Genomic DNA, 135,135 nt, shown 5'->3' with positions numbered 1-135,135 from the left:
TAAAAAATATTTGTTATTTTCCTGTTGGTTATCATTTTTTATCAGTTCTTACCCCACTCCTTGTTTTCCATCTGTTGTCTATTCATAGCATTTGGTACCTGCTGCTGGCTAAAAGCTTTTCTCAGTACTCCTCTTTTCCCCACTTCTCACTGTCTGCTCTCTTTAGAATAGAGAAAAAAAAGGTCAGATGGAAGAAAAGGGGTTTTCATTCATTCATTCATTATTTATCATCTTTTACTGTCCAGCTGAGTGTTTTCTAAACCCCACTGAATACTCACACTATCCTGTAGTAGGGAAATCTCTGTTCGTAAAGACCATATTATGTCAGGACGATCATCACACTAGGTATTTCTGTCAGTTATTTTCTTTTTCTGGGTGCTCTTGGGAAATCATGATTGACCCGAGTACATTGCTTGAATCGCATGTCTCCACAGTTCCCCAGTCATCACTGTAGTACAGCTAATATCCTATTGAGTAATGTCAGATTCTAGAGAGATTTGCATAATTTTGTAGATAATATGAAACAACACTGCACTATGTAATTAACGCTACCATTCAAAAGTTTGGGATCGGTATGATAAAAAAAAAAAAAAAAAAAAGGTTTTGAAATAAATCTCTCATGCTCATCAAGGCTGCATTTATTCAATGAAAAATACAATAAAATCTGCAATACTGATTTTTTTTTGTTCAGTTTAAAACAGCGGTTTTCTATTGTAATATATTTTAAAATGTAATGTATTCCTGTGATGGCAAAGCTGAATTTCCAGCAACATTACTCCAGTCTTCAGTGTCACATGATCCTTCAGAAATCATATAATGTGCCAATTTGCTGCTCAAAAAACATGTATTATTATAATGTTGAAAGCAGTTGTGCTGCTTTTGTGAAAACTAATTATTTTTGTGTGTCAGAATTCATTAAATAGAAAGCTCAAAAACAGCATTTATTTGAAATAGAAATATTTTGTAATATTATCAATGTGTACTGCACTTTTGGTCAATTTAAAGCATCCTTGCTGAATGAAAGTATTCATTTCTTTCAACGAGTCTATGATGGTGACTTTATTATAATTTATAATATTACTGTAATTGATACTGATATCTGTTTTATATCTAGTGTATGTGTGACATAAATCGTGTGTTCTGACAGACAACTTCCTAAATATCTTTACAAATGATCAGACCTTAGTTTTAGAGTTCCACAATTCCATACATTATAATGCCTTAAAATAGACATATACTATGGAGGAACACAAAAGCAGGTTATTATTATTAGTTTTACTGTACCACTCCCTTCAGGCCGTGTGGTTATGATATGACAGAATGGAAAGTATTGTCTGTTTGCTTGAGGAGTTCTGCGGGACTCCTGCATAATGGTGGGTAATGTTGCAAGACGTTAGCAAGAATTTCAAATGACAGGCAAGCTTTCCTCAAACTTCGCCTGAGATAAAGGTTTTAGATTTTAGAACAGTACTGGAATTAACTTAGTATGGACCCATAATAGGTTTGTTCCTACAGTATGATTGTGACTTTGTGAAAGCTGATGGAAGAACGAAAGGAAACGAAGCATCACAGATTGGTTCTGTGAGTGTTGCAGAGCTCCAGCGCTCCAGTGACAGCATGTACTGTCATACCATGTTATCTTTCCTGTATGAGTGTGCGAGTGCATAAGTATTTTCTTTTACGTACATAACATTGTGTTTTTCTGTCTCTGTGCTGCCATGGAAACTGGATGCCCGCCTTCACCCTGGGGGTCGATGCATGGCAGCATTGTGCCTGGGAGATTAGGATATAATGCAGTGATGTGAAGCTCTTCTGACACTTTGCCACTTAGTAGTACTAGAGAGGAAGATGAAACACTCACATTATACACAGACAATGATCACATTGAGAGAACTGAACTCACTGGCCCTTGCTGAGGAAGTCCATTCAGTCTTAACTTTATACTTTTTTAGATGTTTTTGAAAGATTTACAGTGACATCCAAAGTCTGAGACCACATTGAATATGTGAAATCGAATTTAAAATCTAGAAATAGCTCACCATGGCTGCATTTACTCCTTCTGAAATCATTCTAATATGATGTGCTCATGAAACATTTCTTATTATTATCAATGTTTAAAACAGTTCTGCTTAATATTTTTGTGGAAATGTGACTTTTTTTTTTAATTATTTGATAAATGGAAAGTTCAACAGCAGTTATTTTGAAATTGAAATAATTTTGTATAAGATTATTGATGTCTTTACTGTAACTTTGGATTAATTACATGCGTCCTTGATGCATAAAAGTATTTATTAAAAAAAAAATCTTATAGTATATTTTATAATAAAACATAGTATTGAACTAAAAAAAATAAAAATAAAACACAAGCATTTGACTAGTGGATTTAGACTTTGAATCAAAACACATTTTCTGTGTCAGGTATTGCCTGATGCATATCAGCAGTGAAGAATGTCTTGCACTATTGCACTCTGATCTCCGAAAGCCTCTCTCTCAAAAGTCACTCTCTGTTCTCAGGAATACACAGTGGATGTGTTTTTCCGTCAGCGCTGGACAGACGAGCGGCTAAAGTTTCACGGGCCGATGAACATCCTGCGTCTCAACAACCTGATGGCCAGTAAAATCTGGACCCCAGACACTTTCTTTCACAACGGCAAGAAATCTGTGGCTCACAACATGACCATGCCTAATAAACTGCTGCGCATCATGGAGAACGGCACTCTACTGTACACCATGAGGTGCCCATAGATTACTACATGTACTATAGTTATCAATTAATCAAAATAATTACTTGATATGCTGTTTAATTCATCAAATCCTTTACAATTAATTGCATTTATGAATATTTGCTAAAGAAAGCCCCCGAATCAAGATAACTGAAAGAGATTATTTTGGTATATGAATAAATAATTGAATAGACATTACATTAAATGCATGTCATTAAAATGCATATCATTAAAACACATCTCAAGACCAAAAATCAGCTATACACTACTGTTCAAAAGTTTGGGGTCAGTAAGTTTTTTTAATGTTTTTGAAAGTAGTATTAAAAATACAATAAATCAGTAATATTGTGAAATTGTTATAATTAAAAAAAATGTAATTTAAAATGTAATTTATCCCTATGATGCAAAGCTGAATTTGCAACAGTCTGAAGTGTCACATGATCCAATCAGTCCAATCAGTATCTGCTTAATATTTTGGAGGACATTTTTTGAGGATTCTTAAATGAATAGAAAGTTCAAAAGAACAACATTTATTTGACATTATAAATGTCATTACTGACACCTTTGATCAATTTAATGTGTCCTTGCTGAATATAAGTGTTCATTTCTTGCAAATAATAATAATAATAATAAAAATATTACTGACCTCAGACTTTTGAATGGTAGTGTTCATTTTACAGTATTTCTTGAATTGCTCTAATGGTGGGAAAATTCCTTTTTATACAGTGTATGATTTTTATATACTAATCTAATGTATTTAATTAACAGCCCTATTAAGAACACATAACTTTGAGGGGTGACTGTTGTGTAATGTGTGTTTGTGTGTGTATATTTGTGCAGGTTGACAGTGCAAGCTGAATGCCCAATGCATCTTGAGGACTTTCCAATGGATTTCCATTCCTGTCCTCTGAAATTTGGCAGCTGTGAGCGACATTGTTAAACATTCATTTCATTCCCACGGTGCTTAATATGTGTCTGTGCTTTGGGTTTTATTTTAAAATATATTTCTCCTGTGCTTAGATGCTTACACTTTGACAGAGGTGACGTATGTTTGGACACGCAATGCCACCTTATCGGTGGAAGTAGCTCCGGATGGATCTAGACTCAACCAGTATGACCTAATGGGACAGACTGTTGACAAGGAAACCATCAAGTCCAGTACTGGTAAGATGTTCGCAAGCAGACACAAAACCACATGGATCCATCTAGTCTGTTGCCATCTCTTACAATATGTTTCTCTTCTACCGTAATAGGTGAATATACAGTGATGACTGCCCATTTCCATCTAAAGAGGAAGATTGGATACTTTGTGATCCAGACGTACCTGCCTTGCATAATGACCGTCATCCTATCCCAAGTCTCTTTTTGGCTCAACCGAGAGTCCGTCCCTGCACGCACTGTTTTTGGTGGGTGAGCATGTGTTGTTGTGCATTAGATTGTAATCAGAACATAAATGGAATTTAGCATGCTGACTTTGTTGTTCCAATTAAATTATAGATGCAGTCATGGGTAGAGATGATGTTGTGTGTATAACGTTTTTATTTTCTCTCTAGCAGTTTCAATTTCTGTCTGAACTCTAGGGATGAAGCAGATGCACATAGCTATAAAATTGTGTTTTTGAACGTATTCAGTGGGAGGAAACCATAGCATGCGAAAGACACATTTAAATTAAACACAGACTCACAAGAGGAAAAATTCACTAAGAATGAAATGCCGATAGCGTCATTTATACATATGCTTGGTTGTTTTCGTGCCCAATTCACTAAAGGAATTATCTAAATTAGGTAGAATTCACAATTTTAACACCACAATTCTACATCTTGGATTTTCTGAGTGCTCGGTTGTGAGGGTATGTAGCAAACTACCGCAATATGATACAATTTACTGGGACTGTTCAGCATCACTCAACTACTGTGATCCAGGCAGGGACCTAAATTGGCTTTTTGAAATGCTGGTTATATTATCTTCTCCATCATTTGATCATCATTTCATTAATCAAAGCTGCCATGATCACTAAAACAAACCATCCCTCTTAAGTTTGTTGCATTACATTTTGTGAATAAGGTGCAATTGATTTGAAAAAATCAAAAAATTTATAAATGGCAAAATTGAATGATGCAGTGCAATGCCAGCGCAGACAGCTCATAGTTCAACTGGATTTAGTTATTTGAAAACACGGCAAAATAAAAGCACGATGGTTTAACTGGAGAAATTGTAGTTTTACAGCTGTAGATATTTATATATAAAAAATTGATATATAAATATATTTTTAAAAATTATATTTTTTTTATAGTCATATTGAATGGGTCAAAAAGAGTGGGAATGTGGAAAGAGTACACACTAAAATTTTTTCCCAAATCGTTCTGCCATAACAGGATGATTCACACTCTTCAGAGTAAAAAGTGTTTTGTACCCGGAGGCTGCAAAAAAGAATTACAATTGCTCACAAAAAAAAAACAGAAGACCATGTATATAAAATGAGGACAGGAGGTCCACTCGGGGCATATAACTGACTGCTGAAATGAACAAAATTTCATTAGCCCAGGGCATTTGTGATTACAAGTGTACATCTGTGCTGTCTCTTCCCTAATGAGCGAACGGCATAAATGCTGGCAATTATCTGCAGAGAGGCATGCCGTGCTAATGCAGTATCTTTATAAACAGCAATCCCTGAGCTTATTTTGTGTTGTTCTTCTGTTCCAGGTGTGACTACAGTGCTAACGATGACAACTCTGAGTATCAGCGCTCGAAACTCTTTACCAAAGGTGGCCTACGCCACAGCCATGGACTGGTTCATTGCTGTGTGCTACGCGTTTGTTTTCTCAGCTCTCATCGAGTTTGCCACTGTAAACTACTTCACCAAGCGCGGCTGGGCCTGGGATGGAAAGAGCATTGTCAGTGATAAGGTAACCATGACGACACAGACCTTGCTTTGATTTTGGAGCGCATCTGGTGGCTTTGATTATTGTCATTGGGAAGAGGAGTGTTATTTAGATGAGGGAAACCAATACTGTTAATTCAGTACAGTTAATCTCACCATTTTTCCTGATTGAACATTGTCTGAAATTACGTCTCTTTTTTTGTACATTAACGACTTCAGATTAACTCTTTCCCCGCCAGTGTTTTGTTTTCTTTAAAAAAAAAAAACGTTGCCAGCCACCACAAGCTTTTTTAATCATTTTCACAAACATTTCATGGCCCCCAGAATATTTTGTTGTATGAATATCTGAACATGCAATATATCAAAAGAAAGAACCGAACCTCTACTTTTAATTTACAACATAAAAAATAAAAAATGTTGTTTTGTTTTTATCAACACTTGAATGTGGGTAGTTTCGTAAAAAAGCAACTTTTTAAACAAAAATGTATTATAGTTTTATTTAGTTAGTTTACACATGCATATGATTACATATGATATCGTTTGTTTCTGCGTCTTCTTCGCATGTGTTTTGATCAGGACATTCAGTACTCTTTCAGAAGATGTGCAGTAGCCCCCTACCGTATAACAGTGAAAACACGGAAAGACAGACAATTCCGTCAATGGCAGGGAAAGAGTTAATATAACATTTAGCTTGATATCATTGATTGAATATGTAGCAATGTGTTAAATTTCTTCTGACTTCAGAAAAAGGACATGTCTGTTATGAAAAAGAATAACGCATATGCAGTCGCTGTGGCCAACTACGCACCCCATATTGCGAAGGACTCGGCTCTGCCCACCGTCTCTAAGAGCGCCACAGCGGAGCCCAGTAAACCTCAGCCGGTGGCTAAAGAAGCAAAGAAGACCTTCAACAGTGTCAGCAAGATTGACCGCATGTCCCGCATCATCTTCCCAGTGCTTTTTGGCAGCTTTAACTTGGTTTATTGGGCCACATACCTCAACAGAGAACCTGTTATTAAGAACATGGTGCCCTCCCAGTGAGCCATTAGCTATCATTCACAGTATGCTACATACATAACATCTATCTATCTATCTATCTATCTATCTATCTATCTATCTATCTATCTATCTATCTATCTATCTATCTATCTATCTATCTATCTATCTATCTATCTATCTATCCACTGCCAGGACAATTTCAAGAGAGCATCTTAGCATGCTTTAATGGGACCGATTAACTTTTTTTCACAGCTTTATTTTTGTATGTTGTTGTGTGATTTCTGAGAATATAACTGATCGTTTTTCCTTGCCATTTTATGCAGTGTTTACAGGCATTTTCATACAGACCTGATATATGTGTTTTCTAAAAAAAAATATTTAACTGTATTTGTGCACTATGTATTTATAATATGTCAATATGTTTATGTCTGTGTCAGTATTTTGGCTAAATTATTAATTAAGCTCACAGGTATGGTGCATCAAAGACATGGTGTTTAAAATGAAAGCCTGTACAAAATATGATTGTTGTGTTGTTTTGTTAGAGCTGCACTACAGTATCTGTGAAACAGATCACTGCACTTTTATATTGACTGATGTAGCATTTCAAGTCAATTATATATGGCACTTTATTTTTTGTTTGCATCAAATTAGATTGCATATCTTTTCCCACACAACACACACCTGTGCATCTAATTCTCAGCCGTGTGCAATTTATCATCAATGAAAGCGCGCACCCACACGTGGTTTAAAGCTTAATAATTCAATGATTTTGTCTGAAGCACCTTAATGCACTGTATTGTTGTGGACACTTTGATTCGTGAGCTCAGTCTCAAATGCAACTAGCACTGCGTTTCAGTCATTTCTGTTTCTTTTGTACAAATTTTTGTGGAAAATGCTGTGGGAATTTGCTTGTCATTAGGTTAAAATGAGAGTAATATGTTGGTCTTGCTGTATACGCTACTCAAATTGTGGCCACTGATACTTACATTAGCTTAATGTTGCAGCAGTGACATGATGTTGTTCATATGGTATTGCCAGTACATGTTGATTGTAGCTTCAGGATTACCGCAGATAAAGGTTGTAATGGGCTTCTCAGTATGATATATAGGCCTACGCCTGATGAAAATAGGAATCAAAATATACTGTTCACTCAATATATCATGTGTCAAACAGTTTAGTGTTTTCATTACTAACATCAACAATCCTGACAAGTAAAACACTTGAATGAACTACTGTGGGTTTACTTTTAACAGCTTTTCAATTTGACATTCTGTTCTCAGTTTTCTGCCGGGGCAAAAAGACAGCTCTCCTGTTGACTGAAATAAAGTGTTGTTATAGCTAACATGGCTCAGTTACTCTCCTTTTGTGTGGGTGATCTTTTGCACTGTGCCACTCAAAAAATGTCATCTTTTTCTGAAGAAAAAAATAAATAATATTTTTAATATTTAATATTTTTGATAAAATCAGAAAGCTTTCTGACCCCTCCATAGACAACAACACAACAACCACTTTCAAGGTCCAGGTAGGTAGTAAAAACATAAGTGGTTCAAACTTAAGTTAACAAAGCGATGAGAATATTTTTTTTGTGCGCAAAAACAAAACAAAAATAAAAAAAATTATCTTCCATGTCATTCTCCTACGCTGTTTACATTGTAGTAGACAATGTGCTTCCGGGTTCTTCGCTAGAACGCCGCCTCGTTATTTGCGCACAGAAAGTATTCTCGTTACTTCATAAGCTCAAGGTTGAACCACTGTAGTCACATGGACTATTTTAAAGGAGCTGTATGTAAGAAATGTATTTCAATTAATCATAAAATGGCCCTGATATGTCACTAGACATTAAGAAATCATGTTCATTTCAAATACTTATATCACTGACAACAGTAGTCCGGCCAGGATATTGTCATTTAAAAAGTGAAGTTGCAGCCCTCAACTGATGTTGATGTTGTCATGTTGTGTTTTGGCCTGATGCTCCACCCTCCACCTATCTACCAATCACGAAGTCAGTAGTGTTTCTGCATCCGGGTTGCCAGCTCTGCTCTAGTTACCACAGCTGCAGCTACAAACGTTCGTGCTGGATCCTGCAGCCTATCTGGCAACCTCGAGTCAGGGGGGAGGGGGAGGGGGAGGGGGAGGGGATACACCGCTCTACAGTCATTTGAAAGTGATTGCAGTACCAGTTTTGGCCACAATCTTACATACGGCTCCTTTAACAATGTCTTTATACCTTTCTTGGCCTTGAAAGTGTTCGTTGTGTTGGTCAGAAAGCTCTCTGATTTTATCAAGAATATCTTCGTTTGTGTTCCGAAGATGAACGAAGGTCTTAGCACCGGTTTGAACGACATGAGGGTGGGTAATTAATGAGAGAATTTTGGTGAACTAAATGCATGTTTCGCCAATCATTATTACATATTCCACATTTCTATCAGTTTTATGTGATTTACAGGAAAAATAAGTCTGTTAACTAGATTTAAGAAGGCAACTCAGAATTAGAACAAAAAATGAGATAATTTACAAAAACTCAAAAGAAATGCAAATACTTGGTTTCTAAACACTTTAATTACTAAGAACTTGTAAAAAAAGTTTTAAGTATGTTAAAGAAATTAATTAATTTTAAGATAAATCACGGTCGCAGCACATGACATTTTTTAAAGCTACGGACAATTCATCTAGATGAAGAAACACTAAAATCACTTAAATTAAATTTTTTAAATGAATTTAGGTGTACACAACATCCTTAATGTTTGAACAATTGCAACAGGTTTTTTTTTTTTTTTTTTTAAATTGGCCTGTCGAAAATCCTTATACGTCATTGAGTGAAACGTATCAGTCAGTTCCACCTTGTGGAATAAAGGTGAATTGCACTTATTTAGTCATCAAAGATTCAATTATTGTTGTGCAGAAAAAATATACTTACACTGTTACACATCTTGGGTTGTTAGCGACCCTATACAATTTTTACAAAAAATTAATGGGAAAACGGGCATTCTTTTATATATATTTTTTTTCTTGTTATATTGTTTATAATGAATTGATTGAGGAATACTAAGAAGGTTGATGTCTAACTTTTATAAAAATGAATGAGGAGGAGGGTATAGTAAATGACGTCCCGGGTCACTAAAGACCCGAGACCCGTTTAAGGGTTAAATCGAATTAAAGTTTTGGGGAAAAAATTGTGTTTTTGTCATTTTTATTAGATTTATTTTATATATATATATCCCTATGCAGTTTTTATTAATTTATATTTCAGTTTTATTTTTTAATACATCAAGTTAAACTAAATAAAATGAGATATGCTGCCTTGGCAACTAGCTGAAATAAAACACGTTTTTAATATTTTATTTAGTTTCAGTGAACATTTATAACAAATGTAACAAAAATAGTTTTCATGCTTTAGTTTTAGTAACTAACCCCATTCTGATTCAGTGGAATGGGATTTGCGAGCTGACGTGGCACAAGTCAGTACACATTGATAAGTTCGCTGTGTTCCAGTTGCTTCTTTTATTGCCCTGCTTTTAAAAGTCTGCATTTCTTGACAAATCCACTAGCCCCCAATCCATATTGTCTTCCTGCATTTCACTCCCTTTTCAATCTGTCTCTCTATTCTGTCTAAAGGCTTTTTGTATAGCTGACTCCGCTTTGACTAACCAGCAGAATTTGAGATTAGCAGCGTTGAATAGAGAACCGGCAGCCTGTGTGCATTTATCTAAGATCTTCCTTTAATAGCATAACAGCAACACTCCCAGCTCATCTCGTTTGGTTATGGAAGCAGTATCTGCCTGTGTATAGCTATCAATGCACACACACACTGCTAAACAGAGAAAAACAGTTCTCCATTAACCTCCCCTCACTCCTTTGCACCATATAGAAAAACATATCTTTGGGTACAAACAAGCATCTGTCAGAACAGATGTGTCCACTTGTGCATACAATCATTACGCACTCATACTTGACCAGGGGGGGAGACTCAAAAACTAAATTGGATTTCATTTATTGGCCCCTTTTAAGGTGGAACTGATGCTGATCCCCTGTCAGGTGGAATTAACAAAGCGTTCTGCCTCAAGCGACATCTGCGAGGATGTTGTGAGGGTTTATCAGATGTGAAAGATCACAGAGGCATAGAATCCACAGAAGTGTGTGTTTGCTTGTGGCTGAAGCCATTTAAAGCCTTTACAAACACTGCGTTTACAATGGATCCCTCAGCTAACAATGCGCATCGTGATGAGAATTTTTTTTTTATATGAGAACAAAACTAAATTATTCATACTAATATGGTGTTTACTTCATCTCTGGAATCTGTCGAGAAAGTTTGAACATGATGTGTATGTAACGCTGCAGCTCCTAATTGTAATTGTTTGTTTAATGAGATTGTATTTCATTGTTTCCTAATTCCATTCCTCCTCTCAAACAGACTGACAATGTCACGGCACTTTCCTTTCAGGATTTGATTTGTTGTCACCTGTGATAAATTAACAATCGGAGAGAACAAACAACATGGTGGCATTTATGTACTACAATGGCAATTAGGATTGCAGCAATTTTGCACATACACTTTTTACAGTGCTTACTATAATTTGTAGTGTCTGTAATCATTTGCCGAAACTATTATAATGTGTGTTCTATATTTAATAAAATAAAGTCAAATATTAGATGGAAAAAAGAGTTGAAATACTAAAACTGAAATAAAAAAATATTAAAGCGAAATAGAAATAGTTTTTAAAACATGACAAAAGCACAATTACCAAAACCTAAAATGAAAACTGAAAATATATAAATAAAAGCTCTAATTCTAATAGCATACTAATAAATAGCATTAGAAAAAAAATGTCCTATAAGACGAAAGTGACAATAATGCATATGAGGTTACCAAAGAAGCTGGGAAAATTATAGATTTCATCTGCAGTGCCCATGTTTACGCTTACATGTTCATGAAAGGTTGCTAGATTGCAGATAAAAATAGGTGAAAACGGAGGGGGAATGGGATTGGGATTCCTCCACAACAGAGAAACCAGCCAAGCATGAATAAGGATTAGGTAGAGTTGCCTGGCAACTGAGGGAACATGCAAAGGTGCTTTGATGCTTAAAGTGTGTAACAGAAGTTGACTGTTGGTTCTCTGTGTTTAGTATGTGTGTACTCGCCCCCCCCAAAGCGCGATCATACCTGTTGCACCGCTCAAAGGAAGGCCCTGCATGTTTCCACAAAATTGTTTTATATTTCTACCAGAAAGACTCTGGAGGGCCAGAGTACAGAGTAATAACGTACAAGTATGCATTTATTAACACTCATAAAACAATGACCTAAAAACACCAAACAGGTAGCATTAAAAATTCTTTACGAAACAAGAATGACATTCTACTGTTTTGAATTCACTGCAGGATATGTTAGTCCATATATATTACAGTACACAATTATTCCTATGTTTTCCCCTTTTGTTTAGATGGTATTGAAAATGAAATAACACCTGTTCAGCTACATCTAATTGTTTGATAGTTTAAATTTTCCAGTTTTGATTATGCTAGATTTTGAAGTTTAGCCGTTTTGAAAAGAGTATGCGTGTGCAAATTGCCTTTATGTACATAATTTAGGTGTTTCTTGCGTCAGAGTGAGAAATGAATTCATGTCATTTGAAAGATGTAGTATAGTTAGTTGGAATATAGTTGGAATAATTTAGGTGTTTCTTGCGTCAGAGTGAGAAATGAATTCATGTCATTTGAAAGATGTAGTGGTTGAATGCATTTTGTGTCAAATCGATGATAAATAATCTACAGTTTAGCCCACACAGACTGCTGGTGTGCTCTCTGTGTGAAGAGTTTTGAAAGACTTAAGCATTGAGAAATGGGTCCTAGCAATTGTAAAAAACGGTAATATTTACCAGTAGTTGAAAAGCTGCTTGTGACGAACACCACCAGTGTTAAAGGAATAGTTCACCTAAAAATGAAAATTCTCCCATAATTTGCTGGAAGCCAGTGATATTATTTAATATAACTCCGATTGTATTCAGCTAAAAGAAGAAAGTCATACACACCTAGGATGGCTTGAGGGTGAATAAATGATGGAATCATTTTTAGGTGAACTATTCCTTTTAATAGTGGTTGTCAGTGTTGTGTTAAAGGTATAAAACAGATTTTAGTAGTAGTGTGACCTTGCTAATTCAGCAGAAGAGGGCTGTTGGATTTACCGGTTTAAAACGTATATCAAAACTTTATACTTCTACAAATATTAAGGGATTAATCAAGTGGATTGTAAAGTAAATTAAGTTTATTTAAAACTGTAATATACATTGATAATAAATTATTATTTCACTATTATATTAAGCTATAGAGTATGCGGTTATTGTGTGTGTGTGTGTGTGTGTGTGTAGTCCAGCAGAGAAAATCTCAGGCACGTCTCAGTCACATAATTTTCTCTCAGAATGTTAATGGCTGACATAATAATACAGATTTCTTCCATTCAGAGCATCAGAGCACATCTGAATATAAAGTACTTCACCATGAAGAGGGGCTGAAAATAAATATAAATAATTTATTTGAACACATCATTATAGTAGATTTTTACTATGAATTGTTGAAACCAAAGTCATGTGATTTTCTGAAAATCTGAAGGTCTGACATTTCAAACATTTTAATTGGCATTTGTTATTATTAGGTTCAGAATATGTTGTGATGGAAATGAGAAGAGGGAATTATTATTGAGGATGAGGTTCAGGCAGTCTCTTTCTGCTCTTCTTCGTGGAGCTCTCCATGGTGCTGACAATAATGAATGAACAGCCAGTCTATATATATCAGGAGATGAAAACCTTCCAGAACAAGGAGCTATCTAAATGGGGAAATACATTTCTATTGTTTTTATACAGCTTGGTATAACCTTACACTAACCCACACCCTAAAAGAAACCTTTCTGCATTTTTACATTCAGTCAGTCAGTCAGTCAGTCAGTCAGTGTGGTTCAGAATTTGACAGTTTATGTCTGAATGACTATGTCTAATGAATTCCTTTGTGTGATAAGGATGAAAGATAGCCTAACAATAAAAGCATGTAAGAGAATGGAAATGTTTTTATACAATAATACAAAACATTAATCTAACAATCTAAATTCTGACCCCTTCTCTCCAATTAGTCTATAAAGGCACGTTCACACCCAGAACGATAAAGAAGTTATATAACTAGCGTCCCGTCCACACTAGCGGACAATATCGTTCTGTTTATTCTAGCGCGTGTTTGTCTGTCACTTTAAATGCTCAAACTCGTTACAGCAGGATGGATTTTGATTGGCTGTCAATGTTTTTTTTGTTTTTTTTTTTAATAATCATTCAACTGGATAAAACCGTGATGAAAGTGATTCCAACGATATGGTGTGGACTCTGCTGAACTGGCCTTAAGCATTGAATCCCCAAAAGATTGAGGAATATTACATTTTATTGTTTACTGTAGCCTACACATTTCATACTCGTTTTCAAAAAACTATTAATTTACCACAAAAGTTAGATCCAAGTTAAAATCCAACCATAAAAACGCCAATATGCTCGTGAAGAGATGTCACGTTAGTCCAACCCATAGACTGTAGGTCCAACCCGATCTCATGCAAGGTTCGTCTGATGAGGTAACCATAGCAACAGTACGTTGCTCGAGCTCTTCCATTTGAGAACGAGATGTAGCCTACATTGACAAAGCATACTATTGCTATTTTAATCACTTGACTTAATAATGTACGATATAGTAGCAGGCTAGCCTATAAACAACAACAAACTTTACTGGTTTGTTTACTGTCTTTAAGATTAGATTAAAGACTAATTAAGGGAGGCAAAATATTCTACAGGAAATTGAAACGAAATTACTGACAGAAATTCCTTTAAAAAGCTCACTGAACACACACACACACACACACACACACACACACACATTACATTATAGGCTACCATGTAAGTTTTACCCCCTTTATTCATTCTAGGGTTAAGACACTTTGCACGTATCTTGGTGCAGCGCCTAAAATTGTCGCATTTGCCACTTTATTAATCCCCAACAACAGCAAAACTAAGTTAAGGTCTCATAAATCACCGCTTGATGCGAATTCTCTAAGGTAGAGTAGTCAGCTCTTTTCCTACAGGCTGTTTCTAATAATTCCCGGAACACTGAGAGCGTCTCGCTCAGCAGAACGATGGAGGAACGCTGCGGTGCCGCAATCAGCAAAATCCCGCATTCACCATTCACATCCACACCGCGTCTGCTGCCTGCCTGACAGAGAGACCATAGGCTCAAGCTTTATGCTGTTGACTAGACAACAGCTGACAGCATGCGTTGACGCTCAATTGTCGTTTTACTAATCGCTTGAATCTCTCAAAGCTTTGATCGCTCTAATTCATTTTGGAGATTGTTTGGTTATAAACCGAGCGTTCGCACGATGGTTCTGCTGCATCGCCGCCGGAGAAAAGAAGCACTGGTTTGGCTGTTGCCCGGTCTGCTTGGAGTCTGGTAAGTTTTTGTTTCAGAGGGGGCAAAAGAAACAAGGGGTGCAATCAATATGACTACAAAAATAGCCCTTGACCGACTACACTTAGGCGGAATTCTGCTGCAGAACGATTTAGTTTACGTTTTCCTTGTAGCACATCCACCCAAACATTTCTGCAAATAATTGTCAATCACGACACGTGCAGTTGTGTGTACCATGAATACATTTGATACTATTAATATTGATTGTAGGTGACAGTTTTGCTTAGAGCATTCGTGTTGATGTATTTTTAGCGAGGACGAGCAATGTCAGTCTACAAACAACCTTGAGGATACATTCAGCTGCAATTCAACAAACAACACCCCAAACTACATTGCTCACACACTATTAGGTTTTGCATCAGCATGTAGTCAGATTGGAAGATTATGTCACAGTTTCTCCATTGTAAATGTAGCTAAATGTTATGCATAAGTTGTAGTCCAACTACTTTGGTTTCCTTCAGCTGATTTTTGGCAGCTCATTCGAGGTATTCAATGATATGTAAATGTGCACATTCTTAACAGAATAAACATACTTGGTTTGTAAGATTGCATTCCTCTCATTTACTCATGTTAAAAAGTGACTGACAATAACCAAAGTGTTTCATCTATGGCAGAAAATGCTTTTTGTTTTGTTTTATTTAGGCCTTTGTCTTATAACTGTGCATTTGTCAGGGTTTTTAGAGCATGCCTCAGAGGTTCACAAAGGTCATTCAGAGGCTACTATTGTGTCCAGACAATTTGTAACTCTGCATTTGAGGAAAATATTCTGTCTGTATTTTCCATTAACTACTCAGCGCTCTGCCTACAGGGATCAATAACCTACATTCTCTCCACCCACGGGTCTCATCCACAGGGATTCTTCATATTGATTTTTCTGTATTTCATTAGTTGTATATGTATGGGAATTTACCTTTTTTATTTTTTATAGACAAAGCTCAGATATATAAATCACATTTACTGGGTACTTTTTGAGGATACATATTTAGACCATTCAGATGTGAACACATTTTAATCAATTTTATTACATCTAGATGAATGACAGCACACACACAACTGAACGAGCACACTAAATCTACTGTTTAAACTATTTTCTTTTACAGAATAACAGGCATGAAGACGTTTGAATCTTGAGACAGGCTTTATATTGAGTGTCTTTAACTTTTACTACAGTATGCACTAACATTTAAATTAATAATTTGCTACAATGCACTTATTATGTACATATAGGAAGATATGATTTTGCATCGTACTTATAATTAAAAATGCCTGCAGCAATTAGAGCTGTAATTAATCTTTCTAATTACATCTATACACTGTGGACCCTTCCCTTACCCATTAACTAAACCTAACCATAACACAAAACCTCACAAAACACACATTTTTTTACGAAAGTTTATACTTTGTTAAATAAAGTGGGACCGAATCTTGTTCTGAATGTTTTTCAGATACCCAGGTGGCTGAAACATCTGATGGATTTTCTTGCCTTTTGTGCAGTTAGTTTTTATGGCCAGTATAGCTTTGATGCACATCACCTTCATTTCTCCAAGGAAAAAGTCTGAAGTTGTGACATCAGAGGAGACCCAGTCTAGACAATTCACAGTTAGAAATGATACCCGTTGAGTTCCTACAGATAATGCACCAGAGAATAAATTTAGAAGCTCTTACACCATATACTGCGAGTGAGAGAGCGAGCTGTGGGTGATAATTTAAACCCCTCACCTTCAGTTGTTTCCTCCCTCCAGTGCCAGAACACATCTTCATTAATCACGGCATTCTTTTATTAGAACCTCCTCTTTGTATCTCCAGCACTGTGCTCATTTAAAAATATATTTACAGTCACTTATGACTTATGATTTTATATGTTCTTCCCATAAAACTCATCAAATTCTCTCTTTCTCACTCTGCCTGTCATATTAAGCTCTTTACATCAGCCGCTCGCTCTTTAGATTTTAAGCTCTTAATATAAACTGACTGCTCTTTTAACTATTCTCTATTTTAAATGGAATATTGCTTTATTATTTACCTCTCTGCTGTCTGTCTACTTATATTCCCTCTGTTTGTTTCTGCTTTTATGACAGCATGGCATTTGGCCCAAGCAAAGCAGAGGAGGAAGATTATGAGGATGTCCCCATCAATAAAACATGGGTTTTATCACCAAAAGTCTACGAGAGCGACGTCACCTTTATCCTAAACAAATTACTGCAAGGTTATGACAACAAACTGAGACCAGATATCGGAGGCAAGTCATTGTTTGGAAAAGGTTGCATGCTTATCCAGGCCCACACAGAATGCCCAAAAATTGGCAAAATTCCTGAAGATTCTGTCTAGGACTGTTTATGACCCTCAGACACAGTGTTACAGCTTAATGGGCAACTGCAAAATGTTAATAATTATAAGATAATGGCATCATTATTATAAATCCTAATGAAGACGAACATTCTGCGACAATTAAACCCTCTGAGTAGTTCAGAATTTCGATGTAATCATCATTTTTAAGAGACCATCAGCATTTTTGCAGTATGAAATGAAGAGTAGTTTGGCTTTAGGATTTTGCTGATGTTTTTCTCTACACCAGAGCTGTACAAGTCACTTTATTCTCAGTATATTAGTGTTCTGGAAGCGACGCAGCTGACTATAGTGCTCAATTATTTAAGAGGATTTATCTCAGTGGTGTTTGGGTACAATAGACCCAAATCACTATTGATCTTCCTTCTTTATCTGTGTTTCATGTGTCTGAGATAGAGAGAGAGAGTGTAAGTATGAGAAGAACTCAGTTAATCAGTGCAGAGCGAGTGCTGAATGATTGCAGGTGAACTAGCAGTGTTTGTGTTATTTGTCATGCCTCTGTGACTGGATTTCCTGCGACAGAAACTACAAGTAAAAAGATTCAGGCAGCTTTGAGTAATTTGTGTGGCTGTTATAGGAAATGTGAATTACGTTTGCAGCCCATTTCACTTCTGTAAGGTGGTGTATTTCTGAGTGAAACAGGATATTCAGTGAGAAAATGTGATTTTATCCACCGATTGGGAATAGATTGGATGGTTACATGTTAGGACAGAGCCAGACTGAATGCGAGTTTGCTAAAAATAGCTTTTTGGCTATTGGTTAACATTATTCAATAGTCCACTCTAAGTGATGCAGAAAGAGAAAGGAAAAAGATGAGTTATTAAATGATTAAAGATTATGAAGACAAATTTTCCTTTGGAATAACAAATTACGATGAAAGATGTAACAAAAAGCATGCTGAATACATGCTGTATATTATAAACATTTTTTGGTAAAATTATTTAAATAAATGCATTATTGTACTGTTTTGATTATTGTAACATATTTTTATGTATTTTTATCTTTTTATGTTCATTTGATAGTTATGATTATGTAATTTGAATATATTTGTATTTGAAATTATATTCTAGTGAGACCGACTGTGATTGAGGCGGCAGTGTACGTGAACAGCATTGGCCCGGTAGATCCCATCAATATGGTGAGCAGAAATATATAATACTACATTATGTTCAGAGCTGTAAACAAAACAGACACTGTTTAGATCCATTTCATGACCATCATACTCAGTCACACAAGCAATAGCCACATAATTTCACGGTTACGAAAGCAACTGTAAGGCTTTTTACTTTTTTAGGAGTACACCATCGACATCTTCTTTGCTCAGACGTGGTACGACAGCAGACTCAAATTTAACAGCTCAATGAAAGTCCTCATGCTCAACAGCAACATGGTGGGAAAAATCTGGATCCCTGACACGTTTTTCCGCAACTCGCGTAAATCTGACGCCCACTGGATCACGACACCGAATCGCCTTCTTCGGCTATGGAGCAATGGAAGAGTGATGTATACTCTAAGGTGTGTCTACGGTTAAAATTGTGAGCCGAGCGAATGCTGTTTGTGTCCTCGTATTCCTGTTCCCGTAACATTTGCTTTTGTATGGAATTACACCCGCTGTCTGTTGCAGCACGTTTAAGCCATTACATCTGATTCACATATTTATGTCAGGGACTGTTAAATCAGAAAGAGGGTTTGATCTCTGATGTACAAATGAGTACAAATATCAAAGCCTCAAAAATGTCACAATCAACATTTTTTGTTTGTTTTGCTATTGTCTATTATTCTTTTTTGTTAGGTTGACTATTAATGCGGAATGCTACCTTAAGCTGCATAACTTTCCCATGGATGAACATTCGTGCCCCCTGGAGTTTTCAAGCTGTAGGTGTTAAATTCTTATGTCAATTTGTCACTCAGCCTCAGTCCTGTCCTGAGTGCCGCCAGGCAGCCAATCCCCACACATTGCCTCTGTCAACCAACCATGCATTGCCAATATCGGCCAAACAAACCTTAACATTACAGCTGGCCTGTAGCAGCTACCATCCTCCAACCTTGGAATGAGTGAGGACAGAATCCATCCTTCTCCAGACCTCTCTCCAACCCCTCTCTCCTCTTCTCAGTCTACGTCACCCCTCATTCCTTTATTAGCACCATGCTTCAGCTTCTCATTTGTCATCATCCACTGTGGGCATGGGAAGGGCATGCCGCGCTTTACACTAACTGAGTGCTACTCAATGCCATTCTGCCATCATTGTAAATTTGTCATTTGCATACTGAAATGAAAGGTCACATGCAATCTGGTGGATGTGCTTTTTTTGCAGATGGGTATCCAAAGAATGAGATCCAGTATAGATGGCAGCGTCGTTCGGTTGAAGTTGCAGACCAGCGCTTCTGGAGGCTTTACCAATTCGCCTTTGTGGGCCTACGGAACACTTCTGATGTTGCAAACACTCAGTCTGGTATGAACATACGGAATAAACAATAAGATTAATAATAATAGTAGATCTGAAGTAAATGATAATGATAATAAAATCAATAAATGAGCATATATTAATAATAATATTTATTATCATTAATAACAGTAGATTTACAGTAATCAATAGTAATAACAAGAACAACACACAAGCAGTTATTATTGATCGTATTGTAATTAGGTAATAATAGTACATTTGGAAAATGAAAAATGGGTTAGGTTGCACTTTATTTTACAGTACGTGCACTTTCAATGTACTTACTTACCCACAAAAGTACAGAGTAATGTAAGGTCATTACATGTTTTAAGTTAAGGTTTAGGGGTAAGTTCAGGGTTGGTACCTAGTTATTACCCAGTTAGTCAGTGTCATTACTACAGTAAGTACATAGTATGTTTGTTACATAGCATTATAATATTAACAATTCTTATTATTAAAACACGAGCGGTTGTTATTATTATTAACAGGAGAATACGTGGTTATGACTATTTTCTTTGACCTGAGCCGGAGAATGGGCTACTTCACCATCCAGACCTACATCCCCTGCAGTATGATTGTGGTTTTGTCCTGGGTCTCTTTCTGGATTAACAAGGATGCTGTACCTGCCAGAACATCTTTAGGTAATTTCAAAAAGCCTCAGAATGAATACAAATGTATGTTAAAATGAAAAGGAAATGCTTCAATGGGGTGCTCAATTACTGTGCATAGGTATCACAACTGTGCTTACCATGACAACCCTAAGCACCATATCGAGGAAGTCCTTGCCGAAGGTGTCGTACGTGACAGCCATGGATCTATTTGTGTCTGTCTGCTTCATCTTCACCTTTGCTGCTCTAATGGAATATGGGACTCTACATTATTTCACAAGCAATCGACCGAAAAAGAAGACCAAATCAAGCCATGCACAGGTGAATGAACTTCATTTGTTTTTAAAGGGCCAGTTCATTATTTAATCACCGTCATGTCATTCAAAATGTGCATTAATTTCTGAGGAAAACATCTAGAAAAACATCTTTTCTATTACAACTAATGGGAATCTGAGCTTTTAAGCTTCTAAAACACTAAAACAGGTTCCAAAAGGGGCTTTTAACAAACCTTTCAGTGAACAGTTCTGAAAATAACCTTTTTTTTTTCTTTGTGTGAAGAACATTTTAATAATCTTCCACTATAAAGAAACTTTTGCGCAATGAAAAGGTTCCATGGATGTTTGAGGTTCTTCATGGAACCACAGATGCCAGAAAAGAACCTTTATTTTTAAGAATGAAGGATTACCATAAAAGTATCATATAAATGGTCCATAAAACTTGATAAAGCTTGTGAAGCCATATGCAACATTGTGTGTGATGAACTGAAACGATTATTAAATCAGTGAATTGAATGAACCAAGTCATTGCAAAGGTACGATTCACAAGAATGGTCCACTGCTACTTCTCACATGAACAATCCAAGGAGGACTGAAATGTCGACATAACGACATAAATCTGGTCTGTTCCTCACACAAATCTAACATTTGAATTCACCACTTTTGGTAATTTTTCATTATATTAAAAAAGAATAGCGAGCATATTCTTTAAAAAACAAATAAATAAAAATAATACAAAGTCACACAAGGATGATCAAATGACAAAATATTAAACTATGTTTCTTAGAACACAGAACAAGTCATTAAGCACCTAGCTGATCAATGATATGTACAATTATAGTACTAAGAAGCTGACTAACTTCTTCACAGCTCAGGTTAGAATAGGTCACATTGTACTTTTGTTTGCAGTTAATTGAGTGTGCTGTGCAGCAGCTATGGCATTTGCCTTTGTACTGCACACTGTTTTAGCAATGAGGCGTTTGTGACCTTGCTGTTCCTCTTTGTAGAAACCCAGCGCGGTTAACATCAGACCAGGGACGTCTCTGCTGCAGCTGAACAATATTGCTCCCTACCATGACGATGATGATGATTATGCGTATGAATGTCTGGACGGGAAAGACTGCGCCAGTTTCTTCTGCTGCTTTGATGATTGTCGCTCCGGAGCTTGGCGTGAGAACAGAATGCATGTCCATGTCTCCAAAATCGACTCCTACTCCCGAATATTCTTCCCAACCGCCTTTGGCCTCTTCAATCTTGTCTACTGGATTGGATATCTGTATCTTTAGAGATGTTGGGCAAGTTGGAGAGGGACTCAGTTCTAGTAATATTTGCAAATCATCTGTAAATCTCCATCTGCTAAAGCTGGCTGCATAAATCTTTGAGAAATGGGAACATGTGAGGCTTGAGTTGGATGTATTAATACTTAATGTGACTAACTTAATAGTTAGTTGTACATGAGATGTGATTTATTGGAGGATCTGAATCTAAGAAGGACAGTGATTCTGCATTGATGCCAACTGAATATTATCAGCGATCTCAGTTTTTGAGAAGGAAATGCTAAGAGTTTCACCAGCTACACAGGCCATATCAAACAGATCTCATGTACATTGCCTAGTTTAAAATGATCTCTTGAAAATCCGCCAAAATATCTGCAGATTTTTTGAACTGCAGTATTAGCATCACTAATGCAACTATGTTAACTTCAGGTTATTAACTCTCTGGCTGAAGCATAATATTATTATTTGCAATGAAAAGTAGATATGATATATTAGGTGCTTCGGATACTAATTTATAGCTAGCTACTTGTCAGAAAACTAATATTTACGTGTTAATATCTCTGTTTTTAACTTAAAATAACATTTCTGTTTGAATTACCTGCATTCTGCTGAGTCCTAATCAAACCAAAGCATAGATATCTGAAGGTTACGTGAATAGAATTCTTATTTTGCTCAAGAATTACCCAGAAGCCATTTACCAGGAATTAGCTTAATAATACTGTGAAATGTTCTTGTCTTGAACTAACAAGCTGTCTCTGGAATAGATGACACGAAGAAATGCCAATGTGCTCAATATTTCCTAGGGTTCATGTGTATTTTTATATATCGAACAAAAGGAACGGAGCAGCCTTTAGCCTACAATGCACAAATGTTCAGTGTCCTTTAGTACAAATTAGAGTTCATCACTCTCTTGCGCATTCAAGACATCTTGCGAATGGCTAGATTCCTGTGAGCTTAATTGCATGACTCATCTGAGCTCCTACGGCTAATCAACCCATATTTGGAAACCGGTCTGATGTACTTTCTTCAGCAGAAGAGCTTTAGACAGACCCATCACACAGAGTATCAAAACGAAAGCGTTTGAAAACGTACAGTCTTCATAACACAAACCATGGATGCCTTCTCTATTGGTAATAGTCTAAAGCGGCCATTTACTATGTATTTGTCTTAAATTAGGTCTATTCGATTTGAGAAACAGATGAACGGAGCGCGTGAGCAAAAGTGCCGTGTTTTGACCCGACTCTCAAAAGTCTTTTTTCTCAATCTCCTGTTGTGCTTTCGGTGCTTTTGCTTGTTTTATGTATTAATGCTTCCATGTGGTTTGTCTTTTGCTAGATGTTATCTTGATCATAGACGGCTCTGTTGTCTCCCTTTTTGAACATCTGTTATGTACTGTGTTGTACCCTGTAGCTAAATATATTCTGTAAATTGTCTTTCTTAATGACAGTCTCACAGTTTCAGACTAATCTAATGCAACAAGAGCAACAGCCAGATGATAGTACAAATAAAAATATACAGACAGAAAATCTATTTATATTTTTGTATATAAATAGATTGTTATGACAAGATTATCTATTAAACACAATCTGTTTCAGACCTTTAATAATACAATTTAGTGACCTTCATGCATATCTGTGTGAGCGTGTGCATGTGTGTCTGAACGTGACTACTGTACGTCTCCCATCGTTCATCTCTGTGCGCTCTGCTCTCCGCTCAGTTTAGGTGTTGTTGTCGTGTCTTCTGCAAGTGCTAATCTTCATGCTATTTACATGTTCATTATGTTTTTGTAGCTCTGAACACTGTGAGTAATAAAACAGTGCCTGCAAAAAATTAATAAAATGTTACGCTCTCTCAAACTCTGTTGATGATTGCACATCTTATCAAAATCCCAAAGCGTCAGGATAAAAAGGATGAATGTATTTTCCTCCAGGCTAACACTCGTGTTATATTACTTTGTTAATACCGCAATTAGCTTTATAATTATTGCCATAAGTGAATGAGCACATTTTCATAAGCATAAATTGAATTATAAAGGCATAAAGTAATTTATGGATCTTAATTGTTATTTCACACATGAATGAGGAATATAAGTTACTCCATCTTTGGGACCATGTGACTAAACACTTCTTATATGATAAACAACATTAAAAAAGTGATTTAAAGGGCTAATTCACCCTTACCTTCCTGTCATTCCAAACTTTTATGATTTTTTTTTTAATCTGTAAAACACAAAAGAAGAAATTCAGTACATTCAATACATTTTTCTTTTTGTGTTCTATGGAACATAACAAATGATGACAACATTTTCATTTTTGCATTAACTATCCCTGTAAATTGCTGTGGATCGCTTAAATACACACATCTGTGATTATTTGTGAAACGTTTTTTTTTTTTACACCTCATACATTTGCTATTGGACTAATGTCTCAAAAATAGAAAGCCTTTAATTTAAGAGGGATGGTCCATTCTCTCTCCCACCCTAACTTCACTCCCTCGGGCCTCTGCTCTTTTCTTTAAGTTCACTCACTTCTTGACAGTTTAAACACACTCTATATACATTTACTTCCAGTCCCAGGTAGCCATTACAGGCTCTGTGATTATACTTTAGAATGAAGACTGCTGTTTAACTGTGTGGGAATAGAACAAAAGCCTGCCATCACAAGGGCTGAATGTTACGTCCCTGTATTGCGTGTGTGTGTTTTTTTGTTTCTCTCCCCGCTTCTCTTGTTTACTTTCACTTCTTAGGTACCCGTGATTGGTCCGGTAATCTGTCAATCATCATCAGTGCTGACGTCATCAATCCTATCTGTCACCAATGGGAAAAGACCACCTCGGATAAAAGAGAACGCCAGACGTGCTCAAATTACCCTGCTGTTATTGCTGTAACCCTTTTGTTTGTGTGTTGCTTGATTTTAGTGTATGTGTAAATTCTTCTTGTATTCTTTTGTTTTGTTTTATGTAACTTGAGTATACAGTGTCCCACTGTATGTTACTAGTCCTGAAAGAGGTGGACAGGTAAGAACGTCACGTGACATACTAGTCAACGTCACATGAGTTGCCTAGTAGGCTACACTAGGTTAGGGGCGAGTGCCACTCCATGTACTTTTGGTTTTGGGTAGTTAGTGAAGATTAGATAGGGCCTCATGGACGCTGAAGATCCTTGTTTTCTTTCTTTCTTTTCTTAGTTAGGATTAGAGGTTATTTAAAAGTTAGACTTCGTTTGGTTTTGTTACTTTCTTTTCTTTGGCGCCATCCATGTCCCCTCTTCCTCTTTGTGATATTGACCATTCTGTATCCACTGTATATATTTATCTATATTCTTTATGTGTTTGTCTTAGGCTACTTCACTTTTGCCTATAACATTGTTGTACTGAATAAAGGTGTTGGCTTTTTGCACAGTTACCTGGATTGGTGGGTCTTTGTACAACATATAGATTAGGCTATATATGTTTCTCTTTAATGTCAATTTTTAATGTTGGACCCCCGAACCCCTAGACTATATCGGGGGTCGTAACACTGAAGAATGAAGAGAGAACTGAAAGATAATTTTCCTGTGAGTTTGGAAATACATACAGACAATTTTCAGTCAGGTCTCTTCTCTATATTCTCAGCTGTGATAAGCATAGCCTTATCACTGCACTGCGAGACGGCTTTGGTTTAATAGAGTTGCTCTTTTCTGCTTGCCGAGCAACTGTTTTGTAGCCTGTACTTATCGAATGCAGTGTTAGAACTGAAAGATGTGCTGCCTACTGTACTGCGAATGACAGAAAATTAAAAGGTGTACAGGAGGACACAAAGCTGATAGAAATATGCTTGAAGAAAAGAAAAGAAAAACGTTTGTTGTTGAGTGAGATATTTACATAGGAACCATCACAAATCAATATCTCCTCGCAGCAACAGTGGTTAAAGCAGCATGAATAAAACATCTTGAACAAGGTGTAGTTCAGTACTGCAGATGGTAAAGTTATGAATTTTGAATGTCTCAAACTGCCCTGTACTCGCATAAAAGGATGTGCTTGTTTCTTCTAGGACATCAATGCATTTCAAATCCAAGCAACTATTCACCAATATTTCATGAAGAAAACACAGATGAAAAGTATTTTTAGCATGAATATAGAGACGGTTCAGTTCAAACTTTTAACTCTTAAAGGGCCACTGAAGTGCCTTGAAACGTGCAGCATTATTCAATGTGTCGACAGGATGTGGAGCTGTTCGCCATGTCCCCCTTTTTTTAAATGGCCAATAGCGTTTCCGTTGAGCTTGGTAAAGCCGCAGTTTCCTCAGAATCTCTAACCGTTTCTCCTCATAATCTCCCCAATATCGCTTTAAAATATAGCATTCTGTGCAGAATTTTAAATGTATCCAATAGCCTACATTTACAAAAAAAAAGGTAAATATAAATGAGAATATACTTCAGAGATATTTTACTCGTAAAAAACAGGGGTGCCAATAATTGTGGCCAACGTTTTTTGGAGAAAAACATTTAGGCTATTTCATAATGTGAATTTTTGAATGAAAGATCAAAAGGATAAATTTTGTATCATATTTACCAGGGGTGCCATTAATTCTGACCACAACTGTATGTGATCTATGTTATATTTTACTAGCACAGGACATAAAACAAGCAAGAATGGCTCTTTTGAAATAAGGAGGAGGTTAATGCTAGCACATAATCACAGTTTAGTATTCCCATCAATTTTTCATCCCCAAATTATTATGATACAGGTGGGATTATGTAAACCATGCACACATATCAGTGGCACAATCTACAAACTCGCTGCTTTTCATGCACACTCATAGGTCCTATGTCAATAACAGCAACTCTTCAGTTTCAGAGCACCTTGTAGAGTCAATAAAGCAATCTTCATTAACCTTTGACCCTCCAGACAACTCCTCATCAAGTTAGACTCAAACCTTGCCACTATTAATCTCATCTTAAAACTGAATAATATCCTCAATTATTTCTTAATTTACATACTGTGCAAACACATGTATGTTTGATTTTTAAACCACTTGGCTGAGGTTATGGGAGAGTCTCTCTTGCTTTTAGTCTATTATGATAATGCCAACCTGTCACTGCTGTGCTCCCCACAGGCAGCCCACTGGTAATAAACTCAACTCTGATTTATTACATTTGTGCCTGAGTCCAACGTGTGTGTGTGTGTGTGTGTGTGTGTGTGTGAGTATGGAACAGTATAGGTGTCAGTGGGATAAATGCAATGTTCATAAAAGAGTGAGCAGCATATGTGGCAATATAGAGACAAAGGGGTGACATACAAATGCAGATATGGATATGGAATCGGGTTAGAACTGAATAATGTGAGTGATTAAGATTCATTGTCATTCTCTGACATCAGTCTGCGCATATACATTTTTATGTCAAAGCCCTTGGAGTTTTTGGGTCAGAAAGTCTCTGGCTGGCCCATAAATCTTGATAGGGTTCATCCACAGCACCTCCACACTCAGGACTACAGATCTTTAATTATTTACACCCAGAACTAATTCATGGCAGATGTAGTGTGTGTGTGTATAAATGTGTGTGTGTGTGTGTGTGTGTGTGTGTGTGTGTGTGTGTGTGTGAGCATGCATATGTCTGTTTATGTGAGGGTCACGACATGAATATTGCATGAGAACGGGCTTTTAATGAATCCAATCCAGACAGATGGACTCTTATCTAGTCATTCATCTGAGGTCCATTTATCACCACACTGCTTTTAGAATGGCAAGATAGAAAAGAAAAAGGGAGAGAAAAGACAAAATGGAGGTGGTATAACAGTGCTGTTATATAGTAAGAATGAGTGTGACGGTTTATCATCCCCCTAATTTACAAACATATCCTGTCTCAAAATAATAAAAAAAGTAACTAAACTCACTGCTTTTTCTACCATGGCTAACATGACATTAAAAGAAAGTAGTTTGCAGTTCCAATGTGGTAGAAAGACTCTCATTTGGATCTGTGTGTGCATGTGCATCCGTGTAGCTAAGACAATTTCTCAGTGAAGATTAGAGCACGAGAGGGATGTGGTGGATTTCAACGTCTGTTTACATATAGGAAATGCTATGGCTAAGAGAATTTGCTTAATGAAGAAATGTGGTATAACATTTTTTATAGGATTACAAATGTGCAATTTAGCTCTATCTGTAAAAAGAGATATCTACACTTAATCATTTTGATACATTCATAATGATTTGATACATGCACATCAACAGCACTATTGCAAGTGTGATATTGTAACTGTAAACAACAGTTATTAAGGCAAACTATAAGAAAAAGAAGAAATACTATGTAACAGACTTTAGACACAATGTTGACTTTTTGTATTTTTGGTCCACCCAAATAACTATTCAGAGTCAAAGTAGAATCATTCAGTTAGTGTCTCAGAGCAACAAGTTCCTGAACGAATCAGGGTTTTTGAACAAATAGTTTGAGTGAATTATTCAATGATTTACTTATAGACACTTAGGCCCTGTCTCAAATGGCACCCTAAAGTCTTGGGTGCGAGTTCGTACTTTTGTAATGTAACGCCCCTTTGACTGTCAAGCAGAAGTCTAAAAGTGCGCACCAAGGGTGTATATCAACCACAAAGCTGAAATGACAAATGGAACACCCTACGGTCCCCTGGACTTCACAATCACATGCATGTGGCGACCATTGTAAGTCCACAAGACCATAAGTATGAAGAGTGCCCATACAGAAAAAAAAAAATATTGAAATATATTTTAAAGTGTCAAAAATATATGTGGCATATATTCCAAATTCATTGAAATATATTTGCATCGTTGTTCACTTATATTTATCATTTTGAAATATATTCTGAAATATAACAAAAATATATATATATATATGATGTTAAGTGTGAAATATATTTACATTTATAACATGTAATGTAAAATATATGACAAAATATATGGTCATAAAATGTTTAGCTTGCTAAAGAAGGGTTGAAAATGACAAAATGGAGGTATTTTGATCATAGTAATTCCTCTACCTTTTCCCCTATACACAACAGTAGGCTACCATATTTCACTACTGTATTATGACACACAGCTATAATAAATACTGTACTTACATTTAAATGACAGCAATGTAAAATGACAGATAGTTGCTTTCCTAGGACTATTAGGCCATATTAGGTGGCACGTACCTAACACTAAGTGCAATTATTAGATTTATTGTTGTTTTATTGACATCTTTCCTGAAGTCATTTAAATATTGAAAATATGCACAATATTTATGATGCAAGTATAACAGTGACACTCCAACAGTGAAGTGCACTTAAACAATAAGATAGAACTCAGTGTCTAACACTGCATACACACACTATTAAATAACTGTATTCAATTCTGTAGAAATAGGGGAAAAAACTCTGCATTCTGTGTGTTATTTCCTACATAAAATTGTCATTTTAGGCCAATAAAGTCAGTAAAGGGGCAGCTGTGGCCTACTGGTTAGGGCTTAGGGCTTCGGGCTTGTAACCGAAGGGTTGCTGGTTTGATCCCTGACCAGTAGGAAAAATGTGGGCGGGGGAAGTGGTAGAGCACTGCTCTCCCATGCCCACATCCACGGCTGAAGTGGTCTATCTAAAAAATTAATTGAAAATGTGTTGTTTGTTTGTGAAAATGTTAACTTTTTAAATTTCAAAATATATTTCAAATGAAACAATTTGCAAAAGTTAAAACATATATGAACATATATTTACATATATTTAACTAAAATATATTTATTGGGCCAATTTTGAATTTTTGCATATATTCCAAAAATATATTTTGAAAATATATTTCAAATATATTTCTTTTGTGTATGGGGTCATTTGGGACAGAGCCTTAAATGAATGACTCATAAAAACAATTTGTTGTCTCCACCTACTGGCGTAACTATATAACCTGCAGAAACAGTTACTGAATGAATCAGTATTTTTCGTTTGAAAAATTTGAGTCGGTTGAGTGAATGATTCAATGACTCACTCATAAAACAATACTTTTTTGCCACCTACTGGTTAACAATGTAACCTGCAGAAACAGTCAATGAAAAATTCCCACAACTACACAAACTGACAGTCTGTCTAGAACCAGAAAACACAGATAAGCGGAGTGATACAAACAAAATCCCTGCACTGTATGGACAAATTTCAGAATATAATATTATTTTTAACCAGAACAAATTCATAATGTTTTAAAAGTTGAGAGGAAACACTGTGATTCTTACAACATTAGAATAATAATCTACTTGATGCTTATAAAAATGTTAGCATTATAAACCATGTGCAGCTCAAATACAATGATATGTTTTCTTTGGTATAAAAAAGTATTTTTCTGCATTTTGTAATTTTTCATAAATATTCATTTTTGTGTTGATCCGTGAGGCTGTTCTAAACTAATCTCTTATTATCATTCCTCATAAAGCTTCTGGCAGATCTGAAGAAGAGAATAAGAGCTTCCATTACAATTCACGGGGGGTAGCACGCAGCATAAGATAATGTCCTGATGTTGCTATGGTGATCTCAGGCTCTTATATCAAAGGTTTAAGGTGACATTTGGGGAGTTCAAATGGTTGATTCAACACTTTTAAAGACTGGCAAAATCTGAGATATTAAAAAATGTTTTTCCAGCCGTCACCAAACCCTGCATTGAGATATCTCAGAGGGTCAAGGTTCATTAAGCACTTAGCCAAGAGAGAAAATGAGAGGGAGGATTGACGGGGGTGGAACAGTCTGTGTGTGTTGTCCTTGAGGTCAGGTCACACTGCTATCCATGATTCATGATTAGTCAGGTCAAATATTGATGAAAGTTATACAGAGAGGAGCATTTTACAAAGAATTGTATTCAAAAAAGATATACCATATATAGCTGTCTGATATGCCACTGAATATATCATATTCATCAACTGTAATTTTCGGGCAAATAGCCAGGGAAGAAATTATGTCATCGAAAAACAAGAATCAATAGGATTTTTATTATGATGTATACATAACATTTTTATTATGATGTATACAGAGTAACACTCTGGCACTCAGATCAATTTAATCTGTTTATATTTAAAGCAGCTTCATTAAGCAATGATATATCATTGTCCTTATGTGGGGGACAGAGATGAAGAGATTTCATTTTTTCACTTCCCATAGCTGCCAAAAACAAATACAAGGCCCTTTTTTTTTTTTAAAACAAAACAAAGCCAATGACACCACTTAAATGCATGTCATCATCCAAGCACACACCAGGTTAGTCTCTGAAATCTGCTTCATTCACTCAAGTTGCTCTGCCTCTCTTTATGAAGGTAATTTGCTCATCTATATCCAGACACTTGACCTTTCTTGGCCCCAAAGGAACAACTTCACAAAGAACATTCTGACAAAAATGACAATTCTGTGACAAATGAAAAAAACAAAACAATTCTGTTTCTTATGTTTCTCATGTAAATTCGCATGGCTCAGTGCACTAGTCTCAGTGCTTTATTTATTTATTTGCATTTTTCTAATTTATCACATTTATTTTGTTACAAAATATATCATCAGGATAATTATTTGAGTGAAAAGTTGAGGCTGGTCCTCCTAGAATCCTAGATTTTTCAATGTGGTATCAGACTTTAACGTCAAAGCTGTTGGAATTTGCTTTGACAGCCAGCAAATCTATTTATTAAATAGAATTAATGTAAAAAAGAGTGGCTAAATATTATTTTATCAAATAAGTGTCCTGGGGTGAACCTGAACAGTAAACTGTTTTCGACAGCCAGTGGCTATACTACAAAAAAGGGCAGGGACGGCTCTTCTGTCTGTTCAAAAACAGCATTACAGTGTGATGTAATGTAGAGCAGATGAGCAATGATGTGCTGGATGGCCGCAGGGTGTACGCAAGACTGACAGGTGAGTTGATCTGTTTTAGTGCTCGGGTCATTGATTTGGGGGACAAATAATTAATTTTGGAACAACTTCATAGTGCTTGGCTGTCCAGTTCAGTGACTCATGTGCTTAGTAGAAACGACCATCAGTTCCTCTCACTTTTCAGTTTCTCCTCCCACTCAAATACCAACATTTTTGTAATTATGACATACATGTGTACTCTAACTGGTTTGTGTTTTGTGTATGTGTATGGGTATTTATTTCTCCATCATGTATACTAGTTGCATATCCTGTATATATTTGTGGCTGCTTGTGTATCTTTGACTTGCCTGGAGAGTGGCTACTGAAAGTCCTCTCTTTAATGTCTGATTGGAGCTGACATTTTGGGAGCCATGGTGATCAATACGCCTCACCTGATGAGTCATGCACTATCTTCACATCACACACTCCCCAATCTATTCACCATCCACTCACTGTAGACTAGTAAACATTATGAAACCCCATGAAGATTATTCTGACACTGAATAAGAAACGAAAACATACATCAATATAGAACCAAGGACTTTCATTCATCACATTTATACAGTGTTCCTTGAATGAAATCTGTCATCTTGTTCTCACCCTTATGTTGTTTCTTTCATTAATGATTCAACTATTACTTTCAATTGTGTAGTCCAAGGAGCACAGCATTGTTTGTTTTCCCCCCTCTGAAGTCTGTAAAGACAAGAGTCCTCCAGAAACACCTGAAACACACATGGAGACATTATTCTAGTCATGTGTACATGATGTCATCCCTCTCAATTGTTATACTAACAGAAAGGAAGAGGTGAACAAACGGGCATTTGATTGTTTGGAAAGCCTGAAGAGAGCGAAATGCTGTGGCACACATTAATATCATAGGCACAGTTTGAACTCATACACGCACACTTTAAACATTTGTTTCCCTGCATTGTCCCAAGAGAGCTCTGTAGTGGATAAGAGACACAGATGGCCACTGTCAAGACTGCTGATAAAGTGAAACGTAAAGAAGTGTTTCTCATCACTCACACGCAACATTTTTGGAGCTTTTACGGAGTTCACACCGAAATATTAACTTGTCTTTGTACTTACGATACACACTCATATCTCCTACTCTGTTGACTACCACAGCAATTTAATAATCTTTAAAGAAATGTAGTTATGGCACATCTCAAAACATGAGTATAGCTTAATCTAGTCCTTATTAGAGAAATAATGAAGCCTAATTCTAAGTAAATTCTAAAGGCATGTCCATATTGTGCTCCCCCAGGCTAAAGAAGTAAATCCATTTGCACATACAGAGATATAATCATGTCAGGGAATGTACACACACATACTGAATGCATACATCAACACATCAAACATAGGCAAAATACTTTTTGGTGAAGCCACTCACGTGAAAGACTATTCACATCACATCAGGCTTAGATCAAGAAAACAGACAGATGCAAGCTCCGGAGGGCTATGTGATTCATACTAGACTGACAGTACATACTATGTCAAGACATGAATCACTAGATTAATTCCTTTTTATATCATTTGAATACGTCTATATATTTGTTATTTAAAAAAGCAAATTTTTCATTTTTGAATTAATAAATTGATACTTGATTCCTTCATTTTATTTCAAACTGGCACTCCTACTTCCAATATTAGTCGACCAACTGTGTGAGAGAAATTGAAGTAGGCTATATGAACCCTGCAGATGGATGAACAGAGCCAGGGATTCTTCTATAGATAGAAATAGTGTCCATTTGTGGTGAGCCATTTTGAAGCCATGCATCAGCCTGAATAAATAATGGCTTGATGACAGAAGAGTGTGGGACTGATAAAGATTCCAGCTGAAAATCCACAGTTTTTTTGAGCGTGAGCGAGTGAAGATAACTAGCATGCATCCACATGCATCTTCATCAAGACAGTTTAATCAACAACTTCCTCAGGATGTAATTTTATACACGTCTCTCTAAAGCTGATTTGAAGCGGGTATGAAGGACTCATCTTGCACTGCTCTACTCTAAGCAAACAAACAACTTTAATCGTTACTTATTGCCATCTCAAATCATCTCATTTTGAATTCCACAGTGGCAAAACACTGCAAAGTCCAATAATCTAGTGCATCTGACTCATACCATGAGAAAACTGCAGAGCGTCAGAGACGAAAGACGCTTTAGTTGGAAAGGATCTCTGAATTTGAATCTCTGATTCACATTTGAGAGTGACAGTGTACTGATTCTTGCATTACTGAGCTAAAACGTTTATGCAGCAAAGTATAGTTTAGACACAGTATTGCCAATTACTTTGTCTGTTTTTAGCCTTGTCAACTAAAATAGTTCAAAACAAAGTCACATGGGAATTAACCATTCCATAACCAATTAGTCTCTGAGAAACAGTTGTGGTGTTTTGTTGTTGAATGAATCAGCCTTATTGAACAAATCAGTTGAGTGAATGGTTCAATGATTTACTCATTAAGACAGTAACTTGTTTTCTTCCTGAATGATTAATAAAAAAAATAAAAAAGTTTACTTTAATGGCACCTACAGTGTATCAATTTAACCTGCAGAAAGAATCACTGTAAAATCCAGTCTATCTGGAACACACTCTCAGAACGCTGCTCAGTCAATCAAGTTCGAGGAACAGAACTAACTGCTGTATGAATATTACGATTTCACAGGTTTTATCTCAATTTTAACGGATATACCCCTGGTTAGATGCACACCATTGATTTTTTTTTTCTAGAGCACATTTATAAAAGCTATATAAATGTCCTAATTGAACTATAATACATAATCCTGCCTTAATCTAAGCCTGTCTGTGAAACCAGTTGCATAAACTGCTAAGACTAGTCTTACAAGTTAGTCATCCATTTAAAAAAAAAAAAAGACTGTTCATACATTTTTTAAATCAGTTACATAAAAATTTAGAGTAGTCTAATTTGATAATGAAACGTAAGGCTGATAACCCCTAACTAGCTGCTAGTTGGTCATCATAGCCTACTAATTCTACTAGCCTAGTGTGTTGGCAGTGTGTGTACACAACCACCACATAAGGATAAAAATCCACCCAGTGCTTTTTTTTTTTTTTCATCCCCATAAATCATAAGCAGTGTCTCAGAACAAGCCGTTTTCAGATTCTGGGCAATGTGACGTACTTTTGCACAAGCCCCGCCCATAACGGTTGAATGACACTGCCATATTAGCATAGACCCGCCCTGAGTGAGCTAAACAGACAGTCCGCCATTGTTTCGACGCCGGAGCAGCTGTAGACAAGAATGTCTTCTAAGCGATTTAGGTGTTTTGTTGTTGGATGTAAGAATGAACAGAGTCATCATTTACTCCCGACATCTGTGCGGCTGAAGATGCAGTGGATTACTTTTGCTTTTGAAGGGAATGCGACCCTCAATCTATACCTAAATGCGTTTATGTTCACTCGAATCATTTTACACCAGACTGCTTTGTGAAGAAGGGTCTGTACAAAGCAGACTTGCTAAAAAGTTGTACTGTAACTTGAGGATGGATCTGTAACAACTGTTGTGTTCGTGATCTAGTATCCAACTCTGATTAATTTCAAAATGTTGCTATTTCACTCATTTTTGTCATAAGACAAGTCCAATAAGAAATGTACCACAGGATTCAGTGTACTCAGAGACACTGTACTTCTACTATTTAGGCTACTTCTTTTCGATTTCTATTTGTTTTCACAAAACATGAGATTTGGAAATTCCAGATTTATGCATAATAAGACAAAATGTTCCCCCATGGGGATACGCACAGTGACATCGCACACGCACTTATAAAAACAGAAACAAGATGCAAGTGGGTTTAAAATGGAAGTGGTTTGACTTGTGTGTTCATGTAGAGGTGTGGGTCCAGCTTTTTGGCCTGACAGTCCCAGATGCTCTCATGTCTTTTCATGTACATTTGGTTCTTGAATGATGCTTGACTTAAGTGTCTTGTAAACGCCTCTTCTTTGTGTGCGTGACATCACTTTTTAACCTCACAAGGCGATTTTTCCACCCAAAAAAACAAACCATGAGTAGCTTGAACAACTTTGTCAGAACATCTTGCATCTGGAGCCTCAGGGTCGTCAGCTGAAGGACTTCTTTTCAGAAGTTTTCATGAACTCTATCCCATCTGCTCTCCAGTTCCACTTCTGTAGATGGGCTTTAAACTTTGTAAAAGGACACAAAACCAAACACAATAAAATTCTTAAAAATATCCACACAGACAGGAACATTGGGATACAGCCGCATGTTGAACTTCAGAGAGTGTGTGGTGGATGCTGGGAGTGCAGTGAGTCATGGGTCAGTAAATGTACTGCACTTGTGGCATTTGGAATTGTTTAGTGTTCCACTTTTTCTCTTTGTCCCTCTCGCCACCCCATCATTTTTTTCCCCCATCACTCAGATTGAAATAGAAGTAGTAAAGACCTTTTCCATCCACCCTTTAAGTACACAGTACTATGCACTGTGGACACCCTAACAGCACAAATGGTCTACAGAGATTCATCTAAACATCACTGGGAACCTTTTTGCGTACACACACATGCCCATTCACAGTGATGATCAAAATGGCCTGTGCAAAACACACATAAAAGAGACATAAAAGTGTGTGTCTGAGTCTCAGTGAGGACACGTCTCACCTTTCCAATAACATGGATCAAAACTAATGTCTCTTCTCTTCAGGCTTAAACTATTAAATAAACTAGACATGAGACATTTCTAAAACATGGATAAGCCTATAGAAGCCAGTACTGGTGTGCTTTAAACACAAAGCTTGCTTTCAAGATGAACTCAATCATTTTTCCCTCATTCAAAAGTTTTACACATGAAGAAAAAAAGAGTACTTAAAAAAAAAAAATTGTTTACTCACTTGAGATGAAGAATCCAGTCAAAACAAAAGCTTCCCATATGTGTAATGTTGCATCCACGCCACAAGGAGTCAATATATGTAAAAGTCCATTCAGAAAAGTGGTCCATACAGCATGTGTTCAATATGGCTTCTGAAGCTAGTGAAATGAGAAATTAAGCTTTTCAAAACTCTTAATCATTTGAACCAATTGCTTCGGAAAATGATTTACTGTTTTGGCTGGCGGAGTGCTAAATCAAAACGGTGTAAATGTAATGAAAGCTCAAACATGTATAATGACACCTTGTACAAACCAATTGCAAATGTTTTCATGAAAGTGCAGTATATTAAATGTAATCTACAAATAATTGAATATCACTGAAGTGAAGTAAAGTGACGTGAAAGCCAAGTATGATAACCCATATTTGGAATGTGTCCTCTGCATTTAACCGATCCAAGTTAGTGCACATAGAAGTGACTCACAAAAGCGCATGTTTGCATAAAACTATAAAGTTCTTCCTACTCATAATCTCAATCATAATTTATTTGCTGCTCAGATGTGTAGTTCCATTGCCCTCTGTATGATATGTCCTCTTTTGGATGTAACCCAGCAAGGCAATATGGCAGCCGTCCCAACAGTCTCAACTCTGGGATCCAGGTCTATATATTGCAATTCTCATCCATTTGTTCTGACCAAGACAGTTTAGTAATTATGCTGGTGTATTTAGAGCGGTGAGAACATGGCAGTGTGTTGCATGAGTGATTTCATATTACAAGGCGAGTAATTCATCTCGACTAAGAGTCTCATTTACTTAAAATCCACTATTAGGAATGATGAAGCATGCGATCGGATCCTTTATTAGAAGATGGAGATGTTTGACTGAGGGTAAAAAAAAACAGTGTCTATTAAAAGCAGGCAAAACTATCAATCTGAAGCTTTGGGGAAAGCTTCCATGCACTCATTTGCCATACCAAATTAGTTAATTTCCATTTGTTCCAGCCAGGGCACAATTTAATCATATCACATCTATTATCCAAAACACATTCTGATGCTGGATCACAGCAGCAGTATTAGCAGTATTATACAGCTTCATGTTTTATGTGTGTATCTTTATGTGATAAAGGTTTATCTGAAATAGGGTCAGACAACCCCTGAACAGACCACTGGCACTGTCACCATAGCAACAGTCAGTCCTGCCATCCCCCTGAACTGTTGCCAACACATAATCTGATGTCTCTCATTAGACACAAACACAACACTTGTCCTTTAAACTCAACAAGGGAGGTCTAGAATGATGGACAACACATCCTAACCTCAACTCAGGCCCAACAAAACCGGTCACAGGGGGTCTGTGTAGTCATCTTTTCAAGCAACACAGGCTTCAGAGGCATAACATGCAAAGAACAGCCAGGGGCCTACTATCCAGACCCCACCTACTGGGCCTTTATATATGGAGTGAATGCTTGAAGAGCCCAGTGCTCCATATGAGAACAAACCACAATATAACAAGCCAATTTGACAGCTTTGTTGAGTTTTAAATGCATATATCTGATTTCCTATTCTTTTCTTACTGTTCATTGCAGTTGACAACTGTCATAATTTACCTGATTGCGCTCCAAACCCATATGACCTGCTTTATTCTGTGGAACACAAAGGAATATATTCTGAAAAGGTTTTTATTTTTGTCCATACAATGAAATAAAATGAGGTCCAAAAGTTCGAATTTCATTTGAAATATTTAATGTTTCACAGAAAAAAGACAGGTTTGGAACGACATAAGGCAGAAATTTCATAATATAATTCTGGTTTAAAATGACGCATTTTCAGATTTTAAAATTAGCACTATCCTGTAATCATCTCAAATTCCCATCTGTGGCATGTTTTGCTGAAGCATTAAACACAGCTGAGTACACAACTACTAATACCTTCAACATTCTGCCTATGTTTACAGTATGTACACTACATGGCCAGAAGTGTGGACACCCCCTTCTGACACCTGGGTTTGGCTATTTTAGCTATACTGCCACAATGCTCTCAAAATCTTAACAGTAGACAAACAATATTTTGACCCGTTTTGTTCATTTTTTTAAAAGGGATAGTTCACCCAAAAATGAAAATTCTGTCATTAATTACTCATTTCGTTTATCTTCGGAACATGATTTTTTTTTTTTTTTTTTTATGAAATTTGAAATCTTCCTTATTACTGGTGCATAAAATCACACATACTGCCATACAATCTTCTTTAACATTTTTTTCAGTATAATTTGGTGTTTTAAAAAGCGCACTATAGGATGCCAAAGAAAGATGGCGTGCACAAAGCCCAGACCTAAACCCTAATAAACATCTTTGGGACAGGAAACCAGACCCCACTACTTGAATTTACTGATGCTTGTGTCTGAATGGAAACAAATATACACACCCATGTTACAACATCTTCCCGGAAGAGAACCAAAGGAACCAAACCATATTTAATGCTCATGATTTTGGCTGTGGTGTTCTGGTCTCCGTGTATGTGTATGTGTACAGTAAGTGGGCCAAAACAACTTTTAAGTAAGCAACATGAAACTTTAATCATAATTTTATTACATTTTTAGAGTTTCTGTCTTCTGTTGAACACAAAAAAGTAATATATAAGTAATATATATATATATATATATATATATATATATATATTTTTTTTTTTTTTTTTTTTTCAACAGAAGACAGAAACTTATACAACTAGTCCCATATGGTTAACAAAATTAAAAAACTGTGACTGTGAAAATAATGATTTTGCTTCTATATCTTATACCTTCGATGAAGTGCAACTCTCTACACTGTTTTTCCTATTCTCTCTTCCTCAGTCAGTCTGAATCTATTTTATGTTTCCAAGACATTATTTAGTTGATAGCGCCACCTAGTGCCACCACTGTGATCCATTACTGCAAGCTGTGTCTCCTAAGGTTCAAGCCTTCAGCATTACTGCCACCGTCTGGGTCATATTTTGCTCTCTCATTTTTTGTATTGATTGACAAAATATTGTATAGTGCATCATTTTATTTTTATTTTTTCAAATAGGAAGACTTTATGATTTGTTATGTGTGCAATGCCAGACTTGTTAGGTTTATCATCCTGAAAATGTCCCAAAACTGCCATTTTATCCACAAGCAGTGAATTGCTGATTAAAAACCTGCCAATGAATGTGCCATCAAAATAGATGAATACTGACACTGACCTTGCTTTGAACCTTTAGCTTTTTATAGAGTGAGTCCTCCAGTGAGCCCATGACTGGTGTCCCTGAAACTGTAACACAACAGCCAGCTGAAAGCCAGTGAGGAGAAGCAGCAGGTAAATGATGAGGATGGTATTTTTCACTCACTCACTTACTGGGTACGGTTATATTTGTGGTCTGTGGTTTTCCCAGTAGAGAGCCACTTCTCAATAAGGCTTGATGGACACACGCTGTGAGGAATAGAAGGTGAATGTGATTCAGTATTGATTCTTTGCTCTAGTTTGGGTTGATGCAATGTCTACAGTACGTGTGTGCATGTGTTCAAATTGGTGTGGCTGCTCATTTACTAAAGAGAAGTCAGAAGAAGATCAAGTTATGATATTTTGATTAAAAATTATGACTCAAAAAAACAAATATATCAATAAATAAAAAAAACATATGGATGAATCGTTCACAGTAAGATCAATAAAATGCATTTAGAAAATAGATAGGGTAATTTTCCGTTTCATGTCGACTTTAACTTCAGGTTACTCTAAAGCAGTGGTTATCAACCGGTTTTGCTTCAAGACCAAAATTTGACATCAAGAGGCAACCCCACAAAATACCCTAAGTAAATGTCTTAAAATCACTGAAATAAGTGTAATGAATTGCAAAGAATATAAAAAATGATTAATATAACTGAATGGGAAACTAAAGTTTCAAAGCCACAACGAATTCTGGCATCACATTCTGTCAGCATTTCTCTTAATCATTCCACGTCTTTTTACTTTTAAGTCTGCATTGCTTTGAAATCTTTGGCATTTTTGAATATTTTCCTATAGCTGGATCAAGTGAGCTCCTTATCTGCACCGTTCACTCCAGTGCCCTCTTACACAGATCCTTCTGCTGTTCCAAGACCTAATTTCCCACCAGGCTTGGACTTTGTGCACTTGAGGATTTAAAGATCCCCAAAACCTACTTTCCTACCAACCCTCTTCTTCATGATATTTCAGGTCAGCTCAAAACTATTATTATTATTTATTTTTTTGAAGGCTCTTTATAAAGCCTATACATATGGCTGAGCATCCAGGCATAACACTTAATGTCCAGAGGGGAAGAAAGCAGCCTGCCATCGTGTCTCAAACTCTTTGCTCCATTAAACAATAAATCTTCTTCCCACCGGCCCTGACATGCAGTTTAGTTCCTGTCAGGCAAAGTAGACGACTTGATAGCAGTAGTTATTTATATTGTAGTTTTGACTGAAAGTTTACCTGCTAGAGGTAAACTCTCCCTGTCGTATCATAGAAAATATACCGTATAATAGACTACTTTACAAATTGGCGATTTCAGTTTTGAATTAAAAGCATGAAGGTCCAAACCTAAACTTAACCCTCAGTGGGACGCAAGCAGATCATATGAAAATGTATGAATGAGACAGAATCCACACAATTTAAATAGGCTACAGTAAAATACAAATCACCATGAGAGTGAGTTTAATATTTATTTAGTTTTTATTATTCTATGTTATTGTTAGTCTGTTTAAAGATGTGAACCAACAAACAAAGCTTAATAAAAAAACAGAAAGCTTAAGTTATTGGTCCCAATGTTGCACTGCATTGCAAACACTTCAATTGGAATCCACAGGAAGCCATCACAGTAGACGATTTCACATAGGCCTATATTTTTAAAGAATAGAAAATGAAAGTAGGCTACCAAAAATAGTGTTTGAAAACAACATTCAATTGCTAGAGAAAACAAGTTTGCTTGTAAATGGACTTTACCCACTGTTACTGTGACAACAAAACCCTGTCTCGCCTATTCCTTTATTTTTCTATGCTGTCTCGCCTATTCCTTTATTTTTCTATGCTGTATCTGCCTTTATTATTTAATAACTTACCAATTTAGGTTCCTGCTCTCCGTTTATAACAGATAACGACTATTAGCCTAAATAAAATACTTATTTTGAAATAAAAATTCAAAATTATTAGTTAGTTTGACTTGGCTGTTTGAACAGAATCGCTATACTTATACACACGGTCGACTGTTCTTTCCTCACATCAGCACCAGCGGTAACGCTTGTCCTTCCCGGCCGACACATTAATTATTCCATCAGTCTCCATGGAGATCTGCAGATATTAATGCGTTTTTCGCAGTGCCCGCTGTTTTAATGCGTTTTCCGAGTTTCTAACAAATAATTCACTCTGTCTCGGGCGCGTGATGCACAGCAAATTGAAAGATGGCGCGAAAGAGCTCTTGAGCCGGCGCGCGCGTTCAGGTGCACACACGTCAGCTCTGCCTGCTCCTCGGATTGAATGAATAATTTTAGATGCACGGAAGGGATAGGCGCATAATCTAAACGCAACTGTACGTTCAAGCTTCTGTGCCATGAGCTGTCGTGTCCAGTGACCCGCTGGCGATGGGATCTGACCGGCATACTGATACGCTCCGACAGCAGCGTCAGCACCGGGGAGCGCGACAGCCGCAAGAACACCTCGCGCGCCACTTTGGATTTGGATCACGTTGCTGTGTAGTTGAAATCGCTGGAGCGCTTCTTCAGACTAAGTTTGGGATATTGCAACTCGGTCGATTAGAGAGATGCTGATCGCTCGGGATCAGTGGCGCGCGGGGATCTTGTGTCTCTTCATGCTCGTGGCTTTGACGCTTGGCCGTAGCCCGCCAGCGAACAGGTAAGACATAACGTGCTTGTGTATATCTGTATGATCATCAGTCTGACTGCTTTCCCTGCAGAGCCATGTTGAACCAGCCAAAGATGGTTTGCTGGTCTCAGCTGGTCTCCCTGCCTGTTGGCTGGTTTTAGCGTGGTTTTGGGCACTTTTCAGATGGTCAGGATGAAAACCAGTTTTACTTGCTTGGCCAGCCTGAGGTGGACTATCTAGAGCAGCTGGGCCATACTGGTAGACCAGCTAAGACCAGGTCGCCCAAGCTAGAAGACAGTTAAAACCAGCTTTGCTATGCTACAAGACCAGATTTTAGGCTTAAGATGGTTTCTTTCCGCACAGTTGAGTCACAGTTTCTTAAACTACTCTTCCCCAGTGTGAATGAACGGAGCAACATGTCATACGTCAAAGTCACCGTGGATAAACTTCTCAAAGGCTACGACATCCGTCTCAGGCCTGACTTCGGAGGTAAAGACGTTATATTGATTTAAAACACTTTTTTGGATGTGACCATTTTGATGGATGGATAATTGACTGTCATGAGACCATGTTAGAGAGATTGTGGTGTCTCTTTGCTTTGCAGGTCCTCCGGTTGATGTTGTTATGAGTATTGACATCTCTAGTATCGACATGGTGTCAGAAGTGAACATGGTGAGTCCACAGGCTGCTCAGATTGTTTAATAGATGATGGGCTATTAAGCAAGCAGAAATATCTGTCAACACAACCTGTTAAGGCTTGTAAAGTAAAGTGGTAGAATAAACTTCAATTTGCTATTGTAGTCCATTCAGGAAAGAGTTACAAGCTGTTCCTATTTCTTTCACAAGCTCAGCTGACTGTAATATTAGATATAGACATTGTGTTCATTTTGCATTATAATTGTTTTGGCATTGGAGCTGAACTGACATATTCTTTTACTCTGACTCAGCAAAGAAGGCCAAAATAAGCAATTTTGTGAGGAACATACACACAAGACCCCATATACCCACACCCACAGGATGGTGCAGGTTGAAGTAATGGATATATTTTTTTTAATTGAATACGAATTAACACAACAAAAGGTTACAAGTATGTGAACATAAGAAAAAAGAAAGGAAAAAGGGGACACATACAAACATGCGCACATACAAATATACACATATAGACATACAGTATATACTTCTCTTTTCTGTATTTTTCGGCAGTCTGTAAAAATATACCTCAGATTTCTTGTCAAATCTAGTTGTACAGTAAATCGCAAAGCTCTTTCACGTTTTGATGTGTGATTTTTTTTTTTGTGTGTGTGGAATTCACGCTGAAAACAAATGCTGCCGCTCAGTCTTTTTGCCACTTATGCCTAGTTCACACTACACAACTTTAAACGTCGGCAGATCGCTTTGCTGTTAGACTACATGACTTGCTCTGGAGTCTTGAAGTCGTTGTGGTGTTCACACTATGTGACACTACGTAAATGTTCTGCAACGGGGGTTACACACTACACGAGCTGACAACTCGTTTGCGCAATGATCTGTTTAGAACCCCGAAAAATATGGGTGTATAATTGGGTAAAGAATATGGGTGAAAGGATGGATAAGCACACGCGGGCAGCAGGGATTGTCTGTCAGAGAGAGTTGGAGGTGAGTAAAACATTATAATGAAAAAGCAGCTGCCTGTTGTGATTTAGCAACGATGGTTACAAATACAAAAGGCTTTTGTAATGTCATAACAAGCTGATCATTGGCTGTTTCTCGTCGCGACACATGACACCACAGGCTATCGAGTCGGCCGACAGCTCCAGATATTTGGCATGCTAGATATTTGTCTGGCGTCGGCGATGTGTCAGCAAGCGTTTTTGATGCGTCGTTAAGTATTTCACACTTAAAGATTGGCGAGCGCGGATCACCCGCAGATTTGCACGCGATTATAGCCTGACCTGTCGGCGAGCTCGTTAACTTGCAAATCGGGCCTAAATCGGGCTTAAAATCCTGTAGTGTGAACTAGCCATTAGTGGGCCTAAAGCCTGGTTCACACGGGACGATTTTAAAATTGTCGGCCGATTTTCCAAACCTGAGAGACCCCACACATGTCGATGAAAAATCACGGGTCTAACAGTTTTGGTCGTACAGTGTGTGGTGCGCAGCCACACGGCAAAATCAACACATCACACACAAACCGATTTGACTCCCGAGCATTCCCAGGTCAGACGGGAAATCTCGCAAAATCCCTCGAGATCAAACGTGACTTCAGAGTAAACAATCGTGGCGGACGAACAGGGTGCAGTGGCGATAGTTTGTAGTTTGTTTTTAAATGAAAAAAAAAAACGTTATCAAAAGAAAAGGCGATGGTCAAAGAAGTGGAGACTTTCTGGCGCGCCATGCCGCCGGCTGTTTTTATTTTGTTTCCCGGTGCTTCCTCGCCGCCTCGTCACCTCGCTTTCTGATTGGCTACACGCCACAGTCCACAGGCTGCGTGCTCGTTTGTCCCCGGGGGACGCCACACACGAGGAGAAATCGGGCCAAAAAAATCCAACATGTTGGATATCCCCGATTTGAGATCGGAGCGGTCCCGACGTCCTTCCGAGCAGACGAGAGCAGTCTTAACACACCACACACAGCAGGAATATCTGATCAGATTATTTTACGATAATCGGAGCATCCTTAAGATTGTCGGAAGGGGTGAATCGGGGCTAAAATCGGCCTAACTATCCTGCCGTGTGAACCAGGCTTAACCTATCATTTAAAATGATAAAAAAGTTGTAGGAATAATAGTAAAATGTGTTCTGAAATAAACTTCAGGTGTAGCCTTGTGCATTTCCACTCTGAAGTCTGAAGACTAATGCACTCTGTGGGATTTCTAGGATATTTAAGTCTAAGGTTGAGGTTGTTACTTTTGTTATGACAAGGTGTCACATTTCTCATGCTGGAAAGAGCTTTTTTTTGTGAATTATGGATAGTGGGCCTGAACAAAAGCCATTTCTGTGGTGATTTGTCATACATTAATTATTTTAGCAGGTGGGAGGCCTTTCAGGGAGGACACATGGTGGAGGGAGTTAGTGAGAAAGAGATAGTATTTGCAGTGTCTCCCTCAGGACTCGCTGTTTCTAGAAATTCTATGTTTCTAGAAATAATATAGTTTTAAAATAAAAAACTCAGAGTCAGAGTAAGAAACTAACCCAAAACCCAGTTATTGTGGAGTTTGAAGTTATAAGGTAGAGTTGACTCTGGTGGTTGGTTTCATTCATTCTTGACAGGAAGAAAGGATCTGGCATAACACTGAGTCTTCTTATACTCTGTTTTGAAGTTCTTTATCTAATCAGCTTCTCATGATTGCTTTTTATACTGTTGGGCAGAGGGTCAAAACCAAGGCAAAACAATACAAACAATAACAGTGTACATGAACGCCACCACAAATGTCGTAAATACGAGTGGGAAGCTTGGGATTTTCTTTAAGCCCCGATCTTTACTATTTGGAAATGTGCTGGAATACCACAATATTTAAAGATATTTAGCAGTGATATTGTCAGGCTTTTCTATTTACAGTGAAGTAAGCTAATTGCCTGCACAAAATATGATAGCATTATAATATAACAATATAATACGTAACGATAAAGTTTACAGTGGCTTCATAAATGAATTCAAAACATAAAAAAGCAAAACACACCTAATGCACATGCCTTGTTCTTTATTTTCTAGAAGTAGAGTTTAAGAACGCTGCTCTATTTTTGTGTAATTAATTAAGTGAAAGTACACAGCCATTTTACTCAGACGAAAGTGACTTGAACGCACCTGCCGTCATAAACACGACTTCCCACCACGTAAATACGAACTTCCATGGAGGACTTGAACGCACCACAAGACACAGGCAAACAGGGATACCCAGGGAAACGGGCGTAAGAGCAAAACCATAACAAGGGAAACAAGAGAGCGCTCAGAAATGCAGTGTGACACTATCTTGCAGAGAAAGTAAGCTGCAATGTAATGAATAGGGCTGTCCTCGACTAAAGATTTTTCTAGATTATGAATGGGAGACTGTCAAAACATTTAAATAATTTATTGATAATGTCTTTTGTTGTTTGATTAACATTAATGACACTCACTGCTCCTGAATGAATAACTTTTGTAACCTTAATTGTAAGGATTAATCAGTATTTAATTTATTTTGGGAAGACCATTTAGTGTTATTTTACATTTGATTCCTTATTACATTTCTTTAGTATTTATTTTCTTTATTCTATTTTCATTATTTGTGCTACTGCTTGTAAATAGTTTATTTGTTCTTATTTTATTACTGAGTGTTTACTTGTCTTTTCTGTGAATTCAATTAAGAGTTTGAAATCAGGCTTGTGCTGTGTGTACTCTATTGTGCAATGTTTGCCCCATTGCAAGAACAAAAATGCATTGCATGATCAAACATTTAGGTGAGATAATTATATATTTGGATAATGTTAAAATAAAATAAAATGCCCCCCCCCCACACCCAAAGAAAAAATCCCCACAAGAGTCACCTAAGGGGGGGATTCCCCCATTTTCAAAAATGAAACTCAAATTCTGATTGGAGCATCCCTATAAATAATTCTACATTATAAAACAAGGCTTCAAATAGATCTGTATCGGTGATTGCATGGCAGATACTGCTTTCTGTGATCCCAAAAATCCTGATCGGAGCACCCTTACTCCTTTCCTTCATTTTTACATCTAGATTACCTTGCATCTAATGCACACTTAATCTAGAGAAACGCAATTTCTTTTTTTATGTTGCATATTGATGGCTTAATTTGCTTCTAGTATTTTTTTTATTTTTTTTTGACATTATAACTATATTTTATTTATTGGTTATGGACCATTCAATGAAAGTAATTATCAGCTTGCTATCGGCCAGAATTTTAATATCAGTGCATCCCAAGTGCTTTTAGAAAATCTGATATTGAACTCCTTTGGTCCAAACTCTCTCATCCTATTTTCTCCTATTTGTTTGTCTGAAATGAAAACACACATACACTCTGACATGATTTTCATAACACTTCAGGATTGAAGCAGCAGAGATCGACAGACGTGTTTTCTGTTTATTTGCTTTTTAAAGCACAGAAAATCGCAGGTTCATAAAGAACTGCAAAGGGTGATTTGGCGGAGGAGTGAGAAAACCCGAATTTAAATAACTAATTTAGAAATGCCGTTAAACTAAAAGATAATCTACCTCAGCTCCCCTAAGAACATTGCAGAAGGTCAGCTGTTCTCAATGCTGTCACAGCTTCATATAGCCAGCTCTTACTGTATAAGCTTCTGCATTGATTGTTAATGTACACTGCTGGTTACCTCAGTTGCCCTCGTTCACCTCGTCGTGACTGCAGTGTGCGGATACATGTTAAGATTGCAGTAAAAAAGCAGACTCTTTGCCGCAGCATAATGCTGGTGTTTTTACTAATGACTTGTGTGGACTTAAGCAACAGAGACTTTATTAACTTTCTCAGTCTTGTTGTAAACGATGAATCAGTTTATTCCAAAGAAAAACTTGCATATTGTTGCCCTATTGTTGGTTTGATTGCTTCTATTGTTCTCCTCATTTGTAAGTCGCTTTGGATAAAAGTGTCTGCTAAATGATTATGTAAATATAAATGTAAATGTAAAAAAACTGGGTGTTCATAAGATTAATCAGGTTATTTTAAAGAAAAAATGGGTGTTCATAATATAATAGCTTAATCTTCCTCCGAAATTACTTTTCTTTTCTGCTGACGTCACTTAGGCCATGCAAGCTAACGGATAATTTTAACCAAAATATGTAGGCATTGATTCAGTAAACTTGCATTTGGTCTAGGTCAGGGGTGTCACACTCATTTTAAGTTGAAGGCTGGCTAGGAAAAAATGTAACCATGTGCGGGCCGAATTAGCCTACAATAATATTAACCATACAAAACTACAAATAATAGTAAAACTAGAAAAAAGGTTCAGGCTGTGCCTATGCAATCATATATCAATATGCATATTCTTTTTCTCACAATACTACATTTATATTTCAGGCCCTGTGCTGATTCATATCATTTCTGAAGATTCATGAAAAAAACTGTTTGTCTAAATAAACAAAGTCTAAATTCACATTGACTTTAATGCTGCGTCAAGCTGAATCAAGCCAAAGCACATTGGTGATTTTTCTTGATCTTTGTTCTTGTATTATTCGCTACTTTAAATCCTGTTGTGTCCCTCTGAAGTGAGTGTCTCTCTCAGCCTCTATTCTTCTGTTCCTCTGTGATGTCTTCTGTGTGATGGATTGGGCACAGAGAAATGAGTTCATTTTAAACCGCACTGTGAGATAGGGTGTGACTGTGATAGGTATGGCCTCCATTTGAGTGCATATGTGTGTGATGTTGTCTTTGTTTAAGCATTTGTGTATGTGCTTTTGTTTGTGTGTCAGGGTGCTCTGTGAAGAAGTTGAGGTGCTAGACTGATGATTTTAAGCGGTTGTCAGGGGCAACAGCTGCTTCTAATAATAGAATCTGAAGGAGGCATTTGTCCTAAGTGAACCTGAGGCACACCCATCCTGTCTCTCTTTCACATTTCTCTCGCTTTCTGACTCGGTCTTCGCTTTCTCTGCTTTTCTGCCACACTCACATAAATTCACTCAAATGTTGTCATCTGCACACTTCACGTCTGAAGAGTAGTTATGGATTTTATTTATATAAAAAGGGTGATAGTATGAGAAATAAAATGTCCTTGATCTTTTGAAATGAAATAATTCATGGTACTATGAAAATACTGTGCAAATCACAAATACATGATATGATGTTTCAGAACTCAGAACCATCCTCAATTTAAAAAAAAGACCACATTATTATAATTATTATTAATTATAATTATTAGTTATTATATATTATACTTTTTAAAATATTTGTACATTTTATTTTTGAATAATAATAAATTCATAATTCATAAATTAAAATGTAAAACAAATTAATAATAATAATGATAATTATTATTATTAGTTTAGTAGTAGTAGTGCACAGCTCCACAATGTGGCCTCCATATGTGGGACAACCTGCTTCATGTAGAATAAAACAGCTTTTTCTAGGCCACTGTAACGTCTGGAGTCTGAATCATGTGTCAGTGGACATAAATATATACTGTATATAGAACTGTTCAAAAGTTTGGGGTCAGTAAGCTGTGAATAGCTGCCCGAGAGGCATTTCAAAGATGGCCGCTGAGTAAAATGATTATTGCTTCAAAGGGACTTTGCCTGTACGCAATGCTGTTTGCTTCGGGGGTTGGGCGGAACTGACTGACCAGCAGTTTCTCTCAGTTTTTCCCCTCTGTTTGGCCTACTGTGTTCGTGGTCATCCAGTTTGAAATGTTGACTGCAAACACAGAGGTTTTTCAGATTTTCCGGCATTGTGTCCATGTTTACGCTTATTTGCAGCCTTTAGCCACTGCCTGTCTACAATGCGCTGGATCCTTCACTGGAAACCAAAAGTAACTCACTCCAGCTTAACATTTTCTCTTTGAATACTTGCACCCGGGAACAATACAAGTCGACACCATTATGATTCAAAGTTTGCTAAGAAGTATTTCCTACTAAAGAAAAGTGGTATTTGACTCAGGTAAGTGTAGCAGACTGGCGGGCGTGGCCTTGGCAACTTGTCAAGTGCATTACGGGTGTTGAAGTTTTCCTACCTATTTAACGAAAGGAAAGAGACCAGCCTTTTTCCCTGTTTTCTCTAGTCAGGTGACAACGGTTTAAAAAAATATTTTTCCATTCTACTGTATAGGTAACCAAATTTGATTGAAAGCCCATTTTGCCAGCAGTAAAAGTACCCTTTTAATCCCAACAGAAGAACTAACAATAAGTGTAAAAAATGGGTAAACCTGCATGTATCACCTGTCTGTCCTGAAGGATCCTGAAGTTAGAAAAGAGCACCTGTAATAACACAATTTAACAAAATCATTGTAAACTAGTAGCATTTACAGTTTTCACTTTAAGGTCATGCATACATGCAGTAGGCTACATCATCTCAAAAAGTTTTCCCCTCAAAGGCATGTTATGAAGTGATTGCATAGAGATGTTTAAGTCACAATATAAGAAGAATTTGAGAAGAATTTTAACCAAATCTTTGCAGTACAGATGAGACTGGAGAAGCAGTAGTGCTGGGACAGGACCTACCTGCACCCCTTAGTAGGGGAGCTGAAACGTGTTATAAAAAAGTGTTTTTATAACATCACACATATGGAGAATCTCAGAATACTAATTGATCCAAATTATCTTCATTTTGATTCCTCACTGCTTTTTCTTTATGTGTTTACTGAAAGGTTTTGCATATTCCATTGATTAATATTGACAGGATCAAATTTTACTGCATTGCAGCAAACAACTTGAACTTGCTAAGAATAGAAACATGACTGTTACTGTCCTAACACAAGAACATATATCCTGTTCTATTGCACTATTCAAAAGCTTACAAAAAAAGAAAATTGAAGAAAAGAAAAATTGATAAATTAAATTGCTTTATTTAATTATTGACTGAATTTTTTATTTTTTGTTACATCAGTTTAAATAAACTCTTTAATTAGTTGTGTTATATGTTTTCACAGTTTGTATCTTAAAACTGTTGGACTTTACTTTTAATTGCATGTGGCATTCAGCACTGATTTCATGGTTTTCAACTAACCTGGGTGACGCTGTGTTTTGGCCACAGCAATAATGACAACTTGTACAGGTACAAGGTAAAAAGTGAATTTCACAATTGTTTCTAAATCTCCACTGTACGATTATTTGATGTGATATAATATGATAGGTCTGATTATTAGATATGATATGCTCTGTCAGAGATTTACTGAGTATTAATTCCGGTGAATGAAGCTAGTTAAATTATTGTGCTTTTTTGCAGCATCTCAGTGTTGGTTTTTACAGCTGGTTTTAAAGCCAAGGTTTTCTGCCAGAATAACAGATGCTGTGATTGTTTTATAGGGGTTTGTAAGTGTCTCTGAGAAGCAGGGTGATTCCACTCTGTCTGTTTAACATTCACTCTCACTTATCATGTTGGTTTAATGGGATCTCAACTTAATTTATGGAATCTCTTATTCAACTGAGAAACGTGGTGACTGGGGGATGGAGTTAAAGCAGAAGCCTCATAGAAAATGTGACTGCGTTTTACAGTCTAACCTTTGGCTTTACAGTTAGTCCCAACACATTTGGGTTCTTAAGAGACCTTTTCATTTTCATAGCAACCTAAATGAAGTGCACAGTCATGTAAGTGGCAATTACTGAGAGTCAGACTAGTATATGGATGTACTGTTGGAACGGGATCTCATTTTAAGTTAGTGATTTCACTGACTTGATTAACTCGACCTCAAAGCAACTTTATTTTCCTTATATTGTGGAGAATGAAGCACACATTTGTTATAATTTTGTTGTTTTGTCTGCAAAGGAGAGCTTGTCATCTTAGATGATGCTTTGTGTTTTTACACATCTGGAGGCAGTGGCTATCTGACCTCGTCTGAGAAAAGGTCTTGGCTTGGAAGGCAAGCTCAACCTCGAGGTGATTGACATCCTCTTTGATATGTCAGAGTGGGATGAAGATGTAGGTCCTGAGATTACAGATGCAGACAGAAAAGGAAATTAGATAAATAGCAGTGGGATATATTTTAGTATGTGTCTGTGACATTTTCTTTGAGTGTTAGTGGGGCGTTTGCATATGCTAAAAGGCATGCATGTTTTCGCTGTTGAAACCACTGAGAACGCACAATTTTAATGTAGTGTGCATTTTTGTTTTTTTATGTATATTATACATTTGAAAGTTTTGAGACTAAAGTTACACTTAAAATTTAATAAAAATGAATTTCATATTGTTAGATTGTGGCAAAATGTTGATCAGATGGAATCCCCACGTCCAAAAATACAGAATTATCAGATCCGACTCCGGACGGCAAATCCCTTCCAGAAGATATTCCGTTTTGTCTGGTTTCCAAACCCACTTAGCAATACCCCTTTAAAACTCATGAAAATAGTGGCAGGCTTCGGGTCCTCCTAGGATTTTATACGCGTTATTCAGCATGTTCTTCTTCAAACCGCAGCAGCGCGTCAGAAGCAGAGGACAAGGTCTGTGCATTTATTGATAGATTTTTATGATATTTGCATCTGTGCTGTACTTTGTCATAAATGCTGTTTACACAATATTTGTTATTATTATTTTTTTTTTTTTGTTACTTTCATCTATATGGCATGAGACTTTGTGACTTTTCCTACTCTTGCTATACTTCATACTTCAGTAAAATCAAATTGTTTTTATAATAAATCCAAAAGCAAAAAAAAAAACATAAAAAGAACTATAAAAGGAAGTGAAAATGGCAAATGAGCTAATGACTGGTCCTCTGCAGCCATCTACTGGTTATATTGGTAATTTCATGTCATTTTAAAAGTGTTTTTATTTTCCACCAGATGACAGAAACCCTCCACTAAACCGATATATAGCTATAGCGAATTTATAGTGAAATCATTCATAGAAAATTATATTGAATGATTTTGCAAGTTATTTTAGTTTTACATGCTATATTTTAGTAGGAAGTATTAAAGGTATGGAATAGGTGATAATTAGCAGTTAATAAGACAACTTTATAGTTTGCTTTATGTAACACAAACATTAAATTTCAATGCCATGTATAAATAAGTGATAAAAATGAATAATTCTCATCCTTTTGAATTCAGATGTAGTTGGGTTTATTGTTCACAGTATTATTATTTTGGGCTATTTCTCCATTATGTTTCTGACTTGAATGTGTGATTTTTTTTCTGTAATAATGAATGCCCAATTTGGAGGGACGAGTTTTCCAGGGGCACTTGAAGGCATTTGACAATCAGAAAGAGTCCAGATATTTTTGGTCTTCATTTTGAACTGTACATTTATCATTTATTTTTGTGTGTGTTTTTCAGGACTATACCATCACCATGTATTTCCAGCAGTCCTGGCGCGATAAGCGTCTGTCCTACACAGGGATCCCTCTAAATCTTACTTTGGATAACCGAGTGGCTGATCAACTCTGGGTGCCTGATACTTACTTCATAAATGACAAGAAATCTTTTGTTCATGGGGTCACTGTGAAGAACCGCATGATTCGTCTACATCCTGATGGGACTGTGCTCTACGGCCTCAGGTCAGAGAGTTTGTGTGTGTGCGCAGTTTTTTTTAAGTATTTTTTGTTTTACCTCTTCTCTCTCTCATGCATGAGATTAATGTTAGATTCTTTTGTGTGCGTGCAACTTTACATTTATCTCTGTCTGTATGTGTATGCTATATTTTTGGCTGACCCTATTACCCTGTCCTGATGTTGCTTTTTTTAGAATTTAAAGCCCAGTGAGAGAAGCGTATCCTGTCTCAGTCAGGGAATATAGGTTCTGTTTACCAAAGAAAGATGAGGCTGTCTCTGTCCTGGTTGAACCAGGCTATTTGTTAGCATTCACTAATTAGCAAGAGCACAGTCCATATCTGGACCCCGGATTGGTTTAATCCAGACATTATTATTATTATAACTTGTAAAGAGAACAAAAAAAATGTAAGTCATGAGTACATTATGTACACTTCCCTTCAAATCTTTGGGGGTTTTAATGTTTAAAAAAAAATTGAAATATAAAGTAAAATCAACATTTCAGTAATATTATGACATATTATTACAATTTAAAATAATCTATCTATTTGAATACATTTTAAAATATAATTTATATCTGTGATGACAAAGCTGAATTTTCAGCATCATTACTCCAGTCTTCAGTGTCAAATGATCCTTCAGAAATCCTTCTAATATTCGGATCTGCTGCTCAGGAGACATTTCTTATTATTATCAATGTTAAAAGCAGTCTAAATGCTTAATATTTTTGTGGAAAATTTATTTTTTTCAGGATTCTTTGATGAATAGAGAGTGCATTACATTATAAATGACTTTACTGTCACTTTTAATCAATTTAATGCATCTATGGTGAATAAAAGTTCCTTCCAAAAAATAAAGGTAATTGACACCAAACTTTAAAAAAATATATTTTTTATGTTTTAAACACAAAATACATTCAGTTAGATTTATGCTAAAGATAAGACAAACAACTATTTTAAGAAAATAAACAAGATTAGCTTCTATTATTGTCACTGTAAACAAAAATAGAAAAAAAAGTGTATCAGGACAATTCTGGCCTGTTAAAGACTCACTAGAAGAGAAATAACTTTCAGTAGTCATTGTTAAAGGGATAGTTCACCCAAAAATTTAAAAGAAATTAATTTACTCACAATCGAGTTGTTCCAAACATATATGAATTTTGTCTTCTGCTGAACACAAAAGAAGATATTTTGAAGAAAGTTGGTAACGAAACAGGTTTGGTTACCCATATTCTACAATCTACATCTTCTTTTGTGTTCAGCAGAAGACAGAAATTCTTACAAGTTTGGAACAACTTGAGGGTGAGTATACGATGACAGAATTTTCTTTTTTGGGTGAACTATCCCTTTAAATCTACTAAAAAACATAAAAGGAAAATGATGATTAATTAAAGTCAAGATTAATGTCTTTCTGCAGAGGAAAAGCTGCAGTCCTACACTTCTTTCCCTACATAGTGCGATATTCCATCTCTCTCCATCTTGCTCAATACTGTATAATTTATATCTAATGTACTATGCCTGAGAGGTATGGACATGTGCTGCTCTACATCGGTGTGCACCTATTAGTGTGTGTCTATAAATATATATGTGATCACTGATTAGATCTCTCTGCCAGAAAAACAATACGGAGTATAATAAGGTGTTTTTTCGTGGGGGTGGATGTACCTGTACGTGTATACAGTGTGTTTGTGTTGCATTTGTCAGGGAAAAGTGCTTTATACCCATTCAGAGCTGCAGAACGAAGAAGCAATTCCATCATAAGTTGTCAAAAAGTGCAGCAGTCACGCACTGAAAGGCCATCACATGTGTGTTTCCGTGTTAATTCAAGCTCAACATAATTAAGATCCAGCCAGAGGCATTTCAGAGAGGGGCTGCACGCTGCAGACATGACTGAGACAGCGTTAAGGCAATTACACAGGAGAGGAATAAAGAGGGATGAAACACGAGAGTGATATAACGCAGTGTGCCTGCAGTGTTATTTTACCAGCAGCTTGTGAGAGAACCTTTAAATGACACGTGAATAAACAATAAGCAAATATTACTGTGTATTACCATCCAATTACTTGCTACATTTCACTTAATGGCGGTTGATAGGGAGATGATTACATTTGTTTTGTCATATGAAGAAGTACACGTGTGCTTGTCAAATCATTATTAGTTCAGCATGAATTAAAGTTCTGCAAAGCTTTCCGAATATAAATCTCATTGCAGGTGGAAGTTGGTGGCTGTAACACCATCTGCTCTTAAATGTTTCACTTACCTCTTCTGACATCTGGACAATTTTTCTAAAATAATATAAGTATGTTTGATCAGTCAAACTCAAAAGCAAACTTGCTATTACTGTAGACATACTAAACAACTGCTCAATTGTAATAGTATCGTGTTGTTGTTTTTCGCCTCATATCTGTAGGATAACTACCACAGCTGCATGTATGATGGATTTGCGCAGATACCCGCTGGATGAGCAGAACTGCACGCTGGAGATTGAAAGTTGTAAGTGATGTTCACGGTTTAACCGTTAGCATTCATGACTAGCATGCTGAATAGATAGGTTGATTGCATATCCACAATTAATCATGTGTTAATGTATTAGCTGAGAAAACCCTGAATGAATATCATTCAAAGTCATTATAGTGTCATTAAAGCTACACTGTATAATTTTTTAAGTTGATTCTTAGCAAAAAACACTTTGTTCTTTCAAAATTATATGTGCTCATTAATGTGTAATTACTTCTACCAACTAAATAAGTATTCTCGTAAGCGTAGAATCTGCCATTTAGAATAAATACGAGCGAGTCGCTCGAATGGTGGAAGCCATTTTGCGCCTCCATCTTGAAAATACATTAGCCAAAGAGGGACATACCTGGAAATTCAAGCTTCACCTTTCGAGAATGCGAGGGGGAGATTACTTGCGACTGCCGGCAGATTTGAAATAATTCGGCCACCGTAGGAGTTAAAACACCCTCGGAATGGGAGGGGCTAGAAAGTAATATTCAGTTGGTAGTCATATACAATTTCACCGCTAGATGGGAGAAAATCCTACATAGTGTAGCTTTAAATAGACTAAAAGTGGTTTTGAATTAATATTTAGTTTATTTTAGTTTTCTTATCATTGAACACAAGACTATCACTGGCCTATAGTTCACACAGCCATTCCTTTTACAGTCGAGTTTGTTAAACTGTCCAAGGGTGCGTTTACCATAAGCAAAGTTTTCTCAAGTTCAGTCATTACCAATATAGTTCAACAATTTAACATTTCCCCAAACCATAGTTCCAACGATTTCATTTACAAACAGCATTGCAAAGTCGTGTGATTTGAACTACAGTTCTTGACCTGTTGAATCATAGTTTCAATTTAGTATGACATGTGGACTTATATAGATCATGCTCTTAATCTCATATATGCAAATTTCATTCTATGTCTTTTAGTTTGTCAGAAGAATGAAAGCTCTGTTTTTGAAGAGTGCATTGGGCGAATGTGCTCTAGAACCCCAGGGAAGCCTGGAGTATGACGTAAGAGGGAACCTGCGATTGAATCAAACGTCTGGAATTAAAGCAAAGCAACAAAGAACAAAAATAGCGAAGTAGTCCTCTGATGCCATGTTCAGTATTTACAGCAATTAATGAGAGTTCTGTGTTGTTGAACAAATGTGGTTTGAACTAAGGGACGTGCTACAAAGTTACTATGGTTTCAGGAAAAAGTTGTGACTCGCTACTGTAGTTAAGTTCTATAACACCAAATTGTACTATGGTAGTTAAGCAGCGATTTAAGCTGTTATACTGGAAACGCACCCCATGGTAGACCGTTCACACTGGACACGTTCTTGTATTCTGTCTGTCAGTTTTTATTTAATTTTTTTAATTATGTACATATGCAGAATTGCTTTTCCATCACGTACTCTTCAGCATCTTGTACCATGATTGTCACAATATTAAGACATCTGGTCAAGACACGTCTTGAGCACTGAGCATATCTCCAACATTCTGTTACATGTGTTTCATCTCACTGTTTTTTAACTCAAGATCACGTCCTTTGTGAACGGCTTCACATGTGAGGAGGTAAATAAAGGTTGTAATTCCAAGTTGTATTTCTCCTCTGGTAGGAAAATGGGTCAGGGGCATGATTAATTTTATTAATTTTCTTTTCACACCATTCTGTTTAATTAATACCATTAAATTAATATAAAACATTGACAGCTCTAAAAATACATAGAGAGAAGGTGAATGCAAAAAAGTCCACATTTTCAATGAAAGCATTAAATGAAGATGCATGAATTTCTTGCAGCAATGCAGCAAAAACTGGCACAATCAGTTGTATAATCCTAATGCATGTATGCATGCATCATTATAAATTTATCAAGAAAAATATCTGCAGAGAATCTGGCTTTGCTGACTAATCTCACCGTTTCATCTTTCTCAGTCTCTGCAAATGTCTTACTCTCTGTCACTCTTTCTTTTTGCTCTCTTTCATCTTCTCCCCTCATCTCTTTTGCACTTTGCCTCTCTCAGTGTGACAGACAGTGTTTGTAATTGGGTGTCTTCTTTGTTGGTCAGACAGCTGTATTCCTGTGAGGCTGCTGTCATGTCAGAGCTCTGAGATGCATATCACAACAGGAAGGAGAAACCTCAACATCACAGCAGACATAAACCATGTCGCTTTCACACGGCAGACATAAATCATGTCACCTTCTCATCATCCCATGGATGATGAGAATGTGGTGAAGGTGACATGATTTATGTGGACAAGATCAGACTTACTGTAATAAGAGACAAAAATACTTTCCACAAATAAGTTAAAAGTAGTTAGTAGTTCACCCAAAAATGAAAATTGTTCTTCTGAAAATAAAAGAAGATAATTTGAAGATTGTTGGTAACCAAACAATTTTGGAGACCATTGACTTCCATAATAGCCAAAAAAAAGCAAAAAAAAAAACATTCAAAATATCTAGTTTTGGAATACATTTCATTCATATTTCATTTTTGGGTGAGCCATCCCTTTACGCACATGTCATGGAATAAAGTCTCTTTTATTCTTTTTTTAATCAGAAGGTCAGTAAACATTTGCGTTCAATTTGTTATGGAGCCTTTCATTTGGATGCTATTCATTTTATATGAATTTGCCCATTTTTACAAATCTGTTTTTTTACAAACCAAAATTTGATATTTCACACAGTTTGCTTTTAAGAAACTCAGATGCTTAGATCTTTCATTGACTCTTAATGCTTATATCTTTCAACACAAAATAAAAAATGGGACAGCTAAATATTTTTAATTGACTAAATATTTAAAGATATGAACCACAATAATCTCAATTTAGGAGATTTTTTTTAAAAATTGGTACTGTCAATACAGTGGAAGAGGAACAGGCCTAAAACATTTTGGAACAGTCATTGAACACCAGAGTGTACCCTTTTTGTAGAAACCAATTAATCCAACGTTACAGACTCGAACATTAAAGAGAAGGGGACCGGGAAGAGTAGACCTTCATGAGGATTATCGCTGTGCTTCAGTCACTCAGGAGTATAGGCTGATGTTTCTTTTGATTGGACTTAATGAAGAAGATCGTAATACTTTATCTTCTAATTAAGCTTTAATGTTCTACAGTACTGTGCTCTCTTGGAGATAAGCGCACAGAGTCTGCAGGGACAATCTTTAGCAGTTAGACTTGGACCGGACCTCTCACAGAAGTGTTCTCACTGCATTCACATGCTGATTTACACCCCTGACAACACAGACTTCGGGAACGTGAGAGAGGCCGCTTTCCCTTTGAGCCAGCATGCTGTTTTGTGGATATATGTGTATTTCTGAATGTTTCTGTCCCTCTTTTGTTTCTCAGATGGCTACACTACAGATGACATTGAGTTCTACTGGCAAGGAGGAAGTTCGGTGACGGGGGTGGACAACATTGAGTTGCCGCAGTTCTCTATTATTGATTATAAAACACTGTCTAAGAAAGCTGTGTTTGCCACAGGTACAGTGCGCTCCCTGCATGTTCATGAGATGATTAGACTTTCTTTTGAGATGAGTCAGCCCTCCTCAGTCAGTACTGTATGCCAAGATTCTTTCAGTTCACTTCAGTTCAAACATGATTCATTAAAATAGTTGTATATTTGTAAGCACAGAAATTCGAAAGTGGTATGCGTGTAGCTGTAATATTGTTTTTATGTGAATGAAATTATGCTACATAATGTCTGGTCCAGTTTGCGGCTTATTTTCGTCAAGCCCCGCCCACTTAGATAGGAATCTATCTGACTGACACGTTAAACGATCAACCACAGTTTGTTTTAGTAAATCTGAAACATGATACCGGTGCAGAAAAAGCTCATTCGAAATATGGTGTAACAGTCTCCACAGTTTGTTAACAAATGCATGACTATTCAAAAGTTTGGGGTCAGTAAAAAAAATACTTTTGAAAGAAATTAATGCTTTTATTGACACTGAAGTAAGTAATGGCTGTATTGAGTAATGGCTGCTGAAAACTCAGCTTTGCCATCACATGAATACATTACATTTTAAAATCTATTAAAATAGAAAAAAGTTATTTTAAATTGTAATAATAATAAACTTTATTTTATATAACGCCTTTAAAGCAGCTTCTCAAGGCACTTTACACAATAAAAATACAAAGAGAGAGGGAAAAAAATACACAGATAGAAATACAAAGCGTACAAAAAACAAAAGAACACACTGGAATACAAAATAATTAAAACCATCAAGAAAAAGCTAACCTTTTAGGTTTTAGATTGGATTTAAAAATGCTTCGATTTTGTACATCTTTAATATGAGAAGGAAGTGTGAGTCTAGGAGCATAGAATGAGAAAGCCCTGTCCCATACAGATAGTAAACGTGTCTGTCTAATGTCACAATATTGCTGTTTTTAATGTATTTTTGGTCAAATAAATGTAGCCTTATTGAGCATATGAGGCTCTATGATATAAAATCTTACCAACCCCAAACTTTTGAATGAATTATTACTGTGTGATTAAATTGAACTGAACTATGTGTGTACAGAACAGGATTAAGCACTAATAGGTGAAATGACAACCAAATTTAGCTGCAGTGTGTAAGTGGCGTTTGTGTACCTCACTGACACAAAACACTTTAATTTCTCACTTTCAGGGTCGTATCCTCGTCTGTCTCTCAGTTTTAAACTGAAGAGAAACATTGGATATTTCATCCTACAGACCTACATGCCTTCAACACTGATCACCATCCTGTCCTGGGTCTCCTTCTGGATCAACTATGATGCTTCAGCTGCAAGAGTTGCACTAGGTGTGTGTGTGTGTGTGTGTGTGTGTGTGTGTGTGTGTGTGTGTGTGTGTGTGTGAGAGAGAGGACACCTAGTACTTCACACCAACTAAAGACACGTTTTTCTACACCTCCCTTTTCCCACTTCTTAAATTTACAATTAATGTCAACCAGTTTCTAAATAAGTTTTTTTAAGCATTGTAAAACTGACTCTTTTTAGGAATCACCACCGTTCTGACTATGACTACAATCAACACTCATCTTAGGGAGACTTTACCCAAGATCCCTTATGTGAAGGCCATAGACATCTATCTGATGGGCTGCTTTGTCTTTGTGTTCCTGGCCTTGCTCGAGTATGCTTTCGTCAACTACATATTCTTCGGCCGTGGTCCACATTTACGGAAGAAAGTGGCAGAAAAAGCTGCAAAAAGCAACAATGAGAAGAGTAACAAAGTTCAGGTGGGTTTTTGACCAGCTCTATGTTTACACTAAGTAATTCTTTTGATCAATACAGTAGAGGTGTTGGACTTCATACTGTCTCATATTATTATGTAGATTACCTTCATCAAACATTCACAAGTTAATTTCTAAAAACACTAATTTAATAACACTGTTAAATGTAATCTTTAGCAAATCTGAAATTTTTTCATACATTATAATGTGGCCATGCCTAAATTTACTGGATTTTAGTTTTTAGTGTTTTATTTTAAATTAAATTCCGACATAATAATATTGGCCAAAACTTAATTTTCTTATCAGCATTGGCCAGACTTTTAATATTGATACAACTCTAAATCACTTTTATTTACTGATATTCAGTTTTATTTATTCCTTCTTTTATATTAATAAAGGTTGATGTCCATGTAAGCATTCCCCTGACGAACCTTGATCTTCGCCTTAGTGGGGCTGAGATGTTAGGTGCTCTTGGGGACCCGAGGAACACCATGTTTTCTTATGATAGTGCCAGCATCCAATACCGTAAGCCCCTTACAAGTCGGGACCTCTATGGACGGCCCACTGCCGCTGTCGAGAGGCCAATGGCACGAAAAAAGAGTCATCTTAGGAGGCGAGCCGCTCAGCTGAAGGTGAAGATTCCAGACCTGACAGATGTAAACTCCATTGACAAGTGGTCACGTGTCATTTTTCCGATCACCTACACCTTCTTTAACTTAGTATACTGGCTGTATTATGTCCACTAGGGAGCAGCACTGACTCGACCCAGCCATTCACACATCAGGTCAGGCTCTCTAACCCTCCTTGCGGTTTCGACTGCCAGTCAGACAGGAGGAAGAGGTGCATTCTGTAGTTAGCCCTTCTCTGTAAATTATTAAACTATACAAATATATAATATAAATCTGTATTATAATTTTTCAATAAGAAAATAAGTCAAAATGACTACTCAACTTTTGCTGCTTAATGTAGATTATCATAAATATTAGTTAAAATTGTCGCTGGATTTTTGCACTTTGCTTCTGTGGGATCATTTTCACTGACTTGCAGAAAGTGCAACTACGCAATGGGAAGAAAATATGCTTTTCTTAGCTGACGACTGCATTGCACATCTACTGTAGGTCAGGCAGGCTTGAATTTGTAAAACAGCATTTGAAAGTTGTTTTCATCATTTATCTTTCATATATGAAGGTCTTAAAAGGATGTTCTGGGTTTTTTACAAGCTCTGACATTTGTAGCATAAATTTCATTACAACAGAAATTAATTTCGACCTGTCCCTCAGTTTTATTATAAATAATAAATCATTTTTAAATAAAGCTCTTCATTTCAAATTACTTTTATTTGTTACTTTTACTTGTAGATATTATTAAAGCTTTACAAAAAAGTAGGCTTTTTTATTTATTTAAGAAAACCAATTGTTATTCAGTTATTTGTGTCTGAGGTAAATATGACCCAAGCTAAAGATTAAGAAGAATAGTAAAAGTGTTGACCTAATTTTGTTCAATATATGTGGTAATAGTTTGTGGTTACAGTAAGACACTTACAATAGAAGTATACAGGCCAGGCAATTGAAATAACCACATAACATGAAACGCTATGAAACTTTACACCAGTTGCCATAATGTAATGGTTGAGCACTGCTTACATGGGCCAAACGGAATTAATGTGCACTATAATTAACTTAATATAAGTTAATTCACCTAGAAAAGTAGTTCCTTCAAAAAGTGACATTTTATAGTTAGTCGATGGAGCTTAACTTGAATTAAAACCTGGAACATTTCTTTAAAGCAAGACCTTCATAGTATATATTGTTCAAGTTTGTTGATGAAAGTCTTACCCCAGTTTAGACACATCACATACTGTAGATTAAACCTGTTCTTATAAAGACTTCACTACCAAGAAATGGGCTCATCATTTGGGTTACAGTATATATAGGGCTTGGTTAAGACTACAACTCAAAAAAATAAAATAATTGTCTGGTGTCTATATGTGGCCTAACACACTTTTTGTTCTCTATAATCAAATGTAGTCAATCTGCCAAGAATGGATGTCCTTGCATCAATATGACAACACATGATGACAAGCAGGATGTACAGGAGTTCAAAGTCTGGACAGTATGTACATTTGTACATTAAAACATATCAGGTATCGGATGATCTATGATGTCATCAAGTTTTTCTGTACTTTTTCTTATAAGCCAATTAATCCTGCATATTTCATTCAAAGCAGTAGTTGAATTTTTCAGCCCACTTTATATTAAGTGTCTAACTACTGTGTAGTGTGTACTATCATTTATATTAATCATTTCATACAATGCACTTATTGTATTCATACATTTCTTACACTGTACGTATATTTAAAAATACCTTCATGAAATTGATTTCTCTAATTACTCTGTTGTTGACCCTTCTCTTACACCTTAAGTGAAGTGAAGTGGAGTGACATGAAGGCCAAGTATGGTAACCCTCTTTGTCTATTTGTCCTCTGCATTGATTTAACCCATCCAAGTTAGTGCACACACATTAGGAGTAGTGAGTAGTGAACACTAGGCAGTGATTTGCTGTGGTGCCCGGGGAACAATTGTGGATATTGAGGGTGGAAGAGAATGCTGTTTGTTCAGTCCCAGTATTGAGAATTGAACCTGCAACCTTGCGGTTACAAGTCTGACTCTCTAACCATTAGGCCACAAATGCTCCATTAAACCTAAATAAACCAATAGCAGCAAAAGTGTGTTTGGTATCACTTTATTTTACAGTGTTCTTGTTACAGGTTACATGTAGTTACTATAGTAATTACATGCAACTAACAGTAAACCCTCTACTTAACCCTCAATATGAACACAATAAGTGCATTGTACCTAATAAATAGATAGATAGATGTAGGTACATAGTAGTTAAAGACACCTAATATAAAGAGTGACAGTTTAATACTGTAAAGCCCAATAAAATCCAGACTTGATTCATTAGCAAGAGGTTAAAAATTATATATAGCTTAATTATGTTAGTTCAATATTTGACTCGGCACTCCTAACACTATTGCAATCGAAATGTAGCTATGACTTTAGAAATAGCCATTGTTAGGGATGTAGTTCTAACTTATATAGTAAGTGATTTAACTGTATTTACCTTTCAAATTTGTATTTAGCTTTAAACATATTCACTGCGAGTTATATATTATCCAAGCTCACCAAAATGTCAGATAGGACTTAATAACAAATTAGATTTTTCCTCTTTATGGCTGAACTTGTGCCTTTAAAAAAAAAAAAAAAAAAAAAAAAAAAACATTTTACAGGGTTTACCATTCAATAGCTGGGTTGAAATTTTCTGAATGGATTTCCACTTTTCTATATAACAAAGATTACTCAAGGGTACCACACATAATCAAAATGAAAGGTACTTTCAAGGGCTTTTCCAATGCCCTGCATTAATATTCTATGTAATATTAAAAATATATTAATATATATGGCATGTAAATAAATTGCTTGCATTGCAACACTCTTTTTAGTGTCAATCTGACTGGGATATAGACAGCTCAGTTATTGTCCAGGAGTGAATTAACTCCATTAAAGATTCTCATTTAAAGCTAATCAAAGAGATCTCAAGAGTGGCAGAATAAAAACAAAGCTCACACACGCTCCAGCCAGAATCAGCATGAAGACACAAACACGTAAAACACATAGAAGCGTAAACATATTTAACTTAGGGGTCTGATAGGCCATATATCACTCATACAACGGCAAATGCCAAAAAAGTATGTTATAAACAGTATCCTATTATCCCTGTATGATTTCTGTAATTGCACTCATGCTATTGGCCGTGCAATCTTGTGCAGATGGGGAGTGTGTTGAAGGAGAATGCATTATCACTGATTGAGACTGATAAGATGATTGTATTTGAGTGTATGTTTGTATTTAAGCTTAGCAACCACAGTTGTACTTTATTTTAAATCGTAGACATTTTGAATGAATTCAAATAAAATATCCCACTAAGCAAAATGTGAAGAGCTGATTATTGCATTGTTGTTGCATTAACACAGGACATAGGTGTTCTTTTGTGAACTGGGAAGTCTACGAATCATGATGGACACTGATTTAACTGTGGATTGGATTAAAAAAAGGGTTAATTGTTCTTACAAACCATGTCTGGGGGGTTTCTGCCTTTTATTATTTTATCTGCCTATTACTTATTATGTTGACTCGCATTGACAAAAAAGGAACAACTCTCAAGTCATGTGTTGGCATTAATGTTTTTAATTGCTTTATTTAGAAAGGCATCCCTTGGGGTGTGAAACCAAAATTATTTTACATTTCATGGAGAATTGAACAAGATCCTGGCATCCGTTTAGCTTTTCATCGTGTAAAATCCTCAGCTTCAAAACTATCCTAGCACCATTAATCACGCAAGTCAACTCTAGTCCATAATGATGTAGCTTGAACAATAATATTCAGTCTGTTGAGCTCTTTATGAACACTTCATAGGTAGAGAGACTGAGAGATTCCCGGTTCTGTCCATAAGGTTCCTGTTTGCCCGCATGCAGGCATTCTCTCATAATAAAGACATCAGAAATCCTCTCTTGACAGCAGATGGCACAGAATCATCTTTATACGGAAATGTACTGGTTGGTATGCATCTTCATTTCAACTGCAGCACCACCTAAAATAAGACACAAAGTCAGCAGAGGTAAGCGTTGGTGAGACTACTGTATAATAATGTGCCCCTTTTATGATTTTTTGGATGTTGTATGTAGTGTTATTTAGCTGTTTTGAATGTAGAAGTTCTGCAAAGTTTCAAAGATCAAAGTGAATGATAAATGGAGTTATTGTCTCCCAAAAGAAAGCCGATTCTGAACTGCCTGAAACGAGTCATCAGTATGTAATTCCGGCCTTGCTGCGCAAACCTCTAGGTTTGCAGGTTTTTTGGCTGTCCCTGAACACCGTCTACTTTGACTCGCCCTTAAACACTAGTTTTAGTTGAGGCCTGGAAGAGTTTGGTTCATGTTGTCGACATGTCGAGAAGACGCTCTTTTCTGCACTGCGAATTTAAATCCACTTTGTATGCACTTCCGAAAGATGAAGACTTGGGTTTGAATTGATGCGGTAAAACCAACACTATGATAACCGTTCGTATCACTGTGTTTACAAGTGCTGAGGAAGCCTCCTGAAATGCAGATACAGTAAAGGGCGTTTTGTATTATAACACATGCTGTAAGCGATAGACCAATCACAACAGCCTGAGCCACCTGACCAATCAGAGCAGAGTAGGCTCTCAAGAGGAGGAGTTTAAAGAGACCAAACACTGTGATAAAAGAGGTGATGCAGCAATGGGGTTTTTTAAAGAAAATATAAGGGGGTTTTTTTGTTGTTTTTTTATCTTGGATATGTGTAAACCTATTTTAGGAGACTCCAAAACTACAAAAAACAAGGAACTCACACACACTATCAGTACTTGCAAATGAGTTTCAGTACTGATAGTGTGCGGGAGTTCCTTGTTTTTTGTAGATTTTTTTTACCTACTTATTTGGTCTTTTTTTCCCACGCCCCTATCACCTGCAGGTGTGCGATGGTGTTTGCTAATTAGGAAACTCCAAAACAAAATTATAAACTAATAGGGGCACTTTAATAGTCCATTACCTTAACCTAAAGCATTACCTTATTAGCAGCCTCTAGTGAACTGATGAGAGTTTGCAGCTCCTCTTTGTTCATTTCTATATTCACAGATCTCTGAAGTCCATTCTCTTTCAGGTCCAGACTGAGATTTAGCAGAGGGGTGTTTAAAGCTGACAGCTTATCACTGGATAATGCCAGCTAGGAAGGAGAGGGGGGAGGACGTAAGAAAGCAATATTAGCAAATGGAAAAATCCAATAGATTTTCCTATCACTATGATTAATGCACACGTGTATGTGTGTGCTTGGTGCACCTTTAACTGCCAGTTAAAGTCCTGTAGCTGTGTGCTAGAGATGGCATTAGTTCTCTCCACCAGAGCACGTCTGATCTCATCAAACCTGGACCGCACACACTGGACAACAGCCTCAGCCCGTGCTGTGTCCAAATCGCTCAGCAGTTCCTGGATCTTCAGACGTGCACATAATGAATCAGATGTTTAGTCAACCAATAAATCTGTTTGAACATTTATATGATTCTGTACACAGTCAGACACGTTTATATGTCTATTCAGAGTCTCCTCTACTAACCTCTTGATCTGAGCAGCCCCTTCCTACAGCAAAGCGGATGAGAGAAGAGAGAGTGTTCATTAACTCCACCCATTCTGTCAGACTCCACCGATCACCGTAATCTGTTTGCCTCGGACCACTCCGCCCGCACACCCCATCCACCACCCTGTGCATGAGCTTACAAAAGAAACAAGGAATTGAAGTTTTCAGGGTTCAAATTCAAGCTGATAAACAAAGATTACTGTATAAGGAGTTTCATCTAGAATGGCGCATTTTAAACAACATGATAACTTAATCATTTTTGTAAAAAATATGTGATCCCGACTGTTTTTAAAAAAGTAAACAAACAAAACAATTCACAAGCCAAAAACTATACCAAGCACTGACCCGGCTGATCTCAAGCTGATGGCAGAAGGTGTGCTACTGGTGTCGAAACAGAATCAATACAACTAACTTATCTGTGCATTTAAATAACTTCATAAATAGCATTATATACTTACTTTAGGACATTCTTCAGATGGTAATTTGTCGAGAAATTTTATCATTATGCTGTCAGTCGTCTTCCTCAGCGTCAAAGACGTCAGCTGACCGAAATGTCACGTGACTTCATCTTCTGTCGGCTGTCGCGTCAGTGCCTTCAAGGATGTCGTTTGTACTCTGGGATTTATTAATGAAACATTTGACATGCTACTTAAATTTACCTGTTAAAGTGCAACAAACTATTTCACTGTTGTCACATTTATACATTATTGTCAACTTGAACGAACCCGGAACTATTCGCTCACAACATTTCAAATTAAAAGTTCAAAATCGTACATTTACTAGATTTCGATTTGAAATTAGATTCACATTTATTTAAATTAATTGTAACTTATTCGGACTATTTTTCACCAAGCAAAAGAACAGGTTTTGTACAGACAAACTTTTCCTATGTCTTAAAAGAAAAAAGAAAAAAACTTAACGTCAGATGTAATATGTATATTTCACTCAAAATCCCTTTTGAAAATGCTGGTAATCAACGATTACTACGATTTTACGTTAAAAAAAATAAATAATAATTTTAGATTGCCAAAGCTTGATCAAACTTGCAATAATAATACTGGCACACAGGAGAGAAACTTGTGGGTGTTGTAGTGGTGACTGTGTGGGTGACCAATCCATTGAACACGGCAGCACACAGAGTGCTCGCGCGCAAGGCGGGCTGTTGCAGTTCTCCGATTCAGTAGGTTGCTGCTCTATTTAATGTGCTCTGATGCATGTGCTCTGATGCATGATTTGTACAAGATTTTACTTACTCTGAAATGTGGGCAGTCCGTGACTCGACGGTAAGTTTAAGGCTTTGTTATCTGGAATATGTGTTGGGTCCTTTAAGAAAGTAACAGTTACATCTTGGGCCATAATGCCGCCGACATAAGCATTTTATGATTTTACACTCCTTTTGACCTGTACTTACTCGAGGTTACATACACATTTATTGTACCTGCTTTATAAGTGTCTGCGGATGTGTTTCCGGATGTGTAAAACGAAGCTTTTCTTTTTTTTAAAGTTAAAATTTGAAGCATCACCATGTTTTCATCACAGTCTTTTCTCATCTTAAAAGTAGCACATGATTCAGGTTGTGTAATTACAACAGTTGTTGGTCAACTCAAAACAATGGAATGTTTTGTTTAAGCAATTTTTTAACTGTTTAAATTTTACAGAAAAGCGTACAATAGGCTGTTTAATGCCATGTTTGATTGTGACAACTTACCCCATATCATGTGACAACATGCTATTTAGTTTTCAATGACATATTTTTTTCCCTCTGCAGTAATGTTGAAAATGTCCGATAGTTTTTTTTAAGTCAATAGGGTAGGCTATGTGTCTATCTATAGATAGATCTATAGTTCTAAATGGATCCATTTGTGTATATAGATGTGTCCATCAGTCCATAGTCTGTAAACTGATGTGAACCTAGCCTGAGAAATACTTGGGTAATACATGTGTAAGCAAATTATCTCAGAGGCCTGTGGGAGCTTCCTAAAGTGTTTTTGCCAGTTTCTCAGTTTATTTGAGAATTTTTGCTTATCCATAAAGAATTCAGTATTACATTTGATACATGAATTTTTAAGTCCTGAAGTAAATGTAAGAATAACTTTCAATAGTTATATTGCAAGATGAACATTTACTGGACTGAAACAACTTTGGTTTATCCGTTCATCATTTATTTATGTATTCATTTTTAGAAAAAAACTTTAAAATGTGAGTATCATATATGACACATTCAACAGGCCTCTGAGCAATGCTTATGTACATGCCAATCATCATTATATTGCATTGCATTAATATGTTTTGCCCCCACAGTTAAAACTACAGAACTTTGATCATAAAACAAAGAATTTAAATATCATCTAACTAAAACACATTATTGGAAGATATAGACTAGAGTGATAACTAATATTTACGTGCAATTTACATTTTATGTGTAATAAAACCTCACTAATTTACATTACAAGCTATCTGAATGTAATCAAATTTTTTGGCCATATAAATAACAGCAACTGCACCAAATTGCAAATTTTTGCAAAGTTTGAGCCCTTGAATAAAACTGAGGTGGGTTTTTTTTTTCTCCTCAAGTATAGGCTCCATATTCTAATTATATCATACTATATGAGACCTAAAAGCATGATGTATCGAATATGATACAAAACAGAACAAATATGCAAGCCATTTATGTTCCATTTAAAAAAAAATAAGTTTTCTGATTATTACTTCAAATGTCAGACTTTCCAGGTTTTGAGATTTGACAAATAAAATCTATTAATTATCATTTTGATTTGGCAAAAGTTTTTTAAAGGTTCTGTCATAGCTTCTGCATTCATTTTCATATATCTGAGTCTTGTGGTAGATTAGTGAGTTTAATGTGAAACTCGAGGTCGGGGTGCTGTGGGGTGCGGACTGGAGTCAGTCCTAGAGCCTCCAAACAAATCTTTGTGGTGCGGATTAGATAATTTCCTTTCCTAGAGCTCTTTCTATCCGGTTTTAGGGAAAAATCTATTGGGTCTATTGGAGACGACCGATAGATTTCTTAGGAGTGCCGAAAGAACACCACAGACAGAGTACAATCAACATGGGAAAATCTCACAGTAAAACAAGCAGCTGTGAAAAATATGATACACCGATGTTTTGCCAGATGAGAAGTTTATCTATGTATCATCTTTTTACTCTTTTAATTCCTTTTATAGCCTAACTGTATCATCTTTTTTTTATCTCTTTCAATTGCTTTTATAACTGTTTTAATTTTCCTTGCTTTTATTTTGTGATTATTTTAATTTGATTTATTTGAATTACCATAGTGTATGAAATGTAACTAAATGTAGCTAAATAAACTTGCCTTGCCTTAGAAGATACTATTTCGGAATTGGTATAGAATGATGTGGTTAGACTAGTCGAAGCATGTTGAATGTTGGGTAGAGGATAGAATATGCTAGTTCTAGGTTAGTTAAGCTAGATAAAGTCCTCATCTAATGCTTGTTTACATTTGTTTGTTTCCAACATTTCACATAGTTTCCAACTAGTTAAATGAAACATATCCATGGCCACCTATTATCTGCACACTGTGTGTGTTTAGTCGTTTTAGGGTGTCATTTTTCTGCTTCCTCTTTTCAGGTCATGTCATCCTTGCAACATGTCCACCATAGACCTTCAGAAAAATGAAGCCTCTTGTATCTTGGCCTGTGTGAGCTGCTTCATTTTGAAACGAATCAAATACTCCTTCCTCTTTCCATGTTGTAGGGGAAGTGTGTGGTTAACTTGAAAATGGCATTAACTACAGGCAGAACTTCTGCCTTTCAGCCAACTTAAGCCTGTTCAACAGGTTTTATGCTTTCAAAAAGAGAAGAAATGGCAGATTGCAAGGAGTAGGCCTATACTCTATGGATTTATAGCAATTGTATGTGTGTGTTTATGTGTGTTCAGGGCGAGGGCTGTGTGTAGTGCAGACAGGGACCTCACCATTTTGTCTTGCTGTCGTCCTCATGGAGCGGCTCCACTGGGTTCGACACAGATGTATGCAGCTGATATCCGCAGACAGGAGGGGCTGGTACTCTCCTCCTTCATCCCTTCCACCTAAGAGCAGTCTGGACGCTCAAGACCCTCTGGTTCAGCGGATCGGTGGAAAGAGAAGAGTGGTGGTATCACAACGTGGTCCACAACATGTGGAGTACCACAGCTTCTCCAAGGGCTTTCAAGACAACAGCATCCGGACAACCAAGTATACACTCATCAGTTTCATACCCATGAATCTGTTCCAGCAGTTTCACAGGTGAGCTGAAAATATTATGTCTAAATGATTTAATGGTGTGTTTGTATTTAGATGTTTTTGTGTGTTACTGACACATTTGGGTTCTTGCAATAGATCGGCAAATCTGTACTTCCTGTTCCTGGTGTTGCTGAATTGGGTCCCAGTGGTGGAAGCATTTCAGAAGGAGATTACCATGATTCCCCTAGCCGTGGTGCTCACCGTCATTGCCTTCAAAGATGCCATGGAGGATTACAGACGTTACCGCTACGACAAGAAAATAAACAACACACTGACGCATGTCTATAGCGGGTCAGTATGTGTTCGAGCCTGTTTATCTGGTATTGTCAGTGTTTCTGTTATGTGTTTTTTTGGTGAAAAAAGTATACTTGCAGCCATACTAATTCAGTATACTTCAAGTGTGTTAATGAGTTGTTAACTTGAAGTGTGCTATTTTGGAACAACTAATTTTGTACTAAGTAGATTTTAGTTTTAGTAAATTGTAGTAAAGCATAACTTTAAGTGTATTTAGTGTACTTTTGTGTGCTAAATTGGAACAACTTCAAATATACTTAGTATACTTTAAGTATATGTCTGTGTAGGGACTAATTACATGCTTGATTATTGTAACATGCTTGAAATATACAATCAATATACCAAGTGTATTATATTTGAGTAAAAAGTATATGCTCAGTAATACATTTTGCTTATTCCAAATACTACAAATTGCACACTTTGTCTTCAATAACAAATGCACATTAATAAACAAATATTACTTAGCTATACTTTGTACAATATATTATTGTATACTATAATGTATTTTGAAAGTATACTTTCAATGCATTGTTACAATGATCATTTTCAGCACACAGTTAAAATTATACCTAAAATATATTTTTAAAGGTTGTATCAGGGTTGTATCAAACATAAATGATCACATTCATCTCATCTTTCCTAACGATCCGCTAGCTGCCCGCCCCATAAGCATGCCGTCAAAAAAACGCGTCTCTGTAGGCAGCCTAGTCTCTGAAATCTGCACACAAAAACAGTTGGTTTCACCACCACTCAAAACCAAAATAAATAGTGTTCCAACCAATCACTGACAGGGGTGGGTGTTGTGAGGTTTTGCGCTCGTGCACGGCTGCCTATGACGGCTGCACGCGAAAACCTCACAACACCCACACCTGTCAGTGATTGGTTGGAACACTATTTATTTTGGTTTTGAGTGGTGGTGAAACCAACTGTTTTTGTGTGCCAGTTTTTTGACGGCATGCTTATGGGGCGGGCAGCTAGCGGATCGTTAGATGAATGTGATCATTTATGTTTGGGCCTGAAATCGCTGATACAACCTTTAAGTAAAGTGCAAATAAATACACTTTTAGAATCTTAGAATCTAAAACATATCTTTAGAAAATATACGCAAGTACAATTATTTTAAAATGTGTTAAAAGTTGTATTGTGAAAATAGGTAAAAGCATGATGCTAAAATACTTTTAATATGTTAGACGGATTAAGTGTGCATCATTGATCATTATTTAGCAAAAATATTTTCTCAAAACATGAGGTCTGCTATTTAGAACACAATTTAAAGCAGAATTATCATAAAGCTAACCTCGTTGTAGTTAAAACATTAAAACATAGCATGCCACAGGAAATGTGTTCAAAGCACCGCATCCACTACAAATATTCTTATTTATTGTAACCTCTGGATAATCATTTCAGTGCTTAACTCCATAAATGAGAGTATTTAATGTAAATGTGTTTATCAAAATTATTTATTTTTTATTATTCTCAAAATGTGCATGGAACATTGCGTTTGCACATTTCTATGCCCATTTTGTGCATACGCAATGTTTATACATCAGGCCCCGGTTCTTACATTTTACATTTAATGTCCTTTAATCCATTACAAGCTGTTAGTTAACATGACTGTAAGATTAGTTAATACGATTGCTAAATGTATTTTTAGATAAAATGCATTTAATTGCAGTTTTAGTTAAGAATAACAATGTTGGGAATGAGCTTCAATGTTGTTCTGCATCTTGTGACAGCGGCGTATTAAAGGGATCATATCATGAGGAACACATTTTTCCTTCATCTTTTGAGATAAAGGAATTCATTGTACTGTGAAAACACTTAACTTTCAGCTCAAATTTTCTTCACCAGCATTAAAGACTGAAGCCGAGCTGTAAAAATGGCTCGTTCTGAAATCTTTCATTTTTTTTGACAAGAGAAACTAATAACATTTGACTACCCATATGTACACATCAGTGCAGTCTATTCAGTTTTTAGAAACCTAACAGTCAGGTAATACAAGACGAATCAGGAAACTAGCAAGAGTAAAAAGGTGTAGAAAGTCTTCAGAACTGTTACGGCCCCGGTGTAGCATCGGTCTCTCTGCATATCCTTCAGAAGGATCCCAATTGTTAGAAATCAATTAAACCATAACTAAGTTTAGCTTTACTGCTTAAAGCCCAGACACACCAAAGAACTATAAGCAAAGAAAAAAAAACACAAAGACTACAGCCAGCGGCCAACTAGCATGTACAGCACGTGGCACTTACAGCACATTGAAACAGCAGTAGTCTGTATTCATCATTCAAAAAGGGAAACTGGAAGAGCTAGGACTGTGAATATACATTGAGAATATACTTCTGTGGCTCTGTCCCAAATGGCACCCTAAGCACTTGCGGTCTTCCTACGAGTCCGCACTTTCTTGACATAACGCCGCTTTGACTGTCGGGAAGAAGACTGACCATCAGTGTGGGCTCGGCAAAAGTGCGCATATAGACCGCAAAGGGGGCGCTCGCGAGCACCCTTCTGAAACCTAAAATGACAAATGGGGCACCCTACGGTCTCATGGACTTAACGGACACGCGCACGCGGCGGCCATTGTCAGTCCACAAGACTGTAAGTGCATATGAAATGTGCCATTTGGGACAGGGCCTGTGTGTGCCCTCTTGACCTTGTCATTGGCTTGCTTTCGTCATATCCGGTTTTCTGGTTTGCTAAGCAAAACGGCCAGTCAGAGTGATCCCTCTCATCGACAGCTCTGATGCCGAGTCAACATGCTCAATTGGCTGAAAAGATGGCAATGTTGGCCTGACATTGGCAGACAACTGTCTGTCCACTTGGTGTCACAGCCTTTAAATTGTTGTAATAGGTAGTAAAAATTACTTTTTTTCCATAAACGTGGAACTCCCCACTATTCTCATTAAGAAGATTCACTATTCAAACACTGTGCCTCTGAGATGAGGAGCTTATTTCCACAATTTTCCCATATTGTGCAAAACTTCCCTCTATGCTCTCAAGGACTTTACCCGTTAGAATTAATGATTCTCCTTTGTTCCTTGTCCTTTCTCAGTCGTCTATGTAAAGAAATTAGCTGATAAAGGGTCTTTCTATAACAATGCTTCAGTATTTCCTTAAAGAGATATTTTAATGATCTCTAGTATCTTGATGTGAAACTTCAAATGTAGTTGTGAAAGTCTGTAATGTCACAGTTATGCCCCTCCCACCTCCTAAGCCAGTGCTCATTTCTTATAACACATCTGACACAGAACACCCTGCTCTCCTTCTCTCTATGTTTGACTATGGCCACTATAAAATACTAAAAATAAATAATATCTCACATACAGTATCTACAACATGCAATTAAAATAGCCTTAATAAAGCAATGGTTGTAATTGTATGCAGTCCTTATTAAGTTTTATAGTAATAATAATAAACATCTAGGCTTCAAAAGTCCAGGGCTCATGGGTGATAGATAGTGTAGCTTGTTTTTTCTGTCCGAGATAAACGTCACACTGCAAACGTGTTGCTTATTTACCAGCCCTCGGTTTTTCGGTCTGAAAACTGCCTCCGAGTCATAAAAAGCTCTACGTCTAGTTTGTTTATGATGCCTGGGAGTGTTTCCTGGATAAGGAGCGGCCCGGTCTATATGTAATAGATCATTACAGGTTTCTGAACCACACACTACTGTTGAGACAAAGGTTTTGAAGGGCACTTCTCACTTCTTAGGTGTCAGATCTTGCACATGATGATCTTTACTTGGACAGAATCATAAACATGAATTTAACTAGTGATGGTGAGACCTGTTGGACATGCTGGGGATAGAGAAACTGCCTGAATTGGCTGGACCATTCTTACAGACTGTCTTCCCGGAGCAGAGGAGTCAAGCTGCCATGATTCAGTCGTTAGACCTAGATCAAGGTGTCATGGCAAAAGATCTGACCAAAAACAGAAGGGTTGTCATGCCAAGTTGGACTGAAGATGAAGAGGTAAAGGAATTACAGCAGTCGTACTGCAGGAATAAGGTCCGGACGACTAAGTACACCTTCCTGTCCTTCATCCCCAAGAATCTTTTCGAGCAACTTCATCGTTTTGCCAATGTATACTTCATCATCTTGGCTGCATTGAACTTTGTGCCTATTGTAAACGCGTTCCAGCCAGAGATCTCCATCATTCCTATTGTCTTCGTGATGTCCATAACTGCTGTTAAAGACCTTTGGGAGGACCAACGGCGGAGGAAGTCTGACCGAAAGGTCAATAACTGCTTATGTGATGTGTATGACAGGTAAAAGCATGAAACAGAATTGAAAATATACACGTAATACACACAATCTATAACTGTAAAGTATGTCAGTTTGTACTTTAACCTATTTGGTTAGGCGGCTGATATCTGCTATCAGTGGATCATGGCATAGCGCATAATATGTATTCAGTATATATGTGCTTTTTTGTTCTTCAACAGTAAGTGAGTAACTGTGAGGTGACTTGAACCAGATATTTTACTTTTGACAGTTTCTTGATCCTAACACTGGCTTGTTCTTCAAACAGTTCGGAGGTGTGGCTTAATACCTTCAGTGGATGTGTCACTGTCAAATGCAACAAACTTTGGTTTCTCCAAATACAGCCATTTGGATTTGTCACAGCTACAATGTGTCTTCTAATCAGTTACATGTCTATTTCCAACCTGTGTCCTGTGCTATAACCCTCGTACGTCATTTTTTTTTATTAGTGCAGCTCTTAGTTAATGGTTAGCTTGAAGTATAGTTATTATTGATCTGTTTTATTTTATACATTTAAATTAATATCTCTTGATTAAAGGTTTATTTTAAGCTTTGATATTCTACATTTCAGAATGTATTTTAATTAAGGGTTAATACTATATATAATATACTCTATTATACTGTGTAGTCATGTTGATCCTGTACACAGTTGCCATTCACAGACAGTTGACTTTAGTGTTTATATTTTGCCTTCTTGCACTAATGTCCTGATAAATATTGTACCAAAGCGTTGAGTTATCTGACATTTGGTTCTAGCTAAGCTGTTAATGCTGCTCAGTTTAAAAAGGCTCCCATGTGATCGTCTTGCCACAGGGGGTCATATTTGTTTTTCTGTTCTGGAGCTGTTGCTGTGGGTAACAATGAAGCGCAGGGCTTACTTGATTACTATGGTATTGAGGCTGGTGTTTTTATTTTAGTAGGAATAAAACAGTAATGTTGAATATGCTTTGTGCTTAAATCATATGGCACATCAGTGTACAGAAACAAAGCATCATTGGAAATGCATATACTGTACAGCATGTATGTTTTTGTCATTCTGCAGGTATATATTAAATACTTTTTGTTGTAGGTTTGTTTCACAATGGTTCTGCTGATAGTCAATAATACCACCAGCCAGAATGGTTTTCAGAGCCATCAGTACTGAGTGGGCTGTTTTAACTAATAACAACACATTTTACAGGTCTTTCTGGAATACTGTATTCTGCAGTGATTCTGCAGTCTAATATTTTTGTTTAATAAGCACTAAACTGTATATATGCATTTGTTATTTCTGGAAGCTAATTTCCTACATAACTGTAATAGTTTATTGTCTTTCTTGCTTATTTTGTATAATGAAATAATTTCAACATTTTAAATAAGCAGAGTACTGTATGTAATTTACAGTCAGCCAATCATTATCGCAAAATAAACCCCTTCAGGATCATACGTGACCTCGTTGCTTTACACCAGGGTCCTGATCGGTGTGCTGAGGTTTATTATGGGATAATACCATCAAGTTTATTAACTTTTCATTACAGTAAAATAATTTATATATATATATATATATATATATATATATATATATATATATAGATGTGGTGAAGGGGGCGTGGTTCAGCGAGGTCTGCAACGGGAGAGAGAGGCAGGAGACGAGCAATAAGTAGGTCAAGTGCAAATGACAAACACCTGTGTCTTGTTTCAGTAAATTGGCATGGAGAGACAGGATAAAAGCCACCAGGAAATGGATACAGAAGAAGAGAGACTGGACTGAGACTTGTCTGAGAACTGAGGACTGGAAACTCAAGTGCTGCAGTGAAAGAGTTGATTTATTGTCATTTGCGCTTGACCTACTTACACACCGCTCGCTCCCTGCCTCTCTCTCCCGTTGCAGACCTCGCTGAACCACGCCCCCCTCGCCACTATATATATATATATATATATATATATATATATATATATATATATATATATATATATATTGTACAGCCATGCACAAAGCAATCAATATTCCACATCTTATATTTTGATACCAATCCAAATGTTTAACAAAATGTAAAAAATTGAACATGTAGTTATGATTGTCTGTCTTTAATTCTGTATTAATAGCATCAGCCAGAGAAGACTGATAGTCTGCTCTGAAAAAAAACCCCCAGTGAGATTCCATAGTCATCCGACTGTTAAAGTAGACTGATTTTTATCATTTAATCACTTTAATAGTATGTCTAATATTTTATTTGACCAAAACTGGTGTTTGAACTGCATGTTTGAAAATGAGTGTTGAAAACAAAACAATTAGTGAATTACCGCTCTCTTTCAATTATTCTAGAAAAGTGCCTTTCTTCATTTGTGTCTTCTGTTGTGTTTATCCAATATTGTGAATCCAAATAAAGCATTTAAAGTGTGTGTTTGTATTGAAGGAAGCATCTGCGGTATGTTGAACGCCGTTGGGCGGAGGTGTGTGTTGGTGATCTGGTCCGTCTCTGCTGTAATGAGATCATTCCTGCTGACATGGTGCTGCTGCACTCATCTGACTCTAATGGAGTGTGTCACATCGAGACTGCCAACCTGGATGGAGAAACCAACCTCAAACAGAGGCAGGTGGTCCGTGACCTGCCACAAGAGGTGTGTGCCTATGCATTTCATTGTCATCTTCATCACCATTGTTTTTGTTAGTTCTCCATAAATATATGAGGTAAAATATGTTTTGCTGTATTTTTCCACCCTTTCTTTAACGTAAGAGCGGACTCGGCCATTTGTAAACTGAATGTGTGTGTCTTCCCGAGCAATCCGCTTCCAGTCATTTTTAGCTGTACAAAACGGCTTGTTATGCTGCTTGATATTGCAAACTGGTATTTCTTTCCATATTATTTTAATGTATTGTCATAATTATAAACACTGGTTTGTTGCACAAATAGTTTTACTGTTTACTGCACTTTGTTATTCTTCTAGTTATTTACCTATAGTGGCTAATAAATCGGAAATCTCGCAATTCACAGAAAATAGATTAATTCCACATTGCAAAAACAATGTATAAAGGTAATTGTTTTTTGTATTGAAATCTATAAAGCTTTTTAAAAGAAATAAAATACATTTCATATATACAAAAGTGGCCTAAAGTGATGTCCGGCCTTCTTCAAAATCTTCACCCTTTGTCCAAATGTTATTAAAATAATATAATTTTATAAGCATGTTGCGTAGTCGTGCTTTGAGTCAATTGTTTTATTTTTGATAACGCAATGAAACATGCGAAGTTGTGCGGACATAATTTTTGGCCAGGCTGTCATACAAAGAAATTATGAACACATGGAAAAACAAGAGAGAATCAATGAAATATGAATAACTGATTATGTTGTAGTCAGTGTATGCTTTTCCTGTGAGCTTTTTGTTTTTCTATACATTCTTTTTTTGCATAGTAAAATAAAACCTGTAGCTGTAGTTTGCCTTTTTTTGCCAAATAATTTATTGTTTTGTTATTCATTTTTTTTATATTTAAAAATATAAAAAGTATTTTTTTAAAGTTATTTAAAGTATTTTTCTCAAATTTTGATGGTTTATTAGAACTTTTAGGGTTTTTAAAAACAAATATAGCCTCTGGACATCACTTTTGGCCTCTACTGTAGACAATTACTTTAAATCACATCATCTAATGTTCTCTGAATTTCTAAATTAAAATACTTTTTTTGTAGGGCATAAAGTAGGGTGTAATCATCATTACAAAGAAAAAAGTCTCTGAAATGCTGAAATTCTTAAAAGAAAACTTTATTAAATTGTTTGGCATAAAAACCTCTCTGAACAGTGTGTTTAAAAAATGTGTGAATGTGATCTTCCTTTAGGGATCTGAATTTATTCCAGAAAACTACAACAGTCGCATTGAGTGTGAAAATCCCAACAATGACCTGAGACGGTTCAGAGGCTTCATGTGAGTAAGCAGTAAACTGCTTCTGTAAATGATAAACAAGGCATTTTAAAGAATTTTTTTAATTTTTGTATGTACACAGGGAGCATCCTGGTAAAGGACGGGTTGGACTCCATAGTGAAAATCTGCTCCTGAGGAGCTGCACTGTGAGGAACACGGAGACTGTGATTGGCATTGTAGTCTATGCAGGTCACTTTCACATCAAAAGATATGATGAGATTGTAGAAAGATAAAGAGCTTTACATTAAAAGATATGATGAGACTGTAGAAAGATAAAGAGCTTGTGTGTGATTATATGCAGGTCACGAGACAAAAGCGATGCAGAATAACAGTGGGCCGCGCTACAAACGAAGTAAACTGGAGCGCAGACTCAACATGGACGTCCTCTGGAGTGTTGCACTACTGCTACTTATGTGCCTTATCTCTGCTGTAGGTCAGTATTATGGTCATTGATGTACTTGTGTCAGCATTTAAACTATTAAGTACTAGGTAGAGCTGCACGATTCTAGATAAATTGAAAATTATGATTTAGTTAAGTTTAGTTCCTTTATTGTCCTCAAGTGGAAATTTGTCTTTGACTTCACTATACACCACACACAGGCACACCAACACAATATAACAATATACATAAAAACTATAAAACAATTAAAACAATAACATTCCCATATCCTCATAGCATAATTGCCTAACGATATGTACATATACAATCTATGCATACATATCCACCCCTACTCATATTCATATCTTCTCAACATTTAAAATTCTAATGGTAGTTGTCACAAATGACATCTGGTACACATTTGTACTCGCTCGAAGTTGTCTAAAACGTCTCCTTGATAGTTTTGTTTAAAATAGAGATCACGATTCACCTACGATTCTGATTAGGCAGCTAAACAATATTACATTTTAATGTAATTTATTAGAGATTCAGCAAAATGTTAATTACAGCAGTCTGTTTAATTTTTTTTATTTATTAATTTGAATTAATTTTTTTCATTAAGTTTGATTGAATGATTCAATGACTCATTCATAAGGACTTCACTTGTTTCATGACTGAATGAATGAGCGTTTTTGAACTAATCTCTTGAGTGAATGATTCAATGACAAATAAAAAATTACAATCTGTAACAAAATGAGAATTACAGTCACTTTAATCGTGCAGCTCCAGTACACAGTTAGTGTTATTTTTGTGGGTTTACTAAAAATATGATTGTGATATATATAGGTCATGGTGTTTGGTTGAGTGGACTACAGAATACTATTTTCATGATTCCTGATGACACGCACCCTGCGCTCGCTGCCTTTTACTTGTTTTGGACTATGATCATTGTTCTGCAGGTGAGTGACAGTGAGCGGACACATGCATGTTATATCTAATTCAATTATTATCTAATGGTAAAGATTAATAATAATAAAGATAATAAAGATATAATAAAGATATTATAGTATATCAGGCCTATCCTTTACAGTTCATGAATCAGGTTTTCAGTTAAATACTTCAGTAAGCATATAACCAATCTTACTTGTCTATGTATCTGACATTGCTGTCCTCCTCTTCTTTCTTTTTTGTGTGTTGTAGGTGCTGATTCCCATCTCCCTCTATGTGTCGATAGAGATTGTGAAGCTGGGACAGATATATTTTATTCAGAATGATTTAAATTTGTATAACCCAGTACTGGACACAGGAGTGCAGTGCAGAGCGTTGAACATCACAGAAGATCTTGGACAGATCCAGTACCTGTTCTCTGACAAGACGGGAACCCTCACAGAGAACCGCATGCTGTTCCGCCGCTGCACTGTGGCAGGAACCGAGTACCCTCACCATGAGAACGGTCAGTTTACTTCAAAACAGCCTTCAAATACGCCTGATTGATTCTTTGGGTATGCTGTTTATAAGGATAAAAAATTTCAATTAAAGTTTTAAATCGATTGACTTGCTTATTTTTGATCTGATGATTTTACTGAATGTTTTTTTTTTTTTTTGGCTGTGTCAAACTTAACATGCTAACTTAAGATATTCATAAATTGATTAATATTAAGATATTTATTTTTGTTTATATTTCTTTGTTTTTTGTGAACTTGACCCTCTCCTTTTCCCGCCTCCTTCTATCCTACTTCGCTGGCACTCCGCTCGGCGCAAGGTCTTTATGCGCTCCCTCACGTTATCTCGCATCTCTTTAAGGGCAGGTTTTTCGTCTTCAGGAGCATGCCGAAAAATCTTCTTCAGTCTTCTCAAGTCGCCTCTTGAGTTTTGCAATTTCCCTTAAGCGCCTGTTCTCTCCAGCATGCTGCGGGCCTTTGGCCTGTCTCTGCTCCATCCCAAAGCGCTCTGCTCCCATGTTCCAGATGATAGTTGACATTGCCTTCATCTACCTCCCAATGTCACCAGCGAGGACAGACTCCAGGACTTGGTCTATTTCCCTGTCGAAAGACTCCCAGTCTTTCCTGGCTGCTGCTGTTGGCCACAGCACTAGCTTTTTCCTCTTCCTCAATGGCCCGAACTTGCTGACCTGTTTCCTGCCTGGCTTGCCTCTCTTGATGTTGCTGGTAGTCTGATACATTGTTGGTACTTGAGGGAATGCTGACGCCTTCGTTGTGTGCCTGGAGATTCTGGGTGCTATGGTCGGACACCTGACCCTGCCTCTCCTCCGTCTCATCAGGTTGCCCTGTGCTTTGCACTCTGGTGTATCTTCAGACCCCTGTCGCCTTTGCAGACCTTTCCACACCTACAGACTCTAGTTATTCCGTTGTTCTGAAACGTTGTCCTTTGATCGTTATCCGTGGTCATAACAGTTGTCTGTCCTGTAGGTTAAATTATATTATATTGTACATTATGTATGTATATATATATATATATATATATATATATATATATATATATATATATATATATATATATAATATATAATATATATATATATATATATATACATACATACAGTACGGGCCAAAAGTTTGGAAACATTACTATTTTTAATGTTTTTGAAAGAAGTTTCTTCTGCTCATCAAGCCTGCATTTATTTGATCAAAAATACAGAAAAAAATGTAATATTGTGATATATTATTACAATTTAAAATAATTGGTTTTCAATTTATTATACTTTAAATTAGCATTTATTCCTGTGATGCAAAGCTGAATTTTCAGCATCATTACTCCAGTCTTCAGTGTTACATGTGACATCCAGTCTATCACATGATCCTTTAGAAATCATTCTAATATTCTGATTTATTATGAGTGTTGGAAACAGTTCTGCTGCCTAATATATTTGATCAATAAAAGGTTAAAAAGAACTGCATTTATTCAAAATAAAAAAATATTTTCTAATAATATAAATCTTCTTTACTATCACTTTTTATCAATTTAACACATCCTTGCTGAATAAAAGTATTGATTTATTTCAAAAAAAGAAAGAAAAAAATTACTGACCAGTAGTGTATATTGTTGTTACAAAAGATTTCTATTTTTAAAACATTTGCTTCTTTTTTTTTTTTTTTTTTTTACTTTTTATTCATCAAAGTATCCTAAAAAAGTAACACAGGTTATGAAAAAATATTAAGCAGCAGAACTGTTTCCAACTTTGATAATGAATCATCATATTAGAATGATTTCTAAAGGATCATGTGATAGACTGGATGTCACATGTGACACTGAAGACTGGAGTAATGATCCTGAAAATTCAGCTTTGCATCACAGAAATAAATGATAATTTAAAGTATAATAAATTGAAAACCAATTATTTTAAATTGTAATAATATATCACAATATTACATTTTTTTCTGTATTTTTGATCAAATAAATGCAGGCTTGATGAGCAGAAGCATAAAAAATAGTAATGTTTCCAAACTTTTGTACTGTACTGTACTGTACTGTATGTATGTATGTATGTATGTACACACACACATTTTATCAAAAGTATAAATGGGTGTTTATGCGTGAAAATATGTAGCTATCGTCATGGTCTTGATCATGTTTGTGTTTTTCTCCTCAGCGATTTCTCTGGAACAGTATGAGGCGCAGGGCTGTGGCGATGCAGATCACTCTCTAACCCTGAGGTCACGCGCTAGCAAGAAGTCTCTGAGCTGTAAATCGCTCAGCTGCAACCGGAGTTCAGTGTCCCTCAATACCCTCACTGCAGAGTCTGACACGCACTCAGTCCACGACACGCTCCGCAGACACACACCCGGAGCCTTCAGCAGCACCATAGTGAGAAATCTTATCTTACTTTTCCTTGTCTTGATTACTTTATTTCTTTACTCCCTGTATTAGTCATCTATTACTTCACAGTAACACACTGTAACATGCACTTCAAGTATTTATTGTCATAAGTAAATAAATCATAAATATTTTTTTCTCTAGGAGTGTGCTGTTGTTCCAGACCCTCAGCTTCATGTGAAGCTGAGCACACTGTCATCCCCCATGCGTTCCCCTCTCCAACAAGAAGCTGCTGAAATCTCTCACATCCTAGACTTCTTTCTCGCCCTCACTGTCTGCAACACCGTAGTAGTTTCCTCACCCACTCAGCCAAGACACGTGGTATGATCCAAGTCTTTACTAATTAACTGATTGCCTGAAACTCATGCAGAAAGCAGCTTTCTGTTGGTCAGCACTGCGAATCTGCATGACCAACTTGAACCCAAAATCTAGTTGGGGAAAGTTTTTCGCCTTCACACAAAATTCCAGATCACATGGATTCCTATTGAAACGGCAGGATTTCGCCTTTGAAAAGTCGCTAAACAGCTGTAAATGTGACCGCACCTTAAAAATTTGCCCAGCCCATAAGAAATTCGTCCGAAGGTGTCAGGTATACCCGAAAACCCATCTGATTATGCAGGGTTTTTTTTTAAACAATTAGTCAATTTTGATAATATGTAGTTTGGTATCTCAATCAGCTAGGTAGAATTTTTTTTGTAATAAAAATGTTATTTATATGAAGTATGTTGTAACCATTAGAGCAGGGTAAACAATGATTTTCTAACGCCTTAGTGATGGATTTAGGCCCGGGGCTTTTCCCAGTACGCCAGTCAATTTGTAGGCCACTGTCAAAACTAAATTAACCTCAAACATGGTTCAAACTGTGCTAAAAATTCTACACAAATGTTTCATTGCTGAAATCATAATCAAATTAGCCAAAATATTACATAAATTGCTATTCAGTGCCTGCTTGTGGCTTGCAAAAAATTATACTTCTTATATGTGCATTTCTTTGCATGTTTGTGAATCTGTTATTGTAATATCAGGTTCAGATGCCTGTGGTTCGCACACCCCTGCGCTCTCTAGAGGAGATGAAGGCCATGTTTCAGAAGCTAAGTCTACCCCGCTTTCCCTATTCACCAAGTCAAAACACGGACAGTCCTCCCAGCCTAACCAAGAAACTCTTCGCCCGGGGTCGTTCGGCTTCCTACTTCCCTAACAGCAACCCTCAAACACCCATCAAAATGCTACAGTCCCCCATCACACCTTCTGGCACCCCTTCAAGCACTCCGTCCATCCCTGTCACTCCTGCGCTGTTGCCCAGTGGGGCGTCGGGCGAGGATGTGGACAACATACAGAAGGCCAAAGATAACTCTGCTGATGAGATTGAGAGTGATGATGAGGATGAGGCAGAAGCTTTGCTGTACGAGGCAGAGAGCCCGGATGAGGCGGCATTGGTGCAAGCAGCAAAGGCTTATGGGTGTACTCTGCTGGGCCGGTCCCCAGAGCAAGTCCTCGTGGCTGTTCCAGGCACAGGGCCACTGTCCATCCCTCTGCTACACGTACTGCCATTTCATTCTGCCCGCAAGAGGATGTCTGTGGTGGTGCGCCATCCCCTCACTGGAGACGTGGTGGTTTACACTAAAGGAGCTGATAACATCATTATGGAGCTGGCGGAAGAAGGTATGTGTGGTGACGTCTTTGCTTTACCAAAGCAGCTCATGTATGTTTTATTAAGGTCAGTTCACTCCAGAGGTCATTTCCATCATTTGACTGATTTTTTTTTAGCAGTGATGGAAAAATCTGAAGGCCGTCATTTTGACAGGAGAAAGGTTTGTGTTCAGGCAGATACAAAGCATCAGTGTAGTTGAGTTCAGTTAATTTTTCATGTTTTGTTCATATCATAATCGAAATAAATGTTATATATATATATATATATATATATATATATATATATATATATATATATATATTGCGTTGGTCATATTTGCCTGTTCAGGCCCAAAAGCTCGTGTTTTAGTGGCCTTCGCTGTCACTATGGAAAAAGTCTCTGTTCATCTGTTTTGTTCCTAAATAAATAAATAAATGCATAATCTTGCCCTTATGCTCGTCCTGTAATTTCATGATTAAAAATGGAAATGTGGATGAAAACAAAAGCTATTAAAAGTATTATTATCATTAAAATATGAAAATTAAAATGACTGGTAATAATAGATTATGACAGAATTTTTACGACCCTGTCCGTCAAAATGAGGGACAATGAGAAATTATAACGTGACCTCTGGTTTACACCGTCCCAAAAACGCTTCAAATATTGTAAAGTTGGCTGTTGGGCTTAGTTTGTTGAGAATCACTACTTTAGACTGCCACAAAAATTGTGTAATGTCAAAGTTATATTTAAAGAACCAAACTTATAGAACCAAAAGCCAAAAAAATACACATGTAACATTAAGTTCATTAAGTGTGCGGAGAGTTACTTTTAATTAATATAGATTTTATATATAGGCCCCTGCTTCCATTTTCATGCTGTTTTAAGAGACAGTAGTTATTGTTTAGCCATGAATATATATTATTCTCATCCATGGCCATGATGGTGGACTAATCCTGGGGTTTCAAGCTTTTTGATGCCAGTGTCCACCTCATATGATGATCGCTTTGTGAACCCCCTTTTTAACACATACCTGTAAAGGTAGTTAGAGTTAAGTTTACGCCTAGCAGTATCAACAATATGATAATCTTTAACATCTCATATTGCTTCTGCTTACATACTCTGTATCAAGGCTTAAAAGGCCAATTTCTGTTGGCCCAAAAGTGTACAAAAGATCAAATCTCTCTAAGGGTCCATTCACACAGGCATTATTGCATTCCTCTTCACTGCTTTTCTATTGTTTTTCTATGTAAACATTCGCTAGATGGATGTTTTCAATCGTTAAGCTCATATCTCTCGACTTTTGCAGTGTCTCGCGAATGACAGCGTTCTTAAGACGTGGCTCTCAAGCAAACATCAGTTTATTTAAGACCTTTAAAAAATGTCTTAAATGTGAAGTCATGATCCCTTAAGTGTTTGGAGTATATTTAGTAGATTACAGACTGAACAGAGTGTTGCTCTTTCAGTTAGAGTATTTATTGTAATCACAGACGGTTGAGGATTAAAAATGCACTAGTCCATATTGTCATTTTGTGTAGTCCTACTTTTCAGACATTTGGATGCGATATTGTCACACCAGTTTTGAGTGTATACTCAAGTATTTGTTTTGACTATGTGTGCATGTGGGTGCAGCTGAAGATGGTTTCTCAAGGGAAGTAATTGAACGGACGCAGAAACACCTGGACCAGTATGCAAGAGAGGGACTGCGCACTCTCTGTGTTGCTAAAAAAGTATGTCTTTCACTTTCATTTCCCTTATTTGCAACATTCATGATCTTCTATTTGCATACAGCACATCAAACGTAACCTGACAATAGATTGCATCAAGATGCCTGTGCATGGAGGTTGAGTCTTGAAGAAAATTGTTGGCATATGATTGACAGGTGATGGAAGAGCAGGAATACAAAGCCTGGTTGAAGAGACATGAGTATGCAGAAACCAGCATTGAAAACAGAGAAGAGCTTCTGCTTGAATCTGCTGAGAGACTGGAAACTAATCTAACATTATTGGGTGAGACATTAAGACAATGAAGACAAAAATGAAATTGCCCTGAAATTATATTGTGTGTTGGTTGTCCTAGCCTAATTCTTTCTTGTTTTCTAGGGGCAACGGGTATAGTAGACCGCCTTCAAGAGGAGGTGCCTGAGACCATTGAGGCTCTGCAGGAAGCTGGGATTAAAGTATGGGTACTCACAGGGGACAAACAAGAGACGGCTATCAATATTGCTTTTGCTTGCAAACTCCTCAGACCCACAGACCACTTACTGATGGCCAATTGTGACAGCAAGGTAAGTAGAGGTGGTGAAAAAAAAAACAGTGACTATTTACACCCTGGTATAAATAGCTGGTGATGCTAAAGCTTATGAAAATTTGGAAGAACAAATCAGTAAGCACTATCACCAAACTGCGTTTGATGAAAGTCCTGGTTTGGCCAGTTACAACATACAGTTGTGAAGTGTGGACATTGAAGAAAGAGGAAGAAAGTTGTTACAAATTCCATGGGCAAAACGCCCATGGAATTTGAAAAAAAAAAAAAAGATGACAATTGAGCAGGTATACAAATTGGCTAGGACAAAAAGCGAATTGCTGAATCACATTAAATCCCGTTTGTGGAAGACTTTCCGGATAATATCACGACATGGATTTGTCTGTCAGGAGCTGGCTTGTTTAATGCCATATGGCAGAAGACTCTGGTCATTACTTTCTCATCCATACAGCCAACTGCCGCCAAGTGACGATAGTGAAATGACATGACATATATAGCACTGTCCACTATTGTCAATTTAATATTTGTCTTGTATAATATGCAATAAGTTAAAGCACACTTGTAAGTAAATTCCAAAATATATTTCTATAGTATATTTATATTAGACTTTTCCAAACATCTAGGCATTCCTGTAGCTCAAACTGTAGAGCTTCATGTTGAGAATGCCAAGGTCATAGGTTTGATTCCCAGGAAGTGCATGAACTAATTGACTTGGCTTTTCAGCCTATATTGGTTTTGGTAATTCCCATTAATTTATACATGTAAAACAGCCCTGGTTTTATATTATATTATATTATATTATATTATGTAAGAAAAAAAGCAAAAGCTAGGGTGAAAATGCCAACAAAGTACAAAGGTAGATGCCAATATGTTCAGTCCTTTATGTTGCACTGTATATAAAACTGAAATCTGAATTACATTTTTTGTATGTGTGTGCTTTTTCCCTCAGGAGGCTTGTGAGGCTCAACTTCATGAGTTACAACTTGAGATCAAACAAGTCACAAATGGAGGCATGTCTAAAGATGATTGTAGTTCTGACTGTGTGTTGGTTATTGATGGCCGTACGCTAGACTATGCTCTGCAGAAGGAGCTACAGGGGCCGTTCCTGGAACTCACATGCTGCTGTCGCTCAGTCATATGCTGCAGATCCACCCCCCTGCAGAAGAGCCTAGTGGTGCGGCTCGTCAGAGACAAGCTGAAGGTCATGACCCTGGCTATAGGTGAGTAAGTACATTGAAAGGTATATGGTTGAATGTCCATGTAGAATGTTGTTTGAACTAAAATGTGGGATGCTCATATTCAGGTGATGGAGCCAATGATGTCAGTATGATTCAGATGGCAGATGTTGGCATTGGCATCTCAGGCCAGGAGGGCATGCAGGTACAAGCAGAAACCAGGGTTGGGTTTGGGTACTCCTTAAATGCAACAAAACATGTAATTGCATTATTCGTTTTGACTAATTATGTCTTTATAAGTATAATTTATAATTAACTTTTCAATAGTTTGGGATTATGATTTTTCATATGCTCACTTGTGCTTACCAAGTCTGCATTTATTTTATCAAAAATACAGTGAAAACATTAATATTGTGAAATATTATGTATAGGGGAAAAAACATTTGATTTAACATTATAGTTAAAACCTTGTACTTTGTTTAACAAAACAGATCTTTCCCACTCTTGCAATGTTTATGATGTCTTCTTCCTTCATATAGGCGGTGATGTCCAGTGACTTTGCAATCTCGAGATTTAAGTACCTGAGAAAGCTAATTCTGGTTCATGGTCATTGGTGCTACACACGGTTGGCTAACATGATCCTCTATTTCTTCTACAAGAATGTGGTGAGTAATGTACACATTTACACAGTTCCTCTTATCTTACGAATAAATGCGGTCCTGACCTGTTCCTCTTCTTTCTTCTTTTATCATGTAGATGTATGTGAACCTGTTGTTCTGGTACCAGTTTGTCTGTGGCTTTTCAGGCAGCACGATGACCAACTCATGGGTTTTAATCTTCTTCAACCTTCTCTTCACCTCCATACCTCCACTCATATATGGAGTGCTGGACAAAGATGTGTCTGCCGAGACACTCCTAGAACTGCCTGATCTCTATAAGTCTGGACAAAACTCGCAGGTGGTCATCCTGTCTCACACGTCGTTCTATTGTACTCTGCCTTTCTGTTGTGTTCAGCTCATGAGCTGTTTTGCATTGTGTTTTACATGGAATTAATATAATGTATTAATTAATATAATGTATTAATTAATATAATATAAATTTGTGGCTATGTGATGTGTGTTTTCAGGCCTATCTTCCATCAACGTTCTGGCTGACCATTCTCGATGCGTTTTACCAAAGCATAGTGTGTTTCTTCATACCTTACTCTGTAAGTCATTCTGAAGTTCTTCACTTTACTGAGTATTCCTCATTTGAACCGAGTTTTTTTGCATTGTTCCCAAATGACACTTGAGATCTTAAATGCACATTTAAATAGAATCCCCCCCCTTTTTTTTAACGAACCTTGCCTGAAAAAAAAATTAAAGCATTTATTAAATGTTACAAATTGAATGTTTGAAATATAATTAATCATTTAAATGTCTAAAAGGTTCAATACAATTCAAATATACTTTTCAGAGCAGTGCTCACATATAATAATTCATATTGTTTTTGTATGCTATGAAGGCGTATGCAGGGTCTGATATTGGGGTATTTTCCTTTGGCTCTCCAATCAATGGCTCCGCTCTCCTCATTATCCTCCTGCATCAAGTCATAGAAAGTCGCACAGTGGTAAGCCAATCACAGCTGTTCAATGCAAATTTATTATCTATAATGCAGTGTAATTTAAAGTAAATCTTTAGAATAGTAATTGCATTCCATGCCACACTGTGTCCTCACCAAGCATTACAATACAATCTACACTACCAGTCAAAGGTTTGGAATAATTAAGAATTTTTTTATGTTTTTGAAAGAAAAGTCTTTCCCAAAGGATTCATTTATTAAAGGTACACTGTATAGGAATTTCTCCCATCTAGCGGTGAAATTGTATTTTGCATTCAAATGAATAGTGCTCTCTAGCGCCTCGTTTTTTCAAATGCGTGTTGCAACTATGGTAGCCGTTATACTAGAAGCTATGACAACATGTCTTCCAATAGCACTTCGAGTTTAACTATACATGTTCTACTGTTATGCTGCCTATATAATGAATTACACAACCAAGCAATGAAAAAAAGCTTCATTAATTTAGACCGTAACATTAACTTACCTGTCGAGAAGAAAGCAGGCAACTTCAGCGTCCCTTTCAAAGTCTTTCTCCTTCATTAGCTCTTTCCACCTGGGAAAAGCTATCCCGATATTTACCCTTGTTTTTTTAATTCGCCGGTCACGTTTCCTTTGAAATTAAATGTTTTGCTTTTTTGACGATGAGGATTGCTTCTCCTGTGGCTCGGCATAAGTATGATCCTTCATTATGAAGTACCGTGCAGTGCAGCCTTTCAAATTTGCCGGGGCAGTGACAAGCGCCTCTCACTGATCTCCTTGTCCGTTTCAGCTGGTTTCAGTCACGTGACGCTGGCTGTGAATGAAAACGCGTTGTGGAAATGCGTTGAGGGAGGCTAGTGCTTTTTGTCCCTCTCTGCAATTATAGTTTTTCAAAATGGCGGAACGACATGGAAGCCTCCTTGGACTTACCCGTCCAATGTAAATAAAGATTAGAAATTCTTCGCTTACGAGGATAAGTCAGATCATTGGCAGAGGTAATTTTACACCAATGAGGACATATTTATGAATAAAAACATTGATTTTAGCTAATAAAATACTTAAAAATACTTCACAGTGTACCTTTAAGCAGCACAACTGTTTTTAACATTGATAATAATAAGAAATGTTTCTTGAGCAGCAAATCAGTATATTAGAATGATTTCTGAAGGATCATGTGACACTGAAGACTTGAGTAAATGATGCTGGAATTTTGCCATCACAGGGATAAATAGAAAACGGTTATTGTATATTGTATTTTTACTTTATTTTCGATTAAATAAATGCAGCCTGGGTGAGCATAAAATACTTCTTTCAAAACCAGTTCAAAACTTCAAACTTTTGACTGGTAGTGTAAATCTGAAGTATTTGCCCCACCCCCCATGTGAAATGTTATTGGTCCAAAATACAGCTCCACATATTTGTACAGTAATGATCAAATATCTCTAAGCATTATCTCAAATCATTCAGCACATTCTCATTCAGCGTGCACAGAGAAATTGCATGTTGCATAAAACACCACAGAAACAAAACAACACGGCACTGAGTTATTCTTGTAACAAAATTTGCATACCATACCACTATCATTAATGTCTCTATTTATGGAAGACTGGCTCTGTATCTTATGCTAATGCTGGTCTTGTGTGGTTTTTCTTTTTTTGTGCAGACGTGGATACACGCTACATTGCTGCTCTTCAGTGTCCTGTTCTATTATGCCTTTACCCTGTTGTTCAGCATTACGTGCGTGACATGCAATTCTCCTACAAACCCCTACGGCATTGAGACACAAATGATGTCTGAGCCGCTCTACTATTTAGTATGTGGACTAACCACAGTCCTGGCCCTGCTACCCAGGTATTACACACACATACCTCATTAGTAATTAGCTCATTCACTTACCAGTCACAATAACAAACTGTAATACTGATTCAAAACCCAGTTACCTGACTACCAAGATTTTATGTTAAAGGCTTAAATACACTACACGACTTAAAGCATTAAAACACTAGGCATCACACACTTGCAGGCTTTTTAAATGATTACAGAAAAATTGGCATCATACAGGGTTTCCCAAATGGAGTTCATTTACACATTCGCATAATTTTGTGGACAGAAGTTTACCGTATTTCAGCAGTATTCCACCAAAATAACAGCTTGAGGACTTGAATTGTTAAAAGTGAAGAATTTAAGACACAAATATTAGTATTGTAACTTGTAGTATAAAATAAAAGTATTATTATTATGAAATGTTAAAATTTCTATTTCAAAGGACAATGGTGATTTACAACAGTAAATTCTGTCTTAATTTTTATAATTAGTTAAAACTAATAATAATTAGTTAATATTTTATTTAATTTGCTCGGGTTCCTTAGACACTAGTGTAATTGTAATGTGAATCACAAATATCACTACTAAAAAAGAGGTTTGAGTCCACTTTAAAGTCCAGGTTCAAAGTAAAAATAAAACACTAATTGTTTTATTTATATTTTATTAATTTACCATTAACCAACATTACTGTATTACAACATAACTGTATTAGCGTCCACTCCACACCAACGAACGATAGCGCTCTCTTTATTCTAATTATATTCCATTATATTCATGATTCCAATTATATCGTTTCTCTGTGACATTATCTTTATAGTTATGATATGGACTCTGCTACTCTTTTATATTTAGAATTTTTTTTAGAACTATATCTTTATAAATATCGTTATAGTTATCGTCCTTAGAGTGAACGGGCCTTATGGGGTTTGGCTGGCAAGAAAGTTTGAGGACCCCTGAACTAAACAATTGAGGATCGCATATTACTAGACTTTTACATCGGTCCGACAAACTCGCGCAGAAACATGTGCCTCGTTCTAGGAGCCGCATGACAGATGAAAGCAATGTGTTCTAAAATCAGCTCAAAATATCAAAGGGGTTTGATCTCCTCCGACTGGATAGAATCAAAGTCTGAAGCTACAAATCGGAGTCTGTGCCCTTTAAACACTCTGATTTTCAGCTAAATCTGTCAAATCTGAACGCCCAAAATCTGCAGACTGTCTCTGACTTTCGGCAACTAGCATCGAAACCAGCAATTCGGGGCAAAAGTCAAGTAGAGTATTTATACACTTCCAACAAAAAGAATAATTCTGAGATGCCTAGGTTTTTTCCTATTTATGTGGGAAAGAAATCAATTTCTTTTTCACAGAGAAGGCCTGAACATGCATACTTAAAATTGTATAGTGTGATGAGAGCTGAAAAAGCAGTATTAATGACACCATTATTTGAGAAATGTTATTTAAATGTAATCTTGACAAACAAGTTTTCAGTCTTTCCCCATTCAACTTGATAAGATCTATACTTGTATGACTTTTAACTACATAGAAAATAGTTGCCCGTTGTATTGTTTTCATCTTGTCTTAAAGGGATAGTTCACTTTGAAATTAAATTTTGGTATGTTTTAGCTTACCTCAAGGGCATTCAAGATGTAGGCGTCTTTGTTTCCGCAGTAGTTTCAATTTTGATATTTTTACGTTCTTGTCTGTCAGTCATATAATGCAGGTCTATGGTCACTATCTCAAAGAGCACGCACAGAGAAGTCCAAATTAAACAATTCCCCATCGTAAGTACACATTGATGGCCTAAGACACGAAACGAGCGGTTTGTGTGAGAAAACGAACAGTATTTATATCGTTTTTACCTCTTGTACACAACCACGTCCTGTGATCTGAGGGCGCGCGCGCCGCACACTTCCTGGTGTGTGACGTGTGCGCGAGTTCTGGCTTAGTCTGCGCAAGCGCCGGAAGTTTTTACAAGAGGTAAAAACGATATAAATACTGTTCGTTTTCTCACACAAACCGCTCGTTTCGTGTCTTAGGCCATCAATGTGTACTTACGATGGGGAATTGTTTAATTTGGACTTCTCTGTGCGTGCTCTTTGAGATGGTGACCATAGACCTGCATTATATGACTGACAGACAAGAACGGTTTGACCTAAAAATATCAAAATTGAAACTACTGCGGAAACAAAGACACCTACATCTTGGATGCCCTTGAGGTAAGCTAAAACATACCAAAATTTAATTTCAAAGTGAACTATCCCTTTAAAGGCAGGTCATGATGATACTGTATATTTCACTGTTGTCTTTTCATCTCTTTCTTTGTCTCAGGATCCTGTTTCGTGCCTTTTGTAACACTATCTTTCCATCTGACCTGGTGAGAGCACAGAAAATGGAGGGACTCTCGGCACAAGACTATTCCTCTAGTTTACAGAAGTGGAAGGAGAACAAAGCTCAAAGACACGTCCCTCAAAACCTCAGTGTGAATGCTGACATGCCCCATTTAACAGATTGTATCGCTGAACCAGGCACTGTTCTCTCATGACCAATAACAAAGTCCCTTTTGGTCATATAAACATGGTCATTAAGCTCAAATAGTGACCGTATATTCTTGCACTTTAGTGATCGGTAGATACTCTAACCAGTCAGAATTCAGATCTGGCCACTGAGAGTGTTTTCACTGTGATGTGCCTGGGCTCTCTCACCCTCTGCAGGTGGAGCTTACAGATGAACTCATTCCTGTCCAGTGACCGCAGAATGGACTTGGTGTCTGGCTTTTGTAGGCTAAAGATATGCAGATAACTGTTTACGTTTCACACGGCTGGACCTGTGACATTTTTATTCACACATGCACTCCAGCATCACTCAAGAACCTCAAGAGTTGTGAGGATGTATTGTGGGTCAGGATGTGGCTGGTGTATGGTAAGATACTCTGGCTACTTTGCTCCTACTTTAATGCAATACTCCATTTTTGGTTATTGAGGCTAAAATATTCATGAGCTTGCACACTAAACATTAACATATATATACATAAACTCACAATTTCCTACACAGTCCTTTTTCCAGATTATATATTCTAGCAAAATGTAAATGACCATCTTCCTCTGATTGAAATATGGGAATGATTGAATAAAGATGTTTTGTTTTTTTCAGTAATTAGGAAAAACATGACAAACATGAAAAACATTGTTTTTAAATGTTGATACCATGAGGATGTTACATTAAAGACATTAATTGAATTTTCCCTGCTCAGGAATAAAATTAGGTGAAATTAAACGGGAGCTAATGTATTTTTGACCCAAGGTCCTTGATGTTCATTTGTGTTTTTATTCTGATAGTGAACATGCCTACCGCATGCATTACAAATGTTACATGTCCAGTATTTCATGAAAGGCTAGATTGCTTTTTATACTTCAATGCAATTTTTATTTTTATTGCAAAAAGTGAATGCTTAGAATGTGAATCGATAATCCAGAATGATCAGCTTGGATGATTTTGAGTCAATGACTTGAAAACATTATTGAAAGTCATCTTGTAAGCCATATGTGATATTTGTAAAACTTGCAATAAAACATTCAAAACCTAAAAACTCGACTAGTGCATGAATATGAACATACAACCGATAGCCTAGGTGTTATTGTAAAGCACTTGTTCTGAGAGATAAGAATTGGCTTTAAAATCATGGATGCCAACTTTTAAATTTAGCTTGGAGTGAAAAAAAAAATACACACAAAAACCCTGCATTACAATAAGTGTATTGTGATTGTCAAAACATTTGGTAACTAAACAGAATTTCATTAAGTTTAGTGTCATTTACAATGTTTACATAGTACAATAACTAGTAGGCCTACTATTTTTTAGTGCTTGACACAAATTTCACGATTTCAATTAATAAGCTTGTGTTTCGATTCCGATCTTGATTCAATATCGATTCATTTGGATAAATATCAGGTACAGTAGCTACATGTTAATTTTTCTCAATGAAACACAATTTATTGTTTGAATTTCATAATAAAATTGACAGAATTTGAAAGCTGGGACTTTGTTTCATATCAAAGTAACCTGCTCTGTCTTGCTTGTCGGTGTCAGTGTCCTTTTTGGCGTCTTTGCTCCGTGATTTTTCACTCCTTTTTACTTCAGACCAAACATAGCCTACTGTTTTTGTGACCTCAGTTTAAGCACTGAAACATAATTGTATGATTCACTGTTATCCAAAACAAATTACATTGTTACAATGTCTTCAAACTATAATCTATAACTGCTGGAATGACAGCATTGTATAATAAATAAATACATTTGAAAAGATCTTGAATTTATAACTGCTATAAGTGCATTTTTTTATATTTAGAATGTTTTCCTAACTCAGAAGTCAGCCATTTTTGTGGATTCATTGCTTTGATTCACTCGATAGCACACGTACGTCTGCAAGATGTCTGTTAAAGGTCACTTCATTGGAAACCATCTGCTGTTTAATAACATCTGATAGACATCTTTAAGATGTCAGTTTAACATACATTCTAAATCATTACATCTTAAAGACATTTTCTAAACGTCTATTTGACATCTGACAGGAAACGTCCTATAGACGTATTGCAGATGAGCAAACACTCTAAAAAAATATGTCTTCCAGATGTAAACACGCACATCAAATAGACGTCTCCGTGATGTGCGTTTGCTATCTGGGTCATGAATAAGTCTTTCAAGTGATGACGTGACTGATTTCCACAGTAATGACTCAATGCCACAGTAATGGCCACATAAAGTGAAAGGTTTCTTATCGAAATAGGACAGACACCTCATGACAAGACAAAACATAGGCTATCTTTAAAAATGAAATCAGATAGCAGAAATAATGAGAAGTAGAAGTACTGTGGTATGTTCAAATATCCTTCTTATCAGTTTATCGAAAAATAACAATTTTTTTGTTCTCCTGCACTCAGAAAATATTTAAGCCTTTTTTCAAGATTTTCAAGAAGAATTGAAAAATCCTTATATTATTCATAATATTATGAATTTTAAATTAGTAAAAAAAAAAAACTAGAGCTTCTGTTTCACCTCTGTTTTCTAAAAAAAAAAAAGTAGATTATACATTTCAACTATAAAATAATCAATGAATGTCAATTTATTTAATGAATTTGAATATAATTACTAAAGGTTAAAGGTCGCCCACTCACCTGAATCCCACTTTATCTAACACATTTAACCAAAGTAGGCCACCAATATTTAAACACCTTACACCTTACAAAACAGGAACTGTCACAATAATATTTGTTTACAATTAGTGAACAAGTGCGACCTTGTAATTTCGAGAATAAAATCTTATGTCAGAGGGTTTTCTACTTTTTACCATCAAGGTGTCCTCCTTTGAGTTGTGGGCTGGGCACACCCACCAGTGTCATATTGCATCAACCAAAACTATTTCATAATTTAATGAAATAGTGTCTCTTTCATTAAAGACCAGTGTCGTGCTCTGAATGTGTAAACCCATTGATCACAGTACAATCAAGCGTAAACGGCCCACTTTACCTGCATTCACCCTACCTAATTATATTAATTGTCGAATGAGTTTTGTCGCTAGTTAAGTTGCCTGGTCACTCGCGTCTACATGGTTGAAATGTGGACAGTCGAAAATGAGAACAAGTGCACATAAGCACATGGTTCTATAAATTTTGACATTGATTTAAATGGTGGGCGGATCTACTTGACTTCCCTGCCTGTAGCTTTCGGTTCTAGCGCAAGAGCAGTTCTACGAGAAACTTTTACTTCGAGCTGATCTGAGATTATTTAGTAAATGACTGAGTTTGAATGACTGACTGACAGCGACCACACTGAAAATCTGCTCCAGTCACATCAGATCATCATCAGACCATGAGTGTCAGTTCAACACGGAGCAGCGGGGAAGAACTCGACGAGCTGGAGTCAGTTAGGTGAGCTCAAACAACTCTCTGTTATATAATCTACTTCGACCTTTCTAAACGCATACACCACTCATGAAATAACAATACTCTACAAGCAGTGTACACGACTGAGCTCAGTTATGCGCAGTAACATGTTCTCTCTCCGTTATTTTAACTCCCCTGTACACGTATTTGATCCTTAGATCCTTTTATGGTTCTTGAGCTAAACTTTTTTCTGTGAAAATTTCACAGTTTTCTAAATTCCGTGTTATGCTAAAATGTGAGAGTAAAAAATAAAAAAGGGAAGAGCAATAAAACAAGTATATAACGAGCAAACTATTGTTAGTTGTTTATTTGATTTGTACAACTGTTTCGAGGTCAGCTGCGTTAGCGAATGCACGAGGAAATACTTCTCCAATTTTATTTCTTTAGTGAATGAAAGGGTTACAGAAACCTGTTCCCACTGACTGTCTGTTATATAATTTAACCTATATTTATGAAGTGTTTTTGTTTTCTTGTTAACGACAACAAAGCAAAACAAATGTAAAACATTATTTTATTCATTGTAGGCCTACATTTAAATTTCACGATTAATCAAAGGATTTTTTTTCAAATCCCGAAAAGCCCAACATGTCAGTTTTATATTTAACCGCTATTTTAGGACCATTAAGTTTATTTATTTTTTATTCATTATTAGTAATATTTGCTTAAGGACATTATTTTTATGACCAGTAAGCACATTCACCCCAATTCTAATTACAGTAATCCATGTGATGTTTTACATTTAACTATAATTTAATTGCTAATTGTAATTTAATCTAATTGCTCATTAGATTCTCACTGTAATACAGTGATGATAAATCGTCCCGTCCCTAAATTTTAATATTTTTATGCAAAAGTTTCAGAACCAGCCAGTGGCGGATCTATGGGGTGGCAAAGGGTGGCAGCTGCCACCCCTGGGATACAGTCTTGCCACCCCTGTTGCCACCCCATTTATAAATCAGATAATATTTTTTAAGTATACTTTATGTTCATAGCTACACGTTGAAGGCCAAGGAGACCCGCAACAAACTCCTCTCAAACAGAAATCGCCGATTTAGAATCCCCTCCCCCTCACAATGGTTTCACCCATCACTAGCACGGCAACGACCCCCGCGAAAATGAAATTTCACCAGTGGCAGCAGGGCAGCCTGGGCAGGCAGCACAGTGCATCTGTCTGCAGTACGCAGTGTCTTGCAACCCGACTGGAGAGACTGAGCTGCCCCAGAGCCTCTGAAGGTGAAGTGAGTTTCCCCAGGTGTAGTTTAAATACACGTTTAACTTAAAGTTACATTTGTAATGAATGTATTGTATGCTAAAGACGATTCAGCATCAGCAAAAACAGCGAGTCTATAACGTTAGCCAAAATCAGCGGTCAAATCGCTCCCTCGTGATTTGTAAGAGCACTCTTCCCTTTGATTAGCCTAATTTTTATTTTAGTAAAAACAAGAACAGCTCAATAAAAAATATAAAATATTGTTTGTATCCATAACGTTTACTGATGGTCGCCGTTACGCCGACGTTACGTTACAACACACAATACAGTGCCAGTTAGGAGATCGATCATTTGATTTGCTAAGCAGTCCTATTAAATCCAATTCCTCTCAGATATCACAGCAATGAAACTAGGTTACAACTGGGGAAATAACAAATACAATAGGATTAAGTATGGGCGTTAATAGTTGGGAGAAAATATAATGCGTAATAATGATTAGATCTGCATTTGGTCTTACAGAGGCAGCAGTCTAATAAACCTGCTGACGATTGCTCCATTAATGTGAATCAAATAACAAAAGGCAAAGAAAAAATCAGTCGCAGCTCTTGAATGATATAAGCTTTAATCTATCTATGATAAACTATGCAGTGTTATTTTAAATCTGACTTTATTAGATGTCTTTTTAGCCCATATTACTCCTGAACAAATTAAAGCACTGGATATACTGTATAATTTGTATATTTGTTTAATTGTATACTTTTTTTTTGTTTGTTTGTTTGACCATGTGTTTGTACTTTATTTTTTGGTGTCCTATGTCTTCTGAATATAAAACACAAAAAGCCTGCACCCTTCTGCATAACGTATGTTTTATTTGTTTTGTTAAAGCATTGCTTTTTCTTTTGCTATAGATATTTATTTTACATTTCAAAATATAAATCAATATTAATTGTGTTCTAATTTTTATTTATTTTTTTCCTTTTTTTTGATATAACAAAAATAACCGATAAGAATACCGTTAAAGTACCGGATCGATAAGGAGTATTGGTATGAGTAGTAATAACGAATGATACCTATCCCTATTGGCAGCAACAAATTAAAAGTTATGGCCAATTTAACTGTGATTAAATTCAGTATATATACGTCTGCCATATTTTGCCACCCCTCAAAAATTCCTGCCCCCCTCTCGCCACCCCATAAATATTTTTCTAGATCCGCCCCTGGAACCAGCACATCTGGACTGGAACAATAGCAAATATGTCAGTGGATGTTGACAGTTGATATTTGACATCACCATACAACATGGCTTTGTGTTTAAGTGCCCCAATTTGTTTCTCTCTGTAGCTGGTATCATTATGATTTGTCCCGGCATGCAGCTGAAGCCCTTCTCCTTTCGAATGGGGTAGATGGGAATTTTTTACTCCGAAACAGCAACAAGGGTCCTGACTGCTTTGCTTTGTCTGTCCGGTAAGAAATATCCATTTGGGACAAAAGTTCAGAAGTATTTGCAGTCGACATACAAGTTGGATATTTTCCTTGTGTGCACTGACTGCAATTTATAGAGAAATCTACCCGCAAAGCTACCTAAAATTAACCTCAATTGTGTGTAAGTGCTGCTTAATTTTGATGTTTTTTTTTTGAGGATTCTTTGATAAATAGAAAGTTCAAAAGAACAGCATTTATTTAAAATAGAAATAGAACCGTCCTTGCTGAATAAAAGTACTAATTTCTTTAAGAATCTTACTGACACTACACTTTTAAATTATAAAGTATAATACAACCTCAAATTAACGTATCAGACCTTTGTTCTGTGCAGCAGTAGACACTCACCTTTTCTAAAAATGAGTTGCAATCCTTTGCCCTTTTATTACTCAAACAATTTAAAAAGTCAAATGATGACCCAACATGACTTTTTGCTACTCCCCTTATTTTTCCATTTCTCTTATTTTCTGTGGGTATTCAGTTTACTTGAAGTTTTTCAGTTCCTTTTTTTTTTTTCAAAGTGTCAGTTGTGTACCACTGTAGTCTTGTGTCTTGCAAAATAAAGGTGCTTACTCCCATTTGAATATATAAATAAAAAAGTGATTCACACAAGCCATGAGGCAGTACCCTGCTCACATCACTGTGACAGACTGATATGTATAAATGCGTTTAATTCTGAGGTTAATTGACTCTTCATTTATAGTGTGTGACTTTGTAGAAATAATATTCAGCCTATTTCAGTGTGACTAGGTGTGATATTGCTTGTATACCCCATAAACAAGTTAAAATCAAGTAATATTGAGAATTCAGTCACAGTATGGCAGCATTTACTCACTCTCTTTTCCATCAACACTTCTTTAGAGCAAAGGATTCAGTGAAACACTTTCATGTCCGGCGGCAGTTTGGCAGATATTCCTTTGGCTTCAATGAATTCCCTTCCCTTCAGGATTTTTGCAGTCACTTTGCCAATCAGCCTCTGCTAGGCAGCGAGACAGGTTAGCTGTTTGCCTTTAATTTACAGTTCACAAACTTTTCAGCACTTCTGCGGCACAGTCACCCTGTTTCCTGTTTCACTCTTGTAACCAAGGAAACCTGATAGTGCTACGGTTCCCGTACCCACGGCAGGTGGAAGAGCCATCTATTTATGAGACTGTGTGTGTGCATACGGCCATGCAGACAGGCCGGCATGAAAATGACCCGGTGCCTATTGTTCCAGCAGTAAGTCAAAATTACATTATACAGACACACATGCACACATGTATTGCATCTAAAGTGCCCCAATTATGCTTTTTTGGATGTTACCTTTCATGTAGTGTTATATAACTGTTTGTGAATGTAAAAGTTCTGCAAAGTTTCAAAGATTAAAGTGCATGATATATGGAGTTACTGTCTCCCAAAAGAATGAACTGAGTTTGAAAGGCGTCGTCAGTAATTCTAGCTTTACTTCCTGCTCGAACCTATGTAGGTTTGTAACAAATGTGTATAATGCTTACTTTGACCTGCCCTTAAACACTAGTTGTAGCTGAGGCCCGGAAGTGATTGGTTGACATGTTGAGAAGCAAATCCACTTTGCATGTGTAATCCCTTTGGTCCTACTCACTCCACTCCGAGCGGGACTCGAACCGGCATGGGAGGCGGGCGAGCTAACAAGGATGCTAAACACCTACTGCGCCTCTTGAGATCAAGGGGATGAAGTTTACCTGCACAGCTCTCACTAGCTGGCCTCCTAAACCTCACTCCCATCTGGGTCACGGCACCAACGTAGCCCCATCGGTCCTACTTGCCCCGCTCCGAGCGGGACCATAGACTGTAAATAAAGATGGACGACGCACCTTCACTCTCTTCCATTGTATAAGTGAAGCCGCCAGTGTCCCAATATGGCGCTGACATCTCGAGTCTGCACAGTAGTGACCTGGAGCCTGAGTCATTTTTTAGGTGTGAAATAAACAGTTATGGAATGTAAAAAAATAAAGGTTTAAGCTCCAATCTTCTCCCGAAGATCCTGAAAAAAGTCTGTTGGCGCCTCAGTGACTACTTCATTTAGAGAAGCTGTCAATCTCAGCTGTCAATAATGACGTCACATTCCCGTTTTCATAGCATCAAATAACTAACTAAAACCAAACTTATTTAAAGAACAAACTGTCTGGCATCCGTTACACGCAGCCCCCTAAACCTCACTCCCATCTGGGTCACGGCACCAATGTAAGCACTCCAGTCCTACTCGCGGGATTTGAACCGGCATCTCTGGCATGGGAGGATGGCACGCTAACTAGGAGGCTAAAGACAGCAGTCTCAAACGTCATCCGCTAGTGCGCCTCTTGCGGCCAGGGGAGTGAGGTTTAGCTGCACAGCTCTCACTAGCTAGCCTCTGTTACACTCCTTCCCCTAAACCTCATTCCCATCCGGGTCACGGCACCAATGTAAGCCCTCCAGTCCTACCCGCCCCGCTCCGAGTGGGACTCAAACCAGCGTCTCCGGCATGGGAGGCACGGATGCAAACATGGACGTTAAAGACCACAGTCTCTAGAGTCATTCGCTTGTGTGCCTCTTGAGATCAGGAGAGTGAGGTTTACCCGCACAGCTCTCACTAGCTGGCCTCCGTTACACTTGCACTACCAAAGGATGAGGACCCGGGCTGGAATTGATACGGTAAAACTGACGGCATCTTTACTGTTCGTGTCACTGTGTTTACAAGTGCTAAGGGAAGCCTTCGGAGCTGAAATTCAGAATGGAAAATTGGACCAATCAGAGCAGATTAGGCTCTCAGAAAGGCGGGGTTTAGAGAGACTGAATCCTTTATAGAACCGTTTCAGGCACTATGAGAAAAGAGGTGATGCTGCAATGTATATTATCAGAAAATTAAAGTGTTTTTTTACCTTGGATGCATGTAAACCTATTGTAGGAGACATCCCAAACAAAATTAGAATCCTTTAAAATAGCATAATAGGGGCACTTTAAAAGAGTTAAATGGCGGTTAGCACTTAGGATTGGGTTAAAAATCAATACAGACATGCAGTGAGTGGAATTTATCTGTCTTGGTAGTATTGTCTGTGCTCCTGAATCATTGAAAGTCTTTTCATGTTGTTAACAGCTTGGCACAAAAGAAGGTTATCTGGTTAAACAAGGATTGCTTATCAAGGTATGGTTACACAATTTACTATATACATATATATATATATATATATAGATTAATATAAAACATTTAAACCAATGTTTACAGTAAAACTAATAATGTAAATTGTGAACTGGTTAAATTGGTTCTAGAGTTAACCTAGACCTAGTTCTGTTGGCTGATGGGATTCCTCTTTATTTATTTTCTGGGCAGAACTGGAAACAGAGATGGTTCACACTGAATAGATATGAACTTAAATATTTCAAGGACAAAATGGTAGGTCCATGTATTTTGTACAATAAGATTTAGAATTAGATAACCATTAAAGTTGATTATTTATCTCTCAGAAAACTGTCCCCTCAGTTTGTAGATCCGATACGAACCCTGAATCTGACGGAGTGCTCTGCTGTACAGTTTGATTACAGTCAGGAGAGGGTCAACTGCTTCTGGTGAGAAATTTATGATATGACTGCACTATCTGATTTCCTTTTCTTCCTCTTTTGGGTGTCAGGGATAGGCAAAATTCTGAAAATATAGGCTTCCCTTTTGTTTAGTAGAGAATATATCATTTTATACCATTTGGTGACATATTCTGAAAAAAAAAAAAAAAGTTCATAGAATCCAAAACTTGGATTTTACTTCCTCAAATTCAATTACTGAAAAAAGTAATTACAGTTCTACATCCTGTTTGCTGCATTCATTCTAATTCAAGATTTGTAATTTAAAAGGCTTTCTCAGTTCAAGTCTGAATGGTGCACAACCATGAGTTTACGTGAAGAGGGCAGCTACAATTAATTAATGATCTTTACCCAGTTATTGAACTGAACTGAGCTGAATAATGTCATTATTACCTTGTTACATCTGCTTTACAGCAGAATTTGAATCACTTATTTGATAAAGTATGTTCTATCATAATTCTGTTACTTTCCTGTTTATTATTGTGAAGCTGCTTTGAAGCTATTGTATAAAGCGCTATAAAAATAAAGGTGACAAAATATGACTTGATAAAATAATGTATTAGTTTAACCATAAAGGCTTCAGGGAAATAAAGAGAGATGCCTAAAATGTTGATGCTAATGGTAGACTGTTCATTTTCTTACAAAAGCAAAGTTTCTGAAGAAAAAATAAGACTTTTTCTATTGACTAGATGTCCTGTTTGTTTTTACATCTGAAACTTCTGCAAATTGGTCAACCATAAAATTACTGGCTATTTTTGACAACTGAAAATGAGCTATATATCTGCAGCATTACACAGTTCCCGTGCTCACTAAATCAGCATTAGAGAGAATCTGCATGACAAAACTCACATTGTCTGTGTACAGACTAAGATATAATGATAGGTTAAAAGGTAATTACAATTTCATATCAAAATGTTAAAATTGTGCATTCAATATGTATTGCATATAATATTTTCCTACATGTAAGTGAAGCTCAGTAATGAGGAAGTGCAGTCAGACACTCCTATACATGGACTTCCTCCTGCCCACATATTTTCCGATGTATGGAATTTTTTTCCCCTCAATTTCAGCCTTTTACTTCACTATTTAACTTTATTAATATTCTTCTACTTTCATTTTTCTCTCTCTCTTTCCTATAGTCTGGTGTTCCCCGAGAGGACGTTTTATTTGTGTGCAAAATCCGGTGCTGAGGCAGACGAATGGATTAAGCTACTACGATGGAAACTGGTAAGCAGAAGCTAAAATGTTAACCATGAAAGAACAGTCATTATGAATAATCATTGTACGTAATGGTTTAACAGTATAGTCAATTATTTCTTTGTTCCAGTGGAAATGATTCTATCTGACCCTCTGCACCAGTCTAATCATAGATGTATTTGTCTTTTTGTTGTCCTTATCTCTAATGATGACTACCCTGCATTTCCAGTCACAGGTAAAAAAAGGTCAATGATGTTCAACATGGAGAAGTAGCACTGGAGCAATGTGAGCTGTGTGCAGTTTTATGTTCATTAACTTCATCTGATTTGGCATTATGGTAGATATCGCATGAAGATATAATCTGGCCACTGAATCACACATGCAAGATTTTCCATCTAGGTCAAGCGAAGTCCCAAGGCACTATGCTATCATGCTTTAAAAAGAGTCTGGAGGCGGTGCATTACCAATGCTTGTTTTATAATTGACTGTAGGAAGTTTTTTTTTCTGTGTGGAACTTTCAGATTTTCTTATTCTTCTCCAAGCCAAGCTATACTTGCTGAATGTTCCTTTAAACGGTGTGTCTGCTCCCAAACATACGTACAATACCCCCTTATATGCATGGCTGTGACTATGAAGAAGTAAACATGTAAAATATAATTAAGTCTGTGCATTGAAAGACCTTTGGATGTAAGATACTTTTTTTCCAGAATCGAGAGCTGCAGTGATGTATTTTGTAGGCTAACCTGGAAGTTAGCATCACCCTTATTCCCTCCACAAAAACCCAATTGGATTTTACATTGACTTTTGGATTATTGCAGAAAACAAGATCTATTACCAACAAAAGTTCTTGCACATTTTGTACATCTTCACAAGTAAAAATCGTATGAATTTTGAAGCCTAAAGACAATCGCCAGAAGTAAAAAGCTAAAAGTAGCCTATATCTTAACTACAAATTCAACGTCACCATCACTAAGTTTGAGTTAGTGCACAATTTAAAATGCAACGAGGCAAACTAGTGAATAGATGAGTTTTCCTATTCAGTGCGAGACCGTCGTTTGTGGTCGAAACGTTGCAATTTATTAAACTTCTTTGGGAACAGAAGTAGCAGTGCGCCAGTTCTTTTGCATTTCAGCTCAGTTTTCTTTTGATCGAGCACCTGCTGATGTGATGTTTGGATGTGCGCATATACTACTCTGAATTCATGATGTTTAATGTCCTCAACAATCTGTTGTCCCACTGAACCATTTGTTAGCAACTACTTTTTTCAAGACTAGTAAAAGCTTTTTTTTTTTTTTAAAAATAACAAGAGGGTATTACTGATATATTTTATGTCAATGAATAAAACATAAACATATCTTACACTTGTGTTCATCACAGAACTCAGGTTTTTGGCCTACAAAAATGCATAATCCCTTCAGCACTCTATAGACCAAAATAAAAGGTATAAAATTATAATTTCTCCAAACAACAATGCTACTTCTAATGTGATGTGTGAACTGACAATGTGTGAACCCATACTTGTACCCATTTTCCTATGGAGAAGCCCCTTCTGTAAAAATGTATCATGTCAATAAATAACATTTATTTTTGTAAACCAAAGCTTTAGACAAATTTATTAATTAGGAGGAGACAAAAAGGAGCAGGTTACATTCATAAAAGACATACAGCATCAAGACCAGCCAACATTATATATGTACATATGTGTGTGTGTGTGTGTGTGTGTGTGTGTGTGAGCTAGAACATCAAGACATCTGACTGGATGGGCGATCGTGACCCTCTTGTCCAAATGTCTAATTCCTGTAGGTACTGAGATGAATAGCGACTAAGCTACTTCCACCACCTGTCTTAGTTCTTCAATCAGAGGGACTAGCTCCTTCTCAAGACTGAAGATCAAACCTAAATATGAAAGAAAAAAATCAGGGAAATTAATCATTGAACTGTTATTGTCATGAGCATACAACCAAATAGGCTCTGTGGCTGTTGTCCTATTGGAGAGACACACCTGTGTTGGCATTACTACTTGCGATGAAACTTATCACTAAGGGTAATCGGTTGAACTGTACAATCTGCCAAGGAAATACATAACAAGGAAGTAGTTAAAGTTGAGTAAACTTCTAACAAGAAATGACAACAAATATATACTTTTGTATTCCCATTTTAATATGAAAAAGGTTTCTAGATGTGCAATGTTCATAACTGTGGAAGCACGTCATTACAGTCTGAAAAGGTCCATAAGGAGCAAGTCGTGAGTGTGTGATATAAAGTACCTGGTATGTGTTATAGTAACAAATGATGCTCTTGTTTTTGGACAAGCCGAGCTTGCTGCCCTGGTCAGTTGCCAAGGCAAAGGTGGACAGGAACGCTGGCCGCAGTGCATAGTCGGGGGCATTGTCATTGGCAACTAAAGGAGAAAACAAGTAAAATCTCAGGTGGAGCTTCAGCAGACATACAAACAGACATGAAACTCAGAGCTGAGGCTGTTACCTTTGATTACAGGGACTCCATCTCTATCTGTCACCACTATTGCATGGAGTCCTTCAACACTGATGATGGCAGAGAAAAGTAATCATTCATTACAACTCACAATGCATAATGAAGGACAAAACTGGTCTAAAATCCAAGATAAATCCGTTTACCTTGGCAGTTGTTTATACAAATAACTTCTCAGATTCTGTAACAATTAAATCAAACGCATTATGACATTTCTAAGAAAAGTTGTTGCAGCAAATGCATTACAAACATACTCACATCTGCCATATTCATTAGATTGACTATGTAGCTCCCCTGCTGCACCCTGTAGCAAAAAGAGTAAAGGACGAAGTGGAAGTTACACGAAATTTTAACAGTATCTTGTGGGCATTTCATTGTCGACAGCAATTTCTAAATAAACACTAACATTTCTAAATATAGTAATTATAAATGGAGGAAACATATATTAATAAGGCATAAGAAGCAAAATGTAATAGTATTACCTTCAATTCAAGCCAGTTTTATAAAAGTTCTTCACTTGTTTATGTGCGATCATCACATGACAGAAAACACAAGGTTTTCCGTGTACGTAATATCCGTTAAAACGTCATGTATAAGGAGAGTGCGTGTACACAAGGCCATCTAGTGGTGGCTGTTGGTTTTGATGTTAGTAGAGTGTCTTCATCCCTTTATGTATAGCCTACTGTCAATGGATTAGTTAAAATTAAAGTAGCCTTAGTGAAAGTGTATAGTCATTTTATCCCCCCCCCCCCCCCCCCCATTTCAGTCCACATTTAATATAACCTAGCTATCTGTTTATTTGTTTCTTTATTATGCACACACTGTGTAAAAGCACTTTGAAAAAAAACCCTGATATATATATATATATATATATATATATATATATATTGCCTTTACATGTAAAGCATTTGGCCTTGGATTTTGTTTCAAAATGAATAAAATTCTATTCTCTGAATATGAATGTAAAAAAGAAAAAAACTTCCATCATGGTGTGACAGGTCTTATAATGTAGAATGTTTGCCGAGAAATACTTTTCTTAAAAATAAAGGTTCTTTGATGGCATCAGTGGCTCCATGAATAACCTTTAACACCCATGGAACTTTTCCATTAGACAAAAAACAGGGTTGTTTAGATAGCCTAATTAAAATGTCCTGCACACTAAGAAAAATGGTTCTTTCAAGACCTTTTCATTAAAAGATTCTTTAGGGAACCCATAAGGTTACGGCATTGCTGTGGGAAAAACACACACACACACACACACACACACACACACACACTCTATATATAAATCTGTTATAACAATGATGCTTTGCAAACTTGTGATTGGCCACTCAAGGTCCACTTCATTAAACAAACTGTTTAATCCGAAAGTGATGTAATAACATTCTTGAAATAACAATAATGCTGCTACTGAAGATGCTTTTTACTAATTTTCTCTTATCTGCATTTGCACACTGTCCTTGTTTGAATTATTGAATTGTGCTTATCAATTTATTGATGCACTTTTATTGTTTTAATGGTGAATTATGCTAATGACTTGTATTCCACATTCCAATAAAGCTTTTCTATTGCATAGAATGAAAAGCTTTCATGTGCGGATTAGTACTGAAACAACGGTTTCTTCAGTCCTCACAAACCAAGCAGAAAACATAATTAGAACATAATCCAGGCCAATGCTTTTCCAGCCCTTCATTCCCTCAATCACCCCATAACCTTCTACATCCCATAAGCAAACACAGTTTTATGATTTCTTTCTAGGTAGGACGGAGGAGTCTGGACTGCATGGTTTTGTTTAAACAGATGTGAATGTGGTGTATATATAACCTATATGATTATGTGTGACAAAGAGATGGCATCTGGATTTCTGAACGCTTCTGCTGAGAACATTTATGGTGAAAAGAGCGCTTTCTCACAAACAGAACACAATATTGTCGCTGCATACCTCATCACAGCAGGTAAATAGCAGTAGTTGTGTGTATACCTTTTGTATTTGATGTTAGCAATTAGCTATAAATTAACTGAAACTTTTAAATAACTAATTTAATAATTATCAAGTTCATAATTCAATAGCCTAATTTTTTGAATTGGCATATCTTCTCATTAAAAAAGAGTTTAGTAGCCTAAGCTAAATACCAAGAATTGCCTTTGAGGCCTAAACAGGAAACATTATGCAGAACTTCGTCTAACTGACAAGGTTCTCTTAAAAATATGAACAAATAATTGAATAGAACATTTGTTCAAAGTTATCTGGTTTTTAATAATGTTCTCAAAATGTTAGCATAAAAATGTTAATTAGGCCTACACCAATCATGAAACTTTTTTCTTTTTTTAACATTTTAGGTAGACGGGTTTCTCAAAATTATGAACAAACGTTAACGTTAATAGATCTTTTGTTTAAAGTTATCAGGTCGAACATTGCACATAGAACACAAAAACGTTAGGCTACTTTATATTACGCAACGTAGGCTATGCGTTGATTACGGAACGTATTTTAGCCTACGTTTTTGATGGACAGTTATGAAAAAACATTCTAGCCTAACGAAGAACATTATTTCAAAGTTATCTGCTCTCTATAATAATGTTCTCAGTCAAGTTATTTACACATCGTTCATGGGATGTTTTTCTGAAATGTTTTATTCGGACGGTCTAATGTTTTTTTTATTTGTTTTTTTTATGTCACTTTGTTTAAATGCTTGTTTCAGAACGTTCAGAGAACAATCCAAAATAATTTCCAAATTTAATAGAAATGTTCCCTTAACTCTCGTAAAATCAAGAAAGAAAAGAAAAAAAAAAGAAAAAAAAACCAAACATTTTAAACATTCAGAAAATAACGTTTTCATAATTTAATGGGAACCTTAGCTTAGAATATATTTTCGTTAGCTGGGTAGGCTTAAATTCAGGACAATGTTTTTAAGCATTCCTTGAAACTGACATTTACAGATTCAGCCAGGCATGTGAGGTAACCAGCAGGAGTGTGTATAAAATGGGGAACTGAAAACAGGAAATGTTTAGAATGGACATGCCATGCATGCCATATGTGAGACGACATCTTTGTGTCCACAGATGTCTTAAAGCGATAGTTCATCCAAAAATGAATGATGAACTGTATGAGTCTGTTCCAAACCTGTAAGAAGATATTTTATAGAATGGTGGTAATCGGTAGCCATTGACTTCTATAGTACAAAAAAACACTATGGAAGTCAATGGCTAACGTCAACTGTTGACTACCAACATTCTTCAAAATATAATCTTTTGTGTTCAACAGAAGAAAGAAACTCTAGAAAGAAAATACAGGTTTGGAACAACACCAGGGTGAGTAAATGATGACAATATTGAAATTTTTGGGTAAGCTATCCTTTAACTTCCTGCTCTCCCTGTCTGTGTCTTTTTCTATTTCTATCAGGAGTGGTCAGTCTGACTAGTAACATTGTGGTGCTGCTGATGTTTGTGAAGTTCAGAGAGTTGCGTACTGCCACAAATGCTATCATCATTAATCTGGCTTTCACTGACATTGGCGTAGCCGGTATTGGTTACCCCATGTCAGCAGCTTCAGACTTGCACGGGAGCTGGAAATTTGGCTACATGGGCTGCCAGGTGTGCACCTCCTACTTTTTCAACAAACACAGTCATTTTGATTGTATAATTAAGCAAAATTGTAATAGTCATAGGCTAAGTAGCATTGTTAGGGGACAATGATGAGTAAGAGTATCCTATAAAGCACGCATGTTCTTAGTTTTGCACCCTGAACTAACCTTGCATTATATTTATAATATTTTAACAAAATTGTTTCACTACTTTTTTCTTCCGAAGACATAACAATAAAAGATAATGCCAACAAGTGCTAGATATTAAAAATATTTGAGACACACATTTTCATTAAAAGATAAAATCTTGCTTAATTTCACTAGAACACACTTTCTTGCATAATAATAACAGAACTTGTTGCCTCTGTTACAGATCTACGCTGCCCTGAATATATTCTTCGGAATGGCCAGTATTGGGCTGCTCACTGTGGTTGCCATTGACCGATACCTTACCATATGTCGATCTGATGTAGGTATGAATCTGTCCAAACAACTGCCTGAATGAAATATGAACCACTAAGGACCGTCATTGACTTAGTGGAGGGTCAATGTCACTTTGTGCCAAATGCTGTAGGATATCTATTAATGTGTGTTTGTTACAGGACAGAAGCTGTCAACATTGTCATACACACTTCTAATTGTGGCTGCTTGGCTGAATGCTGTATTTTGGTCAGCCATGCCCATCGTTGGTTGGGCAGGATATGCCCCTGACCCCACAGGAGCCACCTGCACCATCAACTGGAGAAACAATGACGCGTGAGTGAAGATTGATATTACAGGCCGGGCCATAGATACCCATTTTATTCCTTTACTAATCTTTTATCAGTTTTAGCACTCTGTAAAGCTTTTTTTCCTTTAGATTGTGAATCTTAAAAGTGGAGAGGGGATTACAAGTGTGACTAATCCTGTTTGCTTTTAGATCTTTTGTGTCCTACACAATGACTGTGATCATTGTCAACTTCATCATTCCACTGTCGGTCATGTTCTACTGCTACTACAACGTCTCGGTTACTGTGAAGAGGTTCAAAGTTAGTAACTGCCTAGACAGCATCGACATGGATTGGTCTGACCAGATGGACGTGACCAAGGCAAGCAAAAGTATTTTATTTATTTTTGCCAAAAAAAATCCCATTCACATGAGGGTAAATGTAACCATTAACAATCAAAAATCAGTTTAAGTAATTGAAATAAAGCTGGATTTTTTTTTTAAATTAATTAAATGACAATGAGAAATTTTGTCTTGGCAACTTAAAATAAAAAAGGTTTAAGTACTAAAATGACTAAAACTGAAATAATTAAGTTAAAGCTAAATAGAAATATTATATAAAAACAAAATTACTAAACGCAAACTGAAATTAAAATGAAAATTGAGGGGATGTTTACACAAGATTATTTTCAACTAAAAATTTAAAACTTTTTATGCGTTTTGGCTGTTCATTTACAAAACGGCATTTTGGGAGCCTAAAAACGGCAAACTTTTGAAAATTAGTAATAAAAGACAAGTTTTTGAAAACAATACCGTTATTGTCTCTGTGTAAACTACAAAAAATGTGAATTTGTGAAAACGGTGACGTCATGTGCATGCAGTGACATCGCCAACTACTGGCCTGGCATGCAGTACATCATTGTCGTGTAACATTCCCTAAATATGTAAAAAAAAAAAAAAGCTGTATTATGCTGCCAGACCAGTAGTTGGCGATGCCACTTTGTAAAGAAAAACTACGCACCTAGAGAACGGAATGTGCATGACATCACCGTTTTCACAAATTCTCTTTATGTAGTTTACAGAGATGATAAAGGTATGAGTTTCAAAAACTTGCACTTTGAAACCCGTTTACGAAAGTTTGCGTTTTCAGGCCCCCAAAACACATTTTTTTTTTTTCCATTTTTAGTTGAAAATGGTGTTGTGTAAACGGCCCCCTAATCAAAATATAAATAAATACAATAGGCTAATAGTTTATATAAATACTGCTTGACTGGTTTTGCCTGCCCCCTGGTTTTCGTTAACTTGAATGCTTAATTATTTCTTATAGATGTCCGTTATAATGATAGTGATGTTCCTGGCTGCCTGGTCTCCATATTCGATTGTGTGTTTGTGGGCATCATTTGGTGACCCCAAAAAGATTCCAGCTGCAATGGCCATAATTGCCCCACTCTTCGCCAAGTCCTCCACCTTTTACAATCCTTGCATCTATGTCATCACCAACAAAAAGTAAGGCCTCCTTGTCCCATCTTTGTTGTCACTTTCTTTCCTTTTCTTTCCTTACTAATAAGTTGCATTTGTTGACTGCAGGTTCAGGAGAGCCATCATTGGAATGTTACGATGTCAGACACGACAGCGAATGAATATTACCAACCAGCTTCCAATGACAGTGTCTTCTGTGCCACTCAATCCTTAAATGAAGAGAAAATCAGATATTTAAACATTCGTAAAACATCAGCGCTGGACGCTTTCTCTCTGCTCCACTGTTTTAACACCACTAGAGCACGATTACTTTGCAGTCTCAGACGAATGTAACGTGTTCTCATACCATGAATATGGTTCCTGCAACTGGCATTGCCTTCTTTTAACCTTGCTATTCAGTATCTAATCTTGATGCTTGTTACATTATGTCTGCTGCAAATCTTGTGAAATTGCTGTTCTTGATACTGCATGTACTCATTTGAATAAAAACAATTACACAATGATTTGTTTTAAAGATTTCTATAATTTTTATATTTTCTTTATAAAATGTGTCAAATTTAAGCATCCTTTATGACATTTATTTCACATTTGCACATTTTACAGATAATGAATTTGATGTGTACTGCAATCATTAAATAAAGAACAGTGCCTAAGGATTTGTAATGCCTTAGAAAATATTTTTTTTAAACTGTCATGGCAACAGAATTCAAGGCTATTTTGTCAGAAGAGTGTTTTCAATTATGGCTCTTAGCTAAAGATTCATTTTCAAGCTGCCCTGAGCAATTCACTGACAAATTTAGTGGGGGGAGGGAAAAACTGTTCAGACGCTGGACCCTTCCAGCATTAGGACACATTGTTCTCCAGCCAGACCCGGATCTCCTCCTGATTCCGTCGTATCCATTCAATATTGTTCTTCACAGTCTCTAATGCCTGCTTCCTGGGCATCTCGCCTGCTCCTGCATTTGGGTTCAGGGCAAAAAAGTGCTCCATCTAAAAGGAAACCAATTTGTGACAACCAAACACTGAGGCATTTTGCACAAAAGTGCATTAAAATCCAAAATCTACTAAGTAGTAAGCTAGTATTCCATTCCAAACACAGCCTTTGTGTCTCACCTTCCATAGCAGCAGCTCGGTGTTGTATGTACTAGTAATTCTGGAGGGCAGACGGCCCAAGTTCCTGTCATTGATAGTATATCTAAAACAGACATGAGATCACACAGAACATTGTTATTTTCAATAAGAAGAATACTGATTTTCCCTGTTCCTTTCAACTGTTAGATGAACTAACCTGTTCACTAGGTAATCCCAGTTGAGCGTCATCCATTCCCAGGCCATAGTTTTGCCATATGTGTTGCGTGACACGTATTGCACTAGACTAAAAAGATCTTGACTTCTCACAATGGTTTCATTTTTAGCGGCTTCAAGTAACCTGTTACAAAAGAAAGACATTTGAACAAATTATTTATTGAGTGCTAGTTTACTATTACAAAGGTCCTGTTTACACCTGGTATTAAGATCGGATCAAAAGAAACGAGGGAGACACATTCCCGTTTATTCCCGTCTCTTTTGTCCAATTTCAACCACTTCTGTTCTGATTTTTTCAAGTGGAGGGTCTATGGGTGGGTAAATGTATGGACTTTTTCAGATCATTCGATCTGATAGCCACAAGACCACGCCGAACGCTGTGAGTGCATGTTAGAAATCTATGGAATTTCTTTTGTGCCAATAATAATGAATGTAACTTTTCAAGAAACTAATGAAAATATAAATTGAAACTGAATAAAATATCTTTGTTCTCATTGGCTACTGAGTTTTTGATCGACAGCTTCTTCACCTGGAACTGAAGACGTCAGTGGTGTGTTTATGTGTGGATGTGAGCGCATTTGTAAGTTCAGATCAGCGATAGAAATATAAGAAATAGTTAGCAAAACATGCATTGTATTAAAAACGAAGTCAAAAAATTTGCCTGCGATTTATTCTTTTTCAGTTTCAAAGATATTTTATTCAGTTTCAATTTATATTTTCATTAGTTTCTTGAAAAGTTACGTTCATTATTATTGGCACAAAAGTAATTCCATAGAAATCAGGAATGGTGAGAGAACATTGTGGTACGTTTTTTCATCAAACCAAACTTGGGTCTTCAGCCGACAAAGTTTAAAAGTCAAAATGTTACAGACCCCGTTTACACCTGTATTTAGCGTCGTGCACTTGTGATCCGATTGACCAAAATGCATCTTAAAGCCAGGTTTTTTGTTGTGCAATTAGGCTATGAGTTAGTCAACTGTAGGTGAAAGAATCTGAAGCAGTATCAGTATTTTTTCAGAGAACAATGGATTATCAAAAAAGTAAAAAATGCAGGATAGGGACTTGGTTCTATGCGTCATTATTGATTGGATTCTGAGATGTGGGCGTTGCACTCAAAAATAAATGTGAGTTGCAGTTGATTGTGCAGTGTTTAAGTGGACTAAGTGATTGGAAAAGTTAATCATTCATCACCAGAGAGAAGTCAAAGAAGGATGAGTTACGGTTAAGATTAGGATTTGGTTTAGGGTTAGTTACTTGTAATTATGTATAATTTACTGTTATTACTATAGTAAATACATGTAGTAAAGTGTAACTACGTCACCTTAAAATAAATTGTTACCCAAAAAAATTTTTTTAAATAAAGCATGTATTTGTAAGAATCACTCACAGTAAAAATCATTTCATGTCGACTTTAATTCTGCACTGGGAAGAGGGACATTACCTATGAAGGAGAGTGACATTTTCTACAGAAGCCAGGCCATAGAGCAGCTTGTCCTTCTCCTGGGCGAGAGAGGCAGAGAGATACTTCTGGAACATGATTTCCCAGCTCCGTTCTGATTTTGAGTTCTTCATTCCGTATCGGTACACCAACAACCGTAAGTTGACAGCCACACTGCTGCTCCCCAATCAGAAAAAGAGCCTCTTTGATACACTGACTCTGAGTGGACCACTATACATCCTGTGAGGTATTTATGTATGAATGTGATTACCTAATTGTTCCATCAATCCATTTATTGAAAATGTCAGAGGCTTGATCGAGAGCTTCCTTGTCATTCATCTGACATGCAAGGCCTAAAACTGTCTCCCTCAGCAGCCTGGGAACAGAAAAAAGAAATTAATAGGGCGTTTACACGACACCATTTTCAACTAAAAATGGAACACTTTTTATGTGTTTTGGCCGTTCATTTACAAGACAACAGTGTTTTGGGGGCCTGAACATGCAAACCTTTGTGCAAGTGTTGTGTTCAAAGTGCAAGTTTTTTAAAACGATACCGTTATCGTTTCTGTGTAAACAACAAAAACACACATTTGTGTGTATTTTGTGTTCAGTCTAGATAGGCATGCGCAAGTACTTGACAACCAAAACAACAAAGTGACATCGCCAACTACTGGCCTGGCATGCATAATACAGTGTTTTAGTTGCGGATTTGAGGGAACAGGGACCGTTTTAAGAACGTTGTCGTCTGCAAAGTTTTTCACAAATGCAAAAGAAAAAAATATATGTTTTTAGTACATCGTTGTCATGTAAATGTACACAAGGTTTGTTGAGATTTTTACATTTTTAAATATTTTTTTAATTTTAAAATATAATTTTTGAATATTTAAACCTGAAAATAAACCGTTTTAAGATTATAATAATATCAAAACAAAAAAAGTTAAATGAAGAAAAAATAGTCAGCATGAAACTGAAGTTGCGATAGTCTTTTCTTCCCTATTGTGACATTTCTGAGTGAAACGGCTTCTTGAACAAGACAAAATGTAGGACAGGACTTAATTTTGTCAATCAGGAATTGATTCGTTATCGTTTGCTATTGCTGTTATCTCATTTGAGTGACAGGTTGTTCCGCCCTCATGCCAGTAAACTATACTATTCAGTGCATGTGTGTGTGTGTGTGTGTGTGTGTGTGTGTGTGTGTGTGTGTGTGTGAACACATGTGCTGAATAGTATGCATGCATATATGCAGCATTTAACTCTAAGGTTTACAAGACTGATAAATCCAAGAATGTGTCTTTGGCTTGCCCTGTGCTATAGGAGAGGTTTTTTAGTTAGTTCTGCCAAAAAATTTCTCACCGCTCTGTTTGGGTCCCCTCATCATTCCACCCAAGCTCTCTGGATATGTTCTGCACATGGTCACGGAAGAGTTGCTAAACACGATTTCAAACAGAGCATATGAAAAACTGAAGATTTATATAAAGAATATCAGCTATAAATCTCCCTCTTGGAATAAGACCAGATTTTAACATTTTTACATGTTTTTTTTACAAAAGGACTTTTGCCATGCTCTGGAAGGTAGTGAAGACTTTGGAATCCAACCTGGAATTTGGGGTACAGCTCTTTCTCATCGGCCAGCATGTCTCTGACGTAGGAGATAGAAGTAGATACTCGATCCCACACAATATACTCAGTTTCATCGGCCAGATATCTTGTTAAGTTGAAGGCATTTCCATAATTGACTATATCTGCCCTGTTAATGAAAAACAAAAGGCAGCACTTTTAAGCATGACTTCATCATCCTTACTTTCTAATCTCCACTATATAACCATGTAAAATCATCTCAAATTCGAACTCACCGTCCAAATGCAAATACATCATCAATGTAGCTGCTTCGATCAGTTGCATCATACACCTAAAAAAAAAAAAAAAGAAAAGATAAGCTAAGCATCATGTGAGTTTATATATGTTATGACACGGCTCTCTGCAGAACATCTTTGCTCTGATTTAGAGATGGGGAGTCGACTCCAAAAGAGTCGATTCCTCGACTCTCACTAGCCCTAGTGTCGGAATCGACTCCAGGTCAGGAATCGACTCCCAGTGTCGAGTGTTTTTTTCAAGTTCAACACAGCAACAGTTCATTATAACGAAAAGATTATAATGAATGTAAAGATACGGAAATTAAAACAAAAAGATAAAGAAATGAGAGGAAAAAATAAGTAATGCCAGGAAAACAAAGAACAATAATGTATAGATAGTTTTTTTCTGTTGGGTCTGTTTTGCGGCTCAATCAATCATGATGTGGTTCAATACAGTCAATTGGTTGTGATTGGCACAAAACACTGCAGTAGGTTTTACGAACCAATCATGTACCAGTCCTCAGGGTTTTTTCCAATCCTCAGGTGATTTGTATATTTTATTATATTTATTATATTTTAGTATATTCAAATTTAGTTTTAGGTTAAAATAAGTTGTTACAGAGAGTAAAAATGAAGGTAAATGAAAATCTGTGATCTTAAGATTAATAATTAATGTTTATACTGCAAGTAATTCACCTCTCATTTTCAAAACATTTGATGCTGTTATACATTGGCAGGTTTTGCATATTTATGAATAATATATGATGTATTATAGTATGTGTAGCAACGCTGTGTTTATGAAATGCAAAAACGGCAATAAAACTGGTAATGTGTTGCAATCAGTCATTAAATATACTTTTTTATTTCATATAGGCATTCTTAGAGGTGATTTTTGTTTCTTGTCTGTGTTGATTAATTTTTCAATATTAAACATTTTAATAATGACCTTTACTTATTTGTATACAAAATTAGACGTTTTCTACAGAAGAGCTTTGATATCTATAATTTCCAGGTAATGTATGTAATCATGTAGGTTATCCCTAAATAAGACATTAAAAGACAAGTGCTGTGTAAATAAGAGTATAGTGTTTAGTGTTGTACTTCTGAAAACTGAAGGGAGTAAATTAAGTGTATAACAAAAACTATGTAATGCTTTGTGTGCTTGTCAATTCTTATATATGCATCCTTGTTTCCTTTCCTCTTACCTCCATCCCCTTAGGATGCGAGGATGGAACATTAACATTAGTGAAATGGCATGTACTCACTCTATATGAAGTTCATTTTCTATTATTAAATGACAAGTGCATTAAAAACTATTATTAAACAACAGTTATTATTGGTAATAATATAACTAATATTTTTCAATGTTAAACAAAAAAAGTTAAAAAATAAAGTTAAACATGCTTAAGTTAAAGTTCATAGCTTCACTACATTAAAATTATATAAAATAATATACAAAATAAATAGATAAATACACTGTCTAAAACAAGTCTGCTTTTACAAGTTTAATGATTAATACTAACATATTCCACACTTAAATATGATTTGAAGAAGCTGCGATGTGAAAAGGAGGGGGATTTATAAGGTTTAGTTGATTAAACATTTTAGTATAGGAAACATTTGTATCCTCGCTCTTGACTCCTCAGGAAGCCTCCTCGTTCCTCGCCCTCCTCCCGGTGGAATTAAAGAATTTAGATGTCCTACATGAGAGCGGAGCTCGATCGGTTTCAGGGTCGTAGGACATACGAGCGAGAAGTGAGGAAACGAGGAAGCATATTGAGACGCACCTTCTGAATCCTGACCCTATTTTAATTCAAAGTAAATGGAGTCGAGGAGTCGATTCCACCGACTCCAAAATTAGGAGTCGGGAGTCGACTCCAAAAAAACCGGAACCGAACACCCCTACTCTGATTGGCCAATAGCAATATCACTCCGTCGTCCGTAACGCTGTCATATGGCGCTACTTTCCTGTCTCTCACATCGCAGTCCGCGGACAATCTCATTCAGTTTCAAACGGAATTGGCGCCATCTAGCGTCTTAAGTATTGTCTGTAAGTATTACCTCAGGCGACTTAAAGGTGCTTTATAAAATAATTTATTTTACTGTAACATCGTTACAGTGTCTGTCTTGTTGCTAGGATAATTGTTTTGTACGTTATAGGGGACTACTTTTTTTCTTAGCGTAAGCTAAATGGACCCTTTTCACAGACTGTGATGGCGCGGTTTAACGTTTATATAATATATATATATATATATATATATATATACATATATATATATATATATACATATATATATATATATATATATACATATATATATATATATACATATATATATATATATATATATATATATATATATATATATATATATACATACATACATACATACATACATACATACATACATACAGCGGTCTTAAGGTAGGCGGCTGCTTGGGGCCCCCTACCAGCGGTCGTAGCAGGGGAGCCTCCAACCAACCTAAAAAAAAAGAAAAAAAAGAAAGAAGCCCCTTATCATCATGAACGCTTCAAAAGAATGGTAAATTGTATTAATATTCTTAAGAAATACGTTGAAAAGTAGTAGTTAAAATGTCCAGTTCATGGTTATCCGTCTCTACACATACACCCCCGACTTTCACAATGAAATGGACTAGTCCGTAACGGTGCGCGGCGCGAAAGATAAACACGCAGTGACAGGAGGACTGGGAAGTAGTACACAAACAGAAACGAAGCAAGACGAGTCTAAACGCGAAACTGAAACGAAGTTACCCAAGCGGCTCAAATAAAAGAAAAAAGCGAAAAGACGCCGATAAGTATTTGGCAACGCTGCCAAAGATGACAAACTTTTTTACGGCTACTGTTGGGGATACAGACAGGAACAGCAACGTCCAAAGCGTTGAACATGCCGCTACAGCAGCAGCTAGCTGTGAAGTGGCGCTAGGTGAGGATAACGTTAACACACTCACATGGATATACGTGGATTTGCTAGGAGTCAAATGCAACATCACCTCTCCCCAGTTCGCCCCTCTTACCCCCTTACTATAAATACCGTTTTGGCGCTTGTAAATGTGACGTGACAGATCCCTAGCGGCACGTGAACCGATCATCTCTAACTTACTAGCTAATAGTGAATGAACAATGTTGAAAGATACAGTACAACTTACCGAAATGTATATTCCTCATACATAATATCGATCAATCAGTGTTATTCAACCGCGAAAAGAGGTCACTAAAACAGCTGGAGAACAATTATGTCACATTTACCTCAGGAAAGCCGTTTAATGACCATAATATAGGCTATAGCATGTTAGTTGGCTAGAAAAAAAGAGCTATAGAGAGTATTTTGCTAAATATGTGTACTATATTACATATTTAGTATATTTTTTACTTAGGCTATATTATTTTACAATAAGTTGTTATTATAATAAAAACGCATTATGTTTAATTTGAGTTATTTTTAACCTTAAATAATACTACCAGCTGATAGGGCTGTATGTATGTTTACAGCATTATGTGTTTTTTTTTTTCTTGAGAAAAATTAACGCCTATCTTGTGTACCTAATATTTATCCAAATGAGTCAATATTGAATCAAATCACAAGAATTGAATTGAAATCGTGAAATTTGTGTCAAGCAATAATAAAAAACTAGCTTACCAGAAATTGTACCATGTAAACATTGTAACATGTTTCTGTTTAGTTACTAAAATGTTTTGACAATCACAATACACTTATTGTGATGCTAGATTTTTCAGGTGAACTGAAACCTTTCTCTGTTGGGTTCCATCGTGACTATTAGTTTGTGTAGTGCTACACTTTGTGTGTTCTCTGCTTTCCAGCTTCATTTTGGAGTAAAGAAATGTATGCAGGGTTTAAAGGGGATTTTTTTTTTTTCTCCTCTCCAACTTTTACTTCCCGTAGATTAGCTTTACCTGCCTATCCACCATTCAGTCAGTAATTTTTTTTCCGTTATCTTTTAAAGATCGAATGGGGGGGGCCCCATACATACTTTCGCCTTGGGCCCCCAGTTTGCTAAATCCGCCACTGTATATATATATATACAGTGCAATGCATAAGTGAATACACCCATGCTAAAGCTGACTAAAAAGAGGAATAAAAAATCATATTTTGGAAATTGAACTTAATGCCTTAATTTAAAAAATTAGGAAAAATCCAACCTTTAAGGACACCAATTTTCTTTGTGAATGAATAATGTATCGTAAATAAATAAATGTTCTTCCTTAAAATACATGGTGCATAAGTGAGTACACCCCTATGTTAAATTCCCATAGAGGCAGGCAGATTTTTATTTTTAAGTATTTAAAAAAAAAAAAATTTAGGATACTATGCATCCTGATAAAGTTCCCTTGGCCTTTGGAATTAAAATAGCCCCACATCATCACATAGCCTTCACCATACCTAGAGATTGGCATGGGGTACTTTCCATAAGATCATCTCTCAATGCAAATCAAACTAGCTTTTAGGCTTGATTTTAAAATAAAATCATGCCAATCTCTAGGTATGGTGAAGGCTATGTGATGATGTGGGGCTATTTTAATTCCAAAGGCCAAGGGAACTTTATCAGGATGCATAGTATCCTAAAAAAAAATATAAAAAAAATACTTAAAAATAAAAATCTGCCTGCCTCTATGGGAATTTAACATAGGGGTGTACTCACTTATGCACCATGTATTTTAAGGAAGAACATTTATTTATTTACGATACATTATTCATTCACAAAGAAAATTGGTGTCCTTAAAGGTTGGATTTTTCCTAATTTTTTAAATTAAGGCATTAAGTTCAATTTCCAAAATATGATTTTTTATTCCTCTTTTTAGTCAACTTTAGCATGGGTGTATTCACTTATGCATTGCACTGTATATATATATATATATATGTATATATATATATATATATATATATATATATATATATATATATATATATATATATATATGTATATATATATATATATATAGTTAACGCTGCTGTGAGGGTGTTTCTCACTCAGCGGCTCTTTGGATGTGACAATAGACATCTTTATCTCTTCTGACTGCCGTTATCGATCTCTCTCTATTTTTTCCTCTTTTTGAAAGTTGTGAAAACACTATTGTTGAGTTTTTCTTTTGCTATTTGAGCAAATTGGAACACACAAAAATATATATTGTATTTGGTCTCTCACGACTTCTGCTTCTGAGAAACTCGGAAATGTGAAAAGGGTATATTAAAGAGAAATAAATATGAATGATAATACCTTATAATCTTTGAAAAGTTGCTCAGCAATAGTGCTCCACACACTGTCGTGGTGATTTACGCGATAAAAGCCCATGTGGTCTTTGTTGACTTTGATAAGATCATCGGTTGCAGGGGAGTATCCTTCAATGACTTCCTCTATATAAACACAGGCCAGAAATTAATTACACAGCAGAATACCTCAATTAAAATAACTTATTTCTCTGTGTCAAAAACAGTCTAAGCATATTATCTTGTTAACCTGTTTTGTCAAATATGAAAGAGTTGTTTTTGGAGCTGAGTGTGCTCCATTTCACAGGAATGGTCCATTTGTATCTGTGGGACAAGAGATCATTGTGAACTAATGAACTTTTCAGTGTGCCAAATTAGAGAAGAATAATCAGAGGTGAGTTCAGTTCATTATCTGTGTTCCTGTGAAGAATAATGATAATTATTATTTGTAAACATGTTGTAGTTTATTGGGGACAGATGAGATAAGGGATGCATGTAAAGAATAGAGTGCAGTGCTTTTCAATTCATGGGTTGTGTGTGACTGTAAAATTAGTTGTAGATCTGTTCTGATTGTGGACAGTAAGAATAAACCAATCATATAATTAAGAATTCGAAAGGCAAAATACATGTCCTTATTAGCTTTTAAAAGGTAGGACAAAAACGCTTTCCATGTCTTTTGTTGTTGACGTCAAAGGCTGTGCATTTGTTTAACAGTATTTTGGTGCAAATTCACCTGTCACTTGACAGTGTGGTGAACACAACATTTGATAGTGTATTTTCATAATCTGCACATGCCATGTTACTTTTGCAAATTGTTGAGCCTATGTGGATCATGGTAATATTATTGAATTCCAGTGTTTGATTCCACAGACATTTTTGGTGTAGAGGGATGTGTGAATATCATCAGGCTCACCCCAGGGGAGTGGTGGGTTGGCTGGGGTCAGCATTGGGGTCCAGGAGGAACCTGTTCTGGGTGAGTTTCGCTTCAGTGTCTGTGATGGTCAGATTCAGAACAGGATAACCCATCTGCTTGGTCCATGTGTCCATAATGCTTGTCACAGGTAAGCCACTCTCCTAAAGTATGACCCAAGATATATATAATAGGCATAGATCTAAATAGTGTGCAGACAAAAATGTATTAAAAAACATTAATTTATTCAAACAAATTAATGAGAGTTAGTTACTCATAGTTAGTAGAATTTGAAAGTGGACTATCGAAATAAAGTGTAACCCATATTTTTCCCTAAATGTGTCACGGCATGTGGTTGCTTATAATATAAGCATTAAAACGGCAAGGTATGACCAATAAAAGCTATTTACATCTTCCATGGCTTTCCAAAAGTCTGCAGTCTTAGCATTCTGGAAGGGGAAGTTTTTCAGATATTGCTGTGGTAAAAAAAGAAAGAGGTTTTATTTAAGATAAAAGTGTGGAGTCATTGGAAAATGTATGTAAAAAGTGAGGCGCCTTACTCGACATCCATCCCTAAATTTGTCACGGCCAAGCAAGTCCTCCAGCATACGTAAAATAGAAGCGCCCTAAAGCAGAATGAGATTAGAGTGACCAATTCATAGCAAAAAGAGTTAATAGAGCAACATCATTAGGTTTGGCATCACTGAATTTACCTTGTTATATGAGATGGCATCGAACACAGATGTGATCTCAGCAGGGCTGGACACATCCACAATAATAGGATGGGAAGAGAGAAGAGCATCATCGACCATGACAGGAAATACATCATTGATAAGCATGATGTCGCGCTGGGAACACAGAGGATGAATTTGGCATAAACATGGCCTCAATGTGATTTGGTGGTTTCAGAGAGATGTTGCCTATTTAGGAATACATTTGAATGATTCAGGCATGTGCTCACCATTCCCCAGTCAGTCTCGGCTTGTTCCACACCCACATACTCAAAAAAGCTGGCAAAGCCCTCGTTCAGCCACAAGTCATCCCACCAGTCCATAGTCACAATATTTCCAAACCACTGCAGATTAGAGACAAAACAAGGGCCAGTTGCATAAATTGCTTAGACTAGTCTAAAAAGTTAGTCATCTATTTTTTTTTCTTCAAGACTGGTCCTAACTTTTTAGTTAGTCAGTTACATAAAATGGTAGTTTGATCTATAATTTGAATTGGAAAATGAAGACTGATTGCCTCTTGTCGAACTGTTAGTTGGTCAAACTATACTGTAACTCTTAAGACACAGTATTAACAGTGGCTAAGATTATGCAACTGGCCACAGTTCCTTAAATAGTAGACCCTAAATACCTCATGCTTATTCAGCCCTATGTTGTTTCTGTAACTGTGCCTTTAAAAAAATGTGTTTATTCAAAGTTAAAAAGAAATTGGACATATTTCAAGGATTCAATACTCAAACTATGCAACCAAAGTCAGCAGCAGCATAATGAAAGCTAAAAAAAAAAACTTAAAGTGAATGTCTTTACAAGGAAATAAGTTATCTAAACAAAATTATCTAAATTACATCATGATTTTATACCATCTGTAAAAGGTTTCTACAGTTCTATTTTAATATGACATTTTTAGTGTAACTTTGGATAGTTTTAGGATTCTGCTTCCAACAACCTTGGACCTGGCCATAAAAAGATAATCTTATCAATTGTGACAGCAGTCATTATCAGTGCATTTAATGTTTCTGAGAGGGTGTAATAAACTGTGTGATAGTAATCTTTACGATAATCATATTTTTCTCTGTCAGTCTTGTTACTGTAAAATCGGCCTGATAAATTCAGCCTCTTTGATGGAAAATGCAGTTACAGGAAGCAGTAAAATGAGATGCAGGCTCAGTACAGGGTGTTCTGCCAAGGCCTGTTCTGAATTGTGACTACTGAAGTGTATGCTATTGCCCTCACTCTGCGCAGTGTCCTGGACAGAGCACCTGTAGTGTGCTTTAAAGCACTGCTTGCTTTGAATGATATTAAAGCTGCAGTCTGAATCTGATACATGATGCGAGGTTAACTAGCTTCACAACTCGTAATCTTTCAGTGATTACCATTAGACCAGATATGTGATAGGGTTAGTAACCTGGTGAACAAGCTCATGCGCAATGACACTGGCCACTCTCTGTTTGTTGATTGAAGAGGACTCCTTCTCATCGAACAGCAGGTTGGTTTCTCTGTAAGTAATCAAGCCCCAGTTCTCCATCGCTCCTGTTCCAAAGTCTGGGATTGCTATCTTATCTGCAGCAGAAACAGAATACATCCTATATTCCTTTGTCACAATAATTATAGCATACTGTACATAAATACATGATATAAATCAGCTGATAAGATAAAATACTATATAAATCTGGAATCAGTGACTTTTGATAAGATAAGTTTGTACAGCTGTTTCAAATCGTATAAGGGTAAATGACAAAAAAAAGTTCAGATATTTTTTTATATTTCCCTTATCAAGAAAAGCTTAAATTCAATGAAAAGTAATAATATTTTCCTTACACCTGGCAAGTAAGAATAAAATATATATTAAATGTAATGTTAAAAACTTTTCCCAAACAAATATCATTAATGATTAATTCATAAATATCATAAATGTAACATTTTGGGGGAGTTGCACCACATGACATTTTACAACCTGAAAAAAAGTCAAATTGACAGTACATAATTTCATTTTTTTTTCTGTGTGTTGGTCACACCACATGACTTACACATATTATTAGAATTGATTTTTTCCCCTTCATTGTGATATTGGGGCAGTTTAAAATGAATATGAAAATAAATGTAAGTTCAGAAATTAAAAATTAAAAACAGGCTAATCATGAAACAGTTTTATTCAAGTTATTATATGAATTGGTTTTATGAGTCATTGCCCCATAAAATAAAAATTATAAGTAATAATTAATGATGATGATGATCCCACTAATATGATAAAGTTAAAAATTGTGAAAATGTATTTGCTGATTTACCAAGTTTCTCTATAGAATAGTCCATGTCAAAATACTCTTCAAAGTAATCGAATATGATCTTAGTGACATTTGCAGCATATTCAGTGGTTGAGATCTGCAAAGGCTGAGCATAGATCCTCAACTGTCAGGAGGAGAGAAAGAGATGAATAATGAAAATCCACAGAGGTTTCAGTGTTCTGACTGTTAGGAAATATTCAATAAATCCTGGTTTAGAAGAACAAACAGCGAAAGAAAATTTCTTACTGGTATTCCTCTTTTCGATGTTCGCTCCACATAGCTGAACTGGTGCACCGCAAAACATACCAGATAGGTGCTCATCTTTACAGATTTTTTAAAGGAGGTTTTTGTCTTTTCATCTGACAGTTTCTCTTTGTTCTGTGAAAGAGAGCCAAAAGATGTGTTTAAAAGGAATATTAACATCTAATATACAGTTGTGAATTATTGGCACCCCTGGTAAATATGATCAAAGAGGGCTGTAGAAATAAATCTGCATTGTTTATCCTTTTGATCTTTAATAATAAAAATAGCACAAATCTAACATTTCATTGAAGTAAAATAAATTAAAGTGTGTGTGGGGGGGGGGGGGGGGGGATTAATACTAATATTAATGTCCATATTAATATGAATATTTCCATTAATATTAAAAAGAAATTAAGCACACCAGGGTGACGGTGACTATGAATATGAAATTGTCTAGCTATGACTTTTAGTTTCACAGGAATATAAATATGAGGAAACACAAAGGCCAAATTCCCTTAATCATCCATCACACTTTTTTGTAACATTTTGGGGGAGTTGCACCACATGACATTTGACAACCTGAAAAAAAGTCAAACTGACAGTACATGTTGGTCACACCACATGACATGAGTAAAACCAAAGAATATAGTTCTGATGTGCAGCAAAAGATTGTTGAGCTTCACAAAACAGAAAGTGGCTGTAAGAAAATAGATAAAGAATTGAAAATTCCCATTTCCGCCATCAGGGCAATAATTAAGAATTTTCAATCAACTGAAGATGTTACGAATCTGCCTGGAAGAGGACGTGTGTCTGTATCGTTCTAATGCACGGTGGGAGGAAAGTTTGAGTGGCCAAAGACTCTAAGGATCACAGATGAAGAATTGCAGGGATAAGTTGAGTCTTAGGGTCAGAATGCCTAAAAATAAAATAACATCAAACAACCCCTACATCACCACATGTTGTTTGGGAGGGTTTCGAGAAAAATCATCCTTCCTCATCCAAAAACAAACTTCAGCATATTCAGTTATCATATATGACTGGAACTTCGAAAAGGGACCGGATGGTCAGATGATTCTAAAAAAAGAGCTTTTATTGCAGCAAACACACTAGATGGGTTTGGTGCAAACGGATAGAAAGTACTCCACGCCCATGGTTAAATATAACGCTGGATCTTTAATGTTGTGGCCTATTGTTTTGGTCCTGGACATCTTGTTCAGAGACAAGGTATCATGGATTCTAGTAAATACCAACAGATAAAAAAATCAAAACCTGACGGCCTCTGCTAGAAATCTTATAATGGGCCATGGTTGGATCTTCCATTAGGACAACGGTCCAAACGGTGTCACTGAGCACAAAATGAAGCTTCTGCCATGACCGTCCCAGTCTCCTGACCTAAACCCTATAGAAAATGAGTGGGGTGAACTGAAGAGGAGAAGCACCAACATGGATCTGGGAATCTAAAGGATCTGGAGAGATTATGGAGTAATGGTCTCGGATCTCTTGTCAGGTGTTCTCCAAACTCATCAGGCATTATAGGAGAAAACTCAGAGCTGTTGTTTTGGCAAAAGGAGGTTGCAAAAAGTATTTAATAAAAGGGTGCCAATAATTATTGGAGAAAAGCATTTATTTAAAAATGTGATTTACCCCCGTTTAAATTCTTTTACTTCAATGAAAGGTTAGATTGTTTTTTGTTTGTTCGTTTTTTAATGAAAGATCAAAAGGATAAACAATGCAGATAAATTTTTACAGCCATCTTTGATCATGTTTACCAGGGGTGCTAATAATTCTGACCACAACTGTATCATCTGATCAGATCTTCATTTAACAAAACCATAAAGACCACACACTTGCACATAGCACACTAGCAGTGATGGTACAATTCTTGGTTTAAAAGTTCAAGTTCTACAAACTGTTTTTAAGACTCAAGCAGCAGGGGAATATACCTCCACAGGCATGTTGGACAGCGCTTCATATGCACTGTCATGGGTGATGGAGATTGTGTAGGTGGCCTTTTTGTTGGGCTCATCAAAACATGGAAAAGATTTACGAGCGTCTGTGGGTTCATGGTCTGTTGCAGCGATTTTCCTATAAAAGATCAGAGCGGGATTAATAAAAATCAAAATATGGGTTTATGTTTACCCCATTAACCACGTAGGGAAAGTCCAACCACATTTTCATTAACATCTAATCAAGTTTGATTATGACTTTAAACTTGCTGTCTATGTGTGCAACAAACAAAATAGTTTTTGGTGGCCTCTGGAGTTTTGCCCTTGCAAATGCTATAAACAAAATAAAAAGTGATTAAAATTTACGTTGATAAACATAATTCCTGTAAAGTGTGATTTTTAGTTCTTCGACATTATAGATAATAAAGACTTGTTTGTTGATCATATGATATGATAGATGATCATGTGGTCACCCATGATACATGCAGCATGAGTTGCTATTTCATAACATATTAGGAATGGCATTTCTATTGTAAGCTTGTTTAACTGTTAGTATTTCTCAGATTTGAAATGAAAAATAAATATATAAATAAACAGAACAGTGTAGTAATAGTGCTAAAAGCTATATTACTTCATGATGAAATAAGCTTTAGCAGATGTAGATATCTCATTCTTGGCACCTTTCTGCTTTTGTTCCAAGAAATGACGGTCCAATTCAGTTCAGTTAAAATTTCACACCATTTCCAAATAAGATAAAATACTGTGACTCTACTTACAGCTTGGCAATACTCAAGCACGTGTTTCACTGTTAAATAACATTGTAATCTCTATGGGATTTTCCCCTATTTTTGATATCTCCCATAGCGACTATAATTCAATTCTCTTTGAAGCAGAGGTCTCAGACCTTCTTATCAAAAATTCAGACATTCAGTCCTGTCTAGTGTTATCTGTTCCCTGTTTACAAATCAGAGGAGCTGAGATGTTCAGTAATTGTGAGAAAAATTTAGATAAATAAGTTGCCATGTAATTTCTGGATATGTTGTAATTTGCATGATTGGGATCTCACTGGTGGAGGCAAGCAGTAAATCCCAGAAAGTAGGACAAGGGTGACAACAGTGCTGATAAAAAAAGATGAACCATCCCTTTAAAGACATTTATATTGTTATAAAATATTAGCATATTAGAATGATATATGAAAGATAATGTGACACTAAAGATTGGAGTAATGATGCTGAAAATTCAGCTTTACCATCACATGAATAAATTAAATTTTAAACTACATTAAAATAGAAAACATTTGTTTTAAAATCCAACAATATTACTGTTTTACAGTATTTTTGAATGCAACCTTGCTGAGCATAAGAGGTTTCTTTCAAACACAATAAAACATTTTTTTTTTACTTTTGAACAGTAGTGTAAACATATTAAACATGTAAACTTTTTCACTTTCAATAATGTTTGATTTTATAATCATTAAATTGTGACAGCACACATACTTTCAAGTATAATTTATACTTTATACTTTTATACTTTTCATACCTTTGACCTGTGTATAATGACTTATTACACCACAAAAATAATAATAATACATTTCTACAATTGATGTATTGATGCTTACTTGGTAACTCCATTCTCCTGATACGTGGTCCTGTAGAAACCAACCAGAGAGCCATTGAGCCAGCCCTGGAAGTGAAGAGTGAGGACGTAGTGCTCGCCTGTACCAGTGACACTCAGCTGCTCGGCCACCTCTACCACCACGTACTCCTGCGGCGTGTACTCAAAGCATTCCTTCACCCTGACAGAGGTCAAGCCGGACGGGCCACTGCGCTGTAAAGTGGGCACCGCGGTGACAAATGTCTCTCGGATGTGGAGCCACAGGTGCTGACTGGGCTGCGTCAGGGTCAGATGGATGGACACGCTCCCGGTGTAGGTATCCGTTTTGAGGTCGGGCTCCAGATGCAGATCGTAATGGAACGGTACCATGTAGTCAGGTAAGCGGAAATTGTTCCATCTGCCGTTTGTGTTGTCGGATGGTTTGCAGGGACCCCGGTTATCTGGGGGTGTTGTAGGTGATGGTGTTGGAGTTGGTTTGGTTTCATCTTCGGATGAGGAAGTCTTCTGGCTTAAACCAACTCCGAGCCCCACGGCAACACCTGTCACAATGACGGCGGCGCAGATGATAGCAGCATGCTTCCCACGGATAAAGTACCGTTTTTCCTTCTTTTCGAACTCCAGACTTTCCATGGCAAGCCGTCAAACACGGACACAAGTGTCAGAATGTGTACAAACACTCAAAGTTCACAAAGTCAGAACACTCACTCCCTGTGAACACACACACACACACACACACACTATCCTTGCACTTCCTTTTGCCTCCAAAGAGAGAAAACAGCTGTGTCTGATTCCCAAATGTGTGGACATACGCAGTCCCACACTCAATCATGCAGGGCAGCCTGTGGGAGGCTCAGAGGTTAAATTAGGAGTTATGTTTCACCGCCCTCCAAAAGATTGTTCTGATGTCTGTAATGTCACAGCCACGCGGTTGTCAATGAGTTTACACAGGGAAGTGATTGTCCTCACACTAAATGTCACGCTGATAATGGAAATACATAGGGGACAAGGGCTGAATTTGTACCGCCCTTCAGTTAAACATAAATCAAAATATGTTAATCTGCAGTCAAAAAGGAATGATCACAAACAAGCATCTGAGAGAGAAAAGTGGGGGAGGGAGGCATAGGAAAAGCAGAGTAACATGGAAAGAGTTATTATTACTCCTTTTCCACCAAGGCAGAGCTGGTGCTGGTTCGGAGCCAGAGCCTAGTTTCAAATCGGTTCTTTGTTTTTCCACCGCCAAAGCACCAGCTCCGAACCAGTAAAACTGGTTCTTAAGTAGCACCAAATCATTGCAGGGTCTAGAACGGAGCCAAGAAAGAACCGCCTGCGTCAGGGGCTGGGGGCGGGGTTACCGTGACCAACAAGACGAATAGAAACTTGTGACCGCCATTTTTAAATAGCAGCTAGTCGAGCTAATAGCAGCTCGATTATAATATCCGTCTATGTAAGTTACGGCGAGCTGCACGAACGCGTTGGATTCCGATGTATTTTTGCAAACCCATGAGCATCCATAGTATTGCAACGTCCGTTATTGTTGATGGCTTGTTCGAGATGCATCGGAGCGGCGAGGACCGATCGGAGCTGCGGGAGTGTTTGGAGAGAATACGACTCCTTGTGCTTTTAGATCGCTATCGCAGTGCTTTGATGTCATGCGGCGATCGATCTGCGAGAAGCCGATGCATCTCGAACAAGCCTGGCGTGTTTGTGTTTGGCGCTACCGCACTAGCGGTTGCTGGGCAACATGAGACGTATACAGTGACGTGAGATCTGGCTCTGTTGTGGCTCTCTAGCCGGTGGAAAGGCAAACCGGTTCTTAGTAAGCTCGTCAGTCGAACCAACTCTGAACCAGCTTTGGCTCTGGCTCTGAACCAGCACCCGGTTCTTGTTGGTGGAAAAGGAGTAATATATCCTCAATATATATGAGGAGAGGAAGGGGCTTAAGGGAGAGAACTGGGGAATGTTACGAAGCTGACACGGTTTTAAGTGACTGAACAAATAATAAACAGGATCCAAAATGTAAATTATGAACTAATTTGTCAGACATTAAAGTCTACAGCAGGTAGATGTGGTCCTTTATTCACTCCATCATACAATCAAAAGGGACAAATGTGATCAGAAACCTGAAATAGGGGGATCTAAATACAATCACTCCAAAAACCCCATATGTAAAGTTTAGATCACATGCATGTTTTCTTCCTGAATGTAGTTTTATTGGTTCATATTTGAACACAATTGATTATATATGCATATTTGGATTAAAAATCTCAGGTGAACATTTAAACACATAGTAAAGAAAGTTTTTGAGGCCAAACTTTTTACAATGAAGGGCCAATAAATAAGACTTCTTGTCCAATCTCCGTTCACACGGATCTACAAAAACGATAAAAAATTCTGTATTATGCATGCCAGATCAGTAGTTGGCGATGTCATTTTGTAAAGAAAAACTAAGCGCCTATAGACTGAACACATAATACGCATGTGTTGTCACGGATCTGCGGGAGAGAGAACCCAGATGCAGAATGAGCAGTGATGGTGTTTTATTGACAAGATTGTAGACCGGGCACAACTAGGAGAGTGAGACAGATGACACGATGGCAGACAAGGAGGATGACCACTGGGACCAGTCCTGGGTGACAGCGGGCTTGAGGACTGCGGAGGAAGAGGCGGCACCAGGTGGGATGATGGTGAGTAAGACCAGGCAGGAACACAAGGAACCAGAGGCTTGATGATCTCTCAGATGTAGACAGTCTTGCTGACAGACAGAGGCTCACAGAACCAGAGGCTTGACACTTGAGAACCAGACAGCTGCACCAGTCTTGCTGCTAGACAGTGAGAGTCAATGGCCAGGAAATCTCAGGATACAGGGCAGGGCAGGAACGAACACAAGACTCACAATGAACAAGACAAGACACAACA

General features: G+C 36.7%; 9 protein-coding genes across 21 annotated transcripts in view; 6 read left to right on the top strand and 3 right to left on the bottom strand.

Annotated features, from left to right (window-relative positions):
* Positions 1 to 7,943, top strand: part of gabra2a (gamma-aminobutyric acid type A receptor subunit alpha2a) — a 12,640-nt gene extending 4,697 nt beyond the window's left edge. For all 3 annotated transcript variants that reach the window (XM_084092194.1, XM_084092193.1, XM_084092195.1), the window contains 6 exons: positions 2,515 to 2,735; positions 3,564 to 3,646; positions 3,744 to 3,887; positions 3,977 to 4,129; positions 5,427 to 5,629; positions 6,349 to 7,943. In XM_084092194.1, coding sequence (XP_083948320.1) covers positions 2,515 to 2,735; positions 3,564 to 3,646; positions 3,744 to 3,887; positions 3,977 to 4,129; positions 5,427 to 5,629; positions 6,349 to 6,645 — 1,101 coding nt within the window. In that variant the 3' untranslated portion in view covers positions 6,646 to 7,943. The remainder of the gene's footprint in view (positions 1 to 2,514; positions 2,736 to 3,563; positions 3,647 to 3,743; positions 3,888 to 3,976; positions 4,130 to 5,426; positions 5,630 to 6,348) is intronic.
* Positions 7,944 to 14,750: 6,807 nt separating this feature from the next.
* gabrg1 (gamma-aminobutyric acid type A receptor subunit gamma1) lies at positions 14,751 to 23,894 on the top strand. Its single transcript, XM_084092196.1, has 9 exons — positions 14,751 to 15,072; positions 17,169 to 17,329; positions 18,507 to 18,574; positions 18,731 to 18,951; positions 19,229 to 19,311; positions 19,752 to 19,889; positions 20,369 to 20,521; positions 20,610 to 20,809; positions 21,771 to 23,894. The coding sequence occupies exons 1-9, from the start codon at positions 15,002 to 15,004 to the stop codon at positions 22,047 to 22,049; spliced, it is 1,374 nt and encodes a 457-aa protein (XP_083948322.1). The 5' UTR covers positions 14,751 to 15,001; the 3' UTR covers positions 22,050 to 23,894.
* Positions 23,895 to 41,932: 18,038 nt separating this feature from the next.
* Positions 41,933 to 65,643, top strand: gabrb1 (gamma-aminobutyric acid type A receptor subunit beta1). Of its 4 annotated transcripts, XM_084092952.1 has the most exons (10): positions 41,933 to 42,616; positions 42,984 to 43,075; positions 43,191 to 43,258; positions 53,496 to 53,716; positions 56,117 to 56,199; positions 59,543 to 59,677; positions 60,826 to 60,978; positions 61,175 to 61,413; positions 61,806 to 62,039; positions 63,435 to 65,638. In XM_084092952.1, the coding sequence occupies exons 1-10, from the start codon at positions 42,525 to 42,527 to the stop codon at positions 63,480 to 63,482; spliced, it is 1,365 nt and encodes a 454-aa protein (XP_083949078.1). In that variant the 5' UTR covers positions 41,933 to 42,524; the 3' UTR covers positions 63,483 to 65,638. The 4 variants fall into 4 exon arrangements, with proteins under 4 accessions (XP_083949078.1, XP_083949077.1, XP_083949079.1 ...); XM_084092951.1 differs by having other exon boundaries at positions 61,806 to 65,643; XM_084092953.1 differs by having other exon boundaries at positions 42,518 to 42,616; positions 42,950 to 43,075; positions 61,806 to 65,643.
* Positions 65,639 to 68,343, bottom strand: commd8 (COMM domain containing 8). The gene is made up of 5 exons (XM_084092955.1): positions 68,075 to 68,343; positions 67,596 to 67,751; positions 67,322 to 67,474; positions 67,053 to 67,208; positions 65,639 to 66,057 (listed from the first exon to the last, which is right to left on the bottom strand). The coding sequence occupies exons 1-5, from the start codon at positions 68,117 to 68,119 to the stop codon at positions 66,037 to 66,039; spliced, it is 531 nt and encodes a 176-aa protein (XP_083949081.1). The 5' UTR covers positions 68,120 to 68,343; the 3' UTR covers positions 65,639 to 66,036.
* Positions 68,344 to 68,688: 345 nt separating this feature from the next.
* atp10d (ATPase phospholipid transporting 10D) lies at positions 68,689 to 96,586 on the top strand. 3 transcript variants are annotated; one of them, XM_084092429.1, is made up of 23 exons: positions 68,689 to 68,796; positions 71,532 to 71,877; positions 71,971 to 72,165; positions 78,821 to 79,025; positions 80,237 to 80,322; positions 80,402 to 80,508; positions 80,621 to 80,752; positions 81,545 to 81,657; positions 81,899 to 82,151; positions 84,309 to 84,523; positions 84,677 to 84,853; positions 85,558 to 86,194; positions 87,792 to 87,889; positions 88,042 to 88,168; positions 88,262 to 88,446; positions 89,374 to 89,644; positions 89,728 to 89,804; positions 90,139 to 90,264; positions 90,356 to 90,556; positions 90,726 to 90,806; positions 91,103 to 91,207; positions 92,841 to 93,028; positions 95,329 to 96,586. In XM_084092429.1, the coding sequence occupies exons 2-23, from the start codon at positions 71,591 to 71,593 to the stop codon at positions 95,540 to 95,542; spliced, it is 4,080 nt and encodes a 1,359-aa protein (XP_083948555.1). In that variant the 5' UTR covers positions 68,689 to 68,796; positions 71,532 to 71,590; the 3' UTR covers positions 95,543 to 96,586. The 3 variants fall into 3 exon arrangements, with proteins under 3 accessions (XP_083948555.1, XP_083948554.1, XP_083948556.1); XM_084092428.1 differs by having other exon boundaries at positions 68,719 to 68,899; XM_084092430.1 differs by lacking the exon at positions 68,689 to 68,796 and having other exon boundaries at positions 71,453 to 71,877.
* Positions 96,587 to 98,718: 2,132 nt separating this feature from the next.
* Positions 98,719 to 107,682, top strand: dapp1 (dual adaptor of phosphotyrosine and 3-phosphoinositides). 2 transcript variants are annotated; one of them, XM_084094011.1, is made up of 9 exons: positions 98,719 to 98,924; positions 101,491 to 101,613; positions 102,490 to 102,623; positions 102,716 to 102,846; positions 104,720 to 104,767; positions 104,954 to 105,016; positions 105,104 to 105,189; positions 106,338 to 106,425; positions 106,625 to 107,682. In XM_084094011.1, the coding sequence occupies exons 1-9, from the start codon at positions 98,866 to 98,868 to the stop codon at positions 106,646 to 106,648; spliced, it is 756 nt and encodes a 251-aa protein (XP_083950137.1). In that variant the 5' UTR covers positions 98,719 to 98,865; the 3' UTR covers positions 106,649 to 107,682. The 2 variants fall into 2 exon arrangements, with proteins under 2 accessions (XP_083950137.1, XP_083950138.1); XM_084094012.1 differs by having other exon boundaries at positions 106,526 to 107,682.
* A 24-nt stretch (positions 107,683 to 107,706) lies between these two features.
* Positions 107,707 to 109,451, bottom strand: lamtor3 (late endosomal/lysosomal adaptor, MAPK and MTOR activator 3). Its single transcript, XM_084094013.1, has 7 exons — positions 109,368 to 109,451; positions 109,144 to 109,189; positions 109,032 to 109,066; positions 108,880 to 108,938; positions 108,663 to 108,796; positions 108,398 to 108,461; positions 107,707 to 108,291 (listed from the first exon to the last, which is right to left on the bottom strand). Exons 2-7 carry the CDS (start codon positions 109,156 to 109,158, stop codon positions 108,218 to 108,220), a joined length of 381 nt encoding a protein of 126 aa, XP_083950139.1. The 5' UTR covers positions 109,159 to 109,189; positions 109,368 to 109,451; the 3' UTR covers positions 107,707 to 108,217.
* A 1,117-nt stretch (positions 109,452 to 110,568) lies between these two features.
* Positions 110,569 to 115,311, top strand: rrh (retinal pigment epithelium-derived rhodopsin homolog). Of its 5 annotated transcripts, XM_084093680.1 has the most exons (8): positions 110,591 to 110,840; positions 112,151 to 112,197; positions 112,289 to 112,479; positions 112,843 to 112,942; positions 113,072 to 113,225; positions 113,389 to 113,557; positions 114,503 to 114,681; positions 114,763 to 115,311. In XM_084093680.1, exons 3-8 carry the CDS (start codon positions 112,327 to 112,329, stop codon positions 114,866 to 114,868), a joined length of 861 nt encoding a protein of 286 aa, XP_083949806.1. In that variant the 5' UTR covers positions 110,591 to 110,840; positions 112,151 to 112,197; positions 112,289 to 112,326; the 3' UTR covers positions 114,869 to 115,311. The 5 variants fall into 5 exon arrangements, with proteins under 5 accessions (XP_083949802.1, XP_083949806.1, XP_083949804.1 ...); XM_084093676.1 differs by lacking the exon at positions 112,151 to 112,197 and having other exon boundaries at positions 110,569 to 110,840; XM_084093678.1 differs by having other exon boundaries at positions 110,623 to 110,840; positions 112,151 to 112,479.
* Positions 115,166 to 133,163, bottom strand: enpep (glutamyl aminopeptidase). Its single transcript, XM_084093675.1, has 20 exons — positions 132,224 to 133,163; positions 130,603 to 130,744; positions 128,663 to 128,794; positions 128,420 to 128,540; positions 127,540 to 127,694; positions 126,368 to 126,481; positions 126,120 to 126,254; positions 125,967 to 126,032; positions 125,817 to 125,882; positions 125,410 to 125,570; positions 124,747 to 124,820; positions 124,507 to 124,643; positions 119,251 to 119,306; positions 118,994 to 119,144; positions 118,751 to 118,824; positions 117,669 to 117,773; positions 117,401 to 117,574; positions 115,943 to 116,083; positions 115,768 to 115,849; positions 115,166 to 115,644 (listed from the first exon to the last, which is right to left on the bottom strand). Exons 1-20 carry the CDS (start codon positions 132,847 to 132,849, stop codon positions 115,498 to 115,500), a joined length of 2,859 nt encoding a protein of 952 aa, XP_083949801.1. The 5' UTR covers positions 132,850 to 133,163; the 3' UTR covers positions 115,166 to 115,497.
* Positions 133,164 to 135,135: the final 1,972 nt, after the last annotated feature.

The sequence above is a fragment of the Abramis brama genome (assembly GCF_963993115.1).
Source record: "Abramis brama genome assembly, chromosome: 19".
Classification (NCBI taxonomy): domain Eukaryota; kingdom Metazoa; phylum Chordata; class Actinopteri; order Cypriniformes; family Leuciscidae; genus Abramis; species Abramis brama.
Note: the sequence above shows the minus strand (reverse complement) of the source record. Positions and strands in the feature narration are given on the sequence as shown.

Bases quoted from the DNA above. Each gene is read 5' to 3' on its own strand.
- dapp1 (XM_084094011.1), top strand. From the start codon at position 98,866: ATGAGTGTCAGTTCAACACGGAGCAGCGGGGAAGAACTCGACGAGCTG. The intron at 102,624-102,715 runs GTTAGCTGTTTG...CTTGTAACCAAG, and splicing joins TCTGCTAGGCAGCGAGACAG to GAAACCTGATAGTGCTACGG. The intron at 104,768-104,953 runs GTATGGTTACAC...TTTTCTGGGCAG, and splicing joins AACAAGGATTGCTTATCAAG to AACTGGAAACAGAGATGGTT.
- gabrg1 (XM_084092196.1), top strand. From the start codon at position 15,002: ATGGTTCTGCTGCATCGCCGCCGGAGAAAAGAAGCACTGGTTTGGCTG. The intron at 17,330-18,506 runs GCAAGTCATTGT...ATTATATTCTAG, and splicing joins ACTGAGACCAGATATCGGAG to TGAGACCGACTGTGATTGAG. The intron at 18,575-18,730 runs GTGAGCAGAAAT...TTACTTTTTTAG, and splicing joins CGGTAGATCCCATCAATATG to GAGTACACCATCGACATCTT.
- enpep (XM_084093675.1), bottom strand. From the start codon at position 132,849: ATGGAAAGTCTGGAGTTCGAAAAGAAGGAAAAACGGTACTTTATCCGT. The intron at 130,745-132,223 runs GTAAGCATCAAT...GATCTTTTATAG, and splicing joins CAGGAGAATGGAGTTACCAA to GAAAATCGCTGCAACAGACC. The intron at 128,795-130,602 runs GTATATTCCCCT...TCTCTTTCACAG, and splicing joins TGTCCAACATGCCTGTGGAG to AACAAAGAGAAACTGTCAGA.
- rrh (XM_084093676.1), top strand. From the start codon at position 110,714: ATGATTATGTGTGACAAAGAGATGGCATCTGGATTTCTGAACGCTTCT. The intron at 112,943-113,071 runs GTATGAATCTGT...TGTTTGTTACAG, and splicing joins CATATGTCGATCTGATGTAG to GACAGAAGCTGTCAACATTG. The intron at 113,226-113,388 runs GTGAGTGAAGAT...GTTTGCTTTTAG, and splicing joins AACTGGAGAAACAATGACGC to ATCTTTTGTGTCCTACACAA.
- commd8 (XM_084092955.1), bottom strand. From the start codon at position 68,119: ATGATAAAATTTCTCGACAAATTACCATCTGAAGAATGTCCTAAA. The intron at 67,209-67,321 runs GTGCACCAAGCA...TCTCCTTCCTAG, and splicing joins ACTTTAACTGGCAGTTAAAG to CTGGCATTATCCAGTGATAA. The intron at 66,058-67,052 runs GTAATGCTTTAG...GTCTTATTTTAG, and splicing joins CACTAGAGGCTGCTAATAAG to GTGGTGCTGCAGTTGAAATG.
- atp10d (XM_084092429.1), top strand. From the start codon at position 71,591: ATGGAGCGGCTCCACTGGGTTCGACACAGATGTATGCAGCTGATATCC. The intron at 79,026-80,236 runs GTGTGTGCCTAT...ATCTTCCTTTAG, and splicing joins TCCGTGACCTGCCACAAGAG to GGATCTGAATTTATTCCAGA. The intron at 89,645-89,727 runs GTGAGTAAGTAC...GCTCATATTCAG, and splicing joins GGTCATGACCCTGGCTATAG to GTGATGGAGCCAATGATGTC.
- lamtor3 (XM_084094013.1), bottom strand. The intron at 108,939-109,031 runs GTAAACGGATTT...TGCCATCATCAG, and splicing joins TTGTATAAACAACTGCCAAG to TGTTGAAGGACTCCATGCAA. The intron at 108,462-108,662 runs GTACTTTATATC...TTTCCTTGGCAG, and splicing joins GTTACTATAACACATACCAG to ATTGTACAGTTCAACCGATT.
- gabrb1 (XM_084092951.1), top strand. From the start codon at position 42,525: ATGCTGATCGCTCGGGATCAGTGGCGCGCGGGGATCTTGTGTCTCTTC. The intron at 43,259-53,495 runs GTGAGTCCACAG...TGTGTTTTTCAG, and splicing joins TGGTGTCAGAAGTGAACATG to GACTATACCATCACCATGTA. The intron at 59,678-60,825 runs GTACAGTGCGCT...TCTCACTTTCAG, and splicing joins GAAAGCTGTGTTTGCCACAG to GGTCGTATCCTCGTCTGTCT.